The sequence below is a fragment of the Myzus persicae genome, unplaced genomic scaffold, assembly GCF_001856785.1.
Source record: "Myzus persicae strain clone G006 unplaced genomic scaffold, MPER_G0061.0, whole genome shotgun sequence".
Lineage (NCBI taxonomy): Eukaryota > Metazoa > Arthropoda > Insecta > Hemiptera > Aphididae > Myzus > Myzus persicae.
Window position 1 is genome coordinate 76,437 of NW_019100803.1, and position 121,896 is coordinate 198,332.

General features: G+C 37.5%; 1 protein-coding gene across 1 annotated transcript; it reads right to left on the bottom strand.

The window, feature by feature from the left end:
- Positions 1-4,673: 4,673 nt before the first annotated feature.
- Positions 4,674-121,025, bottom strand: LOC111043187. The gene is made up of 7 exons (XM_022328086.1): positions 120,507-121,025; positions 81,596-81,652; positions 49,704-49,772; positions 34,941-35,525; positions 27,359-27,589; positions 7,509-8,013; positions 4,674-4,993 (listed from the first exon to the last, which is right to left on the bottom strand). Exons 1-7 carry the CDS (start codon positions 120,687-120,689, stop codon positions 4,908-4,910), a joined length of 1,716 nt encoding a protein of 571 aa, XP_022183778.1. The 5' UTR covers positions 120,690-121,025; the 3' UTR covers positions 4,674-4,907.
- Between the last annotated feature and the right edge of the window lie 871 nt (positions 121,026-121,896).

Consider the following 121,896-nt stretch of genomic DNA (forward strand, 5'->3'; position numbering starts at 1 on the left):
CGACACTTGCTGCCAACCACTGAAGAATTTATAATAATTTAAATATTATACATCAAAATCATGCCTAATGTTTTCGTAAAATATTTTAATAGATCAATCATTTGACACTGAACCAGTGAAACGCTGATATAGTGGTTTGAACCGTTATGCATATTATTATATATACCTATATAGGTACTATACGCGTCATGTGTATATTACAACCGACGTCGATGAATCGTATAATTTCCATATAATTATACAATGCGAGCATTTCCAATGAGAAACACTTTTTTTTCAAAATAAATACAACAAAAAATCACAAGAGTTGTACTCCTCGCTTTATATATGGCGGTCATTGACAATATTTGAGTGTGGCTTCGGTTGTAAGGACACAACCTTGCAGCAGTCTCTCCAAAGAAACTATATATAAATTGTTTGCCCACAGTGTTGGCGGTAACGAATTTCATGATGTAAGTTTTCGGTACCATAGGCTGGTCACTGGTAAACGTTTTCGATTTCAACGAAAAATTGAACTAAGCAAAAACAAGTACGAACCAATACGTGCCAATTTGTATCATCCTAATATCTTTTAACCGAACGAAATTACAAGTGTAAGCAACGCTTACTGTGCTTGTATAATGTATGGACATGGCAGGCGCCGGGGTGGCTAAGATAGCTATAATAGTCTCCCCCATTTACCGTGTTTATTTTAGCCAACAGCCGTTAATACTTGATATAATATTAAAATATAATTTCATAATTTTCAGTAATCGTCCTTATCAAAACCTTTAATGTGGATGATTTTATATCAACGATATGATTAGTTAACTATACTATGCAGCGGTTAAAATAATGGCGGCGCGGTACTTCAGTTGTATCAGTCTCCATTATGCCAATTAGTAAGCAGGACCTTATAAATTAGGGTGGTTACTATTTTTTTTTAACACGAATGATAAACAGAAAAATGTATTTTCAATATTTATCGATATAACTATTTAATTAAGATTTAAGCATCAAACTGATCATTTAGTAGTTTATTAAAATTCAAATTGTGTAAAAACAATCTTTATAACCGGTTTATTTTTAGTATTATGTATGATTGCAATTATGTTCGAGGTATTATGCTTTTGTTTTAAACAGTTCATTGCATAATCTATAAAAAAAAAACAACATAGTTTTCAGAAAAAGTGTAAGTGAAATAAACACGTTGAAAGCAGGGGAATTCTCTTTTTTAGTGGGAATTTGGCCCGTTACCTCTGGGTACAAAATTACTGACTGCAGCGTGCCACTGAACTATGGACGCTCATTAACTACGTCATGACATAATATGATTTTTATATACGACAATATTACGTGAAATATTGTGAAAAAACAAAAATTCTGGCGGCAATCTTATAACGAACGTGGTTACGCAGTCCGTCTAAACGTTATCGTGTGCGGTATCATACGGTATGTTATTACGATTTTTGGAGCCAATTAAGATTTTTATCGCGTTATGGCCCGTTCTCTGGGGGGGGGGGGGGGTATACAATATATACGTCGGTCGAGTCGTCACTGAACTCGCCTAAACTATATACAACTGCTTTAGCTAATTCGCAACGAAATGAAAAACAAAATAAACGATACAGGAAATCAAAACAAGGGGTGGTCGATCGACCGAGGTGGTAATTAAATAATATAATTATATTATGTAGTATTATTATTGATAGTAATATATTAATTATGTGTATGTTTATTTTTTTCATAATTAAATGATAATAATAATGATATTATATGTACATGATTACTGGGCTTCACTGAGATAACTCGTGCGAGGGACTGGAAAATATATTTTGTAAATAATTCTGTGTTGTACATGTACCCAAATGGACAACATGACCATTAGAATATATAATATTATGGATAAAACCAAATAGAGATAAAAGTAACAATTTGCAATGATATTTGTAACCCTCCGATAAGCTTGTGATAGGTTTTAGCTTTTGTAGGTGGGGAGAGTTTGATGGAGAAATATTAAATCAATACTCGGGTTTGATTTTCGACAATACTATAGTAATATCATAATATTATGATAATAATATGTTAAGTTATCAATATATTGCAATAATTTCGGCCGGAGCGATCGTCGTCGGCATCCCTCCTGCGCATAATATTATGATAATATGATGAAGTGTAGGAAGACGTTTTTATTTTCTCTCTCGTTTTCCCGGTTTACAGTTAAAAAAAAAATAATATACAAATATTTATATTAAATATATATGTATAGGCGCGTTCTCGGCAATGAATCATCTTCCCGAGTGCCCATTATACAATATATGCCGTGTATGTGAAATAATATATTATAATTAATTGGATAATGGCGTGGACGGCGGCAACTACGTAGGAACACAACAGCGGTATACTTGGTAGTATTGGTATACGTTTGTATAATATGTACGGCGATATCATGATACGGACTCACCGTAAAAAACCCGTAGCTACAAAACCGGCCGGTGCGTTTCACTTGATAATAACAATATTATTATGCAGCCGAGACGGACTGACACGATGGTAATATAGATGATAAAACCTCGGCGAAGGAGAAAAATAGATTTTACGCTCTGAGGCGTACTTTGGGGCTGCACAAGACTATGAGGCGGGTGGAGGGAGAAGGGGCTATAGGTTTGCGAAGCGCTTTTTTACATGGCCCAAACCATATTACATATATAAATAGTTTTAGTTGGTTTCCAAACACATAAGTTCACCTTAGACATCCGTTGTGTTCATGCAGTCAAGTTTTCAGTAGGTACGTGGGATTACGACTTACGATTGTTGCTGTAAATAGATACTTATTTGTATTGATCATTGTCCTCGTGGTCTTAACGTATTTTATAATTATATGGAATTGAAGTGTATTGCGTTGCATTTAAATACGTTTAAAAAGTTAGAATTTAGCACACTCGCAGAACGAGCTTTATTCTCATAACGTCTTGTTCGTAACGAAAATAATATTGTGCGTGATCTTGTTAGTAGCTTATTTTTTTTTTTCTATTTACTCACTTTTATTTTTATGACATCATAATGAATACAATTAGTTTGTGCTTTTAAAAAATTTACGTTCATGAATATTGTGCTGCTGTGGGAAGAGGGCGGGAAGGATGAGGGGAAACGAGGAAAACAGTGTCGAGGCACACCAGAACTATATACACCACCTGCAGAATATTCCACGTCTGAAAACCCACTTCGACGGCGACGGCTCACTTTGTGCGCGATTCGCGGCGGGCGGTGGAGATGACATCGCGAGACGTTTTTTAGTCTCCCGGGAGAGAGCGGCGACGAAATTTGATTTGACGTGTATACTCGGGTCTTTTTTATCGCGACTTTTTATCCGATCAACGTATACGTACGCAGTAAGCTCTTCGGAAATACGCGAGGATTTGATGTGGACAACAACGTCATCGCAAGTGGAAAAAAAAAACTCTCAATTCTGAAAAATAAAAACGTCACCTTGCGTTCGGTTTTGATTGAACGCCCACGATTATTATATTTCGCCAGAATATAATAGGTATAATGAGTGCCCATACTTGCGATACGCGTGGTACTGACTCTTAGACGATGTGGCGAATTGTATATATATATATATGTGTGTGTGTATGTGTGTGTGTGTGTGTGTGTGTGTGTGTGTGTGTGTCGAATATAGCTGCTGTATTTTGTTCGCTGTTTACGTGTAATAATAATATAGTAATATTATGACGTATGCCTTCATCGCGTACGATGTTTTGCACTTATAAGCTGTAGGATATAGGACGTGGTTGTGATTGGCTTCTTGAACGTGGGTTTCCCTTTTGTTCTGATAAATAATAATAATGTATAGTCAAATTGTCGTCGATTTAAGAACGACCGAATACATATATAATATATATATAAGCAGTAAAATTTGTATTTATAATTTTTATTCAATTATTCGCTTAACACATAGTATCAACTTACATCGATTAAAATAATAATTAATAATAATACATGCCACTGCTATGTACAATAATATTACAGAATAATAATAATAATAATAATAATAATAATAATGATAATATATTATGATATTTTAAGTCAAACAACGTTATATTTTAAAATAAAAAGCGTTTTATCGTTAAAAATCGGTGACAATACAAATTAGCACATATAATATAACTAAGAGCAAAATAAAATAAAAAATAATGATAAAAAATAAATTCACAATATTATTACAATCTTACGTGTTGGTAATAGATGATGGAAACCGTAAAAGTACGTCAAAAGATATTAACCGAAAATATTACGCCTCATATAAAATGATAATAATTAATATTATATTATTATATTATAATGTGAAGCGATTCAATAGTGAGTTGACATAATTCTTATTTTTATTAAAATGTAACGTATTATATATTATAATGTATATTATATTATTCACATGACTAGATAACGTGCAGTATAACACGAGACGTCGTATACCGAATAAAAACACACGAATTTGATTTATTTTAACTTTGATGGTTTCATTTTGACTTAAATTTTTTTTTTTTACAATTAATTATTATTATATTATTACGATTTTGTGGAATTTACGCCTCGCGATAAATAATAATATTACAATAGTCATCGTATGTACACCGCGTAATTATAGGATAAAATGTACAACGATATTTTCATATATATGTATATATATACAACACAAATATTTATACAAAACAAAATAGATTAAGGGGACAAAAACATTGGTTAGGACTCCGGTGAAACGAAATGGTATAACACCTATATCATAAATATATATATATATATATTATCGGCAGCGCCGGGACAACGACGGCCGCGGCGTATGAAGACTGTACCCGCGACACCCAATAATGTTACAATATAATATATTATACCTAATTAATTAATTAATATTATATAAAATAATATTTTTAATGCCGGACGTGCGTCACGGTCGGTTGTTCTTGCTGCGATGCGGCGTCCTCGTCGAGCAGTTGATGGGACCTCCGACAACGGCCTGCGAACAAAAACGACAAACGAATAAGTTTCCGTGCACGACTAAATAATTATTACACTATTAGAATGGGGTCGGGTAAAAAACACTGCGCGTGATTTAAAACGATTTAAGTTCGAAGTCCGGCAAAGTCGCACGCCACTTCGGGCCCGTCACCACTGAATTTCGGGTTCAAAGCGTGCGCACACGATAACAATTTACGGTGTGGTTCACCCCGAGCATGATCACTCCACAACGTCTTCCTTTGATAATACATTTGTTCGGATTCTTATTTTTTGAATTTTCAAGTAGGTACATACGTAACGACCATGTTCTCAAAAACTTAACATTTTTTATGGGGTCCCAAATTAAATATTTGAAAATATGGTTCATAAGTATATCTATTTGGAAAATTCCGAAAATCTGAGTTTGAATAAATTCATAATTAGAGAAAATTAGACATTGCTCGGTGGATCATATATCTATCGTCCTATCGACCATCATCATAGGGTACTACACAGCTACGTGTTGAATCGCGCTGTTATAGTGATTATGCGATAACGATAAATATTGATCGATTGATGAATCGATGAGAAAAAAATCCAAAAGAAGCTAATTGGTAACTTGAAAAATATTCCCTATACGTGAGCGGTTGTGCCGGTCAGCTGATTGTCGTCGTCGTTATTGATACGTCGTTCGTTTCGTTTCGGTGGCGTCATTTAATTAATTTTTTTTTATTTTGAACTCGGAAACCTTTAAACAGGCAACTCAGATTTTGAAGAGCACACTGCAAATTATTCGGGCTAAATGCCAAATAGTGCCATATACTACAGGATTTGGAACACGCAAATGTATACCTATTACGGTTCAATAACATTACCGAACGCGATCAAACCCATCGCGTCGTATCATTTCGGGAGAGATTATCCGACGAAATTATAAATAATATACCTATACCTACTCGCATTCGTTAATCGAAGTCGTCTACGGTAAAACCGTTAAGTCCGACGAAATACGACCCGAGAAATCGTTTTCGGACGCGCATTTGAGCCACACCCGTGCACGGCTGTACACATGTATAGGTACTATATGATAACAATATAATATACTCTCCGTTTTCACGTCGATTCGTTAAACGATAAGTGCGCAGCGTAATAATTAAAGCGCGCCGCGCTCGTTTTAATCAGTTTTAATTAAATGCCGCAACTGTTTGTAGTGAATATTATGCCACGCTAATGACCGATGGGAGGTAGCGGGCCCTCCCTAGACGTCTTCGTCCTCGGCGGGCGTATAATAATTAGACGACAACCCTCTCTCGCCGCCAAGTCATTGAACCAGAAAACCCCACACACAATTTTCGCGTCAATCGAGGTCCATACGTATACCCCACACAGGGTCAAGTAGAGGTGGGTACATGTAGCACGTTGGGCATATACATATATACATATTCCATTATGTACCATAGAGGCTTTAAACGTATTATGTGTGAGCGAAAAGGTGCAAAGTCGGACGACGACTACACGAAATGGAAACCATAGATGTAGAACGTTTTAGTGGACTATATTTTATTGTGCGCGAAGAGGTTCATTGCAAACGGTTCAGCTAGTTTAATCGCATTGAATTCGCATTGAAATCAATTAAAATTAAGCCAAACAATATGTATCAATCATGAATTATGATTATTAATTTCCCCAACAAGTGTTTTATTTCGTCGAATTTTGTGTACATATTTTACATTAGTGAATAGTCCGTTAGTATTGAAAAACTCAACGAATATTTAAAAAATGGCTGTCAGTTTCCATTTTAAATTATAGAATATTATATTGTTATCTTTTAAAAACCTTCATCATCAAACGAATCATAGAATTATTGCTCCATCACTGATGACGTGTAACCCCCGATTGACACCGATTGCATGTGCAAAACTACTAAACGAACTGATTATTCCCTGAAATTATGTGGGTACTTGTCGTTTATCATACGGACCATTATATCTATCTATTTATCAGATATTATAATTTATGAAAACAGAATAATAACTGAACACGTAGATAACTTTTACACATTTTTCATTTATATATATGAATTTAATATAACAACTCAAGTCTGGAACTTTAAGATCTCAAATTCCAACTACTGATAATTTAACATTAATAATTCAAAAAGTATAGGGAATTTGAACTTCAGTATAAACTTCACGAGAAGTTCAGGTTGCTGTTTTCAGAAATCGTATCCCTCTATAAATTTGATCGGTGCGATAGACAAATATTATAATGGGTTTGTTTTGCATGGTACAAACCGTTGAGAGTTCACAAAAAAGCTTTGGTTGTGAATCCAAAACTCTGGTCAAAAGATTTGATGATAAATCACCGGAAATGACTCAAAAAATCGTTCGAATTTTTTTTATTTAAGACCCACCGAGACGAGTGTTCAACAAAAAATGACAACACAAATTAGGACGTACGCACAACATATAATAATATTACTACGTGGGACACACGCCACGAAAACCGCCGTTAATCGAAATATATAGACTTACCCAAATATTTGGAAAAGTCCAGCGGTCGGGGCGCGTAGTCCAACAGGGGTGGACACTCGGCGTCGTCGTGTCTGACCACCTTGTGGAGAGCGGGCGATGCGCCGCCGGTGCTGCGGTAGGCCAGGACGAGGGCCAGCAACAGGAACACGGCCACGCCGGCTCCGGCCGCGGCCAACAGCTGCCACTCGGCGTGCCCTAGCCCGGCGGCCACGGCCACGGGCGCCGATAGCTCGGCCGTCACGTCCTCCTCCCCGGCCATCACGGCCACAGTGTCCACTCCGGCCGCCGCTACAACAGCCGCCGCGTCTTCGTCTTCGTCTGAACCACTGTCGTCGCTCCAACGGTCCGAAGCAGCCATCTCCGCCGCCTCGGCCGCCACCGCAGCCGCCGCCGTAGTGACTTCCACCGCAGCGGCCGTCGAGTGCACAGCGCTCCTGGTGTCCAACAGCAGCGTCGGGCTGGTGGACATTTTCACTGACTCATCGGCTCCACCCAGCAGAGACACCTGTAACAGGACGCAAAAAGATCGAGGTTAGCATAATATTATGGTTTTTACGGTGGTCGAATGCCCTGCACTTTTAAAACTAAATAAAATATTTGATAATAATATACGTCACGTCGAGTGTGTGCCCCATGTTTGCGGTAAAACTATAATAGACTGAAGTTACATTATTTTTTTTAAGTTTGTCATCAATAAATTGCAATAATATATTCATAGAATACACACACACACACACACACATACACAGATTTTTTAATGTAAATTGTGATTTGTTAAGCTGATTACTTGAAAATATTTATGTATATAAATTGAAATTGGAACAAGTGTTTTCTGACTAGTTAAACATATTAATGTATTGCCTAAGAATAATACTAATATACTAATGAATCATAACTATAGGTTTTTAAACACATATATAGAGTCTATGATGATTTATCATTGTAATTATTAATTTGATTAGGTACCCATATTTAAACATTGTATAACTTTGCTGCATACCTATAATCAGTGATGAATTAATTATGATACGTATCTACCATACTTTGGTCTTCAAGTATAAATACTTCCAAATTTATAACATCAGAATTTGAATAAATGCATTATTAAAAGATGAACAGCGGAGGGTCAATATTCGAGGTAAATAACCCTGCCTGTACAATATATATATATACTATGTTTTAAATCGATTAAAACGCGCACACATACGATGGTATATAGAGAATTTTCAAGAACGACTAGGATTGTTTTTTTTTTAATTAACGGATTTAACGTTCCGCCATTAGTGCCACCCTGTCGCGTCAAAGCTCTATACTGCACACATGAGTATTTATTAAGGTTGTAATTTCGTATACGGAATTAGTTTTGTCGGGTTTTTAAATAATTTCGATTAAATACGATTTTATCACTGTTCGTTCGGTTTATTTTTTTTAAATTTAAATTCCTGCATTATTATAATTACCGCAGAAAATTTATGTTCAGCATTATTATTATTAGTATTTTTTTTTTGTAACGAAAATTGCTTGCTTTGTTATTATTAACGATTGTTTGGCTAGCGTTCGAGTGTGATCTAGCTAAATAGATTAAAAATAGTATTTTAAAACATAATGAAGTATACGCAAGCACGCTCCTTTTGGAGATTGCAAACTGTAGTTTTGGACAATATAAAGAGAGTTCTTAAAAAAAATATATGCCATTTTCTTTTGAATAACGACCACGCGTACTCTATATTTATTTCTGCTTTTTGCAGGGCATAATAATGCGCGAGTGTGGTAATGGAAAATGTCAGCGTCCCACCGAGTCGCCGTTTTACACACACACACTTATATATAAAATTTGATATACATATACACAGCACATTCTTAAATGGCTGTTATAGATGTCTGCGAGTCGTAAAAAACGTTATTATACGCTTAAATATTTTTCTACATTGTAAAACGCTAATAATAATAAAATGGCGTCTAAAAAACGGGGCAGCAAGGACTCAAGTTGTGTACGCAGCCGAACACCGAAGCCGGAAAATATTTCGACGGGACCCAAAGACGCTCGCCATCCGGAGGCCAGCAATTTTCATCTCGGGAACTTATTATACGTATTTTATTATTTAAACATTATGTCTATATCTTCATCTTACCCAAGTACCCGACGTAACAACGAGCGCCATCGGCTGCTGTTACAGGCCCCGGCAAACGCATTCTTACCGATTTGATACTCGCGCGGAGCAAGTATAACAGAGAAACAATATTCTTTATAGAAAATATCTGTCTACATTACAATATAGTTACGGGGGTGAGGGTTCAAAGAATATAAAATATGTATTTATTTTATATAGTGTGTAATTATTATGATAACCCTCCCCCCTCCCATATGGGACACCGTTTAAATGAGTAGGAGAGGATGTGGTTTAGTTACCAAGCGTAAATCAAAATATAAGAATAAGTATAGATGAGATGCGATTATAATTATAATATACCCGGGTAGTCGTATTAACCAAAGATATTTGTGCAATAATGTGAAATAATATTCGATGTTTAGGTATAGTACTCGAGGTCAATTATTATTAGTATCACACGAATTATACTATGCGGTATCAGAAAGGTAAGACATTTAAAAAAAGATGTTTTTCCTTTTGAGTTTTCGTCATATTGTCGATACCAGTGAGCGTCACGCACGAGAGCCGGCCAACCGTCGTTTTATACTGTCCGAAGTTATTATTCGTGTTTCGGGGAGGTCACTCGAGAATAGCTGAGCTCGAATTCGATCGCTCATTTGCCGGACGTTCGTCCGAAACATGGTGATAATAATAATATACATCTCATAGGAAATCGTACGGCGCGGCCATGTTTCTAGGTTGTGAGAAAAAATAACCCATTGGACGACGATGAATTCGCTATAATTAATACGGTTCCTAGTTTTAATACAAAAACCTAAATTGCTTGTTAGGAAAAAAAAACAAAAAAAAAAAAAAAATTAAAACGATTTTAATTTAATTAACACGGTTCGTGTGTTTTCTGAGCACGAAGGTTAATTATAATTGTCTATTCTTTTTGTGTTTTAATGTGTTCCGGCGGCTCGTATTCCAAAATGATTTGTCATTCCGTACGCCTTCTTTTAATTACTGACAGCAAGTGGAGCAACAAAAATATAAAAACTATATATAGTTATAGAACAATATATACTCACACAATTCATCTTATTCTCTACGCGTAGGTACATGTTGCGTGCATTTTCGTTGGATGAGAAGTTATAAGAACAATACCTTATAGTTTGAACGCAATGACCACGACCGTACTATTATTTCTATTCATCGCGAAATACGTTTCGCGTTTTCAACATCGACTATGATTATATTATATAATTATTTGCATTTTCGCAGACTACGCTGCAGCTATACACAAAAACTGTTCCACCCATCACGTTTGAGCGATAACTTCTGCAGCAGTTTCGTTTGAATTGCGTTTTTCGTTTTAGTCGGACAAAAAGATAGAAATACCAATACGCGGTAAAGACAAAAAATCTATAATAAACTATAATTCATCATCAACTACTCTTTATTGAGAGTATGATACTGTAAGTACTGTTGTATATGTTATCGTAAAAACACGCGAAACAGTATATTATGTATCTAATTGGGTTGAAAAAATACGACGAAAAACCGACGATATGCCGGAGGTGTGTAGAGGCGTCTTACATTCGAAATGATTGCGAATTACGTCCCGGAAACGATTCATTCGCTGCAGGCTTGCGAAAACTGACAACGTTTCGTACACACATCGCAGATGGGGGATGTGCACGCGCCCTAAGTAATTACTCGATTAAAAGCGTACTATATACTCTTAAGAGCGTTTGTTTAATTTGCAACATGCGCTTCTTTTGAAAAGTTACGTTAATTCGGTAACAATTAGCATAATAGTATACTTGAATTTCGAGTGAAATTCACCCGAATTATCAGAGGGTAAAAATTAATACCCATTTATCTCTTTCCCGCGCTTGCACAAACAAGAAGGTACGCGAACGTTCCATACCAGCACGGAATATATTATTCACTGAAACAAATAAAAAATAACACTAACGTGGTGTTTCGTGTGTTTTCGTAATGCTAAATCTTTTATCTTCGTTGTATATATTATATAATCTTGGGTGAATAAACCGTGGCGACGACGGCTGCAGGTTCGATTTGTTTAAATCGAAATTAAATTTATTAACACTCGATATTTGTCAAGAGGGCGTAAAAAAAATGTAAAACAAGTCGAAAAGACTCGAGTTGGCGACTGCGACCAGTAGACAGTGAACGTAATAATATATCAACACAATAAAACGAAAAATTCCCGAAAATGAGAAGAGAAATTGAAAAAGTTTTTGGAGGCTAAAGTTCCTCTTTTATAATACTTCTTAATGATATTTATAACGGAGTTACGGGGGTTGTCAAAAGAACGAAGAATTTCCAATTTTACGAGCCATTTAACGTCCTTTTCCCCGGCGTACTTTTTTTCTGGTTTTTTTTTTTTTTTTGTTCTACCGTTGGAAATCCGTTAATACGTCACCCCGGGGCCAGAAGTTAATAACAAAGAGAAAGTGAAAAAAAAGTGACACCGTGGTGGGTTTTTATACTGCAGCAAAAAGAAAATGTTGGAAGTAGCCGAGTGGAAAAATGAGAGATTCTCTGCCCGCGGTGGTTGGACGCCGTTGTGTGAATGGGTGCGGGGACGAGTAGAGGATAGAATAAATGATCGAAAATCCCGACGAATCATGAAACACACTTAAGCCGGACCCAATTTCAGACCTGCGAAACCAATGGCAAATCGATATACGCGGGATCCTTGAGCTTTTAGAGGTCTGAAATTGTTTCCGTGTACGATCAGCGGGATAGATATACACGTATTCGCATATTATATAATATATATATATTATATGATACAATATATACTGCACATAAATATATACTATATATAAGTTCGGAATGGCGAGTAAAAAAAAAAAGAAAAAAATACAGTTGACCCAAATCGTTTAGCTATTTAAATTTTTATGTAGAATTCGATTAGGATAGAAATACATTATACTATACGTAATACGAGTACATAAACTACTTATCGCGATGTGATAAACGCGTACATCGTTACTGTAGTCGCGAGCAGTGTACATCATAAACGGCGAAACATGTAATAGGTTTAGGTATACGTTTATCATATATATATATATATATATATATTATACTACGGTGAACTGAAAATTGTTTTCATTCTCCGTAACTATCGTAATATTAAATCTGCTCACAAAATAAGCGATTATAGTTGTGCCTACGCTTAGAAGACCAGCTTATATTATATTGGACCTCCATAACGCACGCAATATTACATATGCGTAGATACGAGAACGTGTGACGCATTATATATATATATATGACATCGCATAGACGCAGATAAATAATAATATATTATGCGACGTAAAATTTCTGCCACCGAGCGACTCTAAGCTATTTATGAAGAGACAGCGATTGGTGCCGAGTCGACGGGGCGTCCAAGTTTTGGAAAATTAATATCGCGAGCTCAATTTCAGACGTATTCGGTTGGGAGGGTTGTTAAGAACCAGCGGGAGGCCAATTTCGAACTTTTAACTACTCAACGGGTTTATTTCACTATAGGGTAACACCGCAGCTATGATATAGCAGTAGTTATTAGTGTTATTACCATTATCCGAACTCTGTACGAATTGGTTTCCAAACCCATATATATTTGTATACATTTTTGTTTCTCTTATTATTGTTTATTTATAACTAGACGGCGGTCATCGTTTTAATTAATTTACCACACCTCGATTACATATAGGGACAACACAACGATCACGTCATAATCATAATAATGATTGCCGAGTCGTTATCTTTCTTATAATCAACCGATCAAATACTGCGCATGTTACACAGCGGTTGGGTAGGTCTAATTATAATATCGAGTCATAATAATTTTCGATTAAAGTCATACATAAAAAACGACTGATTTCGAAGAACCACGTTAAAACCCATTCTCCCCATACATATAATATTATATTATATATAAACACATAGGTATATAAGAGTATAAGACGGACGTAAACGACCCTACTGCAGAGTTTGGGTGATGCGGTGACGTCTGCAGTGGTGTGGACGGGGAGGGAAAGCCACCCCTCGACTAGCCAAACGGCGCGATGACTCTCCTCCGAAACATGGTTGTCGTCCGGCATAGTCTTGAGGGGGGGAGGACATATTCTATATATATATATATAATGGTGTGTGTATAGTATATATAGTGTTACACCGCATTTATATATAATATTATATAAAACAAGTGACGGCGTGGCCATTACAGAGGACCCGATGGGCGGTACCGGAAGTCACGTGTAACCGCGGTGCAGTGTAATAATGAGTATACCTCACGCCGAGTGGTAGGACGCAATAATACAATTGTCGGTGCAGAGCCGAGTGCAGTGTGCACTTATATGTTATGCATCCCTAAAATTACCCGAAAAGGACGACGTTGCGCAGAAGTAATGAGCATTCGATAAGAACGTATACGAATATATTATTATGACATTATATACTTGAATTATATTGTTATTGGTTCGAGCATCCTACGTCGGTTTCACCTGCCTGCGCGTGCATATATACAACGAACGCCGGCGGGTTTTGGACTAGAGTAAGTTGGGGTAAGGGGCCGCCCAGGGTCCAGGCACCACCCTCCTCACCCCACCCTCGAACACATACTCGATCCGTTTTTAAACCTTATTTTTTTTTTTACGAGTCAATATTAAATAGGTTAAACCTCTTTCTACTGACCAATGGTTCGCCGAACGAGTCGTTATATTTACCGTACGGTGACCATGTACACATAATAAATAAACAGGCCTCCAACCCCTTATAAAATTTCAAGTTGGACCCCTATAGCACCTACGTCGTGTCCGGGCAAATAATCGAGCAGGTCGGTAAACTGTTCACGGATCGAGGATGGGATGAGACCTTGGGATTTATGGGGCTGTATCGAGGCTGCGCAGAGGTATTTTCCGGGGGAGGTGTTGATAAACCTACCTATATTATACAGATAGGTATCAGGCGCCGGCCGCTGGTTATATTTTAACACGGTTACCGTTGGCCCGGTACCAATAAGGGTTTTCGTCGGATTAGCAAACGTTAAGCGAAAAATAAAATTCAACGCCACCGGCTCGACTGCAGTTCGCATGGATTTCGGGCAGACCGTATTATTGTTGTCATCATCACAGCGTTATTGTCTGTCAGTGGTATAATATCGCATTTCGAGTACAAAACAAACACTGCCGGGTTCGTAAACAAATAACAATAAGCCGAGCATTGCGGTCCGCGAGACGTCTAATACCGGAGGCGGCACTCGACGGAAAAGTCGACTGAAAAGATTTCCGACGGCCAACAGCGGAGGAGGCTTATGTTATTACAATAAACTTTGGTTTTATTGAATAAATCGTATGCGCGCGCACGCGACAGTGCTCGTAGCTCGCATCGCGGTTATGCCATATTGTAGTGTTGACATAACTATTCCTATTTTAGAGACTTTTATGTATAGGTAAGTAATATCACGGCGGTCGTCGGAAAACTTTTCCATACATAATTCACGGCGTATAAAATGCGTCTAATATATAATTATTGGAAGGTCGTCGCGGGTCGTCGTCGGTGTGGCCCTGAGACGTTACCATATAATATTTTAATAGAGTTTATACCTCTTGGTCAACGGGCGGTGCAGTGGAGGATACGGATACGGCCGTTTTCGTATTTGGTGCATATTATAGGCATATATATATCACTATGTTTCAGCTCGATAATCTGTGACTGACCGACCGGAAAAACATTCGAAACCCAACACAGACTTCGGTGTCCTGTATCGTCCCCGAAACGTCGGCGTCCTCCCGCGCCGATCGATAATCCGTTATCGTCTGATGTGCGGCGCCGCGTGCGTAATTCGGTTTTTGATTTTCTGGGGTCCCGAATTTGGACAATGCAATGCCGCCCGCAATACAGTACGTGAACTGCAAGGGCCACACAGAATTGTTGTTGTGTTATATTATTATGATTATTGTTATGCGCTACGCAGCCCGCCTGACCCGAAAACCGATAACGATACGGTTTAGAACAATAACCGGCTGCAGGTATGGTATATTATATTATTTTAACGGGGCAAAGGAAATAATTTAAACATCGCATTCGAGGTAGATATGTGAATTTTCAGGCATTACGAGTGTAATCTTCGATTTGCCGTTAGAATTATATCATTGTTAGTACCCAACCTGTTTTATTGCATTCCCGTAATTGTGCTATTCGCGACTAGGACGGTAAGTAAAAACTGACGATGGTTCGGTTCTTGTAAGGGTCCAAGATACTATTGCAATGTGAACGCAATGTAGCCGCCAAGTCGTCATTACGAATTTAAATGTGGGATGATAAAAAAAAACTGCAGGGTTCAAACAATTTCTCACAATTTCCAACAATGTCCAACCACAATCAATGTGCACATTATTGGAAACACATTTTTTGTCATCCCAACTTTGCGTATATCAGTCATGATGATGATTGGTGATTAAACTGATAAGTAATTTGTATTTCGTCGTTCCGGATATAAATCATACGTATTACCGCCGACACGTCTTGCACTGCAGTGATATATCGTAATTTATTATATTATTACTTTATCGATACGAAACGCGTCACTGTCGTCCCGGCTACCGAATCGTACAATTATCGTATCATTATAATACGAACATATATATTTTTTTATTGGCTGCATTCCTCTACTTGAACGTCCGGTGCAGTACGTGAGCACGGAACACATAGTTTTCTTCACACACCGGCACGATTATCCGGCGACCGACTTCCGTTTTATTCCCCGATACGACCACGACGATTATATTATAATAACACGACGAACGACCGCATGTGCGTACCGATCTATACACGTATCGGAAAACCGTCGTCGTCATGATAGGTACACAGGGAGACTAAATATGTGGGTGCTGAGACGTGTAAGAATGTGCGACCCCTTCGACACATCCGAAAAGACGCCGCCGACCGTGCACAGTAAGTGTATGATTTTGTATGGTGTTTTTCCCACGAGGCAGCCGTTCCACTCGCACGGTTTCCACGGCCTATAGAAAACCTTTTCTTGCCGTAAGCCATGATAATAGGTCCCTATATATAATATATATCTGGCAATATTATGATCATTTGACGGGCCCACCTGACATTTAATCGCGGCGTTCGAACAATACAATATTTTATATCGTGTTCAAAACAATTTTCAATAATTACTATAATATGTGTACGTTATAATAATAATGATATTCTATCACCATTTCCAGCGAAAATCGATGTAATATTATTATCTTTCCGTATACATTGCGATTAGTGATTGATCAATATATAGTAAGCGACTGTTATTGTATTTATGTGTAACAGTGTTCGACCTATTTATAAAAAATATATCATGATATTTGGACGGGTTCTATGGTAAGGAAAACGCGGATTCGCAATAAATTTATATACGTCTTGTGAATCGGTTTTTTTTTTATACTTAACCGCATCGGTAGAACTCACACGACATCTGCGGTAATGCATAATATAATACGTCGTCTGTACATACGTCGGCTAGCGTCAACGCCGAGTCGTCTGTTTATTTTATTTATTTATTTTTTAAAACACATACTGTATATACATGACGTATATACGTATAATATGTCTGATGCCGGCGTCTCTCGGAGGTTCGTATAGTCCGGATTTATTGACTTCAGAAAAACGCGTATTCGACGTCAGGGTGGAGTAAAAATAATGTCCTATATACTCTCATTTGTATGACCTGTCGTCGCCTGGGAATTCGCATTCCTCGACCGAGTCCCAACGGCACTGAAAAACATGGAATCGAGAAGTACCGCACTCGGAACATTGTCGTCGTCGTCGTCGTCACCGCCGTTTTGAACGAGGACGATGCGAACTCGAAAATATCTTAAACAACGACGATTTTCCCGATGCTAATTTGGAGCTCGACACCAACGAATAATAATTTGACATCAGTCATTACACGACTTGTACGACGCGTACATCGGTCTATTATGTTATTATTATAATTATTATTATTGCATTGGAGTTTAAAGGAGAGCAAAACCCGTCCAATAGTAATAACAATAATAATAATAATAATAATAATAATGGCGTAAAGAGCAGCGCCGCTTCATTAAACAAACATAAAGTAAAACCTTTTCTTATCGCGCGAATACTTTTATTTATTTTGCGCGTCTGGCGGAAGATTTCGACTTGCTTTAAGTGCTTTTCGCTTGCGAAACAAAATTAATAGGGAAAATGGAAACGGCGCAGTGTCGGTTTTCTTTATATTCCTTTTTATTTTTTCTCCTCCCGTAAGTAGCGTGAATGCGATTAATTTTCGAAAAAGCTTAAATAGTATAGGTATTGTTACGAGTTACGATATATATATATATATATTATATATATAGCAGCCAACTGAGATGTATAGAAGCATAATCAGTACCTATCAGTCTTCAGCCGTATCGTCTCTCAAACCCACACGATACACACGCCGCTGTGCCCGCCAGTAAAATGGAAAATAATGATATTATATAAATACTATTTCCGTACGCGCATTATTACTTAACTATATTATATATATATATATATATAATATTGCGTACGGTAAGAATATTTAGCGCGGCGTCGTTGGCGTTTAGCGAAATAAGAGCTACTAATTAACGTAACGGAATAAAGTAAATTAATGTCAAAGAGCGAGCGCGGATGTATATATCATATACACTATATACATTTATACATTTATAATATTACATATATACACGTATACTTATATACTACGATATAATATATAATGACAATATATATATATACATACATACGTAAAATGTACATCGCGCGGACGGGCAACGGACTGTATCTGCGCAACGCGCCGTACATTTAAATTAGATTCCGAGCCCATCAGCGAGTCCCTTAAGCCGTCGCGGTGGTTCATTAAAGTTAAATTGCATTTCCAGCCACCCCCTCCCACCCCCCCACTGACGCGCTTCAACTGTTTGTATATTACCGCCCCTGCCATCGCCGCTCGCCACCCCCGCGCCGGGTCCTCGTTGTCGGTCCGATCTTATGTTTCGGGCCTCGGTGACCTCATGGGTGTGTGTGTGTGTGTGTGTGTGTGTGTGTGTGTGTGTGTGTGTGTGTGTGTGCGAGTTTGGCCATACCCGAAACACACACAAATCCGCACGCACACGCACGCACGCCGCGTACGTCTCCGTGACAATGTAATTAAATTGTCTCTGTCAGCTCCGCCGCCGCCACTGTTATAGCTGCTGCTGGTCGACCACGAAATTAAAATTCTATAAATACCGCGATAATACGGCTGTACGTCTTGGACGTCGGCACTGCGGTAGGTGCGCGTGTCAGCGAAATAATAATAACACACCATAGGTACGCATGACATATGTAATTACGCGAATATAATATTATAATAACAGGTGTTATGTTATGCAGATTTATCTGTTTTTTTTTTAATATTCAAATAATATTATCACAGGTGCGAATGAGGAAGATCTTGGCCCGCTGCACCCCGCGGTAAGCAATTGTTTGTTTTCCGATTGAATTTAATAAATTGTATAAAAAGTATTTAACACTATATTTTGATTTATTAATTTTGAGAATTCTAATTTATTTTTTTTTAAACAGTTTTCAAAGGTCGACTCATTCACAAAAGTCTAGAAAAACGATCAACGATCTTAAACGTTTTTACAGAAAATATATTTTAAAACTCAAACGAATTGCCTATCAAATACTCCTTAGAAAATATGCCAGTCTTCTAACCGCCTTAGAAACCAAATACCTATAAGCTTAAATATTCACAGATATATAAACATTTACGTTTAGATTTCTATAGAAATTTGTAAGGGTATGCGGTATTTAACTATTAATATGCTCATAATAAGCTATTTGGCTTTTATTGTACCTATGCATATTGTATAGGCTAAGAGCGGAAAAAAATATTGGATTTTTCACTCTTCACTGAATCATTAAAACCAATTCAATAATTAGGTTAAGGTATAATGTTGAAAATCTATAATAGGTTTTGTAGTATTGTATTACCAGGAAAGAGCGGTTCTCTTAAATTGTATGGGTTTTAGTGTTTTGTACAGTTACTGGGAAATTATTTCTTTCGATTCGATTACTGTTCGAGTGACGTATCGAGTTCGCCGACGTCGAAGTTGTTTTACAAAGTGCAGACGTTTACGAAATGAAGCTAATTTCACTCTGTTCATCGAGTTATTGTTTTTGACTTTTTTTTCTCTATCGCGCCAACATTATTTTCACAATGTTCGGACAAGTACCTCGCTTAGCTTGTATTTTTTTCTCTTTCTTATAAGGTAAATCGTTTATTATCTAACAGCAGCTTGTATAAACGTGTGCGCACGAAAAACTCTAGTAAATAGGTATATATATATATATCATTTAATAAACCGGAGAAACGAAAAAACAATTTTGCGATAAACATGATAAATGACGTTTTTCAAGTAGCGTGCAGAGTTCAGTTCAGGTACTCCTCAAAATTTTTGTGTCGGCTCTGTCCAAACACAATAGTCTGCAATGTGACCTACATTTGTCAAGTGCAATTCGTTGCAGCGAAAAATAAATTTCATCCGAACAAAACGTATTTTATAACTTGGGGTTCCAAAGAAAAAAAAACTATGTGAGACTTTTGTCAAACGCAACAATAATATGAGTTTTCAAACCGATTATTATAATAATTATAATTTCCAAGTGTCCTAACTCCTTGAATAACAATAAAAACAACAAAATAACGTTACATAACGCGTAGATACCTTTAAACAGTAATATCTTATTCCAAACTATTATTATGTCAATGAATAATGGTCAATAAATCCAAAATATGGTTGCCACTTGTCACCGTTAAGTAATTTTGTTAAAAATACCTTTAATGAAACTATTTAAATATTGTACATAGGTACTAGATAACATTATATTATTATGTAATGTGTACAGTTTACACTTTATATAGATTTATAAGTTATAGTATTTAATCATTTATAAGTAGGAACCTATATCATTTAATCCATCCATTATTTTTTTTTTATTGTAATTTAGTTGAACTCGTCGGTAATCTTAGCCAATTTTCAATGAAAACCGGTTGTGGTCGTAATTCTATGTTTAATCATGCTATTGAGGAGAATATGGTCGACAAGAATAAAACGTATCGATTGTACGTATCATCCTCATAGTGTGGATTGTGGAATACATTTTCAAATTTCAATATAATATTATTGTGTGTGATCGCCGATTGGTGACACATATTTTTGCAATATATGATACGGTCATAAGGGTATAAAGTAATTTTTCCGGATATTAATACTACGTCGAAAATCAAAAACGACCTAATTTACGATACAGAAAATTGAAATGAGGATTTAATATTAATTTGATTTTCGTCATGCAAAACAAGAACGAAGAAATATCGCGCACAGTAAATAAAATATTACAATTTCCCGTCATCTCATATAGCCTTCGGCGGAACAATCTCATCGCGTCAACGTCGACGACAATCATAAAAAATATATTATTATTAAAACATACAAATTGTTATTCGCGAAAGCTGTCCGATCAATATAATAATATTATGGTCGTTTCGAACCGACAGACCACCGTCAACTATACCTCATTAACACTATAATAGGTACATAACGCAGTGGACAAAATAGTTCAAACACCATAGAATGAATTATTAATTTGCTGCGCTATTATAATATTATCTATTTATACTTCAATTATCCCTATTAGACATGACACTCGATTTGTGTGCAGACAAATAGATGGTTTCGCAGAGATAAAGTTTGGCACGTCACCTATTTGTCACGGATGCCGGGACGTAAATCGAACTCGGTTAAAATAATATAATATCATTTTATTATTTTTGTTGTAGGCGGATGGGGTGTGTGCGTGTCGTCTCTCCCGCATACATTGATATACACACAAACACAATTTTGGTATAATACACCAATATACCTACACTAATATATGGGCGACGGACGGTTACCGCGAGTGGTAGGTACCTATATGTACCGCGCTCGGTCACTCGCCCCCGCAACGCACGCCGAGCAGAATATAAACGTCACTGGAATGCTCAAGTGATAAACAGCTGCTCGAAATGAATAATTTATTAATTTCTCCCTCGGTTCACAGTGCGTAATAATATTATAGGCGCGCGTGACGGAGAACGTCATTTGCGGGGGTTGACAGGGAATCGGCTAAAAACGCGAACTTATCTAGTCACATGAATAATGCGGTTCAGACACGAACAAAGCGAATCAGAACGAAATAGCATGACAATAATGTAATGGCATTACAATGCGCGGAGGTTTATGTTTTTTTTTTCTCCGCGCATAATGTCTTTGTCCGCCCGACCCCTTGGCTTAAATATAGAAACGCATTATTTCGTATATTATAATTTATAATATATATAGGCCGCGTGTAAGTTACTGTGCACGCACGCATCGTATAAATATATATATATATATATGATCAGATACGGTCGTAAAGTAATCTCTTACCGCGCAATCAATGCCCGCGGAATGGTCAGAAAATAAAACACATATAATAATATATATTATTATTATATACTACGAGAAGACGTCATCGTGAACGCGAGGGAGATCGCGTTTTCGCGTGTCGTCCTTTTTATAGCGTCACCCTCGGCCTCGGACGATTTTCGTTATCGGCAACGGCGATGGACGATCGAAACCTATTACAGCTATGGGTTGCCACGCAAATGAATTAAAAATCCGTCGAATAATATAGTAGCGCATATACTGAAAAACAACATTTTACATTTATCATATAGAGACGTCGTTCGGTATGATACGACCACGACTCCCGAGGGTAGATTGGAATATGGGCATGGCGCGTGATACGTATATCGTATCCAGGGTGTTATACTGCAGAAGTCGTCTTCCTATATAGAATCCACCAGCTTATTAATATTAGAGAATTTATCAATAAGAGTACAAATCTCCTAAGCTAGACTCGAAAGTAATTATATTTTGTTCAGATTCAATGTGTCGATGTTTCGCAATGCGTAGATTCTGTGACACTGTTTTTTTTTTTTTATTTTGTGTTTAGATGCTCTTGTATATTTCAAGAAGAATCAACAAAAGTCACACATTTCTAGACGAATCCGCATGGAAGAGTTGCGTACTTCTAAAATATTTTAATTTGACCGGCTCGGAGCGAAATTAGTGATTACATTGTTTATTGTAACTGATTGTTACGTTATTTAAAGTCTAAAATAATCAAACGATCGGCCGGATATATTAATCGGTTTTTGAATAAATTATACAGCACTAAATTCATAGTTAACTGTCATTTTAATGTAATTCATGATTAATTAATAAAAATAATCAATAATTCTTTACGATTTGAAAAAATGTAAACGATTTTCCAAGCACCTATTTTAAAATCGTGTGTACATAAATTTAACGTCATGCATACTAATATCATACTTTTTGATGAGTATATTATTTGTCTATTTTCGACTTGTACCTATAGTACCTATACCTATACTAAATACTATTTTTTAAACATGGCTTTTAAACAATTATGTGGGAAGTATAATTTGTTTTGTCTAATAGCTCTAAAATTGGGTGACAATTTTCCAAAATTAAAAACGGTTTTACATGCTATAAAATATATTGTAATACCTATAGTTACATTGGCGGCGATGCACCATAGTAATATATTATACTCGTCAATATCTCGGCTGCAAACGACACCGTATAATATTCTATACTTTATTATATACATACTTGATACTATAAACTCTTTGTATCTATGAGCGGGCATTTTATACATCCATTCTCCTAATAATTTGTCCATATCGGTTTGTACCACCTACGGAGCACACACGTTGTACCTATTCGTCGTGCGATCGATGATTTCCCGTCCGTCGGCCAACCTGTTATTATCCGATTGATTTACCGTGCTCGGAGATCTACAATTTAATAATAGCGTTTAATTATTGTAACCGCGATCGTCGACATGATCTATAGCAGCCTGCATGCGCTGTCGGCCTCCGACGTCGGTGGACTTCACTCCGCGGAAACGGAAGAAAATGAGCAGATCGTCAACGCGTATATTATGCACAGCGTTCAGGTTTATATGTAATTTATTATTTTGAAAACATTTTTAAGACAACCGTTCGTAGAAAACTCACGCATGACGTATATACACCACGGTTGTGGGTATAGGTTTGCGTGCGTGACGAGAACGAAAATAAGAAAACAAGTTTTCGGAATATCACACGTCGGAGCGGAGGAGGAGTAATAGTAGCGTACGATATACAGTATATGCATGGACCTATAATATTATGCGTAAATATATAGTATGGTTAATGCGCCGAGGAAACGTTCGTATTAAAATAATAACGATAATTATTATTATTACCTACTATATTGCGCCGACGACGGGAGTGAAGAAGCTTCGCGTTTGAAGTTATCAAAAAAATACATCGCTGGCCGGTGGGTCATCCGTCTTTTGAAATGTAATATTATATTATAGGTATGCCCACGGGGGCGGGGATTCGCATTTAAATGCATTTTGTTGCCGACAATTAATAACGTGGCTGTTTAATACAACAATAATAATATTATTATGTACTTATTACGTGTGTATAATTAATGTGATGTTTCGACGGGGCACTCGTAATAATTACACACGTCCTAGCGTCATGACAATGTTATCTCCATATCTTCATATCTGATGCGTCATTATCACCTTTTGTTTCCATCATGCGTGTTTCGTCTCGTCGTCTTTGAAAATGACAAATCGCTCCTTTTGTACGATCGCAGCGAACGACTTCAATAATACTGTTATAACTATGTATATACGTCCGGATACACGCAAAGTACAATCGATTACTTAATATTATAATAGAGGACAAAGTTTGGTCTCCGGTAAATACCGATAATATAATATATTGTTACTATTCATGTGATTTGACCTAACCCATAACTTTCAAAATTAGAAAACTTATTCACTTTATACTTAATGTTTTTACTCTAAAAGTACCGTCTATACATAATATCTATGTAGGTTGATACTGTCAATATTTACCCAATGTCAGAGAACTAATTTTTTTACGTTCATGAAGTTGGCCCCTCGTTTTAAGGTTTAAAAAATATGTTCAGCATTGGAATATACTTTACAAAAATATGCAAGTCTATTTTTTAAGGCCATGCTGTCTTTCGCTATTTTGACCAGGAATGTGCAAACCAATCACAAAATATCCAGTCCACCACAGGTTTTGGATCAACAATATAAGGCTAGCAAACTATATTAGCGAAATCTTTTAATCAAGTTGAAGGACAAACCGCGTGGACGTCACTTTTTTAATGGGATCAAACAGCATTCAACCATAATATTTAACTGAAAAATCGATAACGCGAGCGTGTTTCTCCGGAGTTCGCGGTCAACTTTGAATAATAAATCGAGTTTACGTAACTTACCTAAAATATATCTATTCAATATTTGATATTATAATCTATAGTAAGGCAAAAGGGCGCAGCGTTGCATTTCTTTTACTTCAATAATAACACATTCAGTCGAATATTCTATCAGAATATTATATTGTGTATTATGATTACAGGTACCGTTGATGTTCTATAAAATATAATATACGCATATACACAACAACGTCGTGACGGCTATGTAATAATTCAATATTATCCCGTCGGCGTCGACTCGAAATCGTCAAGTCCTGCAGCAGCCCGGTCGAAAATCGGTCGGAACGAGCCGCCGGAAACCGTTAAGTGGTTTTGTTTTTTTTCGGTCCCGAATCGAAACGCGATGTCCCATCTATATGTATAATAATAATAATAATAATAATAGCATATAAAGTTGAATTCGCGAACCCGAGGCTGCACTACTACATACGCATTTTAACGGGTGTGTGTGTGTGTGTATACGATGGCTCATAATAATAATAATAATATAGAGCCTGTTTGAGAGCGTTATCACTGGCAATTGCTTTTTATATGCGGGTCATAATATAATACAATGTTTCATAATATATACGTAGCAATGTAGGGAACATAATATAATATTGTATCCCATAATATCATATTATTATTATTATTATTATTATACAGTAAGTATATAGAATGTAATATACGGTTCTCATTCTTATCAGCCGCCACCAGAAAGAATTATATATATAATATATCAGACGTAAATAAATAAACTGTTCTCCGAGCTATGTCTGCAGTGATTTTTTTTCTCATCTCCTCCTTAGTCTCTATGTTTTCCTTCACCGTCCACGTATTATATGGTGCGCAGATCATATTATAAATACGACTAGGTACACACTCGTACAAAATACGCACTATCATTACGGGCGCGGAGGCGGAACTCCCATACGATTTATTATTATTATTATCATTATTATTATGGCCTTTGGGTGGTGAACCGTTCGTGACCGGGGTGCCCCGCCGCCGATATCCTGTTTCAGTCGGTCGCGTGGCCGCCGCCGTCGTCGACATCGATTAACTCTTTCCGGTAAATATCTTTTTATCTGGTCGTCGTCGCTGACAATAGCCTCCCAAACGAACGCGGGCCGTAGTGCGCCCTCTTCGTCGTCATCATAGTCGTGTATAGTCGTTTAAATAGCGATAATGACATGCATTTTCAGTGTGGTACTCTCATGGCTAGCCTATTCACGACCCCTAAACACCCACTGCAACGCTAGGCATCTGGTAAACCTCCACTTCCGGCTTTTGCGGGACGTGAATTGTGTGTGTGTAAAATAACGTCAATGTAGTTTCCGCGTCACCCCCACACCCAAAAACTGTTATGCGTAGACTGTTAATGATTGTGTTCGTTTAGATATTGTTTAACAATACGCTGCACTGGTCCTAGTTAACGAAAATATGAGGTATATAAGTGGAATAATGTATAAAATCATGCGAAAAAACTCGAAACTCTCGAAATTCTACACCAAGACTTGTGAGATCTGAGTCTTAGAAATAAGAAACGCTGTCGTCGAAAAGTGTAGCAGACCGTACGATATAGCGGCTGTGATAATCGTGGTACACTAAATCTTCGAAACTTGAACTCGGCAGCAAACTCATTTTGACACTCAGCTACCGTTCAGAGAATCGGTTCATTTAAACCGAATTTAAACGTAATTTTAAATTCACTTTCAAGAACCTTACTCATCTTTGTATAACCTCTATAATCTATACATATATATTATTAAATATTCCAACACCAAGATCCCCCGCGTGTGTGTATATGTATACAGTTCGGGACACCTATTATACGAGCTGCTATTTTAACGTGTACGGAGACAATTTAATTTATATTTGCAATGCTAATATATAAAAGACGTTTTAATATTATAATATATACACAGAAAGCCGTAAAAACGATTACAGTTAATGATGGTAGGTATTTAAATTTTAAAGTTTTTAAACAGAAATTCTCTTTATATTATATTATGACCATAGTCTCGTTTTTCCTATAGTCGCCTACCTTATGTCCTTTCTACATATATAGGTACGTATTTTAGTAAAACGGACTTAGCATATTATATAATATAATACATAATATATTGTATTTGTAAACATTTGTCCAATAACAACTGACATGGCGACACGACAGCCGGTACTCAAGCGCACGGATTGGCTTCAGGCCTCACAGAATCGACACTATTGGTAATATATTATAATTATTATGATTGTCATTGCGAGGCACCAGCAATTAACAGACGATTGTACTGGATGGTTTACTGACCTGTATGAGGTATGCGGTGTCTGGCCACAGGGACAGTGTGACGCACGTGGTGTCCGTGAACAAGTTGCCCTTCAGGCCGCCGCCATCGATCTCCCAAGTGACTAGGTAAGCGGGACGGTGGACTTGTCGGGCGTCCCACGCCACCTCGGCGATCACCAACACCTTCTGATGGATCATCGACACTTCGCGCAGGTTCCACACTTCCGAAGTGTCCGATGGATCGTCGTCTCCCTGAAAAACGAAATATATGTATGATGACGTATAAACTTATTCATAATAATTTAAGTATAACAACGGGAGTGAGCCGAAGTTATACGAAGGCATAGTGTGAGTATATATGCACATAATAACAATAATTTGATATTCAAATATTAACAAGATTAAAAACCTAAACTGGGGGGGGGGGGGGGGGGGGGGGGGGGGGGGTATTCATTGGTGAGCCTAGCCATCCGGCTGTGAGAGCCTCGTTTGTTAAATAATTGGTTGAGCAATGGGGAATAAAAAGGAGGAAGGGACAAGACGGGATATTTCTCCCGCTTGGCTTTTTAAAATCAGACACGTGAAAGAGCAATATATTTTATATATATTATATATTTATAAGGTACACTATACATAGTGATGACCAAGAAACTCCTCACCCCTGGAAACATTTTTGTACAAGCCTATGCGTGACGTGCACAATAAAAGATTGGGTATAGTGAAACCAATTATTATAGCTATGGGTACCTACTACAAAAGTTATTTCAATGATGTTTGACAAAAATAAGAATACAACATAGGTATTTAAATTTTTAAATATTAACGGTTTAGTACTGCAATAATTTGTAAGGACAACGAATTATGCTACACACGATTTGAGACAGTAAATGTAAGGCGTATAATATACGATGGAACATAAGCGGGTGAGGTTCAGACAACAACGTTATAAATATGCGGTAACCTAACCTGACGTTACACACACTATATAGCATTATAGCCATATGGGCTCTATTCGTTTCGATTAAAATAGGGTCTGCGGTGGTACTCCGCACCCAAAATCCTGATTGAAAACATTATCATTAATCCCAAATTTTCGTTTTTTTGTCTTATGCCAATGAACCCTTACGTTAAATCGGCGATTACTACTGCATATTAAAGATGTATCGTGTTGAACAGCTGTTCACTAAAACTTATTTATAGTCGGTAATTATCGAAAGCCTTCAGATGATGGATTCAAATTAATTTCGTGTGAGATCTCATAGATCTTAATATCACCATTAGTGTACACTCTCACACACACACACACACACACACACACACACACACTCGGTTTATAGTTTTGATTTTATTATACAGTTTCTGGACTCGTAAAACGAAGAGTCGTTAAATGTTATTGAATCACAAAAATAACATCGGTAAGACCTCTACCCGCACCATCACCACCCGGAGCTACGTCTCCAAAGACCCTTACTCCGAAACGTAAAAGTCAGAGAACCTCTGACACCACGTCCTGGCAAATGTATTCCCAAACGGTTCAAATTGCCAAAATCCACGTCGCTTGCAGCATTTTTTATGAAGGTAATAATAATAATAATAATAATAATAATAAATAATAATACTCGGGAAAGTTGATAGGATATGAATAAAACATCGAATGCATTGTACTGCCGAAACGTCCTGGGTAGTTTCGAATTCGTACGACAACGTGGGTGAACGGTGGAGGGTGGTGGAGGGTGGTGGAGGGTAGTGGAGGTGCTGTCGGTAAACGAAATCAATGGCGGTTTTCGTGCGCTCGTGTTCTCACACGTACACTATAACGTATAAATGTATAATAAAAATAACTCACAAGTTATAACTAATTCCGAGCAAAAACATTTTTGGATTTCAAATGACACGTCAACAATATTTCGTTGTTATTGTTATCGCAAAATAAATAGAGCACAGCGCGTATAAAAAACCTCGTTATAATTATAAATATTATATATACTTGTTGAATTTACAAAAGCTGCGAAAAATCAAGTCGCATTATAATACGGTGCACGCGACCAGTAGAGTCAACCTCGAAATAATAAAATAAATATAATGCGACGGTTAGGCGAGTGCTGGGCGAGTATAACATAAACGTTGGCATAACCTTACCCTTTTTAAATCACACGGTTGCGTTGAATTTTTGTTTATCTTCATATACAAGCGAGATATTGACTTTTTATTCTTTTGTGAATAATTGTTAGGCAGGTAATTATAATTGTGAGTGAATACTTCTTACTCTCGAAAAAAACAAAATCGAGAGTTCACAATAACGGTTAGCTAGTTTCATAGTACATAATATGATATCATACAGAACGAACGCGAAAAACAATATCAACAATTATTTCGGGGGCGACTGTCGCAATTCGAATGAAGCGAGATGAACATTTTACTCAAAACTCGACGGAATTTTAATGGATGTCTTATTTCTTATTGAAACTGAAATTCACATATTTTCCTCGGCTCCGCTTCGCTTGACACGCATGCAGCATACGAGATACCGAATCATCGTTATTTCTTCCGAATATTTATTATTATTTACATTTTACAAGGGAGAGTGATAATATATTCTTTTCATCGTTCTTTTACGGTATTGTAAACGGTTTTTTTTTTCAGAATATTATCTTCTTCTAATACACAGGCACATAAACACATATTGTATTATACATATATATTTATATATACGATCAGAGGGATTTAATGAATTATCGTAAAATGTTTTTCGATCGCCCGAGACATATTTTAATGGGATACAAAAATGTTCGGGCGCGCGGGTGGGGGTGGCATGCGTGCGTGCGTGGGTGTCGGCCGAAGATATTATACGATAGTATCTATACAATACATTTAATATATATATTTCTGTATATGTATAAAAAATCGTAATCAATAACCGGCCCGTTGACGCGTTTTATTTTTCTCTCACCCTCGTCCGATCAGATAACACTCGTATTTGGCGGCCGACCGAAGTGGCGCCCGTCGAAATCGCCGCGGAGGATCGTCGGGGAGCACTCATCGTCTACGTCACCGCACGTGTTATTGTGGGTTATATTTTTACCCGCGGTAAGAGTGAAAAAGGATAATAAAAATCGGTCTAAAAGCGAGTTTTTTTTGTTTTCTGCGCACCGTCCTAGTACTCGTGATCCACCCCTGTAGATTGAGCGGGCACAGCAGGATCATGACTTGGTCGCCATTGGCAGTGGCCATTACTCCCCCCCCCCTCTGGGATTTCGTTACCTGTACCTACGTAATTTAATAGCCTGAATAATATGGCATATCATAATACAGTTTATAGTCTATGGCGAAAATGTGTTAACTGCGACGATGTAATATAATATGCTAAACTGAAATTTTATAATAGAAAACTTATAGTATTCCAAAATATAATAACAAACTAATTTGTAATTGGGATTTTTAATCTTTCCACGCGATTGGTGAATTTTATTCTATGCGCTCTCTTATTAAGTAGGACAAGTCGATACTGCACACTGATTATAATATACAGTGAATGTTCCGGTGCCTATTCCATATTATACATAATATATAAATTGTTCTCGGAGACTATATCGGCCAATAATATTTAAACCACTCGAATACGAAAATGGCAAAAGTACTGTACAAACATCAACAATGGTTCATTTCAACAAGGTATGATCGAAGTGTTGCCGTGAACATTGCAGCCCACCCGTTCACACTGCAGGCACATAATTTCGACTTTAGGCAATACGGAGTGTATTAATAGTCAAACTGAGAAGTCGATAAAAAGACAATAATTTTCGGCCAGGTTCACATACGACTTGAGGTATAAGCGGTCTAAATCCAAATCGATGCAGATGTAAAACATCAAGTCGCACAAGCATAGGTTAGGTTAGGTTATTATGTACAAGACTCGTTTATTGTTATTGAAATACTACGATTAGAGTCTGAAACGAAAACGCAATCGAATTTTTTAATTTAACGAAAATCCAAAAAACGATCACTATAATTTTTCCCGTCATTATAATATATACGTATATATAGGTTATAATTATTATACATAGGTACATGATTACGCTATAGGAAACACGACCGCCTCGGCGTAACGCTCTCGCGATGATTACAATATTTAGAAGCGTGTTATGTTGCTCACACGTTTACGGGACGTGTGTGCTTTAATTAGATTAATATACGCGCGCGGGGCTCAATATTAATACGACCATTATTATTATAATATTATACCCGCGTGCAGCATTATATACCTTTTATATGTATTATACGCGGCGACGGGGGAGGCGCACTCAAGTGAACCGGGTGAGAGACCGAGCCAATTATTAACAATATTATTATCGGTCGGCCGTGGGGAACGGCGGCGGCGGCGTTGACGCTGGCGCGTACCGCAGGTGTCGAGTTTCTCACGCGCAACTATGGGTGTATATTATACAAATATATTGTACACGGAAGAGCCTATTCATTTTCTCGCAACAGCCGGGAGAGTAAACAACAACTACCAAAATGATAACAGCGACGACAACAATAATAATGTTATTACATTATAATATCACCATATTATTATAACGAAATCACGCAGACATTATTTAACATATACATAATATTATGCATCGCACCGGCATAGCGTGAATTAATTCAGACGAATACAAAATTATCATTGTCCAGGACGATATCGTTCCTGGGCGGAATCGTAGCGATCGAGGAGAAGGTGAAAAAAACAATAATCTTAATAGCATAAAATAATACATGATATTATATTATAGGTGCCGAAGTAACATAGTCGTTACACACGATACTACACAGGTGAGTGGGGGGGGGGGACTTTTAGTATCGTTATTATTATTATTAACATTTACAGCTCGATTTACCGTTTTTTTTTTATTGTCCCGCGGTCTCCGTGCAAAGTCGACACGCGGTCCGCCAGCGTTTTATGAATATAATTTATTCCCAGAGCGGCGTGCTATTATATGACATATTATATTATTATACGATCACAGGCGGCGGTGGCGGAGACAAAGTCGACATGGCGTTCGAACAATAATAATCTTATCATCATGTATCTTGTTTCAAACGATTTTCCGGTTCGCGTGAAAAACACTGGAGCGGCTTTTATTCCCCGGCACGTCGACGGTCCTTTGATTTCGTACCGGCGACTGTAGCGGTGGTGCACACGTCCGACTTATTTCATCAGTCGGATCACTCGTAATAATATGATGATGTCATCAATTATTATAACGTACTATCCTCAGTGATTTAAACGAAACGAACGATCGACAGCTAACGGTCGTTTTTATGCGGGCCATGGATATGTTCCCGATTCTCCATCCTAAATGCCCCTATATTATATGTATATGAATATATGATTTAAAACTTATTCGAGTGAATAGTCTTTTTCATACTCAGGGTGTAAAGTTTAGAATACTAGGTTCAAAAAATCGTATTTTATCAATTTATTTAGTGCACATTATTTGAGTAAAACCATATACTTAATTTATTGTGAGTATAAAAATCATTTCCAATTTTAAAAATATCCAATTTGAAAAAATTGCCTTTAATTTTTATCAAACTTCAAATGTTATAGGTATATTGAAAAACAAATATTTAGCAATTAAAATGTTCAAGGGTTGCCCCAAAAAGACGTACAATTCACACAATTTCCTATATTATACCTACCGGATACCGTATACAAGTGGTACCGAAAAAGACAAAATTTAAAAAATCACCTTTTTTGAATCATGAAAATAGATCATTTTTTAAAAATTGTTTTGTACTTTATGGATGATGATATACATTACTAGACCCAGATATTTCCTTAGGACAGGCCCTTTACGTGACAGTATTTGTACAAAAAATTGTAATAATATTATTTACGTTAAGAACCTGATGGAGATAAACAATAATTGAGCTTATCCAAGAGTACCTAATATTATTATTATTTTATTTTTTATTTCGATTTACGTTTTCATTGAATACAAAATTATTAATTGATATCGGTTACCACTTTTTCCATAATATGTATTTTAATCGCACATTTGTGGAGCGTCAGTGCATTCCTCACTTTTGGAGGCGGTTCACTATATTATAGCCTATAGGTAATAGTGTAATACAATACCTATTATAGATATGGTTGTATAAATGTATTGTTTATAACTGTCACGCCTTAATTGATAGCTTTCGACGAGGTTGCCTCGGCCGAACCCGGTGCGCTAAGATACTGTTATATTGTCGTCCGTGGAGACGATTTCGTCGTTAGGTTTTGAGAACAAAAAAATAGTACGACGACGGGTTTGATGTATACTGATTATTGTTTCGTCATTTTAACGAGCTGCGTGCCAAACAAAACAAAACAAAAAAACACCTCCACGCTAGTACACTATACAATCGTAATTTTCTGGTTCGTTAAAACGCGTATCTATTATTATATTATTATTTATTATCATCATCATAACGGAACGCACAATGAGATGACAAAAATATTTTAGTGTAATAATACACTCGAGCACATATGTACTTAAGTACGCATGTATATAAAAGTTTCTACGATGGTGAATATATACAATATTCGGTTAGGTTTGTATGTCACGCGCATTAAGTGAAAAATAATAACGAAAATAACGACCAAATTTTGGACAGTATACGGCCCGTAGGCATATGATATACTAGGCAAAGGAAAAAAATGTCAAACGAATGAATCCGAGCGGGAAATCGATCGCAAACACGTCGTGCGGATGGCCGCGAGGTGCAGCCTAGAAGACTCGGCGGTTTATTTAGTTTTCGTTTTTTATTATTGTTATTTTTATTATTATTATTATTGCTATTCGTCCTATACGGTAAGGGCGTGCGTGCGTGAGAGCGAAACGACAGCAGAGAACCCTCTCGGGGGCGCGCAACGTGCCCCGCGTAACAAATATTCATATTTTCCTTTATGACACACATATGTATATAATATACCATATAGGTATACCAATGCATGTACATGGCGTATATATTGTATAATATACGACGAGCAACCACGCTCGGAGTAAGTCATCATCAATCCGGGAGAGAGATTCTGGACTATATAATATATACCGTCGTCGTCGTCACAAGGATCTCTCTCTCATCAATCCACGTCCTTTTCGAGACGTTAGGTAAGCTCTATATAATATATACTACTAAATTATGCAAAGCACAGACCTCCACGGCGAAGGGTAATTTTTGGCTTATTTTTTTTTTGTTCCCAAACCGGCAGCGTGTATATATATATATATATATTGGTACCCGTAGAGAGACGGTTTATGATAAATCGTAAATATTTCCATATATATATATATATATATACGCGCTGCGCTCACTCGATTTGTTACCAGAGGCATACTCCGAATACTGAATGTTATGGAGATTCTGGGTCGTCAACAAGTGCGAAAAATAAAAAAACATAACCCTAAGTCATGACGGACGTTTCGACAAATTTCCACCTACCGATCGAATCGTCGTCTGATAATTCCCAGACCGAGAAGCATGAGTAAAATTCATATATATACATATATATTATATACGTATATGGATGGATAGACATAGATAGATATTGATGCCCATGAATTCTACTCACCATGAGGCGGAGAGACTCTTCCTGGGGCGCCGACCTGGCGGCCAACGGTAACCGGATACCGAGAATCTGGTCTCGGCCGAGGCTCCTGATAATGATGTCGGCGTCGCGGAGGTCGTGCAAAACGGCGGCAGCCGTTGGAGATGACAGTGTGGGTGGTGGGGTGGCTGTGAGATCCAGCTGTGGCGAGGCGGCGGACGCAGCAGCCCTCGCGGCCACGGACTCAACAGGAACACGTAGAACGGAAGTGGCGGTGGCCGGTGCAGGGCTGAATATGGTCACCAGACCCTCTGCCGAGACTGCGAGCACGCGGACCGTCCACGGTGCTGTCGTTTTGGGCAGGCGTGCCTTGTAGCCGGGCGTCTGGCCCAGTTGGGACCACGTGCGCCGGGTTCCCGGGTCCCGGCGTCGCATGATCACGTACACCAGACGTTGCGAGGACGACGAGAGTAGGTCGGCTGGCCGCGGCCAACGTAGCGTACCTGAATCGATGGTCAGTGCACGTTCACCTCGGGCCTCCACCACGGGGCTGGGTTGTGATCCTCCGTGCCAGTCGTGGAACGAACAGGCTTCCTGGCAACCCACGTCCTGCAGAAATACAAAAACAACATAGACAGATCAATAATATGTAACACGCAGTGGACATAATACAACACATTAGACAATTTTTTAGAATTTGCTATTAAATATATCATATAATTATTTAATATACCTAGTGATATAATTTTATATATTATATTTTAAAAATTGTTTGTACAATGTTAATGTAATATTTATATTTCATACACTTTTATGCTTCGTTATTTATTACTTTAAGAAATATTTCGTTTACCAGAAACGGCATTTAACAAGAGTTAAATAGTAAATTAAGTTCACTATGAATAATGCCACATTTACCTACATTTTAAGGGATGTTGAAACTTTAAATCTCTCCTCAAATGCCCAAACATAACCATTCAAACAATCATGGTCCTTATGAAAAACCCAGGGTGCCCTTTTCAACTCCCCTCCTCTCACTATAATGTTTTCAATAGTATCAAGGTACCTAAATATCAAAAAACTCTGATAATGAAGGATCGACATTTCTTTCGGATCTAACTTTGTTAATTAACCCTCTCTTGCTTATCTTCTTACTAACCTGCATAATAATCACATATTTTACATGTGGTCTAAATACCAATCGGCAATCTTCATCTCTGCACTTTTAACCATCAACGCGTCATTAGGATATATTTTGACAAATGAAAATTAATTATTCTAGGTACCTGTAGGTACATCTTATCTTAAAATTGATATGGTCTTAAATGGTTTAATAATTATTCTAAATTAATAATAAGTAATAATCCAACCCCAAGCCTAGGGTCACGAATAGGAAAAGGTACCTCCTTGTTCAGAATATATTTATCAGAAAACTATGGTTATTCGAACAAAACAAGTTTTAGAACTTTAAGAGCAGGGAAGTACGCGGGATTGACCTAACCAACCAATCGACAAACAATTTTGTATATACTTTTTTATATCTCGAAAACTTAAGTGGAAAAGTCTGAAAAAATCTCCTATATATGCGGACTAAGGGCCACCTTCTTATACCTAAATCAATGACTTTACTTTTTCGTACTCTACGAGAATTAACGACATTATATTAAACTCCAATATAATAAAACTTTGTATGGTGAGCGTTCAAGCTTTTATACTACGGAGATGTTTATATTATTATTTCAATCCTTCGGTGGACCAACGATTATTTCTGAAAAAGTCGGGTTCACTTCAATCGATATAATATAAGAATAAGCTATACGCTTACATATAAGATGGCGGTAGGGTAGCTGCGCGGTTATACCTACGTATTAATATAAAAGAGTTTTACATAATGATATGTACCATTCTGTATTATATAGGTATTATGAATGTTAAAAAAAATCAAATTAAACACATCGTTTATATTATATTTTCAGAAATAATCGCAGGTCGCCGTAGATATATTATATAGAGTACCTATACATAGATGATGGAATAAACCGTGGATCACCCCGCGCACATATATATATATACCAATATATATACTATATATATTGTATATATATATGTATATAATACATAATACCTCACGGCTTATAGACGACAATTTCAAAACCGTTACCATTAAAAGAGACGATTATTATTATGTATATACATAAAATGCCTTTTGTAAATATTTCCCACCGGTGTTTGTTCGAGGGATATTCGTCCGTCGTCGTACCCGCCGTTATATTAATTTAGAAACACGTATTTTCTCGTTCGTATATATTTTGTAAATATATATTGAAGGAAAAATAACCGTTTGCCCGGCCCAGTAGGTATAATGGGTATGTACGAAGCCGCCGAGCGGTTATTAAAGTATTATAATCGATTGGACCGGAACGTCCGCATCACGCGCAACCGCTCGCCTCGAGGACACGAAACGCGACGACATTTTTACGGATTATCGCGAATATATTACACAATATAATAATATGATTAATGCCATACTTGTATACGTATATCAAACATGCACCTATGTGTGTATAAATAAAATGCGAAGCGAAATCGACCAGTGACCACCACCGCCACCAGAACTACTGCTCATTTCCGACAACATTTTAAACGTTGCAATAAAAATGGAAACCCGCAGCCGTTTTAGCCGTCGTCGTGAAGCCGTGAGGTACACATTACGACTACGGCACTACAACAGTAGTCTCGGATCGCCACCGACGACTCGAAAATAATAATAATATTACAATAAATTAAATGCGACCGTGTATTATTGTAATAAATAGGAACGTACGACCGTATAATACCTATACATAATGCACGCGTGTCATAGTGCAGCTTACACGTATAATGTTGTCTGTGGAAAATGTACCGCCCGAAATTTACGACCCTGTTTCAAAATATTGTGCGAGTTGTCTTGTTTTTTTTTTTTTTTCACATATTATATTTTTTTAACGAGAATAAATTGTCGTCGAGCAATATTATTCACGACCGTAAGCGCGGGTATAATATTATACTGTTTATTATATTGTAGAGTACGTATAGGTATTAAAATAATAATAATAATAATAATAACAACAATAACGGTAATGAAATATATAATATAAAATAGTAATCCGAATGGGTGGGGAGGAGGGGGGGGGGATTATCGGAACCGTCACGGGGCGCGTTGATACGTTATGCATAATGACACGCGAACCGTGCGGGATTTTCGGCGCTCGGCTGACAATTTTTTTTTCCAGTGAAAAATTACACGCACGAGAGAAAAAAATTAATCCTCCTCGAGAGAGTATAATACTCGTATAAATCGTTATATTGTAGGTAAACAGGTGGAAGGTATGCACTGCGCCGGGGCGTTTGGCGTGTGCGATTTTCGGGGAAATAAAATATTATTCTGTGCCCGTTGATTGAGTGTACGCATGACGCCGGTATGAATATATTATTAATTATTATTACGGATGTTATACAATAGTAAGTACCCAACAACGACAGCGACGGCGAAGAAGTCCGGCGCGGAAAAGGCGAAAAAAAAAATGCAGTTACCTGTGTATATACCTACGTATAATTTTCTATTAATATTTATGAAAGGAAAAATAAGCCGGAGCTAATTATCGGAAGAACTCGTTTTACCGACCAACCTCGTCCACACTGCCATACAGACACTGCTATACTGTGTATATGTTTTTATGCTCCGGGACTTTTATGGTAAAGTAAAAAATAATGTTTAATAATAATAACGATAATGAAACCGGTGTGCCTCCGTAAATACGGGGCAGCAGCAGCCGATATTATACTATTAATATTATTATACTTTTCAAAATATATTGAAAACAACGATAATAATTACGTTCATTTTTCTACACAGATAATAATATTATATTTTTAATCAACTGAGTCTAATTTTAATAATCGCCAATCGTCGGCTGGGTTCATCGGTCTCGTAAATCTTTGTCGTGTTCACCGGCTTTCTCGGTGATGAGACAAGACTGCTTGCCGAGCGACGTGGCGGCTCTGTGTAAATACAATATTACGGAAAACAAAAACACTCTTGTGTAAATCTCCGTGGCGGCAAATCGCATTATTACTGGGGCGTCGAGGTTTTTCGCCACTCCTCCATAATACCTCTATAACTATGTGCATAGGCACTCCGAAGTATTATTTAGAGTTGTATCCCAAGAAAAGTACCTATACGGCTATACCAGCCATATTATATATATATATACAAAAACATGAAATATGGTGAAAGATATCCGACCGGAAACGACGTGCATTAAACGGAATCATCGACGAGGATTATTTTCACGTCTCGCCATGATTCGGTTTTGATCATTAATAAGTCGTAATATCGCTCCAACGATACGCACCTATATTATTGTCATTATTTTTTTATTTTAATTTAATTTTTTGTTTTTTTATTATCATACTAGTGGCTGACGAGTTTTGCGAGTCCCATTACATAATATTATTATCGCTTATTCTCGCGATCCGATAACGCGTTCTTCAGCGGTCAGCGGACCGTCTCTCGTCGTTTGATGATGATAAATGTGAGTAGTAAAAAACGCAATCGAAAACCGACCTAATCGGCGAATTCAATGCCAGAGACTAACGACACGACATGTGCCAGCATCGGATGCAACGTCCACAAAATAATTACGCTATCGAAAGAATGCGCGTGTGTGGTGTGTTCGCGGCCGTATCAAAGTGAAATTTATGCCAAGGCACGCAATAAGCCACGTGTTTATTTATTTTATAATATAAAATATTATTTTTTTTTTTTTTATGCACAACACCATACATGTATTGTACTCGTATAATATAGTCTTGTGCGCAATTCTAAAAATGCCAACGTTCTGCAACCGTTCCGACGACAGTGGGCGAAAAGGAATAAAGAAAACGGCGACGCACACTCACTCGATCCGCATACTATACGTTTTTATTTTTTTTCGAGTCGTATGGAGAAAAAAAAACAGCACACGATATTATAGGGGATTTAGTTTACGCACAATAAAAACGAACGTCATAACTTTGGCGATGCGCTCCACCCGCGAACAATACCAGTTCCCATGTGTACCTACCTATATATAATATTATTATGTATAAGTGTATATATTTTTTGGTCTGCGAAGCGTGTGTACGCTGTGCGTCTCGTCTTACCGCCGTACGATAACGCGTCGGTATGTGTGTAGAGGCGTGTAGGTACAATAATATAATAACAATAACGAAATGACAATAATATGAGCGGATTTCGGCGGCGGCGGCGGCGTCGTATTCGTCTCGGCGACCCGACAGACCGTTTGCGTCTGTTCTGCAGCAGCGATACAAGTACGTACAACTGGGGTACCCGATATACATGATTTACCCAGTCCCCCTCGTCTTTTATCTATTTGGATTATCGGTGACCCGTACGCCTGCGTAAACACGCGATCGCATATCGTACGCCGGCGGATAAGCGGAAAAAAAAAATACTGAAAGACTGCAGGTAGGGACGTCGCAGTTTGCAACAGACAATAATGTAACAATATTATTATTATTATTATTATTATTATTATTATTATTATTATTACTATCGTTGTCATCGTCGTCGTCTGTGTGTGCATAAGAGACGCTATAACAATGCCACAAACACACACACACACACACACACACACACACACACGCCGTCTGCGCCGACGACGACACGACGCGATGAGGAATATATCAAACACACACGCTCGCGAGCACGCTGTATATACGCTGACAGTATGTGTGTACGCATTCAATACGTCAATCAACGGTGGCAGACAATAAAACACACGACTACGGCGTACATAATATCCACAAGAGTATATTCGAAACGATATACAAACATGCACACACGCCGCGAGACATAAATAATAATCATACATACTCCGGTCGGACCTCGTCAGCGGGTGTCAAAGCGCGTAGGTGTTATATATATACATAAAGTAGGTATTGTGATGTATATAAAATAATATTATGTACACTTGTACGGCGCGTACACACTATCGAACTAGACGTATATATATATGTGTGTGTTGTATAAGAGACACAAAACTGTCGCAAGTCCTGTAGTGGGTTTTATCATTTTCATTTTTTTTCCCCCCCGATCTGTTTAGCACCGAAAATCCGAGATGACGATCGTATATTTTATCGTCGAGTATCGAAGAGTTTCTCGGTCGTCGGTCGTCAGTCGCTTTTTTTATACGCTCATAATACATATATATGTATAATATTATGTACACTTTGTCGTTCCGGTGCAGGCACGCGCGCCCCGGAAACCGTTTTGATTGTTGTTATTATTGTTGTTATTATTGTTGTACGCGTTGTAATATTGATATTGTTTATATTTTTGCTCGGCGACGGTGTCACACACTCAAAAAAAAAAAACAGGGCAGTACGTCGATGTAATATAATGTACCGGCGGTGAGAGGGTTTGCTAAACAAAAAAAAAAAAACCATAAAAATATCGATTGGCCAAAGACTGCGAAAACCCGTAACGGCACGCATTCGGGACTCTGCGATGAAAAACAATAATAGTGATAGTAAAAAATGTATATTAAAGATATGTACTGTAATATATAATTACGCGACTTTGTGGTGACACGGAATTTACGTCATTTACTGTCGCTGGGTGCGGAATTCGTTATTCGCAGTGACTACCACCGCCGCCGTATCTTTTGTTTGTGTATTTAAATATAATATGAGCGGAGGGAGAGAGAGAGAAGGACAAAGAGCGGAAAAGAGCACTCGTCGACCAACTTTTTAATGAAAATAAAACCCCGTCACTTTATATAGGTATATGCAGTGTATATACCTACTCTGGGCTACCGTACTTTTAGGACCACAGTTGCCCGCCCGCCTCTCCGACCGCCGGCAGTCGATTAATATTCGGAAACCGGGAAATTTAATATAAAAAACCCAGGCCCGTCGCCGGTTCTCGCAGTCGTATTGAAAACGCGCCATTCGAACAATATATAACTACTAACCGATCGAAACGAACACACCGTGCCTTTGAGGTACACCTATATAATTATATAATATATATACATGCATATACGTATCGCAGTCAAAAATCGAACTGACTCTCGAGCGCTAGTCCCGAGTGAAAAAATTGAAATGAAATAAAGTGTACGCATATACACGATAATATTTAATCGGAATATTATATTATTGTATGCAGGTAAAAATGTAAAATACGACCCCGTTGCAAAATCGATTTCTACGCGACGATGAAAATATAGTACAAAGTACTATAATGTACGGGAGGGGTTTCATGTGGGTAATTAATATGTATTAAATGTGGCCGGTCGGTTGATGATACACTCTGCATTATTTGTTATTAAACGTCTTTAGATGCAAAATATTAGATTTAAAAAAAAAATGAAAATGTGTTTCAGTACTTATTACCTACTTATAGCGTACAAATATAGACGACAATGACGATGCATTTGTATTGTGCATTTATTGACTTTTTCTTAATTTTTAACCTCTAAGGAGATTTTTCAGCATATGATTATTAGATAATATTTATGTTTTTATTTCATTTTCAACAATCTTAGACTCATAGATTCAAATTATTTTTTATTAATTTGAATCTCTACGGGTTTCAATTAAATTATTTTAAATTCATAAATCATTAATATTCATTAGAATTTTTTTGTTGAACAGTTTAAACTAAATCAGTATTTAATGTTTAGTCGAGAAGGGTAGTAGTGACCAACATATTCTGGCATGTCCTCGTGCTACTTGCCCGCTCATCTAAACTTTACATTTTTAAGTTACAAGTAATTATAAACTCGTTCAAAGGCCGATTTCTATAGTGTATTAAAATTATAGAAAAAATATTTTGTTTTAGAAATAAAAAATGTATGACTCTTCTATCAGAAATGTGAAAACTTAAAAAATTATAGAGATAAAAAATTTAATTTTTTTCAAATGGGGTGTTATTTTGTAACGACTTCAAATTGAGTAAAAAAATTCTTAAGCCATAATTACTTTTCCAAGAAAACGAGTGTACACCAAAACCAACAGCAATTTTGCACGTGTATATCGATCCCCACGGACACCGCATTAAGACCGCAAAGTCCCGCTGCACACGTGTCCACAGACTTTTGCAATGTCTGCGGTGGAATAACATAATAATAATATCGTTTGTTGGAAACTATACAACTTCGACCACACCGTAAAAAACAGCGCAAAAGACAATGTTACATTAATACGTTATATATATTTACGTACATTATTAATACTCGGCGCTTGCGCTGAAGTGCAGTTCTATTATTCGTATATATAATACCTATTATACGACGGGTGCTATTTTAAATCGATATTGAAATGTCAAGGCGCGCGTGTTGTGCCGAGACCACAATCGAATTTTGAAGAAAAAAAAATTGTTTTCATCTCGGCCCTCGGGTGTATACGAAAACAGTCCGTGCAGCCCGAACAGTGGAAGCTCTGATTTGATATTATTATTATAATATCAAGGGAGTTGAACGCGTCCACGCGCGCACTGCATGTCGGTTGCGCCCGCGGCCGACTGTTATTATAAGCTCAATTATTTCGAGTGAATTCATCAGCGACGCGCACTCGTTTGTTATTATTATTATTTATTATTATTATCATTATTATAACGACGGCGATTTATGTATAAGTACATCGTGTAGGTACACCGTGGATGGGACGATTATGACTCGGATATGCTGGGGCGCTGCGCGTGTAATAATAACAATATTAAAATATACATATCGACATATCGTTATCGCGAATAGGTGCGGTGAAAGACGAGTAGAAAATATAAACAGTAGCCACGAGTATTTTTTTTTTATTATTATCATCGTTATTAGTGTTATTATTTTACATCCCGGGGCCAGGTATCATAATCCTCGCACGCACACACACACAAGAGAAAAATATACATTAACGTGCGTACATACGTCTGCAAACGCGACAAAGCGCAGACACTGCACATACTATTATTATTTCATAATACATATATATATATAGTATAATACGTAAGTGTACATAGATGGGTAGGCACTAGGCAGTGCGCATAAAGGTACTCGGCGACCAGATTGAAATTACCGCCGAGACGATTGCTTTAATTTGAGAGTTAAAAAGGGAAAAAAATAAATCCGTACAGAAGAAGTATAAAAAAAAAAAGAATTATGAATTATTCATCGAGGTCGTCGTGAAAGTCTCCCGGCACTGTTATAATATTCAGCCGGGGATTTTTTTTCCGTTTTATATATACATGTGTGTGCGCGCGAGCATTGGGCCGTCTCGCTCCCTCCTCGCTCGTCTCTTGGTCACCGCGGCCGGGAGTTCTTTATTCAAATTTCATTCAATTGTTGCACACCGGTGTGTCATTACAGATTTATATATGAAAGAGATGAGAGAGAGAAAAAAAAAATTAAAAACCCAGCGGAACATCTTCAGAGCTTTTTTTACTACTGCTGCAGCATGGCGAGCTTTAAAAGGATTAACGAGCACAACCGTTACCCTTTGTCGGGATTTAAAAAAGAACAAAATGAGATTTAATCACATCGCCACGACGACAACGGCAACGATTCACAAAGATTTGGAAACGTTTATACATATATATATATATATATACCTATATTATATTAAAAACCCAATGTAATCGCGAGTACGTCAGTCGTTGTCAGCTATAATAAACACAGTAATGGGATTTTTATATTATTACCTCGGTCTTGTAACCACTACAAAGATGAAGTTTTTAAAATAATATATAATAATCATACATTTTAATATATTGCGCCTGCAAATAATATATACCTAGTAACAATATAATATACTTAATATTTATGTATTATTATTAAACAGCATAATAATATGGGGACTTCTTCTAGCAGCGTGCGACGGTACGACGGAATTCTCCGGATTAATAATATAACTGATGAGCGATTTAATGTTTTATTTTTTTCAGTCCTCATTGTGAACAATGATAACAGTTTTTTTACCCAAGTCCGAGACCGGATTCGGCGACGGTTGTATCTAGGAATGTTTAAGTATACCTACAGGTATATTATAGAAATAGTTGTTTACGAGTCGTACGGAGCGGAATTCGAGTAATCGTCTAGAATTAGCTGGCAGCAGCGCTGCCGACGACGGCGCATCAACAGCGACTGTACCTATTACATATATTATTATTATTATTATTATTATTATTACTATTATTATTATTATATACTTCACTGTAAATGCTGTAGTCAAACCTATTGGGGAATTCGATTATTATTATTATTAATTTTTTTTTTGAATTTTTATCGTCTCTAGAAAATTTGCAAACCGGCCTGCACCGCTATACTGTAGCTGGAATCCACACTGTGCTGCAGTATAATAGTTTACTACCATCTACAACCTATGCCTACAGCCCATAAAATAATACACAATAATGAACTGGCGGGTGGACGTTTTTATAACGACGACCGTCGTCATCCGTTCAGTTCGGCCTGCTGCTGTGTACCGCAGTCTGCAGCTATACATTATCCGATCCCCGAACACGGCCGCACGCACGTATCACAAATAATATATATATTATTATTATTATTCAAGCCGGAGTACCTATACGCGTATACCTTTATTATATTTTAGAAATCAAACGCGTTTGTGGCGCGCCACTAAATCAACGGTTTAAATGGCAAAGGCGTATAATAATAATACAATATATAATATGGGTGTCATATATAGGTACATGGTATGAAACGTGTATGCAGGTACCTGTACATACTACAATATTATAATGTAAGATATACCTTGTCCTCAAACGCGAAAACCGCATCGAATGGCTGCCCATAAATATGTTATTTATATGATATCATAACGTTCGGCGTTTGAGGGGGTTGAGCGAGCGCGCGCCACTCTTGTGTGGTTTTTACGCAATGATTTCGGGGTGACTCGGTGAAACACGATTTCGGGTGAAAACGCGTATTGTGTAGTTATACCACCCAGCGAGAGGGTGTAAGAGTATTTTCACCGCAATCGAGGTCGTCTTCGGAGTCCTATATGTGCCTACTGCCTATATACATGTGCACTATAACAATATTATGCTCCAGCGTTGTCCGCCGTGACCGCACGCGTTTGATGCACCCGCCGCCGCCATATAAGGAGTTATTGCGGCGCGTCTTCGTCGAGGGTGGTAGTTCGTCGTATTTAGGACCGAAAACCTTCGTGCGGATTATTTGCGAGATGTTCTTTTACTGGATTATCGTAGCCGAAAAATCTCGTGGGAACGGGACGTGCATATTATAAAACGTAGGTATACATATATATATATATATATGTGTGTAGGCGGTAAATACCTACACAAATAGCATAAATGCGCACGAATTTACCATTTTATCATGATATTATTAAATATTATATTATGTTGTATAATATACAATACCGTTTTACAACCGTGCTTGAATACTACGCACCGGCGCGGCGAGACGTTCATTAAAATTTTAATTCCCAAGGTTCGCCGTCGACGGAAAATGAAAAACGCCGGAAACGCGTGACGAAAAAAACAAGACTTTATATATTATATACTTCGGGGAATTCCACACGTTTATTATATTTCTTTGCTCGGAGCGGGACTATATATATATACACGACAATTTCGGTGAAAAACAATACAAAATATGAGTTTCAATTTGGGTCTTTCGTAAAAGAAAAGGAAACAATTTAATATGAAAATATGAGGTCGTTTCATATCGCACTCTGTATATGTATAGCTAGGTAGGTACCTTACCTTTGCAGGACGTGACAAAAGTTAAATATACCTTAAAAAAAAAAGATTACTCCAGAGCGGCTGCAGCTTCCCTGGGGGAGTTGGTTAATTCATATTCTTTATTTTAAGTAATACGAATCGAGAAAGAAATATATATGTACGCAATTATTAAACGTAGTTCGTATAATACGATGATAATATATTTTTTATCCACTAGAAAAAGGCTATAATTTAAAATTCTACGAAAATATTCGAAACTGTTTAATTTTATCTGAAGCAGAGTAACTTGAAGATAAAACCTTCTTTTTGTATTCTCGTCGTCATTATTATTATTATTATTATTATTAATTATGTATAGTATATAGTAATGACTAATGATACGACCATTGTTTTTGTCTCTATCGTTATTTTTTGTATCACGTGTAATTTTTAGCTAATTTTCCGAATCATGTAAATTTAATAGTAGGTAAAAAAAAATACTGATTATTGTGAAAACCGACGCGTTTATAATATAATATGATGCAGACAGGCGAAGAGTAGAAATATAGGTGCATGGATTTTTTTTCATGTTGACGGACTGCATTTTATGATGGCGACTAACTTATTTGTTGCGATATTTGATACCACCGCACACTACAGAGTATCATACAATCGTAACACACACACACACACGCACACACGTGGTTTTGGTACAACCCATAACATTTATAAATATATTATGAGGCTGATAAGAAAAAATCCTCACCCCAATTTGCTAACGCTCGGTTAATTGTCAATATATTTATCACTACGTATAGTAGCCCCGACTATGACGCGGAGCTGCTACAAAGGGGAGGTTTTTCGGTGCTTTGCAGGCGAACGGCTTTTGAAAGAGCGCGTTGATTAAAAGCGTATAATATTAAGTGTGTACCTATATGATGTATAATTTATACTCGTGTGTACGTGAAATCGCCACCGCACACGATTCGAATACTATTTTTCGTCCGGCTCGCTGTCGATCCGATATATGTTAATTCGCCTTTTGATATCAGCCGCGTTCGAAACGAACCGTGTGCGTTCGGACGGAAGATCACGTTAAAACCAAAACCACCGGCTGAGCCTTACACACTACATACCGACTATAGTTACTAAATATATGCATTATAACAGTACTAAATTTCTACGACTATATATTATTATATAGTAATTTGCATAATGCGTATAGTAAAATATTAAGCCACGTATTTATAATAGGAGGTTGCATGTTGTAGTGGACAGTATTATAATAATAACGTTTTTATAATTGCTCATCTATCACCGTGTGATATTTGTATGGTTCGTATGATATAGATACAATAATGACGTATAATAATTTTTTGTAGAAGAATTCCACTACAGGGAAGACTACTATAATGAAAAATACATATAGGTTGTCATCAAAACAATATTTAAAACAATAAAAATTCGATTTTTGGAAAAAAAATATTTAGAATGTCAATGCATGTTTTGCACTCGAGTATATAGGACAAATAATGGAAATTTTTTTAAAAATCACGAAATCTGACTGCAGTAAGACAATTTTTATTTGAGTGCAGCCTGTCAAATTCTTCATCCCGGATGTATGTAACCGAAAGCGATTATTGCTATTGATTTTGATACTCATTAATTAAATCCGCGAGAGTGCTCGAGATGAAACGACGTGGCGAATTGCGTGGCGTGCTCAAATGCTCGCGGTCGATGACGGTTCGTTAAGTATAATTATTATAATATAGCCGCTCAAGGTGTGCGACATGACGTAATCGGACCGAGAAAGATAATATAGTACATAACACTAATCCGAAATGTAACCTGGATGCGTCCGTGTGTTCAGGTATGCGGCGAAGTGTCCCGGAGACCTGCAAAAGGGCGGCATGCGATTCGGATTTCCGTCGAAAGACGATCTCGGGCACCCGCGGCTACGACTTATCGGTTTAATACACGCCTAGTATAGTATCGTATTCGACCACGAGCGCCCACACCGTATATTATACCGACTGTATATGTATATACGTGTATTATACACTGCAGTGACAGTTAGGTGTATGTCATATTTTTATAATGATATTATATCGCGCATAACTCAGATCTCACACCGCCGCCGCCGAGTATACGGAGGTCTGACTGCGTTTGTCGAGTAGGATATCGAAGATATTTATGTATATATAATATTATACTATCTAGTTGTAGTTGTATGTGTTTTACACGATACGGTGAATTAAGGAGACTTTAATATTATAGTGCACGTGCGACGCGTCCCACTATTATATTACCTATGGGCTATAGTATATGTATATTGTATGATATACTTAGTACATGTAATATATCTCTAGAAGTTGACCTTTTTTTAAGGGCAACACTTCTCGCGACAGTCGAAATTCGTTGGCGGGCAGTATATATTGTGATACGCGTGTGTTTTGCTTTTCACAATTTTGACCAGTAGCATATTTTATGTTTTTTTTTTTTTTAATACAATTTAATAAATCCACCGAAGTCTTTACTTGCTGTCGAAATTTCTATAGTATACAACGTTCCAGCAATATTATATTATAAAATAAATGTATGAAAAGTTCAAAATGGATATTAAATATTATTATTTTCCGAAATATCGTCGTCGAAAAGGATCAGGTGACTAACGAACGAGTTAAATACATTAATCCAATACATTGTTCCACATTGATACTACTTGTACTTGATAGTATACGGTAAAGATAGTGGAATGATATTATCAATATAGTTTTTAGAATCGAAAACGATTTTTTTATGTTATGTTTTTTTTTAAGAATTGTTCTTTCAAACGTAGCGATATTTCATACAATTTACTGGCGAACGTGTGAAACAATTTTCGCGATACACCGTAATGGGTGTTCACAACTGTACTCATAATTTTGGAAGTTCTCCAAGCGAGGTCGATAAAATAAAAAAAAATGAAAAACGTGTTAATGACGTATATATGATAGCCTGGTGTATATGTATATATAAATGTTAAGTTCTTATGTATATATACTTACACAGTTATGTTCGCAAATGTTCTTCATGTTCTTGCCTTCGGTCTGCAGTACTTCACAATACTTCCAACACTGTAACAAAAATGAAAAAATCGATATAATATTAGTACAATACAAAGCAATTTATATGGTTGTTAAACGCGCATCACGTAGGGGAAGGAAATAGAGGAGAAGAAAAAAAGAGACGAAAAATATCTCAAGCCGAGTCGGCTTGACGAGTGGACATTTATTAATGCGGTGACCGCGGCGGGCGGAGTGAGCGGGCGAGCGTGATTGCGTGGTACGGGGGCTGATTTTATTTACTCGTCAAAAAGCTTCGGTTCCTGCGCCCAGTAGACCTCGGGTGGTTGAGGGATGGGTCGGGTGTGCGAGGGTTTGCCGGAGTACTCGCGCGAATGTATATCGTTAACAATACAAAGTCCACCACACCCTCGAAAAAATATCTCCACTGCAAATACACAGACGATGTAGAGCACGCGCGGTACGTGTACGAAAAAAAGAGAGAAACTTTTTCGAGCGAAAGACGACCCCTAGCGCACGCACTCACGGTCGCGGACGCCTTTAAGGAAGACGTGCAGAGACGCGTCTCGTGCCGGGACAAGAGGGTGGGTGTGTGCGTGTGTGTGTGAGCGCGGTGCCAATGTGTTCGGAAGGGGCGACTGATGGAGGCGGGAAACGCCAGTGGCCGAAAAAAGATAAATTGCTCTATTGGGAAAACCGGTCACGTACTCGCGACGAGACTCTATATATATAGATGAGCGGACGGGCGGGAAATCGCGAGTGCGTCATTATTGCTTTTGCCCAGCGCACACCCCGTGCTCAACCACCCCCACCCCCTTCTTATCCGACCAACACCGCTGCTATAACCGACAGCCGAAACCTCAGGGCGTCCTTTTATACGTATATACGCACATGTATGATAATTTGCACTATAATATTATGATATATAGGTACCAAGCACAAGACGCGAGCGATAAGGCATTTTTCTCGCGATGTTTTTTCGACCACCCACGTGGTTCTCTTATCGCCGAAATTGGTTGTGTCCTTTGAGGTTTGTACCCCGACACCATCTTAGACACACGTGTTTACATATAGCTGTATTGTGTGATAAGCATTGCACTGTTTGAAACCTGCTAATCCGATATCGCCAATCGGCATCTTATTAACGCGCTTGTAGGTGTAACTTTTTGGAAAGCGATTTGTACTTCAAACGCCTCGTTGGATTATTTCGTTTTCTATGTCCGTGGGCTTGAGCGTCGAACAAAAAAAACCACGATGGTCGACACATGACATGTAAGTGATTTGCCAGGGGGGGTACGTCATATATATATGTACCTATTATACTCAAATTATACTCGTGTACGGTTTGGTTTAGAAATTTACACACATATACGCCTGCAAGCACATATTATGACAGCTTTGAAAAAATTATGAATAGAAAAAGATTCTGGAAAATAGAACAAAAAAAAAAAAATGGACGACTACAAATATAATACTCGAATATTATCGTTAAATTACTATGTATGGTACCTATATTATCAAAACTGTGATAATACCGACTAAACACAAATTGTGCATTTCCACATGTACGTGAAGAGGTTAGGTCGGTTTCGGGCTACAGTGTTAAGGCACACTACCTACAATTGTCGCTGCTCTAAGGTTCTGTTTATAAATAATATATAGGCCGTAACGATGTGATGGGAAAAATATAAAGACGTCTAGGGAGAAATATCTACAATTTCGTCTGTATTCATCATCGTCCGTTAGAAACTCGACAAAGTCATTATTGTGCTATTGTATCATAGGCAACTATACTAATGAGAAAAACGACGACCTCTAACGCGAGCATTCAATTATTATTATTATTATTATTAGTATTATTATTATTATTTTCGTAAACTGTAAAAAATCGAAATAAATGATCGATTTTCGTTTTTAATTTTCGATATATATTCAAGAACCTGTGAGTCCCGTACGATGCCGGTTCCACCGGATGATGAAGTTGATCTCCTATTTGGTTTTCCTCGTCGGCTTCTACAATTTTCCATTAACGCCCGACCAATTGAGGTCCGCAATCTCCGTCGTCACGAGAACCGCTACAGTGTATACGTACGCCCGACGGTTAATCACTTGCCATCACCATGCTTATAATAATATTACATTATTATAACCCGAAGCTGCTGCGTGATATATATATATACGGCATGTGATGTACGCGGCGGAACAGTAGTGTTTAATTTTCAGAGGTGGGGAACACGTGGGCGAGGATGGAAGTCGGACGGTGCAGCGGCAAATAAATATTACCCGGTAGCCCCGCCGCCGGCAAGTATTTATGTATAAATATAGTCAGAGGTAGGTAGGTAGGCAGATAGGTAGGTAGGTTTGGGTACCTATACACATAAGTACATAATATATATAATATTAAAATACTAGTCGCAGTGGTTATAGTACTTGTATTATATAGTGGTAGCTGCAGTGTAGCATAGAAGTAGTTGTATATTAATAATAATAATGGCAGCTAATCAATCAGTCGCCAGGCGATTCGTTATGCTCGGACAGTGCACCGCTTATTATAATGGTCGTCGTCGTCACCGTTTAAAGATATTATGCTAATGAAAAACCTTCGGCCGCCGGCTGGGTCGTGTGCAGTTCGCATTCATTATGCACGCGTTTAATAAGCGCTCAAGTCGTCCGTTATAATCTCAGCACGTACATCATATTATTAAATAGGTACGCGATTGGCATCCGTTTCGCAGGTGTCGGCAAGAGACGCTGCTGGGGAGCCGCCCGGCGTCAAATTTTCCGAGTTGCCCGGGACTCTACCGCCCACAGCTCGCGGTGGGTAATATTATTGTTTGCCTCGATCTCCGATTGTATACGCGTGACACGTGACAGTTCGATATAGGCGTCGTAGATTTTCGAAATTGGCCGTTTGAATTGTAGGTAGATAATGTAATAAGGCCCGACCGGCCGTAATGCGCAATAAAGCCGGCGGTATTATCATAGCGGTAATAAAAAAAAAAACTGGCGACGAACCGCCAAAATAAATCAATACCTTTTGACCTTGATCGCGTGAGCCGTCTATAATATAATACGCCGCATATCCTGCGGCCCCTGCAGTACCCACACGACTAGATAGAGCTGCTTCTAACCGGTAATCGCTAGAAGACATTTTTTTTTTTTTGTCTTTGGCTGTTGTAACATATATCTTTAATAGTCTAAAACAACAATAATATTGTCTCCGTTTGATATCTATTCGTCTATCTTTCATTTTCGTTGTTACATTATCATTCGTCCTTTGTTCTACGCCAAACCTGCGGTACTATATTATATATATATGTATATGGCTCACTGTACAATGTATATAAGACTAGTGTTTGTGTGTGTGTGTGTGTGCGTGTGTGCGTGTACAATCAAACGACCGCTGCCTAGTCGGACGACTATCACGGGCTTTCGGTCGTGTAGCGGTAACGCGATAACGGGTCTCCACGACTGTTGGACGAAACTTAAAACGCACTCATGCAGTCTTACAACTGCTCTGCAGCTGCTACTGACGGGCAAGCGCCAAAACGGTGGCTGTAGGGGAGGGAAGAGGGTGAACACGACCGCATTCAAAATGGAAGTGACATTTCGCCGTCGTCGTCGTCGTCATCGGCGAAGCACAAGTAAATCCGGTTAACGCGGAAAATGGATAACGCTACTAATGTGGACGTAATAATATGCCGCAGAATATAAAATTGTATCGCGTGCCTAAATAGATATAAGTTATATTGCGATGTCAATGTTTAAAGAATTTTTGTTATTTTTTTTTTACGACGATCATTAAAAAAAAAAAATGAATAACATTAAAAATCATGACAACCACGTATGCTGCATGTAGGTTTGGAGTTCAACCTAAATATTATATGAAAATATAAAATGTTCAACTTAAATAATAATAAACCTCCCAACTAACATACGAAACACCTACCGTCGTCAATCCGACTATAGATGGCTCAACCTTTGCAGAGCTACGTACTACTTAACCATGTAATCTGTCTTTACAAATAATCTTTCTATACAAGTAATTTCATTTTATTTTTATTTCTGTACATATTTTCTCCAGATTGTATACTCAACAAGAGTATTTTATATAATTCTTTAAAAAATATGTACCTACCTTTAAAACCTTTCTATATAATATTACAGTATTAAACTCTTAATTTTTATAAGTTATGCGTCATAAACGTCAGAATAACTTATGACTTATATGCCCCATCTAATATTTCCAAATGAATGACATTAAATTATAAGTATTAAAAGTCATAAACGTTACAAAATATCTTTATTGCAAAGGCTATAAGCGGATGTAGTGCATTGTTGTTTTTTCATCATTTATTGAGAAAAGCGTGTGTTCGCGGGGTGACGTTCGGTCGGTCGAACAGATTTCTGACGGAGATGAAGAAAAAAAAATATTAAAAACGTTTTTCCCCTCCGAAAAATGAATTCCGTCGTCGGACGGGTAACAAGTGTAAAGCATCTGGCGTCCGATGTTTATTTATTTTTGTATATATATACATATATATATATATATATATTATATCACCATTCGTCGACGGCCCACACGGTTAGCTATTCGTATATGTATAAATGGGTTCTCATTGGAGTAGAAAAAAAATGAAAACAGAAACGATGAAAAAAATCACTATATTTCGGCCGTTCCCTAACAGATTGTGCGCGAAACTACTTACGCCTTGCACACAGCCCTAAAATTATACAGATGCGTAGAATGAAGAAAATATATAATATTTTCGTGTCTCTATTTAATGATAGTACATAGGTAAATAAAGTAATGACGTCGATGCTGTGGTAAAGACACTGTTCCTACACGATACCGCGGTATGACCAAGCAGCCCTAAGTCGGGTGACGCTGTGAGAACGCAACAATATTATTTTTGTCCTCCAATATCAAGTGCAGCTCCGTCGACGGCTGTGCAAATAAGTGTAGTACAAAATGATTTAAATATCGTTGAAAATATGCTGTACAGTGAGTGATATGTCCCCGCCGCCGGAAAAATCTACGTGGTTGGCGCAATTTTTGGACACTGCAGTTGGTGGCTCGCTTAGGAGGAGAAGGGGCTTTGATAATTTAGGAAAAAGTGACCGGAGGGTGAAGACGCCCTGCGGACACGACGAAATGAAAACATACTGTGATAGCGCAAAACGAAAACAAAAAAGTCAGACGTCATTTAGACAACTGTACATTATACGGATTCACTGGTGTGAATAATTATTATTGTGGCGTCACTGCGACACAATGGTTTCAAAACGCACACGCGTTAGAATATATATTTTTCAGACGTGTTATTATGATGATGATACTACGGCGTCACAATATATATAATTAATTGTTTTGACACGGGCGGCGGTGGACGAGAAAGAAAAACAAACGGCTCTTAGTACAATAATAATAGTAATAATAATATATGTCCTGTACTCACGTGTACCTGTATTTATCACCTTCACCTGTCCACCGGCCGATGTTATCGCGAGGAACTCGTAAAAGGTATATAATATACTGTCGATTCGAAATCATACATATATTATTATACTAATAACCTATCGGATAAACGAAAACGATTACCCCCCCCCCCCCCCCCATCACCGTCGCATTCGTCATAATTTACCTAGTTGTATTCGTTTTCTGCGTTCAAAGGGCCCTCCGACGTATTATTATTACCATAATAACGCATCCGAAATTATTAGTATCGCTGGTGCGCATTACGCTTATAATTTAGACATGTAGAAATTAGAAATCACAGTGCGGAGACTACAACGACAGCTGTTTACACGCAGTGGCGGGTAATGGTACAATAATATAGTATTATTGTGCGAGTGTCACTTACTCGGTCGGTGTCGATTTCAATCGAAACAATCAGATAAGCATATCAAACGCACAAACGGCACGTCATGCGAATAAAAAAATACATACGATAAAATGAATAAAATATAATAAACGAGCTCGAAACTCTCAAAATTTCGCTCTCGCGGCGCAGAGGAATAAGCGCGGCTCCTGCATAGCAACAATATACGTAATAATAAAACGTTAGACGCGAGCGAATTTAATTCGTGTACACGATGAAACGAGGGATTTCCGGAATTCGCTCGTTCCGGGCGACTCTTACCGAATACATTTTTAAACATTAGCATACCTAATACTATCCGATGTACATTATTATTCAAGACGGGACGCGTTATACGCGCATACGCCTCGTCCATGATATTATAGGTACCTCCGATGTACAGAGTTTGGCAAAACTGAAATTTGTTTTGGACAAAGTCGGTCGGTCTTTTCTCGCGCTCGACCGAAATCCCGACGACGAAATCCAGTCGCGTCGGGTCTTCCCACGAGATACACGACGACAACGACCCCGCCGCCATGGTATTATTATTATTAATATTGTTACAACGTGCGCGCTAAGACACGACGGGCGGCGGCGTTGAAATTTGGTGTTTTTTTTTTTTACGAAATTCGGTGCGGAAACGTCTTACATACGACTCGCGTTATCTGCACCGACCATCTCTCGACCGCGATGCGCGGTTGTAGGTGTATGGCGTGTATCATAATATTATTATTATTATTATTATTATTATTATTATATGCTCTCGTGGCAACATAACATAATACTGCTGCGGTACGCTCATGTTATAATAATAATATTGCGGTTACACGGTCAAGTGGGACGTGAAATATTACGGCGACGCGATCGGAGGGAGTTTATTATTAATTTTTTTTCCGTCGTTTTGGCGACGTTATTTATGAACACGCATGCACACATTTCGGCGGCGCGTCGTCGGTTGTAGGCGGTCGGGACGCGCGTCCTCTTCGTCATCCTCGGAACATAATATTATATACGATGATATACCTATTATATGGACTTGTATATAATATGGTAATATGGTGACTTGTAGGAAATATTGCAGTCCTGCGGCAGTGCACGGAAATGTAACACGTCGAACGAGCGACTTCGCGAATCTCCCCCCCCCCCCCTAGAAACAGCCGGAGACGGATAGTATATATCATATAATATCATTATTATTATTATTATATATATTATGTACACTGCTATGCAGTCGAGTTGAACGGGCAAAGTTCCAAAGCAATATATGTGTGCACGGTACACGGTCGCGTGTGTGAATGTGCTGCAGAGTGGGTGAGCGCTCCGGCGGTTTATCCGAAAGTTTTCGCCGGGAGAGGGGTCGAAAACTGCAGTTGTCTTATTTCTGCGCGATATTAAAATGGAGACGAAAATTCGTATACATACACTCGCGCATTAGTTTATAGCATTATTATTATATTGTTATAACGATGTTGTTATTATGATAATATCGCGTCATAAAATTTCGTAGGCCCGTTGTTTTTGTTGATAGTAATAATAATAGTAGTATTTTATATACTACGCACAAATAACAAGAGAGGGCCGTCTGTCGCCGCAGCCGCCGCCGCCACCGGAGAAACAATAACCCTTCCCTCCCCGGTTGTTTGTAATTACCATAATTAACGATTGTATAATGGGAATGTGAATATAATATGCGGCACTCGCACACGCGACGGGCTAAAGAAACACACTCGCACACGTCTATAGATATTATTATTGTATAAATGTAAAAAAATAATGATAATAATGAAATATAAAGGCAGGAAGTTTCGGGTCCTGGTCGTCGCCGGTGAAATAGTGATGCCGGCAACCCCGTTAGACCGGTGGACGGGGTGGGGTATAGGGGGACGAACAAAAAGGAAGTGAACATTTCTTTTGTTCGCCCACGACATCAAAGACGTTCCGATACCGCCTACTTTTCCTAATGTAAACAACTCCGGAACTCTGCAGCGGGGTCGATAAAATGTATACCGATCAATTTGCTAATGAACCGCAGCACTGTCGTTGCATTGTATCGGATGAGTTATTTTTAATGTCCAAAAAAAAATATTTTTCGAGTATAAAAATGAGTTGACGTTACACTGGTATAGAGTATCACATATTATAGGTACGTAGTATATACAATATGAGAAAATGACTATATTGTGTCGTATTGACGACCGACGCTTCAACATTTCTCAACGAAACAATATAAAATAAATATCGACTGTAATATTATAATATTATATATATACAGTTCACAACTATTTTGCCACACATGTTTTATAAAAATGGTCCGAGCTGTATGTATGTGTGTGTGTGTGTGTGTGTGTGTGTGTGTGTGTGTGTGTGTGTGTGTGTGTGTGTGTGTGTGTGTGTGATTGAGGAAGGAAAGCAAAATATGTGCACAGAATATAATCCTATTTACGCACGATAACCACATGAAAAAAAAGTTTCATCTCTATCTTGCCGATTCGATCCCTTGGCCCAACTTGTATATAGTCGAAGACGCACACATGTACATAATTCCTAATCAAAGTTTTGTAACTATACACATATCGGACCGTGGGTCACGTCCGCACTATAAATTAAACGTGGCAAATCCCACGTATTATATGTATGGGTATATATGTTTGACATGAACATGCATCGTAGATATAGGAAGTATATGGGAGCGGGAAAAAGTTGTGGAAAAGAAAAACTTTTATTTTTGTATTTTTACCCCACTGCTCACTCACTCTCTATCTCGCAATCGCCGACCAGGCCATTTGCCTGGAGAAGAAGAAAATCTCTCGGTACAAGAAATATATTCTCCACGCTGTAGCTCTAAATAATATTATATATATATATATATATATATGTATGTATATAATATTATAGTGTATACGAATATATGAGAGCGCGCGCGCGCGCGTGTGTGTGTATGTGAAAATTTCTAGCCGAGGGGGCCAAAAAGCTCTAAATCAACCGGAATTAGGACCGTCGGATCCGTGTTTTTGTTGTGGAAAGGAAAAAAGGGATTGTCATCCGGATAAGACTTTAAAGGGCCGCCGAAGTGACAGATTTATGGGTAGGACGGGCTTAAGTATGAAGAGACGGTCGGCGGCGGTTGCGGGAGGCAGGGGTAAAAAAAGTTTAAACTTTCAACGGCTTAGGCCGAATAATGGAATTAGTAACGAAAACGCTAGACGGTGTGAGAGGGAGAGGAGGTATGGCAGCTGCGTTTGGCAAGAGGATTAAAAGCCAGTATACTTATACATATATATACTGTACACGTGAAATACCTGCATATAGTGAGACTATTTGGTGTGATTCGGTCGGTTTGGTTTTTTCAAACGTCTCCCCCAACCACAGGGATCATTATAATCCGTCACCGATTTTGATTTCGTAAATTATTCAGAGATTTCACGACGGCACTATAATATTGAACATTTCACTATACCATCCATAACCAAGCTAAGAGAAGATTATAATATTTTGGTATACCAGCAAAGTGATCGGCGTATTCGCGATAACATATCTCATAATAATATTATAATTTATAATTATTCATAGTGATAACGTTATTATTTAATAGCAACAACAAGTGGCATACATTAAGTGGTATATGGTAATAATAATTACAATGCACTATAACGTCACACGTCTGGTGATGACGATTCCTATTCCCCGTATACGGAATATAGAACGTATCACGCGATATTCGGTTGTATATTATAATTATAATTCTCCCATATGCACGCAGCACGTATAAACTCGTTTGATTCCGTATTTTTCATCACGTAAGACCCATCGGAGGCTCTATATTGTAGACACGACGACGACGACTCTGCAGCAGTTTCATCACAACAACTATATACGAACCGCCTCTAATTACCAACTACGTTTCAATGAATATTAATTGCTGTTAGCCGCGGGAAACACACGCCACCGCGGACTCCACAGACAGCTGTATCGTTTTTCGTTTTATATCTCGTTTGTCACATCTCCCGTTTCTTATTACGACAATATTCACGATCGTGCACAGTTTAATACAATAATAATGATATGTAAAAGACTATGATGGTTATGCACCAGTCATATTGTATGCGTTATACAGTTGTCTCGGGAGTCGTACTAGCTAGTGCATTCCGTGCTCGGTCACAACCAGTGGACCAGCTGATTAGTTTTAGATTTCAGAAGAAGAAAAAATGTTCTGAAAAAAAAATTGAAACGATTTTATCTGCTTTGTCCCGCCCTAACGTGGAGTTACGCGCGCGCCCGTTTTGTCGGCTGGGGCGACGTCTCGATATACGTAATCGAACCACGTGCCAATGATTATTGCATCGGTATGCGACGTACACTTTTCTGTAAACCTAATCGAGACAAATCGTCTAAAACCAGAGAAATCGATACGAAACGTCGACTCCGTTGTCGTGCAGCGGGCGAACGACGCCACCGGGAGCGGCGTGGTTGTATAATAATATAATATTATAATACCTATTATTTTACAGAAAACGAACGAGAGAATAAGACAAGAAATCACGGTCGACGGCCGCTTAATTTTCCGAATCCCGAGATCCAAGATGGCAGTCGACGAGTTTTCGGCAACGCGTATATCATACTTACTCTCACAGTGAAAGTCGCGATTGCAGATGGTGCGGGCGCTTCAGTATATATACCGACTGCTTTGACGGGCGAAGGGGATGAAATACGAACTGTGCGCAAATAAGTGTGACTGGGTGTGTGTATGTGTGTGTTGTGTAAGCGAGACAAATGCGTATTTTCACTAGTAAAACGCGAAACGACGTTGGAGAGAAGGGAGAAAAGGGAGAAAAAAATCCTGCGATTTCCATCAATCAAGAAAAAAAACCGTTCGGCGGGGCGGCGATGGTTCATTAACTCGTAGGCGGCAGCGGCGGCGGTACAAATTGGCCCCGCGCGTAAGCTTAAAAATCTACGAGTGACGTCACCGTTATTTATCAACACACGCTTATATATATACTTACGACCGTCCTTTTCCGATACAAATTAACCTCCGATAGCACCGCCATAGCTCATCGGCCGTAACAAATTAGCTCTAAACCCCTTCGACGACGACGACGATCCATTTCTCCGGGACGCGTGCGGTTTCCGCGACAGCGGTCGATTCTTAACGCCCGGCGGACCGTATAATAATGTTTACGACGGTTTTCCTCTAATTTCCTGCCCCCTACCGCCCCCCCCCCCGGCACCGCACGTGCTTTGAGCACATCGTCCCGCGACCTCTGTAAAGTGGCAAAGTGTCGTGGCTAGCGAATTGACTTGCCACCGCGCCTTTTTTTTTAAACAATTAATTATATTAATAACAACTACAACTCGTATATTATAAATTATTATTAATTGTTTACGAAGCGGTGTGTTAAGTTTGCGACGTCTACGCGAGCACGTATGGGTCCGACACCCGGCTCGCCCGATTTATGACGTTTCCGCGCCGCGATACCGATCTGTAGCGGAGGCGACCCGTCGCGGAGGACGTATGGAGGTTAGGTGTGTGTTGTGTATGTATAATAGAACGTTGCGATGTCACCATACGATATGGCCGCCGCCACGAAATCGCGTCGTAAAAGCTACTATTATATATTATTATTATAGCTTATGCACACGCCCGCGACCGCTGAATTTCGTTATTATTATTATTATTTTCCGACAAATTCGCGTCTCACACACACACACACACACACCCGCGCGTCCGACGCGGTGACAACACTCTGACAATGTACCGGAAACCGGTTCGAAACGAACATTTATAATTATTGTACGGCAATATAATTGTACGCGGTATTAAACGCATAGCACTATTATTATTAAACATTTTTTTTTCATTTTTTATTAATAATGTTTCTCTTAATCCTAAAATTATGGACAAACCGGTTCCGGGACTCGTACATGCGTGAGCCCGCGCGTGTCGTCTTCGGAAATGATATTATAAATACACACATATTTATATTATATTTTACTAAGCCCGTACTGCATATATCGCACATACGACCGAATATTATTATTTGTTTCGCGTCCTTCTCCATACGGTGGCCCCCGTGTGTACAATATATACATATACATAAATAGATTCAGTCAAACTGTCAAGAGAATTCAAACACACGGACATGTGCTTATACGTTTATATACATATATGTACGATTGCGCAATGGATTTGCATAATTACACTTTATGACGCCGCCGCTGCTGTTATGACTTTGTTATACGACCGACGCGAAAACCGCCGCCGCGCCGGACACACTACCTTTATATTCTAATTTAATCTGACGGCCGAGTAGTTATTTCTTGCGCGCGAACCAATTTAAAAGCAATAAAGAAAATAAAAACTACGCTTGTGCGACATGAATCGCAATTACGTCGTATTTATATTATAAGTACCTATACGACTTTTCTTCTTTTTTAAAAACAGAATAAAAAATCGTTTTCACGAATCTACATTATGTCGTGCTCACTCGGCCGGTTCAAGCAACGGCGTTATAAATCGCATTAGGCTTCATATCGCATCAAGATAATAATACGAAATATAATGCACCGGACCGTTGAGTTTGTGCAAGTCCGGAAGATGAAATTATGACGTGTGCCCCAGACAAAAATGATGATAATCACTATCGACCGATTGAAAAGTTGTACAAGCAGGCGAGGAAAGCACGAACACGATACCGCCGTCGCTATATATATATATATATGTGGCAAGTAAATGAATTCATCATTATTTCATTATCCGGATGGATCAAGTTATCAGCTTATTTATTTTATATAGAACATGATAATTATAACACACGTCATATCATCTACGCCGAGTTTATGAAAAACGAGTTAATGTTTATAATATAAAGCACGTATATTATACACAGTTGCACTACCTACCAATGATGAATTAAGCAAATGCTCGAGAAGCAGACGAGAATCATCGAAAATGGCTTTTGAAGCAAATAATAATATATAGATATCGGACGACGCTCGGCCATTATCAGTATCGCACCGCTGCAGCAGTTGTATATTGATGCGATGATTCGACTTCGGAATGTCATCTGTTTCGGTTCGATCAATATACAAAGTTCACTGACTGCACAGTGCATATTTGAACTTAGATTCTCACGGGCTCGTGTACAATGAAATCACTTTCATGTAATACAATAGATAGGTATGTTTACAGCGTTGTCAATAATCAGCTGTGATGTACGCGAGTCGAGCAAAGTTCGAGTTTAATGTCTTCTATGGCCGTCCCGATTTGCAACAAGGACTCGCTTTAGGGCGGGTGTCTTCAGCTTTTTTTGTGTAGATATAATATATATTATTATTAATTATTATAGATGTAATGAGGGCCACGTAGTTTTATAATAAAACTGTTTCACGAAAACGACTACACTATAGGTACCCCACAACTTAAGAGCTGGTATAGGTACCTATACTATAATAATATAAGAAATGTATATAAATGATATAATATTATACACGTTGTACACCAATTTTAGATGTAAATATATATTATATTGTGTAACGGCGACACGGTGCGTGTAGGAGAAAAATAAAAACGAAAAGTATAGTGCGTATTATTATAAAATAAACGACACGTTGTTAAGAAGTTTTTACACGACTCGTTTGCGGAACTTTGCGAAAAATCGTATTACCGGCGTCATCTCCGAGGTGTATACATGTATATTAATAAGCAAGACCCAACAAGGTATGCAGTATCGCTGCAGTCATAATTCCCGAGATTATGCGGACGAGTTTTTTTTATTTTTATTTTAAAGCGCTTTCGAAACTTTTGATGATGTTTAGCGTGCGCGTTCTTAATTCAACCGTTACTCGGAATGAAAAAATAAATAAATAAAAACCAAGTTCAACGCAAAAATCGTTTGCGTCCCCTAAGTAATATTCCTCGAGGCGACCGGAAGCTACTTGTTTATCTTCTCTTTTTTCGTACTAGGATTTTAAAAACAATACCACTTAGTTAAGATTGCACAACCCGAGGTCGATTATATTATTATATATTATACAGAGAGCCGATTCGTTTAGCAAAAAGTTTTTATTATGATACTATAATACCTAAATCAAATATAACACACAGTGTTATTACTTGTTTTTACCAAAACCTATTCGAGAAGACGTACGCGCTCAAGTCATATATTATAAGTTATAAGTTTATAACTAAATAACTAATAATACAATATTGTAAATCAATAAAAAATATATTACATAATATCAATATGAATAATATAGATAAAGTACGATCAAAACAATGACTTAATTTTGCAGTAATAACATGAAGTTCGGTATTAACAATGTTTGTCTCCCAATGGTTTTGTTTTGTTGATATATTATATTGGATTACCGGAGTACCTATACTATATATTAGTTTAATTTTACCGTTATTATTTTTGATTTGAGACGCCGGTTATTTATACTTTTCCAAAGGTTAAGCCAGGAAGTAACTTATAACAGTTAGTTTTTATCATAACATTATTAATAGTAATAATACTTTTGTTCTTTTTTCTATCTCGAGTTTTGTTTTGTCAATAGACTTTTTGAATGGTTTTAGTACCTGGTTTTTACACAAGAATAACAAAACACAATTCTCATAACTTCTACATAAATTCCTCAGTTTTAAGTACAGTAAACATACTATTAATAATAATATTATGCGTATATAAGGTCGACGTGGATCGTATATGAGTCATTTTTTCGGTTAATTTTTTACTACCTCGTATATTTAATGTATGTTTTTTTATATGTATACACACAATCATTAAGCGGCGAAAAAAGTTTTGAGAAGCATTAATATAATTATTTTGCCATTATAGAGGTCGTTTTCTGGGCCGCAATAATATATTGTGTACATATATATATAGAAGGTACGCCGTAGTATTATCGAGAAGCCTAAAAAATGCGGATTTAATAAAATGTGGCAACACATTCAGTGAACAGAAAATCAAGTCTGCGCTTACGTGTTGTGCGAGACAAACGACTTTTGAAAGCTGTCGATTCAAAGAACCGTTGAAATCATGAATAAAATAATATTCGCTTACCTAAACAAATTATTATATTATGTGAAACGAAAATGGTAAAGAAAAAGTACGCGATGACAACAACAGTAATAATAACAGTAATAATATAAAACTATAATAAGATACGTACGCTTACACCTCGCACAATAATATAAAATATTATGTAATAATAATATACTGCAGGTGTACTCACGACTTAACTGCAGTAGAAGGTGATTAAACTCGACTGCAGGCGCCATTATATTTTGTTCATACGCGTAAAATCTTATATTGCTTTTACAATGTCATTACTTAATATGTATAATGTACAAAATAATCGAAAAAAAAAAACGCTCGAGGGAGTGTTACGCAATACGGTACATACATTAATACCGTATAACATTAATTCCTGCAGCGGGCGACTTCCGCGCCGCGATCATTGTTGTTTATAATTATTATATTGTTTTTCCATCGATCGCCAATACGCCCGCCCGTTCCCGATGTCCATGGAAATATTACAATAAGCGCAGTGCAAAAAATATGTGCAAACGATAGCAAAAACTCTGATTGAACCATAGGCAGGTATGATATTATCGTCGTATATTATTACGCAGGCGATGACGACATTTGACCCGGACAATAATATTGCTACAACCCACAATAATATATACACCGTAGTATAGAAAACACATCGTTAACATTTGTTTTTGTTGCTGGCACTTATAATATATAATTTACGGCGATAATAAAATATGTTCGGTAGGTACAAGACGCATTATATTTTTCAGTAATTTATTACTTTAGGAACGTTTTTTTGTGTAAATCGGGAGCACATAATATAATATGTATAATAGTTGTGTCTTCTCTCCCCAAGACCCGTGCCTTTATGGACATTATGACTTATTAGTGATCACGGGAGAGTGGATTTAATTTAAATACTCAATGTACTGTTCGAACACCGCCTTATTATAGGGTCCGAAATATTGTTCTCGACGCGCCCCACCGATTGTATATACACATGCGATATCATAATATATATATTATTATTACCACCGAACACCACCACCCCCGATATACTTATTTTTAGGAATTATTATTTCGCACAATGGTCATCGTCCGCGGCCCATACGTCACACGCATTATAATTATAATATAATAATATATCATCTCATATATTATTATTATACGTAGTGATTAGGCATAGTGCATTGCACTTGCACAACGGACGTCATTCTACGCAGATATAATATAACCCGAGCGTGGTGTATATTATATATTGTACAAGCACACCAATTATTGTACCGTACAGCGATGTCATGTGCACGCCGGGCACTCGTCCCTCGGGGGGTGTGTGTTCGGGTGGCATAATAATATGCAAATCGTTCGGCATCCAAAGAAGAAATTACTACCGATTAATCGCCGCGCCCGTTTGTATAATCTACAAGCGTATATACGCACCCGAACGCGACATTGCACTTTCATCGCGTCAATAAAGCGGCGTCGCCGGAGGGGTGGAAATGGGTGGCCGGAGGGGCTGGAAAAAACAAATAATATACCGTTTGACCCGCGATAAATCCCGCTGCAGTCGTTGTACAGTACTGCAGCGACTTGCGAGTCAGGGATTATCGACGGCTGCTGCAGCGGATCGCATACGACAACACACACGACAACCGTGGGCGAAGGACGCGGGGGCGGGGGTTTAGTCGTGCGATACATTATATTACGCACATCAGTATAAAAATATATATACGCGCGCGCACACGGCTGGATGCTGCGGGGACTTACGACGACGAATTCGACGAGGCCCCTCCGGGGGGAGGGCTGGATGTAGAGGGATGGAAGATGCGGGCCTGCGTGGGGATCCCAACCCCGGCGGTGTTGCCGTCGCAAGTTATGCGTACATATAAAACGATGCAAGGCTCTTCGTCCTCTGCCCCGACTCGTGCGCGATTTATGGCCAGAAATTAGTGGTTCTCAGCAGTGCGGTAGAGGCATATATATGCGGGCACGTCGCTCGCAAAGAGAGGGTTATCGTGCATACCCGTCGCGGCAGCGTTTAACGCGTCAGAAACGTCCGTATCCAGATTTATGGCCCCCTGTAAATCATCCCCATCGCAATATAATATGCATTATATATTATATCGCCGCGCGTGTGATGTAATTAGCCCGCCTATGCTGTACATGTGCGTTGTATATATATATATATATATATATTTATATTTATTTATTATTCAGTCGCGTTTGATTATACACTGCAGTCCGTACAAACGGAAACCGACGTAAAGGTACGATTGGAGAGTGTATATAATATTATTATATAATATACGATTCCGTTCCGAGTGTTATGGGTACATACCGCCGAAAATATTATTATGAAAAAATATCCGTTCGACGTGTGTATTATTGTTACCTACCTATAAATAATATATTTTATTTATGAAACATTTACGTTTCGACTTATTACCGTCGAAGACATCTACTACGTATAATATGCCATCGTCGTCGCGTTTTCACTGATTTTGGGGCGTGGTCGTCGTACGGTGCAGTGTAAAACACGTCCGTAATTCGATCTATGACATTCGGTTCTTGCCAGCGGTACGCGTACATACAATATATACGTACACCTTCATAGAATATTTTGAAGGTTTTTATATTTTTCCTCGTCGATCGACATATTATACGGTCTTGTGTTTTGTTTTTGTTTATTTTTTTTCTATATAGGTTGTATTACGATGATTTATGCGCGTGTGATGTTATTGCTATAACTACGCGCGGCGGTATAATAATATTATATATTATATTATTATTATAATATACTACGCACCCGATGACGAAAACCCGCCCGAGACCCGTTTTGCGCACGAGGGCGTTTAATTCGAAATCGTTTAAAACGATTTTCTTATCCGAGCGAGACAATAACGGCGAACGAAAGGAGGAATAAAAAAAAAAACAACAAAAAACGGCGAGTATTGTTATTTACAGAGATTTTCTCGTTTATTTATGCGGTGCGCTGGAATAAGGGGCGGCGGCGGATCGAGATTACATCTCTCGGTGTACACACACACACACACACACACATGCATGTACATATTTATATGTATATAGGTGCCTTGTTTTTCGTTTTTATGTTCGTTATAAATTTTGGTAACACACGCACACACCTTCATTCGGGGGACCTTATATAGCGGTGGTATAGACTTTTTCTCTCTAGTAGAAATTTAAAAAAATACTCGTTTCATTCGCGAACGGCATATTCTCGTTTCCCTTGTCAGCAAAAAAAAAATGCGTGTTTACTCCTTTCACGCTAATTTGCTACAACAAATCGCCGAACCGACTCGACAATTTATTCATTTATTTGATTAACGCTGTTATTAGGCGTTGGGCGTTTTACCTAGTATGTGATGATATTAGACCTTCTATAATATTGTTAAACTGTGCTGTGTAGCGCCACACCATTGTCGGCACACATTTTTAATATTATGTATTAATATAGGTACACTGCGGCACAACGGTTTGGTTAGGTTTTCGAGTCGACAGCGCATATTATACCTAACACCGTAGGTACTATAAATGTCTTTATTATTTGCACCTAAAAGAAGACTTTTATTGAATGTAATAAATTAGAAAACTAGAAAAATCCGAAAACTCGTAAGCGATCTCGGCATCAAATACGGTCACGATTGCCTGGTGCACGTTTGAAGAGTATCATAATATGATAAATGATAGCAACTCACTATACACTACACGTCCTACAGTTCATTTATCTATTACTATTTAAATGATTCTAATGCACTTGCCATAATATATGGTAACATATTATATGGTGTTGCTCAGACCCAGCTCGTTTAAGTCGTAGCTGTCTTTTTTTATGCGCAGAGCACCGCATTGGGGGCGTCTCGCTGTTGTCCTTAATGTTATTATTATTATATTCACGTCACATTATGCGTTCTCTGATCGACGGAGACTTTTCGAGAGCGTCGCAAGTCAACCAATATAATATTTTACTTTAGACTATCGTTAAACCACTCGTAAAAACATTAATACCAAGGCGCAGACAAGTCTGATCTATATAATATAATGATATATTGTATTGTAATAAACCCACAGCCCATAGGTATAATAATGATCACGTTGATATGTTATTTATAGTAAACAAATTGTATGATAAATATTGATGTGATAATTATTACAACGTGACGTCCAATGGCCTATATATCATAATTGGTAATATGTTGTATATGTTGTATTGTGATTCCACTCGATACGACTTGTCGTAAATTTATAACGTTGTCGAACATTCGACCATAATATCCGTATAATATTTTAATAATACGAGAGTATTGTTCATTTTATATTTTCTAACCAAACTAACTTTTTCCTGTCCCGTTTTGTATAGTAAATAGTATCCTTTGAGTGTTTATATTTTAAAGTCAGACTTTTAAAGCATCACGTAAATCGAATTTCGAGCGTCATATACTCTTATATATATATATAGCCATATAGGTACACGCGTCATGTACCCGCTCGATATCGCTTTTATTGTAAAAATAAAACATTAATTTTCCAATAAAAACGAATACAATTTCGAACCGCAGCAAATTGTCTTTTCTAATGATCCCTGAAACGGGCTGGAAAAAATATGATGTATATTGTATATATATATATCTTTTTTTTTATGAATTCGCAGGAGGCAATATTTGAACGAGCGCTGCCCATTTTTATAGGATTTACTTTTCCCGAGGTCGTTGTGGGTCACATTTAGCCGTATAATAATATTGAATTACGTTTTTATTTACGGATTCGATAAACTTTTATTCTCTTATACTAGTACGGCGGTGAGCACGCAAGCGCGCACACGCACGCACACACACACACTCACGCACACATACACCACACACACACGTACACACACAAAAATACTCATAAGACGACGTGTCGTGGGGAGGAAGAGGTGAGGGGGGTTTAAACGAAACCCGAGCAAACGCCGACGGCAAGGGTGACGGCTAAACTTTGATTGTTGTAAAACGTTATACATCGGTGAGCGCCTCGTGTTTTCAGAAACAAACGCAGTAATAATTTGGCCGCTGGGTAAGAATAATGTAATATTATGTTACTGCACGGGTTAACGTCCGACGTGCCGGATAATGATTGAATATCAATGTTGACTTTGGTGGATTGAGAAATCGTATGTATTTGACTTGAGCCCCGTTCGAACCGCGCGACACATAGTATTATTATAATATTATATACACATCCATATTATGTGCAAATAATAAATAGGTACTCGGTTTTATCGAACTAAATCAATTTGTTTGTTTTAAAATTAATGCAACATTTTTTAACGAACTAACTTGTTGTATTGTAGTACAACTAAAAGTTGGTGAATTTCACTCAAAATTTAACAAGTAAAACAATTGTGCATACTACTATAAATGTCCATTATCGCAAAGAAGTATTATTAAATACGTACCTATTTAATAAGTGTAATTATTAACGTTGTGATTTTGTATACACTATAGACTCATATACTGTATAGTGTACCAACGTCACACACGTTTTCAAAGGTTCAACACTCACCAACCCTTCCTTTCAATTAAGACCTAGGAAAGCCCCTATTCCACATGGTAGGACCTAACCTTAACCATAGTTTATATGTATTACCAATATAATAGGATTGATAATGTTATTTTAAAATCATATGCTTTAACCTATACATCTATAGTGGAGGGGACTCTGTGATACGTATTCATGAACACATTTATAATTATTATTGCTTTTATTAACGGAAATATACACGCTTGACACGTATATATATATTATATTATAATTAGGTACGTGCGAAATTAACCACACATGCAGCTGGTAAAGATATGATAAATATGATTGCCGATCGATGTTAACGAAAAGCCGACCATATTATACATTTATAATTTATGATGCATGATGATACACGCATAGCTAATAATTCGTCTACAGATTGCATAAATAGAAAAATTTAAATATTATATTATAGGTACACTGGTAGTTGAAGTCTCACAAAAAAAAAAATAAAACGAATTGATGAAAGTTTTAATAATAATATGTTAAATAAAAGAGAAGATAATTGTGTCGACTTAAACAATTAAAAACTCGAGTAATTATACTATAAATTATATTACATGAATATGAGAAGTAAAGTGAGCAAAATTACTTAGTGCATTAATATTTAACAGTCATCTTTGTGTTATCGTCGTTTGAAGATGTTTGACGTTATTAAATATAGGGGACGGCGAGGGAAAATCATTGCGACTTTCTCGCGAATGTACAATTTTATATTAAACGTCAATAATTGAGCACTAGCTGTGTAGCTATATATATAGTGTTATATTGGTATGAAATATATTTATGTATATACTACATGCGCAAATATATTATGTTATACGGTACAAACGTATATAATATTAATATGTAGTATGTACTCAGGCGCGGATACGATGTCATAGTGAAAAACATTGAATGCTTGAAGAAATAAAGATTCAGTAGAAAAATGCTACACAATATAACGAATTCTCTTGTTTTTAACGTTTTGTGTGCAGCCATCATGCTTGACAAAACATAGTTCTAAAAACAGTTGCTTTATTTGTAAGACGGACGGCTTTTTTAGGAATTGAATTCTGAATGTCTAGTCGATTTGTTAGACATAATGTAATCCCGGGTATTCTCAACCGGAAGGAGACCAACTATACCAGCGGCTATCACAAACTGCGCGTGTCTACGTTTATTCGATTAACTCTATTTAAATGTAAAAAAGCATCTGAAATGATTTCCATATGAAAAATTAAAGAAATTGTATGTATATTTTGAATTTCTGGTGATCCATGTTTTATATCTTGAAATCTGACAGTGGTTAATATTTGTCAATCGAGCTGGTGATGATTACTACTATAATGAACGGTCTGAGACCTCTGCGATGAGTTATTCATAGAAAACACGCCACAGTCAAAACCAAAAAGTAGTGTCAAAAGTTCTAATAAAATAAAGGTATACCTTGAAGTATATACCTACTCATTATGTAAAAACGTGGTCAGATCTAAGGCTTGATATTCGTGCAGTTCGTGAAAAATATAGGTAGCGTCATAGCGTTGAAGAAACATTTTATTTGTTGTTAAACAATACAAATTATAGTGATCTTTATAAGATTGGTAGGTAAGTATTCGACACTACACTATGATTATATACGAGAGCGATTAATTTCCAGTTCGTCTCAAATCACTGAAACAATATGTTACTGAGAAGATAAGAGCGTAATGCGCATCAATTATATCTGAAGAGTGAAGTGAGTATAGGTATATAATATAAGGACCCTATAGTTGTATTAACAATAAATGGAAGCGCATAAAAGGTCGCACACAATCATCACTTATACAAAAATATACACTATACATATATGCTATTTCTAAATCGGTCGAGAGACGTGAATTTAATACTATAGATAGAGAGCTAAAAGTTTATTGTTTTGTGATCGACAGGAACTCGACAGAACTTTTTCATACACATTTCCAATTATTAAAATAGAGTGTCCCGATATGTAAGTACGATATAATAAGTAACTATGCATAATGTTAGGACTTGGGTAGATCGATGCTTCAAAATAATTGCGAGTTGGGTATATTTTTGACGCGGGATCGGAAATTTTACCTCCAACGCCAGTTTAGCAATGTCTTAAGCTGTGACCGGATGTACGGTGTCTACTACTAAAATGATAGGTGGATACCTAAATGTAGGTACGATATAATAGACTAGAATCGGATTACGATATCGCACGACGAAATCGTCCCAAACGCATATTGTTCGGTGGTTTTTATTTGCCGACGACAGTTCAAAAACAAAAATGCGATGTACATATTAAACGCATCACCATGTCCGCTACGTAGAAAGTCGTAAACGATTTATCGTGCGGTGCGAGCGTTAATCGACGGACAGATCAAATGCACGCCCCATCGTGTCACGTACTCGACAAAAAAAAATTCGGACCCGGCACACGCGACTTTGGGTCGATCGGTCGGTAACAAGTGTTGGTGTAAGCGGTCTCGTTATTATAATATCATATTATATAGGAGGTACGTATAGGCAGTTACATCAGCTCTAATTTTAATTCTTTATGTTTTCATTAATAATTTAAACTAAAATGTACAAAGGTACCTCTGTATTATTATTTTGATGTAAAAAAAATTACCCACACGATTCGAGTGTCGAAAAACGATTGTGATCTGCGGCTAACCCCAACCATGATAAGCATAATAATATATTATTATCGCATATAAATATCACGTAACTCGTTTGCGATTTTTCTAGGTATTTATAATAATTAATGGAAAATTTGAATATCATACCAGAGAAAAAATTTGTGATCGATTTCTAGTTTACGTACAATATAAAATATACATATTATTATAATAATAATATATGGTGTAGTTACGTTTGAGAAATTTTTAGTACGGTTTACTATACTTAACTGTGTAATGGAAAACAAACCCACCAGTAATTACAAATTCACAGGTAAAACCGATATTATAATATTATGGATAAGTGGATAACACTTTATCGCTTACGCTCTGCAGAATCTAGGAACCTTTGTAGTTTTATAAGGGCACGCAGCGAGGCCCGGCGAGGAGGATGATCACAAATTAGTCACCAACCCCTCTACCCCTACCCACCACCACCACCGGGTGCAAGTATAGGTTGGCACTCGACGACCGAGTTTTGCGGCGGCGGACAAAAGACGGTTAGGAGCGGGCCAAGATAAGCCGGCAAATTAATGGGAGGTAAAACGCGGGCAAACAAAACTTTGCGTAGGACACGCGAACGGAACGCAACCTGCGCGTGTATATGTATATATATCGAGAGTGGTGGTCGAGCACGTATATATTATGTATATGATATAATGATATAGCTCTAGTCGGGTGCGTGGACCTCGGAGGGTCTGCGCCAAACACAAACACCGAGAAGATCAACTTTTAATTAACGTCTACCGGCATTTGACAATGGCGTTTATACACATAATATAATATATCGCAGCCTTTAAGCATGACATCATACGATATGCGCGACTATTATCTATTATTGTCTTACTATGGGTAAGTCGTATAATGAGTATGGTATGCCCAGTTTCCTCCAATAACAAAAAAGATCCACCTGTCCCAATATGATTATTTTTCAAAATGCACTACAAAATGCTACATTTAGTGCTGGGAAACCATGAAAAAATTATTATTAGAATCAATGGTTTTCCAAACCTATTTTGTCGGAAACGGGTATCAAACCTTCTAAATTTTTTAGCAGACACGGCCATCGTCCAGGTGTACGCGTTTGTATCAGAAAAAAATCCACCCCATATACACCGCCGTTATTGTTATCACTGTCGTACGGTTGTAGGTATATATGTGGTATACGTTGTATATTGTTAAATTTATGTGTGGTAGACGATACGTGCTATAAGCGGCTCCGTGTCTTCACGACCATGACCATCATATTAATTCACAGAAGTACTAGGTATATTATGATTTAATATTATACTACTTCGAAGATTTTATGAATTTTAGTACATTTTTTCATACCGACTCACGCTCGTGTAAACCGTGAACGCGACGCGGAGCCAATGGTACGACGATAACAATAATTGTACAGCGCTCGAAAAGAGTAAAATATGAATATAACATTAAAGTGCGTACATATAAACCCGTATAGACCTACCTACCTAATAATAATAATTGGGAGGTACGCGTCGTTCACGACGATCAAATTCGAAAATTATCGAGTGGTGGTCTCCGCCGGCGAATATACATCGTTCATTATTGTTATTATCGTTTTGGACCGTGTTCTGTATTCGTCTTATACACATGTATATATATATTATTATACGCATACGAATAAGTAGGTACACGGCAGTAGCCATCGTGTGTGTGAGTGTGTGAGTGAGTGCGCTCCTCGCATATTCCTCGGGCCGGAGACGACCGACGACGTGACCGCCGTTTATGTATACCGATCGTGATGATATCAGAAAAACAAACGGTGCCCACTAAATTCTATCGCACGTGTGTGTGTGAGTGTGTGAGTATAATTTATACTGCGAGAAGTCATCTCCGAAGCGCGCATTGGTCACGGTCGCGCCGCCGTGTTATTTCGTGTTGGTTGTTCTCCCAACGAAAATAATAATACACCGACAACCTTAATAGGCGATATTATTATCACTGTTATTGTTCACGTCAGCGTCTATTATTTAGGGTTTGAAAAAAAAACAAACTAAACTGAACGTCTGAACGTCAGAAATTCCAAAAACACTGTATTATCGTTATTAATTTTTACGTATCTACCGTAGTCTGCAGCGGCACCAATTATACATACCTATATAATGATAGTAGTTGTGAGTCGCCGTCGACGGTTTCAGGTTGTTGCGAATCACTATTCGTAGGAAACTGTAAAACTATATAGGTACCTACATAATGCGCATATTATACAGAGTGGTTAACCGTGTTTTCCCGTGTTACACAGTGGCCACACCCTGTATATAGGTAGGGCAGCGTTCACATACCCATTTGGAAAAAAAAAACCACTTGTTAACGTCGTCGAGCGCCTATTATTATTAATTGCGGCGTCGTCGCAGAGGTTATATGTGTCGCCACGCGCTGCACAGGTCGTTAAATCTTTATTACGCGTGTACATTAAATTTAGAGTATAAATTCGCACTCATTATTACACGACAGCTTACTATTTTTTTTTTTTTCAACTTTTAATTTTGTACCACGGATACTATATATCTAATATATATTTGTATTCCGCTGTAAGTCCGTTATTGTTCCGGATTTTTATTCGTGTCGTTAAATTTTATTACGTTCGTTTCGTATGTACATTATCGTGAGTGACTGCCCGCGCGAAAAAAATCCCACACGCGATAACCACGGCATTTCGGTAAAACCGCAGGAGACGGACGATTTTACATTATGTATACCTGGGTATATGAAACAGCGTGATGTACACACTAAGAACTCGTCGTCCAAGGCACTTCGGACACGTGCGACTCCGAAATGGACTTTTACACGCACTGCTGAGCGACGTAATATATAACATCATCGTCGGTATGAGCGAAAAAGATTTGAGCAAAATAAAAAATCTCCTTATCGTGTCGTTCGACCCGTTGACCATTCCTATATTTATATACATTTTATATGTCTGAAATCGCTTTACGCATAAATATACGTTTTAGGTGGGTCTCTCGGTGCACGTCAACGGTCGACCGCTGCTGGTCGTATTATATTTTAATACACGTGTGGAATACAAATCGGCCAGCATATACGCTCATAATAATAAATAGGTATACGTCGCTGACGTCGAAAAATATTTTTATAAAACATAGTACACATCATAATAAATTACATCATGTTACGCGTATACAATACCCGAAAACGTATTCACTAAAAAGTTTTAAACGCCAAAATCTTTACTGATACATAACATAGGCCGTAAGGTTTTTTTACACTTATCGATCGACTACTACTCGAAATATTATAAAAATAAAAATAATACCAAAATGTCTCTGTAGGATTTTCAAACTTTATTTTTAGGTCAACGCGCTTTTATATACTTAAACAATAAATTATTCCGGAATCACGGTCGATTAAATATACGATTCCGTTAAAGAATATTCACACCCTGGTGAAATCTATTTCCGCGAATAAAATATGCGTGCCGTACAAATACGAAAAACATATTATAATATAATATATTATATTCTACCGTCCAAAATGTGACATATTATTATTTTAAACGGCGAAAATGGAATACCCGAATCGACAGAACAGTGTAACATATAATCGGTATCGACTGCCGTTTAAATTCGAATTGTGTGTATTGTTTCGTTTACGGCTGAGTTCACGCGCGACTAGAGAATACAATTTATATATTATTATTTTATAATGGTTCGGTCCACGCCTTGATATATATATATATATATAATACATGGTCGAAACCCCTTTGGAACGTGCTACACGTGCAGCGTCCCGCGAGGTCTCAGACCCGAAACGATCGCGAGCAATCTAAGGGCCACTGCACACATACGCACGTCTACGGAAGTTACCGAATTGGTTTCCTTTTGGAAATGTATAGGTATTAAAATTACCCCAAATTCGCAAAAGTATTATGAAAGTAATTCTCACGTCGCGATCGGTTCAACGAGGAAAAAGGTGCAAGTATATAACTTTCGTTTTATACTCGGAGATAAAATAATGATAATAAACTAGGTAGGTACATACTATATATTCGGTGTAGTTATGTGTTATATGAACTGTTAAGTACCTTTACACACTATGTGTATCTATAGATAAACTATATAGTTGTATAATCCGTATAAAACATGATTTTATCCTGCGAATAATTGCTTAAAATCAAACTTTAACAACTAACTTGAAATCTCCGACTACCTATGTAGATAAATATTTGGCTAAGTGAGATACACGAATAGCGAAGAAGTTCGCGGAGAATTAAATTAGACGCTGGAGCAGTATGAGAAACTATAGGGTAGGTCTCGGTAACCAATTGGGTATCAGCCTGCAGCACGTACATATACTCGTATATATATATATATATTTATGACTCGTCTAGGTTTTTTCCCTTTCTCGATACACACCGTCTAATCGAGTACCAGGCATTATACTCTCGCATATACATATATATAAATTATACTAGCGCCCACACACTCCACATACACATACACACATACACACACAAACCACGCTCGAGTGCTCGTTATCAAAGCGTATACCGAGAACGGGCGAGGAGAAAAAGAGACCGACCGAATTATATATAATATAATATATACGGTATATTAGCTGCCAGAGTCGAAACCGTGACCGTCCGCATACGGGATGAAATAATAATAATTTTGTGTGTGACCCTCGGATGACGGGGCTGCTGCAGTGCAGAGACGATAAACAGAGACTGTTTTGATTGCCCACGAGGGTTGGAAACGGAACCCACTGACAAATGAAACGAAACACGCTGTGCGTTTCACCATCGTGTACGTATATGCACATATAATATGCGTACGTAATCGACACATGTTTTATTTCCTCCACTGATATAATAATTTACAATAATATAATATATAATATAATCATAATATAAGCATACACATCACGAATCCATTTGGTCCGTTTCGGCAAACTCGTGTTTTCCGAAAAAAAAAAAAAAACGACCGATAGATTTAATCTCAGATTCCAGGACTCGAAAAACCTTTTACCGCGCCAGGTCAAAACGGTTTTCTTATGGAAAAAAAATGTAAAACACTGGTCGTCGTTATTATATCGTGGATATTAATCGATTCGATTTGTACGTTTATGATACGGCTCCAATAAACGTCCGCACGAAAGACGTTTTCGGTGTCATTTCCTGTATCATACTTAGGTAATATGTGTATATATATTATCATTATAAGGTATAATATTATGCACTGACCTGCAACGCGGCTTATCGACAAAAAAAGCATTTTATAAATAATCGAGTAGACCTATTATAACGCCCATATAATATTATATACTATTATAAGTATAATCCATACACGACACATACCATATATATAAGTGGTGCCGTTATTGTATATATATTATATACCAGGTGATCTATTTAACGTAAGACACTCACCATTTCACAAACTATTCATGTTTTGGGAAGTATTTTTTTTTTCATAATTTTAAGTCAACGCAAAACAACGCTTTTTGAAAAATATTATTTTTTTAAACTTTTGACTTTTTTAAACGACGACATACATTTTTAATTCCATATTCCCTAGCAAAATCTTATTAGGAATATTTTGATCCATAAAAATCGAATTTTGGACAAGAAGTTAAAGAGTTATAAGAATTTAAAGTTTATATATGAGTGAAGATGAAAATGCTGGTCCACTACTCCACCCAACTAAACTTATAACTAATAAACAGCTAGTCAGAAATTCGATTTGTGCAGATTGAAATAATTTAGTTAATATTCATCTTAGGAATATCAAATTAAAAATTATGGATGTTTTCAAAAATGTTAAGAGTTTTCTGAAATAATAAACTTGTCTGGCGTTAAATGGTTCACCCTGTATGTATATAAATATATAATATACATTAATTGTATATTATATTTAATATTTATCATACAGGTACCTACTTCGAGCGTAATATTATGTTGCATAATGCAGTGTCTGACCCACGATTTTAATAATTAGGTCGAATATATCCTCAGCCTTTGACACGGTTATGATTTCGCTCTCGCGCGTTTCGACCTTTTATTCCGACGAGAAAGGGTTCAACGACGACGGTCTCGGTATCATATATATATTATATATATACACACACCGCGCAGTATATTCTCCCCATATATACGTCGGATGTTATGATATTTATAACAATATATATAGGTTGTAGTGTTGGCGTACAACAAAGTAGGTAAATAGGGTGAGCGTGGGGTTGTTGAAAAAAAAAACATTGGGTGCAGTGCAATGCCATGGCAGGATTAGTCGTGTCTGCACGCAAAATGAAAAAACGGATAAAAGTCGCCCGATGTCATGATGTTCCGCTTCAGGGATAAGAGATCGTTGATGTCGTGTCGTTCACCGAGTTTTCGTCAGGAAATTCGGTGACTGCCGCAACGCGGCTTTATTTCACCACCTGAATCCCACTGCCGCCAAATCAAGCCAACGAAATCCGCGTGAAATATAAAACGCGACGGGTCGCAGACGTTGAAAAGACTTCGGAAAGTCGTGTTAAGCGCGAAAATCCGTGCGTCGGTCGTCCAGCATCCGTATCAATATACTTACAGGTACCTATACCGACCCGTAGATATTTTCGTCGTGAAAATAAATTATATCATAGTTTGCTAGGTTCGAAGGGAAAATGTCTCACGGCGGACATCCATGGATTCCTCCGCGCTATATTAAGTCGTTGTCCGAGACGGCTGGTCCCGGGTGACGTGCAATCAGTCAAGATACTGACATGCGCACGCACATAAGTCGCTCCGCGTCGAAGAGCAGATGTGCGAAATATTTCAAAACACAACAAAGGGTGGTAATAAATCCGCATGACAAATACGTTTATAATTCGCGGTGGTATATGGATACCTGGATATTGGTATACATTATAATGGGCGACAAAGGAGCGGATATACCGTGCGCGGTAGCAACCGTGACTAATAATATTATTCCGACCCGGGTGCGACGGCGGCATGGCATAACGAGACCGAACGTATTTGTTTATTTCAATGGCAATATTATAAAGGTGTCAAGAAAAAAAAAACTCGTACACGGGTCAAATCCCTCGGAATTCCTTGGCTCGCATAAGCTCACACAATCGTACGTTATATATATCATACTCGTATATATGGTAACAATAATATAGGTACTAATGTATATTCTCATTATTATATTATATTATTATACAATGTTATACGAACGAGAGGCGGACGGACGGGACTGAGCTGCACCTGGTTGCGACCAAACGGGCTCGCATATTATTATGCTTTAACGCGTTCTTTTACCGACGTCGTCGGATTATAGCAAATATGCGTACGTATAACCTGCCCGTACCTATTATACGCCGACCCTACAAACAAGACGGTTTGTTTGCTCTTTTTGTGTTCGGAAACCAATTGCCGCGTTGAGCACACACACACGCACACACACATTCACAACACACAAAACATAACGCGTTTAGTGGGCGTATAATAATAATAATCGTAAAAAAAAGGCGGTGGTGCGTAAAAGGCCAATTTCCGAGGTGGAAAACCAGGTGTGAATGTCTCCGCGCGACGCTGCTGCCATTCACCGAGTTTCCTGCAGGATTCGACTGTACTCCTTCAACGCTCACACACCCGCGATGTGCGCACATAGTCGTGTATACAATATCGCCGCGGGAGTTTATGCGCAGCATAATATAGTATATAATAATGTATAATAATATGTATGTATACTTATTGTATTGTTGTTGTACGATCGATTTGCAAAGAAGAACGTACCGAATGTCGCCTATTAGGAGGGAAATACGCGCCGAGGACACTGTTGGTGACGATTCGACTGCACATAACTGGCACCAGCGTCCGCCATACGAAACCACCGAAATTAGTGTCGGGGTATACGACCATATGCGTCTATATAATAATATGTGTATGCGTTTAACGCGTAATGTGTAAAATTATACGCGTTTACACCTAATGCGAGCGGTTATTGGATATAATAACCGCCGTACACGTCTGATATTATTGTTATTATCATATCGCAGGGAAGACAAGATGACGATTACGACGCTCAAACGACGCTCAAACGACGCGTAAAATGTTCGCACCAAGTGTGCACATTATATTGTATTATGTTCTAGCGTCGAGTCGTGGACTAGGGGATGAAACTATATTAAGCGCTGTAATGTGAACTATAAGAATAGGTATAGGTACACTTTTCTCCCATAACACTGGTACAACACGACGTTATATATATGAGCTATAATATATTATTATATAGTGGGTATAGTTGAGACGATCGCGTTATAAAAATGCATTAAAAAAGAAGCGAACGGGGGTGGATTTCAATTATTTTTTCTTCTCTCGATAATGGAAAAATCCTACTGCACTCTATTGATACACAACGGGTTGATTTTGTTACAGAGTCTGTTGCAATACAGACATATAATCTATTATATAGTTACAATATAATAATATGTTTAATGTGTAATATACAAGTAGAACTTTTACCATAACATTGTCCGAGCTCGTTTTAAACAGTTTTAGCACGAATTTTGTTCATCGAATACTATTACTATTTGAATATTATTATTGTATAATCAATATTTTAAATTCCATTCATAAGTATAATAATCTTGGGTCATCTCTGGGTTAGTTGTTGTATATTATATATTTTTTTAATATAATTTATAACTGATTTTAAAGACGAATTCTCCATAAATAAGTAAATAGGTATATGAAGACTCACCTTCCAGCAGTCCGATTTCTTCTCACATTCCGTGGCCTCTACGTCTCTGGGCACCAACTGTAACATAAACAACGAAAATCGAGTTATTAATAATGTATATTATATATTATACATAGGTAGTTGCACGGCATAATATATGAGTTCCTGCGTTTAGCTAGAAGGAGGAGGAGGAGGAGGAGGAGGAGGAGGAGGAGGAGGAACCGGAGATGACTAATGTTATATTATATTAAATCACATATATCGCATATACGCATCTATACATAAAATATATAATAATATACCCTCCACCGTTTGGGGAATTGACTTTGTGCCTGGAAATCTGTAGGGAATTACATGCGAGTGTATATAATATACAGTGTCTAGGGGCGGGGGCGTAGGGGTTGATTCCGATGACTGCAACAAACGGACAATCAAAGGAATATCTTTTAATCCCGCCGAGCACACGAAACAAGAGCGAGATGCGATAATAAATATTATATTACAATCCCGTTTGCGTGGTTGCTGTTCGCGCTGCCAACGATAGTGTATTTATTTATATGTTCAATTCCAATATACTAATAATAATAATATATTATAATAAATATAAATATATATTAAATATATATGTGTGGAACCTTTGAAGACGAGAACCCAGTCAAAAAGAAACCGATTACGAATTCATTATATGGTATGCGCTATGGTTATAATTCGCATACTGGATATTTTCATAATATTTAATTGACTATAAAGTATAAATACATTATTTAGTATTATTAAAACGTGTTTTATAGGTGTTGAGTATATTAAATTATTGATGTTTGGAAACCTTATAAGGTCGGTACTTCCGTCGGACTTTTTTTTTCAAATCGCAGAATCGCCACAGCTTACATCAACTATGCCTAAGGGTACCTTATACAATAACATTATTATATGCGACGTGCGGAGTTCGGATAAAATTTATTTTTTGGAAACACACTGTACCTACATATAATTACTGAGTATTTCTACAACAAAATATGTCCTCATTGTGATAAGAATACTCATAAAACAGTAAAGTTTTTTTAAAATATTACACTTATGTAGGTGCACTGGAGTTACCACCGGATTGTCGCATTATTTGTTGTGTTGTACCAGCATCAACTTGTCATTTTTTCAATATCGGCTAATACACGCAGAAATCCGCTATATACTTATTGATAACACGATTAAACTTCTAGGTCACACAATTTCATCAATTCATTTAACTTGCGGACGTTGCAGGGAGTCCGATGATATATTACAATATACTAAATAATGATTTTAAGAATAAAAACTTTTATAACGTTGTTTCTTGAACTGGAAAAAAATCTGAAAATGTAATTTTTGGTCCATTACAATGGATATTTGTTCTAACGGTGACATTCGTTAAAAAAACACTACCTATGTATATATAATAGGTATTTAACTATACGCTTGTGTATCGTATTACGTTGATTATATACATATTTCGGGTCTCTAGAAACTTGTTTGCGATAATTAACCAGCTCTATAGCTCGTGCATGCGTAACCTACGCCGTATACGTCGACGACGAGGAGTAATATAATTAGAAATCCTACGATTTCAAAGGACGAGCAAATTACCACGGTATATAACTGCAGAAAGTACTACATGTATACAACAACGGAATACGGAGTATTAAGAGCATAGCACGCATACGCATTTTTCACTGCAGGGTCGTATGATATTTTCTGTCCAAAAACATTTAATTTTATTATCTTCGTATACATGTAATATGAAAAGAAATGCCAAATCGTGAAGAATCGCATGCGGAATGATTTCCGTAGCAAGTCGTATTTCTGGATCTTAATACGACTCGTTAAAAATGAATCCGAAATGAAAAGAAGAGAATATAGAGATTCTACTATGCCGCTATGCCGCTTTATAATAATTTAATATTATACATAATATATGTATTAGTAGTTGAGGTAGAGATCACATTTTCAAGCGATGGGCTGTATACATAATAATAATAATAATAATACTAATGATATATAGACTTCTTTTAAAAGAGTTTTCGCATCGTTATGGTGCATCATCACAACAACAACATTTTAATATATAGGTGTATGTAACGACCGACCGGTAAAAATAATTTCGACGGCTAAGGGGGGGGGGGGGAGAGAGACACATATAATAGTATAATAAAGTTATTCAAATCGTCATCAGAGGGAACTGATATTATATGTTTTATCGAAGCCGTTACAAACGGCAAAACTTCCGGGCGACAACGATCGCGGGGACAAAGCTCCGACGGCGATTCGGGCGGATTCACGTATATAATGGCTTTCGGAACACGTTAGCGTTGCCGGCGAGCAGTTTCCGACCCCGCCGAGCCGTCTCGACCTTGGAAACCGAAAAACAATAGCTCCGCGCTCGGTTTAATTGGCATTTGTCACCAAATATATATATATACATATATATGATATATGAGAACACACACAAACAGTCACATTAGGCCCCTTCTAAATCCCGTCCCGTTATATTGCGGCGAATTAACGAGTGTATATATATATGCGATGCGAAGTAATACGCACACAATATAATATGATATGTATATAATACACATCCCGCGAGAGCATGAAAAGCGACGAAAGCTATTTTGATGTTTGGAAACGGAACGGAGACGGCATTATCGTTGTTATTATTTTTAAATTCTATACACGTTGCAATATATTATGATTGGCGAACGGCTGCAGGTGGGTTGGTATTATACAAATATTATAATGTGGTATACGATTTGTAACGAAACCACGATCGCGGTATTGCTCGAGATTACATCGGTATATAGATTGAGCTTCCACGTTGGTAGAGAACGCATAGCTATACATGTGTGTAAAACGTGTGTGGAAGATCGGGGAAAAATGTAATTTTCTGTCGTGTACTTATATGCGTAAATAGGTAAAGGTAGCAGGGACTTGTACGTGTATACCAATAATAATTAATATCACTATATCTACAGTGTTTGACGATGACACGAGACGTTCTATCATGAAACATATTGTTGAGAAATAACACAAGCTCCTAATAATTTCATCAACAATATGAACTTTACACAGTATATTGTATAAGTATAAAAGCGATGATGAGGTGGTATTATTCTGAGGAGGGTACGTTTTTTTTTTGGTTTTTTGTCGATAACATAAAATCATTTGCATCATGCCTGCAGGTATAAGGGACGACAAATTTGTATTTTATATATTGGCATCCAAACGTAATATAATTGCTACGATACCTGCAGTATAATAATAATATATACGACGATTTAAAATTCACGGCTCTCGCCAGGCCAATTCGATTCGTCAAGTGGTATTCGAAAAAAAAGGACTAATTAGCGTGTCGTTCCGTTGTTGCTTTATTTATTTATTATTTTTTTTTTCATACCTCCCGGAGTCGTTTTTAATTGGCATATAAATCAAAGAGAAACGCACATCGGACATCGGAAACCGCGGCGAGGCAATAAAAATGCAAAAACCCTCCCTAAAAAGTTGCCCCCTCGGGAAATTCACGAGCACGGCGATTTCGCAGTTGTTTTTCCCCTTTTCCGATTTGGACACACAAAAAAAAGTTAATAACAGTGTTTTTTATTTTCCTACGAAATTAAGCCCATAATTTATAAAGTATTTTTAACTATACAGATTTAATTCTACCGATGTGGTTTTATTATCGCTTGTACAGATATCGGATAAACATTCTCTGACGTGGCATCCCACACGGCCTACCCCAACCTACTCTACTAATCTGTACCCGGATCCCGGATCACGGGTTATAGAAAAAATTGCATTTTTATAGTAAAATATACAGGTACTTGATTTTTGCGTAACTTTTTAATGGTATTACAATATAAATAATATTATAAGATAAATGTTTAATTACGTACGGTTGTAAATAATTCTGATATGATGATGTTTCGCGTACTTGTACCTTTATGAATATGACATTTGATAAATAATGTTTTCTATTTCTGTTGATTTCGGTCATTTTAATTTATATACCAGAGACCTGGGGCTACAGCAGATTACTATAATTACACCGCAGGAGATTTGACAAATATGTATATCGTTCGAGGCTTACGGCCAACTGAACATTCCATACAATACGGCTTTTAATAATTTTGTTGTTTTTATACACATTACACGACGCGAAAACAGTACATGGCAGACCGATATATAACGTCACATTCGTCGCGTAGTGTACACATGCGTGCAACGGAAAACAATAATAATAATAAACTGTATACAAATATAATATATATGTACATATTATTATATACGCTTAACAACGCTGAACGCAATGCTGCAAGGACATCAAACTAGAGAATCGGGAAATGGCTCGTAATAAAGGGACGAAATTAACTCGACGGCGTATATTCGTTAATGTTTTGTTTTTAGAGCCCCCCCCCCCCATTGTCCGTTCAATCGCCCGCACCGGCGGGGACGTGCAAACTTTATAATAACATTCCAAAGGCTATTACGAAAGTTTCGCGCGGCACCGCCGCCGGAAGAGCTTTGTTCTCCTCAGATTACGCGGGACGCATCGTCCTCTTTTGTGAACGTGAGAGGATGTATTATAGCAGTGCGTGTTGCGTAGTTAAGGTCGTTCGCGTTTCACCTGGTAAATAAAAAATGTATATAGGTATATACCACACTAGCCGAAGACAATATATCATCATTATTTTAACAATTAAGTGGCTGTGAATAACAAGCGACGGGTTCGAGTGATTAAATCACTCAAATCATATTATTATTATATATGACGGCGGTGCCGGTATTAACGAAATGTGTAGTCTTATAAAGATTATAATATCGTATAATAATATTAATACAAATTACTAAAAATGTTATCCCTATTTACTGCGTATATCCAGTGTTGCATATTATGTGTAGCCAGCTGTCGTTAAGTGAACTATGCGAGTATTTTACTGATTTTGTGCAGACGACCGCTATTTCGTTCACGACGAGTTTATTTCAAAAAAAGATATGTTATGTATCATTATACTCGTATTTGGTAAACCGCCGTACACTGCACCGTTGTTTTTGATTCGGATGCAGTATTAAATTCGATGATTTATATGATATTACTTTATTAGATTAACTCAACCACACACATAAATACACAATGGCATTCGCTCTGCCGGTACTGTTTTCGGCCATGTGGCCTTTTTATCGCCCGTCGCTACGCAGTAAAATCGGATTAACGATGGATACCATAACGGCGTTAATGGTATGCTCACAAATCGGAAAAACCACAGAGTTTACAGCGAAAACATAGAGAAATTATTGTATTTCATTCGCGCGTATACGTGCGCGCACATAATTTTATAATGTACAAGTGCCATTACTATTGGGTCCACTCACCCACCGCTCGTTTCCACGACAATGTACGACGATATTGCATTGGATGTAATATAATATGTCAAACGTGCGAGTCACTCGATTATTATTATTATTATTATTATTATTATTATTATTATTATTATACTATAGTGCTGCAGCTGCGGCCGTTTATACAGACTTCACTTGCGTACAATACACACGACATTGCGGCGTACGTTAGGTATATCCCATTGTAGGTATATATTAGAGGTATAATAAAATAATATATTATTGTACATATTGCGTATACTCGGTTTTTTAGCACAACAAACGATCGAAAGCACAGGGGATGACCTGGACGCTGCACGCAGTTTTTGGGTGCATCTCAAAATAAATGCTGCCATAAAATATATGTATGTATATAGGTACATATACACACCGCACCCATAATATTATTATATGATACTCTCCAACCCCAAACGCAGACGACCATAATATTATTAACGATATTATTGTTTGACGATGTATAGAAAAGTTTTTCAAGTACACAGTAATATGAAATCATTATTCACGACGAGTTTATATGTTAACAACTGCAGTCGTCCGCCAGATAACGCGGGAAAAATTCACACGCCCTACGATAATATAGTATAATAGTATACATAATATTATATTGGACAGAAAGGCCTGTAACAGAACTACACTAAAATATAACAATAATATATAATATTATCTGTCCCCGGGGTGACGTCTGGTGAGAGAAAACAGCGTCGGCTAGGTCACGTCACCCCCGCAGTCGATACGCGTATATGTATATACATTGTTTTACGTACATATATATAAATGCACAGCAGTGATTATAATCGCGTGCTATGCGTATTATAAGGGATGATACGCACAATGCAGTTTTGTATTTTACATATATATATATATATATGTGTGTACATTATATTATATAAACGGGGCCGTAAATATATTTGGGTTTTATTGTAAACGAAAATCGAGGGAAAAAGGGTATTATATATAATATACAGTGTTGTTTTCGGGAGACAAATAAATTGTCAGTTTTTCTGCTGAATCGACCCCGGCCGGTCGCCCGAGTCCACGGTCCCGCGCACCCCCGCAAGTCGTGACCCTCGAGGCTATACGTATATGGTATGTATGTGTGTGTGTATGTATATATATTTATTGTGTGAGTTAGCCGAATAGGCGGCGGACACCCCGGGGGTGGTATATATATATGTGACCGATCAAATTAAACGAGAGCGCGAGATTTTCTCCTCGGCCGGGCATCGGAGTCGACACAAACGTCAGCTTTTCTATATAACCATCCGATCGTGCGTGCAGTGTGTATTGGCCTTTTGTGTGTTTCGCGCATGTTTAATGTATACAAGGTGCCGACCGTTGCAGTCGACCATCTGTTCGCGGGCCGCCGGGGGAGGGTGACAGAATGGGGTCCGAGCAGGGAATATTGCTATTTCGGTTTTTGACGAAACGCGCAATAACATTGTATTTAATACGCGCGTAAATATAATAAGCCACCTCTGCCGCGGGGCACTATATGTATTTATTATACGTCTAACAAGGGTCCGCGGCGGTGGTCTGGAATTCGTTATCCTTCGACGGTTTTCTAATTTCACGAACTGGTTTTATTATGCGCGTCGCGAACGTTCATAAATCAATCGTTCTGAAACGCACACGATGCACTTGCCAATACTTCTCGGAAGCTACAAGAAACGACGAAATAGAGAAGAAGAAGACTCGCCTCCCGCGGTGGTCGGCCTTCAGCGACAATGTGGTGGTTAAAATATTGTATAGGTGTGGGAGAATGAAATTTTGATCAAACTTTAATATTCACATCCCGTACTGACACAGACACACACACACACATTCAAATGTATGCCGAAGATGCGGGCGACGACGGGCTACTACTATATATGTAATAATATTAAACGATATCGGGGCCACCTCCCCCGCCGACCGGTAAACACGTCAAGATAAATCTGACAGCGGTCAGCGCGTGGTATGGAACTCGCGGTCACTGCCAGGTGCTGTGCTATAATATGAATCGCAAAGAATTCGACCACGACCTTGATGATGATGGTATATTATTATAAGCGCTAGTCCGATTTAACTGTATCGTCAGCCGCTCCTCGTACAGTTTCTATGCATAAGGCATAGATATTATTGATATACCTACGGTAAGTCTATAAATTGGGGTGAACGGAATTTTTCTCAGCTCGAGTAAGGTATAATAGCATGTCCGAAACGACCTAGTGCACATTGCTGCAATGCATCGCCGCGTCCGTTTCTAGAAACCGGATGCTGCGGTATAACTCGCGGTGAGATGGCTGTGTACTATTATATAACATTAAAGCGAGTTTTCACGCGGAATGTAAATACGCCATACACGCGAACGAGGCGTTGAGAGCCAAATCGACTAGGCGGAGGAAACGAGCAACTTTATTTGGACGGTATCCAATTGCAGGGTTTCGCCGGATCCGCGTGAAATATACGAGTATATCGAAAAAAAAAAGCTCTAGGCGCCCAGACGTGACCGGAGCAGAAAGTGATCGTAAAATTAGAATTTTCGCGAATCCGCCACGCGCGCGATTATCGCACAACGGCATCACGAATATTATAATACATACCTATACGCCTATATATACTGTGTGGACTGTAATTATCTTCACTCACGTCTAGGTTAGGTTAGGTTAGCTTAGGTTAGGAATAGAAGCGGAGAGTATTTTATTTTATGATATACATACGATAGGTCCACAATCATTTTACGAAAAGACATACATTTTTTGTTTTTTTTTTTCGCACACGTAGCCGGATAAAGTGTACAGCGATAACAATCGATTAGCAGATACGTCCGCACACATTAGGTTCTGATGGTGATAACATTTCGATTTTATAGAACAAAAAAAATAGCCTTACCTACTTCCAATATCCGCTAGTTTCCGCCGACGAAACCTGTACAGGCGCTTCATTCCTCCGATATTTGCACAATATTATATTATAATAAATATTATGAAATGTTCAAAGCACTATATATATTTAGTGTCGTTTTCGTTTTTTCATCAATAATAGTGATAATTTCAACAGATTGCCCGCACAAGTTGCCGCCGCGGTGACGTTCAGAACCGTATTATTACCCGCGACCGTTTGTCGCCATCGTCTGCGGACGTCATTAATTTGCGATCGGAATCGGCCAAAGGGTGCTTTGACGGCGGCGGCAGAGACGGACTCGCGGTGTGGAACCTCGTCGTCACACAAACGATAGGCAATTACAATCAAAACGCAGTCTCATTGTAAAGTCATATTATACACACATATACTCGCATGCATATAACAATATGTGTGCTTGTGTGAACCTCCTCTTTCGCCGCACGTCATTCCGCCGCCGTCTAGATCCATCTACCTCTTTCTCTCTCTCTCGTACAAGCCGTATATAATATACTGTATATATTATTAAACATGTGATAATAATCGACAGCTGTCCGGGCGACGACAATAATGTGCATAAATGCCGATTAACATATTATGCTTAACCGTGTATACGTGCTACAATATATATATGATATGTTTAATATATTGGTAGGTACGCATTGCAATAATAACAATATTAAATACTATTTATATACCTGCAGTGAGTGTGTGCGAGTATCAAATATTGACTCCGTTTAGCGATCCCGCCGCGGCTTGAATAACTAATTGTTCCATTGTCTGTGCGCGGTCCGGTAGAAACCTTTTTTTCCTTCCCCAATCACTCCCCACCAACCGCGACTGTTATTATTATACTATACGAGTAACTTTTTATCATCGAAATTTCCGTATATTATTTCTATCATCGGCGGCGGAGAGGGTGTTGCAATTATATAATATTATATTGAATAACAATATATCATGTACCTACCTATAATAATTGTGTCGTAATAATATATTATGATAATAATACATTGGTGAATCCGATGGTCGCCATTTTTAATTGGAACAGCGGCGAGTGCGGTTTTTTTTTTAAATTGCGGTCGATTCGCGGTGCCAAACAAAAACAATTAAAACAAACGCATAATAATATATTATAATATACGTTACACAGAACACACACACACTCGATAAACAATAAAGAATATTCTATATTATACCATAATATTATATACGGTGTTGTTGTTGTTGTTGTTGTTGTGTTGATGTCAGGATAGGTACAATAGTGGCGGTGTGACGGGAAATCGCACGGTTTTAAATAATACGCTCAACTCGCGGGACGGACGATATCCGCGCCCCACCACACTGAACGATCGCGTGCGGTCATATGATATTATATTATGTATTATAATATAGTATTACAGTGTTAAGTGTGCGAAAAAAACCAAAATCGTTTGATGGACACAATTTTTTTCGGGCTAACGTCACAGGACGTGTACAAACACTCGCCGAAACGGGAACAATCGTTATTATTATATTCACATATTAAAATATTATAATAGGCATACACCTATCTACAGCGGTACACATAATATAGGTACACGCGGTGTCATAATAATAATACTATAATATATTATACTTAGGTACTATGTGCCTAATATATATGCATTTATGTGTATTTATGTATAAGTACGACCTATGCTGCTGCGGAGCCCAATTAAACGCGAGGCGCAGCTATATTATATACAACAGGTAGGTATCCAAACCGACGAGATAATTACACATATTCGTACATATATATAAGTATACATAATATTATTACAGGTACGTGTACACACACACACACCCGGATAAACGACGATAGAAAACCTGTGTTTCCGTTTTCTATACATATCATTATCATTATTATTATTATTATCATTAAACCGCGGAATAATTATTAAAGGCGGAACCTTTAACGGCAACTTGTCAATTTTTTTTTTTACCACTCGTGTCGTTCTCCGCGGACGGACCACCACCGATCACATACGGGTCCGCGTATAATAATAATACGATGATGATAATAATAATAATAATATGCAGGCGGGTATTATATTGTTTAACCGTCCGCGTCGATGATCTACAGATATACATTGTAATATTATCATTACACACGCGCATATATTATAATATTATATTATAACGTAAGCGAGATACGATCTTCGCGGGACCACTATAATGTCCTGCTATATTACAAGTATAATAATTGCCCGTGTTTTTTGTTTTATTATTGCAATACCTGGATCTGAGGCGACGTGTTTTCTGCACTGATCGACAACTCCTCTGCACCGTATTCATAACAAATCGCGTCAGCCGAGCGTCCGCGGATAAACGTTTTCTATTGCGGGCATCACTCCGTTAGAGCATTATAATGCGGACTGGCCAAAGACAGCCATTCAGTTTGTAATTTGGATGATTATTATTTGATTTTTTAAGTATACGACTTTGCTGTATATGCCCACGGACTAAACACTATTACGAGGACAGTAAAGCTTAAGTAAATATCTGTGTAACGGCGAGCACGTAAGCATAATATACTCGCGTGTGTATACAACACAAAGGGCAGTAAACGATTAATTATTATCGCGTCGGCATTGCAAACATATAATATAATATTGTATAATGTAATAATGTAATAATAATATTGTGTATCGGGCAATAAAAGTTCGTAGACGCGGCAGCGTATTATTAAATATTGTATTATATTATTATATACCCGCGGACAACCGAAATGTTTCTGGTTGTATACTGCACATAGGTATAGGTACTATACGTCTACAACACACATACATATCACGGTCATACAGAGCGCTATCATTATTATTATACATATATATTTATATATATACCTGTTTTTATTACTGTAATTATCGTCGTTAAATTTTCCAACGTTTCTCCCCCGCCGCGCGAGCGTACATAAAACCGTATAGGAAACTGCCGACCGACAGTCCCATTATGTTGTCGTACCGCGGATGGCAGGCGGGGTGGATCTTCGTCGTCGTAAACTTTGAATTAATCAAACGAAATCGAATCATATTAAACAATATACGGCGAGCGTCCAAAAAGTCTGTTCCGAGTATGCATGTGTATGTATGTGTACGTGGGGACCCCGGATCCGGTTTGTTGTTTTCACCCCGTTTACACGTAAACACATTACGACCAGACGTCCATAATACATTATAACAGGTACCTAGGTACTTATATTATATTGGAGTCGTTTCGTTTTACTCACGCCGCGGCGACTTGGAGATCGTTCCATTATAAACATCAGACACTAATTTTCTACATTTTACCCGGCAATAGAACGAAAACCTATTTTTAAGAGCATCCTAAATTATTTTGGATTATATGTTTACCAAATGTGTTCAACGTATAGTTGAAGTGGTTAACACTCGATCAGTTTTTATGTTTTTAAAAGAATAAAGCGTCATAGTTTCAAGTACTTACTTATAATGAGTTATTTATAAGATATTTTTTTTTTATAATTTTCCACAACAGTTTTAATTCGAAACGACGCGTCGGGGGGTATGCAACTATGAAGCATATACCTATAGTGTATATTATTAAAGGCGCCCACTAATATTATAATATATGTATCATATTCCCTATAAGTATACAAAACCGTGTATAAATATATATATATATAATATAGGTATTTAGAATTACGCTTCGACACGACTAGTCTCTATATGTACGGACACATTTTATTTCCGTTTTCGGATAATATATATTATGTGTGTGAGTGTGTGTGAGTGTGTGTGAGTGTGTGTGTGTGTGTGTGTGTGCGACATGTCGCACGAGAGAGTTTTGCCGGCGCGGGAAAGTACGAGCCGAGTCGCAGGTGCGGCGCTCGCTGATGGGGTTTTAATGTTTTGCGGTCGGGTCACGCGACTTTCGCCCTCTTTCGGTCCAAAAACTTTGGCAATCTCCTTCTTTAAGCCTCGCTCGCATATTATATACTCGTCGAACGATACTCGTACGTTTGCAGCGACATACTGCAGCTGCAGACGTCCATTAAAACGAATGATCGTGAAATGCGTTTGTTACATATTACAGTATCATTACGCCGTGTAAAATATAATATATTTTGACTGTAATTATTATCCTATATCATTCGGATCTTCGGCATTTTATCACGGGGCCTAAGTACGTAACTTTCTATACACAACCGAGAACGTACTTCAAGCATATCTATATACCGAATATTATTGGCCATCACCAAACTAGGTACAGGGACCAGAAACAGGTACACTAACCTATCATTACACGACGACATTCAAATACAGGATGGACTTTGCGAATTGGCTACCATATTATGTATAGTAAAATATAAATCTAGATATCTAGCGGAAACCGTAATGACTGCTGCACTATGACGTATTATAATATGTAATATATTTTTATATTTTAAGACACCATATTACAGTGATTATTGCCTTCGGCAGATGGACATCCAAATTGTGTACTATTTGAATATATATTCTTAGGTACATAGCGAGTGTTTTATTTACTCAATAAAAGATTTGCAATGGGACAGTAATAACGAAATTTCGAATCCTTAGTAGGTACGTTATATATACTTCGAAATAAAAACCCGGAGGCGCGGTTAAAAACAGACCCTTCCTTAGTCGTCATCGTCGTAATGACTGTTATCCGACCCCAAAAAGATTGACAGTTTAACGCACACATTTTTCCCCGTTCGACTGTGTGTGGGGCTGCAGCAGCTGTAGACGTGTTATTACGTTGTCTTTCAATTAGTGAGAGCCCTTTCCGCCGTCGCGTTTTTAATATATCCGCCTTAACGACTACGCGCGCAAAGCTTTTAAAACCAAAGAAAAAAAAATAGAAATTATATACACGTAGGTACCTATAACATATTTTATCGGCCCGGCCTACTCGAAACGATGGTGAGACCATAATAACAATATTATAATATATATGACCTAGCATTCAATTAGAACAATGCAATATGATTATAATAATATGTATTATTATATATACCGCCGTCGCCGTACCAGCTGCAGCCCCCAAGTCCTGACAATCTGTGACCGCACTTAAGTATAATTTTGTATAAACGACGACGGCGAGAAAGGTAATAATAATAATAAATAATTTCAAAAATATATTGTGAACTGTAGAAGAAAAAAAATCAAGAGCGTAATATTCGATTGTAATAATAATACGAAAAGAAAAATATTATTAATCGTTATAATTTACAATATTATACGCATATATATATATATGTAGTTACGAGAAGTTATTATGTTATTATGGAACGTCGGTCGGTCGGACGATCGAAACTGCGCGCGTCCTATTTTTTAACGATCCACTTCTATATACGAATTACGAAACGTTTTTCTATCGAAACAAACACATACTACTAATAATAATAATACTATCATAATATAATTTATACCCCCGAACAGTTTTCGAAAGAGAGTATATTATAATAGTATATATCGAACAATAATTATTACGGTGTATATACCTGTATATGTACAAATTATACACGTTTTTATTGTTTCTGAATTACCCCCGTTCGACTATGATATATTATAATATTATATTATATAGTAACTTAGCGTCTAACCTACGTATATAATGTACAATGTAGTAGATCGCTCGCATTATTTATGTGAATAGTTTTTTTTCCTTAACCGGCTCGAGGCCAACGTCTCGACAAAACTGGTATATACTGCTCAGCGGCGTTTTCACGTGTAGGCAAGCGGTGCTTCAGTACATACATAACGTGTGTATAAGTAAAATCGGGTCCAGTATTCGGCAGAGGATTTTTCCTGTCAATATTTTCCATCGCTCGAAAGAGACCAGAAAATTTATGAGAAGATGCACACACACAAAGTGGTTTGTACCATTATAATAGGCATATATTAGTTAACATAGTAGTTTAAAAATGTATAGGTATAGTATGAATACTATTTAGATTATTCTGTGTGTGTCCACCCCCCTCATCTGTCACTTTAATTTTAAAATGCATTTTATACATGTATATTAAGAACCTCAAATGTCATTTATTTGTTGAGGTACCTATGATGAGCCATGATAAGATATGTTGTTTGCAGAGAAACGTATGCCTAATAAGTATGCCTACACATTTTTCGAAAACGGTGTGGCTGGAAAATACTTAATTTTTAATCCCGAGCTCTATAACTGCAGATTACAGTACATGTATATGTATAAATATATAATATGTTGTCTAATATCTGTAATGTCGGTTAAAAAAATTTAAGGATGCGCACCCTTCCATCATACACATTGTATATTATACAAACGAAAACAACACTACGTTTATCGGATAATATTGTAATATACGACACGTCAAGCTGCCGCACTTATCCAAACACTATATTTTAACTTGGAACAATATATTATTATTACGTCGACGCGTACGTGGGCATTACGAATTTTACGGAATCAGTTTAGGTGTATAAATGTATAAATTACAGGCACACAAAACAATATATTTTACACCGCCGCCGCGTTCGTGAGTTCTTAGCGTTTAACCCCTTTCCACGGGTTGTGCGACCGACACGCCGACCGGGGCGATAACGACCGCCACAGCTAAGCGTAATATTTTAATACCTGGGAATTAAAACCCATATTATGTACATAGGTACCATTGAACGGATGTACACGACGTGTTATAATGATAATTATTAGAGTGTTGTAAACGCGAGATAAGAGTAGAATTAGAAAATATATATACTGTGAAATATCACCTTCAGCCGAGGAGTAGATGGCATTTCAGACGAGAGTCAGACGGTTTTTTATGGCCACCGATGCTGGTCGACGGGGACCGTATTAAAAACGATACATTGTCGACGGGGTCGCTGCAACCGTGTGCACACCGTCTTCGTAATAAGCGTATTTATAGGTATAAGACATATAATATAATACACCTAATATAATTCTTTAGACGTTTGTATTTAATATTATATATACACACGACAACGGTTCAACATTCCTTCACACCGAAACGTGAATGGGAGAGTAATATTATTATTCGTTTTATGTTTTTATTAACTCGTCACACGGATTTCGTGTGTAACGAGAGAGTGCGCGCGCGAGAGAGACAGAGACACACAACCGAAATTAATTATCGTTTAATTTATTTTCATTTGCCCACCCCCCGAGGTTACGAGTTTTTATTTCCATTCTGTCCTCCTCGCCGCCACCGCCGCCACAGCCACCGCCACCACCGCCGCCACCACCGCCGCCGTCGATAGCATATAAATACAAAACCGTCAAGTCGTAAACAAATAATAAAAAAAAAAAAACGAAAATACTCATAACTTCCGCCCATGTACGCTGACTGCTGCTGATGCATACACCACTGACCGCCGCTGCCTCAGACGAGCCGATGCCGCGCGCGCAGGTTTTAAATATTTACCCACCTTTATTTATTGCGTTTCTCCGACAAAACGACTTCATTTGTAGTTGTTGGACTTTTCGTATACATGTATGTACATTGCACATAAGATGCTATAACAATGATATTATAAAAACGATTCTAAATCTTTTAATGTCTGTGAACTCGTCGAATATAATATAATATTCCACACTATTATTATAGTAATATGTAAGTACAGACATACCGTATAATAATAATGATAATAATAATAATCGTACAACGTGTGCAAAGTGTACCTATATTGTACGTAGTATAATTATAGCCAAACGAGATTCCGACGATTCGTCGACGGCATTAACACGTCATAAAAGAGGTTCCACGCATATAATATTGTTATATACATACATGTATATGTATACATATATTACACCTATATTATGTTTACTCGCCGATTTAGTGCCCCGGCGGGCGAACAAAGGTCAACGGTGCTTTTCAATTACGCCATAGCCGTTTAAATTGATTTGCGAGCTGTGCTCACCGTTATGATTATACGACATTTACGATCTATATTAAGCATCATATATTGTATGAAGTTTTCAACATATCGATTTAGGTACCTAAAGTTTCAGCTTATAGAATTAATATCACACACATCGTATTATATTGTACACCTAATAACATGTACCCGCGAAAAGCATAACATTTCTCAAATTTCGATCAAAACACCGGAGGTCTACATTTTAACGATCTGCTGAAAGGAAAACACGACACTTTTACATTATTCTTCATGCATGGCAATTTAAACTATTATTCAGTCGATTGTATAAAGTTGAATGCCATATTTTTATAATGCACATATCGACGGCGTCGACCCCGTAGGTAGGTCTTAAGTATATGGAATACCTGGATGTCGATTAAAAAAAACCCCCACCCGTCAACACATTAATAATATGTTATAAAAGGTCGACGAAATAATTATTTTTACGGGTCGTCGAAAACGTATTTAAGTGCAACTAGCAATTCTTTATAATGTCTATTATTTCAGATGGGTGAAATCGATTAGACTTTTTCGAAAATCGTCGTTTTATAGTGATCAAGAAATCGTCGTTTTATAGTGATCAAGAGTAACCGAATAAGCCTGCTGCTGATCTCGCAACCCACAGAAACCCTCGAATAGACAATTTTCCGTGTTGACGTTTAGCTACGTATCTCATGTAGGTATATATATATTATTATTACCTACAGCCGCAGACGTGGTTTATGGGTGGGTACGTGGTTGTGCGTTCGTGCGAGTTCCAGTATAGCGAAAACAACAAACTAGGGCTGTTTAATATATATATATATCTATATAGACCGAATCCACGAGTGCTTGCGCGAACACTATATAGGTATATAGTAACAGTGTGTGCGCGTGTGTGTGTGTCGGTGTGTGTTTGTGTGCGTGCTTGTAGAAGTAGAATCGAGGGTGGGAGAGATCTACGATGTCGTTTTTATGGCTATAGAGCAAATGGACTCGGGATTTATGTGCACCTCCACTTCGCCGCTTCACGATACTCGTGGCTCGGATCTCGCCGTGAATAATATCCCGGCGGAAGGGATGGGCGCGAAAGGGACGGAAGAAGTATGGTGGTGGGGCGAAGGCTGCAGAGTGCGGAGACGAACGGAAGTGAAGGAGAAACAACGGATTCCTCTGTATGTGCGTGTATATAATAATATATATGTGGTGTAGTATTCCACCGTCCGCCGGGATGATTGCAGATATATGTTACTAATAATAATGTTTAAAAAAAATTAATAAATTATACGTTGAACGCGAGACGACGACAAACTGAAAGGAAGAACGGTCTTCATTTTTTGCGACACGAGATTTTACGTTTTTCAGTCGCATGAAGCGTGACTGGAAATCCATACAGTATATTATTATATCGCCACTCGGCATTGCATAATGTATACAAATTGTTGCTGCGTACAGTAATTATTGTACCTTTATACCTAGTGTGTGTTGTGTTTTTTGATCGGACGAGTCAAAGCTAATATTATTGACTTGCCGACCAACAGGTACAAAGAACTTACACAGGTACTTATTCGAATAATATTATAATAAGTAGGTACCCATAGATTTTTCAAACACCTAACCTTGGGTATGATATATTGGACAGATAGTATTCGCCGGGATTATTAAATAAATATAAAATAAAAACTCTATTCGGAACTGGAGATCGGCGAAGTGGCGTGATGAGCATCGCGAACTCGTTCGATTAAATGATAATGAATTCGTATCCAAGCCACCACGGCCATGGGTAATATTAATACAGTATATTAAAGTACAATATGGTACACTCTATTATGCATTTGATAAGTAATAGCTAACTAATTATTAACAACGTTCTCGACGACCGAATTTTGGGACGCACTTGCAGCCGATAATCGCACACGGTACACGAAACCTCGGGTTTGTCTTTAATTAGCTTTTTAACATTATTATATTTTCCAATGTTTGTTTATCATCGTTGTATTAATATAATATTATAGTCGTCGGTCGGTCGGTTTAATAGATTTATTGTACATGCCGCATTAGCCCGCGCGCTAGCATTAATGAATATTCGCCTATCCGCCCCGGGGCCGTGTATATTTAAAGAATAATAATATAATATCGGAATGATTCGTGACTTTTCTTCCCCGTCCCCCGCGCCACGTACAAACCCGGCAACCGCCTACATCAACACCCCCGTCCGTCCGTAAAAAACGATTACTCATTATACGATCGTCGTCGTACAGTCATCATCGTCGGTTACCACCGTTGCCGATAGTACTATTTAGTACAACATATATTATTGTAATGGTTTTTGGATAAATCTTTTTTTTTGCGTTTAGCGGGGCTGTTGCCGCCGCCGACTTCGAGGGGAACCACCGAGCCGCACGGAGAACCGTAAGATCGTAACGTACACTTTACACACGTGCGGCCATAATATAATAATAATATAATAAAACTAGCATAATATTATAATATTTAGTATTTACCATATCATGTTATATTGGTAGGTACGTTTTAACGGCTAATACGCTTTCGATAATTGGGGGAATCTTATCGAAAAACGAGTCCAAACACGTTATATATTATTATGATTATCGCATTATTTATATGGACACACACCGCCGAGCGTCAGATTTCACATCGTTACACACGCTCTGCAGGTAACCCACACGTATTTTTAATTACAATAGCGGAAACTATACGTGGCTATCATTACGGTCCGACATAATATATTATGATAGTAATATCATATTTGCATTGTAACGTAATCCTATATATTTATTATAATTGGCCATTTTTTTTTTATTCGTTTAGACTAGTCTACGACGACGTTCCGGGCAAGGATTTATATTTTCCGTTAAACCCGAACTAGAGTGTGTATGTGTGTGTGTATAGTTCGATAGTATATTATATTGCACGTATATATTGTAATACAACGGAAATAAAACCGAAAAAAAAAACACCGAAACGACTGCGGTTTTCTGAACGGAACAGATCGATGCGGCCGCATTTTAGGAATCCCTCGAGACGACCAAATACACGCTCGCGGTGGTCGTATATCCGTTGTCGTCTTCGTCGCAGTAGCCCCGCCGTATAAACCATTAAACGGTTGATTTTTTTTTATTGAGTGACCAGTGACCACACACTTATGACTATTTGAATAATAATAATAATAATAATACGATCGAATCTGGTTTTATGTGGGTACAATATTTCCTCGATAAACACACACTCACACACACTTCCAAGTAAACGAAAAAACAATAACTCGTTTATTTACTTATTCTTTTTTTTTTTTTTAATTAGTGTCTTCGTCGAAGTACGATCACCCTCTGACGGCAATGGTTTTTTTATGCGCGTATAGTTATTTTTTACGGTTCGAAAGGCGTCGATTTTCACGCCGCATTCTGGTAATTAAAAACCAGATAAATATAATTGTACTAGACGTATACGAATTGGCGATCAACATATCGTCTTCATCGATCCCCCACAATAATGTTAGTTATATACGAGTAAATCGTCTGAGCGTCGTAAAAATCAACGTGTGCGACGACGCGCGCCATCGTAAAACCGCGGAGTATAATAAAATATATTATTATTCCCGATGGTAATATTTTGTGAGATTCAGACGAGATATACTATGTAAAAAGTATATACTCAACATAGGCGATGTGTGTATTTCCCGAGAGTTTGAGGAGTCGATTAAAAAAAAGTAAAATAAAATAATACTTAAGAAAAAAAACGATACGCGATATACAATACACCTATATATACCTAGGTTAGGCTAAAAGAGACGTCTCGACGCAAACCGGAATCGACGTAAATATTTGGACGTTTCAAAAAAATCGGGTTACTGCGATCTTGCGTTTTAGGCGCACGTCGAAACGACGGAGCGTGTCGGATTAAACCGTGTACCTATACATACCGCCGAAAGAAAAGCCGAGAAATCGGATATCGCGTATGTATTCGAGTCGTCGCGGCACGGAAATATTAATATAATATATTGTACATAAACATTCGACGTAATAATTTGTTGGAAAAAAATTAACGGTACGACGGGTCTTCGATACGACGAATCACACTGCGTGAATGAGACGCTTGTCAAATAAACGGAGTCCACGTCCCACGTCATATGCGGCACAGACACTGCAAGGCTGACATACAGCGTGAGCCGCTGAGGTGTTTTTTTTTTCTTGGACGTTTAAGGTGCGAGGAAGAACTGTCAAACGGTACTTGTAGGTGGACCACACCGTATAATGTTTACGATCTCGAGCGAACACCTTCCAAATCGAAGTATTCCAATACCGCGTTTGTGGTTTTAAATGAGCGACGAGTAAGACGATGAAATACGTTTATCACTTATAAAACTTTATTGACTATATATAGGTAGTCGCTGGTTCAGCGCTAAATCTCCGTCGGTCGTGTCTTGTTTCCTTTATCGCGTTTTGATTGTCTTTTAAAATCGCGCAGTCCACTAATAACCACGATCTACAGAGAAACGTCTACATATAGATATAGTTGGACGAAGCTCAACTTTTGGACATGACCCACGACAGACGACGCACAGCATCTTGAACTCGGCTTGTTAAGTCCCTCGTATAGTCATTTAAATGAAACCCCAAGTCTGCAGGGGCTGATAATTTAAAAAAATCGCCGTTAACTCGCCCTGACGGACGAACGGTATGTTACGACATTCGCGTGGACACGACTAACAATTATGTTATCGCAGGCAGCGGACAACAAAATCGTATACCTAATATAATGCGACCGGCGGCGGAGAACGGTCCGACGGATAGATCGTCGGGTGCGATTTCGTCGCACACATATTATTATTGTGTATACAAATGGTACGAGTGTACCTATATATAATGTAATGTAATGAAATAAAATTTATAATGGGTATTACAGCCTACTGTACGCCGCCAATTAATGAAGTAATTTTATGACATATTGTCTCCGTGGCGGCAACATAATAAATCCGATCCGACGGCATTGCGGGGAGGGCGTAGGTCGTACTATTCGTACTAGCCATATATATATATATTATATTATACGTAAATAGGTGGTACTCGCCGCTGCACAGGCCGACGACTATACGACTGCGACGACGACGATATATTTATATAACAACGATAATTACACGTCAAATAAAACCGTCTTATCTCCGAGCAGGAATCTCGTCCCGTGTATTATATTATATACACGCTGTACACTATAGGCACCTATAATATTATAATAATATGCATAAGTAGTAGTTTTAACCTCATTGTTCGCCGAGCGTTCATTATAATATAATATTATTATATAAAAACTAATCTTAATATTCTATACGAGCCGCCCCCCTGCCACCGCCGCGGTAAATAGGTCGTTTTTCTCATTTCCCCCGGATTATTATTCGCCTCCCGCCCACGAAACGCAAACCGGTCTACGCGCACCGCCGCCGATTGTCAACGGGTTGCCGGATCACCGGGGCGGTGGTCGTCAGCTATCGCGTATTAAATAATATGGACGAAATTCGAAACGAAAAAAGGGTCAAGAAATCGCGTAGTAAAAAACGAATGGCTTTGATGAGAAAACATATAACGTCGCCGGCCGAAAAGACGAACGAAAACTCAGCGTCGACGAAAATATTTCGTTTATGCAGTGACACGAAACTCCGCCGAAGAGGAATAAAACGCGCTCGTATATATATACGAGGTGATGGTATAAGATGATTGCATCGTCTCCCTCCCTCGGGGGGAGGAATGCCGTAATATTATATACGAATCAATCATTCAGACGTCGGGGATCGCCTCTCGGACTTCATCCCCCTCCTTCTTCCACCGACCACCGAGCACGATACTGGTTTATACTTACACAATATATCGCTTATACTATAATATAATTTGATAAATATATACGATATATGTATACGTCCCTTCGTCCGAGAATAATTTTACGTTATTATTATTTTTTTATAAGTCTCATAAAACTACGTCCCTCGGCACCACCACCCGTCACCGCTCAGACCCTCGCCCTCGTACACAGCACCGCAATTAACCTCTCTCTGTCCGGCAGTGTCGCGCACGTTATCCGGTCTTTTAATCTATCGTCCCGCCGCCAAACGACTACTACAACGACGACGACGAAGACGATGACACTGGCGTCGCCGTCGTCGGTTGTTAAATGAAATATTGAATTTCTCGGCGTTGGCTAATTCTCGAGACAAGGCAATCGCATTATACGACTGCTCGCACGCCGTGGAGAGAGAAAGAGAGAGACCGACGGATATATACAAACGTACGTACACTGCACGCCGACCCGATCGGCTGGTGGCTTTTAAATAAAAATAAAAACGATTTAGACAAATATGTAAGTATATATATATAATGTACAAAAACAGAGTTCCAGCGTACACTTGACAGTTTACAGGGGTCGTCTTTACACACTCACACACACAAATATAAACATATAATATATATAATAATATATTACTATAATATGTAGGCGACGCGATACGAATCCGACGAGTAGGACCGAAAAAAGGTTTCTCTGCTCATCTATATATATACAATATAAAATATCGTGTGTATGCCATCGACGCAGACGTTTTTATGTGTTATTTTGTATACGAGATGTCAAACGAGCTAGGGTGCAGCGGTGCGAAGATATCGACGACGACGACGAATTATCACATCGACTTCGAGATACGCGGTTAAGGGTACTTATTTAATGTGTCACCGTTTATTGGCCAGACTGGCCGAACACGATACGACGACGTTTAAAACGTCGAAAATCTATTAACGCGTCTGACAGCAGGGTTCGTTAAACAATCAAGTGGTGTGTTTTTATTTTACACGTTTTAAGATTTTTTTTTATCTTGTACTTACACACTCGACGAGACGAATAAAAGCCATTTCGTACGAGAAATAAAACTATCCTGTTACTTTTTTTCAAGACTTTCTTCCGAACTACTCGATAAACAATATTATTGTTGTGCGTTACACGTTTTTAATATATAATATAAACCTACAATATAATGTATTTACATATTGGATATACGATGACCACTATAAATGTACCCGCCGCCGCTTCAATGTATGCGCATATTGAATAGAACGTATATTATATATATATTATAATATATAACGTGTTAGTTTTTTTATTTACTTATTTTTTTTTTTTATTGTCTTTATCGGGTGAGCTGGATAATAACAATCCGAAAAATCCGATATAGTATACGAATATTTATAAACCTGTTACGTTTTGTGTTTTACGACCCGTGTATAAAATAATATCGCCGGAAAAAACTGCAGTATTTTGTCAACAAATTGCTTTTATATTGTAATATTTCTGGCGTGTGCGCGCTCTCAGTTATATAATATAAAACCAAATGATAGGATAATATACGTTTTACCGTAATGCGTATTGAATATCGGGAATAAGGTTGCCCGGGGGGGAATCGTAATAGCAGAGAACCAGGACGACCGCGGTTTTTTTTACGGTGCAGTGCATGCGTGGAACGAGGACTGGTAGGTATATATATTATGCACTTACGGCAAAAAAATGGGATGAATAAAAAAAAACGGAAGTATTATTAAACATATATTTCGAAAGTCATGAACGCGTACAGGGACGATGCAGGGAGGAAAAAATACAAAAATCGTGCCAGTGCGTCGTCGGTAGAATCATCGGTTATTACTCGATACGCGCATCGTGGTGCAAAACCAATCAATTCACAATAACTAAAATTTTGTAGTATACTCTCCGCAATCAACACTTTCAGTATACGAACAATATTGACATGGAACTTCCCTCTGCAGCACGACATTAATGTCTCTATACGAGTAATGCTTTAAGTGAATCGCAAAATTCACAAAATGTGGTTCTTATCGTACAAAGTCGTGCAAAGTCGGTCCAACACATCGGCCCAAAAAAATTTCAAAAACACAATGTGGGGAGGGGGGCTAGAGAAACATACGTCCGCACCCGCGTGCCTGTCTATCTAAGCGAAATCGTATAATGTTCTACGATGAAACGATCTACTTGTGAAAACTATACACTACACCAACAAAATATAATATTATATAATTTACACTATCGATGTGACTTTTCCGTATTTTTTATTTTCCATACCACCGCCCTGGGATGATTCGTAATTGTTGTGACATTTCTTTTCGTTATACGTTTCAACCGCCTGCCAACGTGTCGTCCGTTTGTTTTCCCGGCCAGGGTCGATAATAGACGTGGACGTGTACGACGGACCTATTCGGCGTGAAACACGTAATTCAGTACCCGCAGTAGGGTCGAACGAGAACGAACGTCGCTCATCGTTCCGATGCTACTCGCCACCGCCACGCACCTGACCTAGGTTCAAGGAGTTTTCAAATGAAAACCGAAAATTTCAAACGATGCGGTCAACGTGGCCGTTAGTGTGACGTAGCTATAATATACGATAAAAAATGCGGGACGGCATATGACGACATGTCATACGTGATGCGGTGTGCTGAACGCCGCCGTCACTTCAAACTACGCGGCACCGCACCATTTATGCCGCATTCATATCGTGTCTTCAAACAGTAAGTAAACAAAGAAAATCATAAAAAAAATATCGTCGTAATATTAAATAGATAAAAGTCGTCAAAATGGATATCGTTGTGCGATTGTTTTATAACAAAACATAATGATCGAGTATGCTTATTTTCTATAAACGAGTCACAACAATATGCACGATGGCCTTCAATGCTGAATGAATATATTATGTGATTGTAGAACAAAATTTTTGAAAACAAAAAATAATTGTTATCGTTATTATTTTTAAAATTATTTACTTTTCTGAATAAAACTATATCTGTGCTGCTCATCTAAAATCTAATAATGTAGTTATAACTACAAACTACACGCTCAACATTTGCCAAGTATTTCAATTTTCAATACACCGAAAAGTATCATAATATTAACTATTATGTTTTATATTATAAAATTAAAAATGTAGATTGAAAGTTATGTAAAAAATATTTTCAAAAATTAAGAACTTATTGAAATAACGAGTGTTAACAGCTCAACACAATTCAATTTTTTTTTTATGTTTTACAGAGTCTTCGCGTTCAAAGGGATATGCGGTACTTTTCAAAAAAAGTTAAAACCAATTTCTGCGAAAGCTTTGTAATCATTGTTTATAGGTACGCACGCGCGACACATACTTATCTATGATACCGTAGATAACGAGTCAAATTAAACGTGTACATTACAATACAAATAGTATAATATGTATATTATAATTTAAGATGACGTATGAGTATACACATTGATGTCAGTATGTCGAGAGAGAAAAATAACCGCGTTCGACGAGTCGGCCCGGATCCGATCCCGTCTCGGACTGTATACGGATCGAATTTCAAATATTTTTATCATATAACGGCGGCCGTATATTATACATTTTACATAGGTACATAATAATCAAATATTATTGTACAATGTACTCTTAACACCTATAATATTATTTAATAAATATATAGTGTAAGTGGACGGTCATCGAGTACTGACATATTATCATATACCATAATAAATACTCTCGCGATTATTTTCAATAAAATACTATATTAATCTTTAATATTTGTATATTGAAAGCGCAAAGACAACTGCAGTTATATATCTGGTATTATACAACCTCCGTGATACTCGTGGAAATAAGATATTAAATATTTTTGTACAATATTTACCTAACACGGGGATTGAATATAAAGAGGACCTCTAACAGATTATTTTTAACAGCAAAAGCTGCAGCAACAGTAGGTCCTATAATAAAAATAAAGATCGGTTTAAGTCAAAAACATCTATGAAAAAATTGATATTCTTCTCTACAAGTTTTCCAGACGATCTTGTTAGCGCGTGCAAATATTGATTGCCGAAAAAAATGTCACATAATTAAAAAAGTGGGTATACAGCTATAATACATATATAGTACCTATTTAAATATATTATCATTATATGCACAGACTCGTCATTGTGTGTTCACTTTGAATTCTCTACTCGCGGAAATAGATGTTATTATTATAATATCGTATTTTTTTCATTTTCCGGTCACGTCTGTCACCCGGGGCTGAATTTTTGACGCCAAGACAAAACAATAAACAGCAAATGTTTGTTTCTTCGCCATCGTAGTATAATATGATATTATACATAATATTATGCGCAGACGACTTGTATCTATATATAATATATATATATATTATATAATACAGCATATGCATGTCCCGTCCCGGTTCGGCGGTGTTTCTATAGTCGCTCCGGGCTCAATGTAAGCGCGCACACAGTTTCTAGACCGACGTTTTAGCCCTTTAGGGATGTATAATGTTATACACTCGGCGCACAATAACCGCAACCACCACCACCACCACCTCAGTTTAACATTATAAACGCACGTACCTATCACATATTATAATATATATGCGACGTGTATTGTACCTAACCGTGGATTATAATGTACACCCATCTGTGTACACCTATTTGAGAAAAACGAATTTTCAAACAACCCGTAAATAATATAACAACGATCGTTTGATCGCGTGTGTTTCGTCCCAAAATTCAATACGCACATAACGAGACATCGTCATATACATATACGTATACAGCCAGTCGTGAGTCTCTCGTGCAATATAATATTTAATAATATAGGACCTACATATTATTATATAATGAACACAATTTGCTACCATTCTACAACTGCGGCGGCGGCGGCGGCGGTTGAATAATAATAATTACGAGAAATCCATCTGGTCGTCGGCGATAACGCATTCGGGTAACCCTTTTTACCGCGATTATTGTACACCATGTACCTATAATATAAATTATACAGAGTCTGGTGAACCTTTTTATTTTTCTCCTCCCCACCACACACGCCGTTTCGTACCCAGGAGGCGTCTACAAGTATAATATATAATTACGAGGGTCAGCTGTCAATATGCGTGCCCATTGACAAATGCGCACACTGCGTATTATTATATACAAACATATATAAGTAGAAATGTAGAATGTATATTAGGGATCTATAATATACATTTACAGGTATATAACGTATACAGCGCTTCGTTATTTTCTAGACAATCGTTTTTATACAACTGTTATAAACGATTTCACGTTACTGGGAGGATAATCTAAAATTAATACCTTTTGTCTGTGTGCGAAATTATAAAAAAAATATAAAAGGAATTATAGCATGTTATATACTCGAACCTAACCTAACCTAACCTACACTCTACGCTTTGGTACCTATGAATATTGTATAATGTTCAGTAATGTGTGTATTATACAGTGTATAGAATATAATATTCCATACCTATTTACTTGTTGTGGTATTGTTTTTCCATTCGGAATTATAATCGACAAGTAGTACAAGTCAAAAAACATAGACGTGATTTCTTTGGAGGGAATAATGACATTCGTGCAACTGCAGTCGACGAACGAAAAAGTTGAAAAATCCATGATAAGAGACACTTGCAGCACACACTCCCGTGCGACGACCCCCCCCCCCCCCCCCGCTTACATACGCTTACCAATATATGTATATGTGTAACGTGATAGGGGTGTACGTAGTTGTACTAATCGTTAACCTGATGCTACAGAGGGGGTATTCGTAGAAACCATTTTGGAAACGCCATATTTGGTGAGAGTTCTCTCCTCCAACCATAAAAAAATTGATTTAAAAATATATTATGGACACAACGCTGCAGCGTCACCCCCGATACGTATAGTATTACCTGTTACGACGAGGAGAACAAATAAGCGCGTCCTACATATAATGTTATTATACGACCACGTTGACGGCGCATTTACGTCGCGATTAGCTCTTGAAATCTGACTCTGACCTAGTCGTCGGTATAATAATATAAGAGGAAAGACGTTTTACTCTTACACACGGCGGCAGCGGCTTCATTGGGCACTAGCATGGGTAGAGTTGGGAAGGGGGGCGAGAATCTTGTACGACACAATAGTATATGTATATATATATATATATATACATTTATAAATAGATGACAATCGGCAACGACGACGACGACGACGACCGATGGAGTGATAATACTCCTTTATGGGAGAGAAGAAATAAGAAAAACGGAAACAATGGACCTTTTTGCTCGTGACAGGACAAAAGGTAGGTAGAGGAGTCCCCGAGGATCCTGTACGAGTGTACGGAATACGAGATAGTCTGTACGAGATCTAATTACAAAAAAAAAAAAAGAAAAGAAAAAAGATGATGTATATTTTGTTTGGACGGCGTGGGTGAGATGTGGGTGCGGGGGTGGGGGAGAACACAATGCGGGTCATAGTTGAAACCAATTCAGCCGCTCGCGCGCTCGTAGAAAACTATCATTTTATTGTTTGTCATTGTTGGATATGTATATGAAATGTAAAAATAATATAAAAACAACGAATCCGGCGGTACGCGGCGCGTTCAAAAACAATATGTAAACCATTATACACGCCGAGGCGCCATTGTTTAGTAATAAACGGATTTCGAAGGAACAGAAATTACAATAAAAAGCGTATACATATTATATATATATATATATATATAATATAAAATAAATTATATAGGTGTACAATGTGCGCCTAAACGTTTCGGGAAAATCGAAAACTCATAAATAATATTATCGTTGTGCATACATATACATATATTGTAGCAGCGAGGTAAACATAATAATGTACTCGCCCGACCGCATTAAAAGGTCGCCACAGGATGAAGGGAGTGGGTGCTGTGTGAGGTGGAAGGTGGGTTAGTGGGGCTGCCGCAGATCGTGTCGTCCGCAGACGTCTGGCCACCGCCCTTTTTTACCTTTGAATATTTCGCATCACTTGACAACCACCGCGCACAAAAGGATTCTTCCACGGCAGACACGTACATACGTACTATACATATTATATATACTTTGTGCGAAATGTAAATTTTCCGGCAAACCCTAAGGCTGCGGCTGCGCTCCACGGAATTCCCCCCCCCCCCCCCCGGTAAGGCTGGTTGGACCGCGCAACAGAAGGAAGCCGTAACAATATATAGGACTGTTATGGGTACTTGTAGGGTATACCATCCCCGTGTCGATGAAAGGAGAACTGCAGCGACTATATAATATGTACATATATAAATGTATCGCCGAACTGCGCAGTTTGTTTTCCCGAATGTGTAAAGAGGCGTATACTTATATAATACTATGTGTACCAGTACCAGATATATCTATTAATTATTATTGTTTACTTACAAAACTTTATCGTGCTCTCATACATGGATTTGACATTATACGTGGTTACAGTATTACACTGCGTATACCGCGTATACCACGCATAACCACACATTATACCACGTATACATCACTCTTGGTGTAATATTATATGCGTAGGATGTGCATATAATATAGTATAGGATATAGGTACCTACTACCTATAATATGTTTTGCGGAAGAACGATCACGTTTTGGATTTCCTGAGACGAAATTTGACGGAAAGCGAGTTCCTCGGTGATAGGGTTAAGAAGAAATATTTGAGCAATATAACACACACGACGAGCGCACACATAACTCATTTATGTAGATGCGCGCGCGTTATAGTTATATTATATACACACACGGGAGGGCAACTGTCAGACCAAGACAAATCGGACTGCTGCCGCCATTATCATAGCCTATAACCTCTGCCGGCCAAGATTCGTTTTTTTTTATTTTTTATTTTATTTTTAATGCTACCTACCATTTCAAAACGTACACATATTTAATGTGCAGCAGCTGCCTGCCGTCGAGGTACACGATATAAGCCATATTATACACGGTATATAGCCGTTGCGGGAATTGCTGCTGTAACGAGAATGATTAAGAGTCAAAATCCGTGCCGTGGATCATAAACGCGATTCCTACACGAATATCTATACGGGTACCTAAATACATATGAACCTATATATACATACATGAACGACGAACTGTAATACCGTGGTATACCTATATATTATTATATTATTATGCGCACGTCCGAAGCACGTCAAAGATATTATAGATAGAGCGACGTCTGTCCGACAGAGACGATATAATAATATTCTTCCGCGACGCGCACATATATAATATACCATTATTATTACTACCTACTATACTGGCAATATCGGTATACTGCTCCGATATCACGGACGTGTTCAATACATATATGATTTATGCGCTACCAATATTGGTAACTATTCCGATATATATATTTTTCCAAAACATTACAATACTATTATATACTACTACGCTAGCTCTCCGCCGAAACGGTTCGGAAACACGCGCGAGCAGCGACAACCACGCCGTGCTCAAAATATATTAGATAGGTAGGTAGGTACTCGGTTATAGGCCAACGAGTTTGTATAACGATGGTATATGGGTACCACATTGGTACGACACTTAGTTTACCGCTGCAATAGGATTTTCGTGATGAAACGATATAAAAAGTTTTCGGCACGACGAGTTTGACGTAAGCAACCCTACCGACGGGCACGTATTTTGTGGTGACAGTCGAATATCATAATAATATACTTTCGCAAACTAGCTAGGTAAATGTATTATTACAACACAACATATACCTTTATATGTATTTCAACGGGGTCGCAATAAGTTTTTCGTTCTCGAAACAATAATTACGATGATGACGTACTCGTAGCAAAAACTTGGTCGGACGCGAGAAATAGGACAAGCATAAAACATTATAATATCTGGTGTACCTACCTACCTAAAGCTCACTATATACGTGTATACGAAACTGCTGTACTGTAAACTTAATTAATATAATATATGACTCTATACTACTCACCGTAACTCCGACCCACGGAGGTATAATAATTTATATACCATATACGCACTGTACAAATACGAATAAAATATAATAAGAACCGCGGAGTTCGTAAATAATAATTAATACATTCTCTGAAATCCTATAACGGGTGTATTGTATATAAGACGTATAAATAGTAATATATATTATTATATTACACACATTTATAATATAATGTAGTGTACACATGATGGTTATATATAGTATATACGTATATAAAGAGGCACGTTTGAATGGAACACATTGTATACACATATACGATATATACCAACGTGTCGCGCCAGACAATTGTGTCGAATACAGTATAATATTATAATATTATATTATGAACGCATAACATCGTGAAACGTACAAAGTCTGTTTTCGAATAATATACATATAAACGGACGTAGGTGCCCGTGATATATATATATACATTATACATATATGAAAAATGTATACCAAAGGAGGATGTAATATTATTATTATTTAGATCCGAATGGACCGGAGACGTGCGTGGTGCATATGGGTGCACGAACGCAAGGTCAACGGCGCTCGAGCGCGATCCGAACGCGATAAGTGAGAAAAGACGCCGGCGAAACATGGCTGCCGGTGTTTGTTTACACAAGAGCCGGGTGACCATTATTATTATTATTATTATTATTATTATTATTGCGATCGGTATCGGGCGCGAGAACCGACGGCGATATCTGGTCGTGAGCACACGAAATTCAATTTACGGGCAAACACAATGTATACTAGAGTATATATATATATACCAGTCGAGCTGGTACCACTCTCACACACACCTGGACAGTATGGTATCATATTGTTATACACAATATATAATAATAATTATTATTATTATTATACACATATAATATGGTATACTATGTAAGAGAAGTCTTGTTACGTCGAAGTTATAATATAAGTTATATTATACATTATTTTGTCTGCAGCAGGTATTGTATTGCGCATACACGACGAGTTTTTTCGAATTTCGGTGATATTCTTTCCGCATAGTATAAAATAATATACAATTATACACCAACATAATAAAATGCAGTGGTGGCTCGTGCTATGGTGCAAAGAAGCTTGTAGACCACTCAAAATTATTATTAGATTTGTAAAGATCGAGGTAGTGTAAATTATGATTGGTTATCGTACACACAACAAAGAATTCAAAAATTGTATTTTGTCTTAAACAAGAAACAAGCGTGCCACTGCCCGTTATCGATTTGATCATTTTGCAGAGCAAAAATTCATCATGGACCGGGCGGCCGCCGTACTAATATTATTTACGCGCATCGACAATTTGCAGACTGATAACACTTCGGATCACTGCAGTCAATGGCGCAACAGACTTCTTTTTGTCGTGCCTCAAAAATCGTTGAATCGCCATCACCGATATATATTACTTTTATTTTACCATTCTATATGTTAAAAAAAGTACCTGTACATTAATTTTTAAATGTGTATAAATTTTTTTTTAACACCCTTCTACATATTTTCGTAAAAAATTGTATGTACCACCCTACGTGCAAAGCCCACGAGCCGCCGGTGAATTAATAATGATATAATATTATAATATGCAATACTCACTTCGTCACCTATATCTTCGTATACGATAACGCAATAATCATTGTCGATTGTTTTACTAGGTATATATAGGTATGGTACCTCCTGTGTCGTCACCTCGCTGCTTCGGCGGCAGCGGCGTATACATATAAATACATCGTATGCCGTCCTGCATCTTCATCGTACATTTTTATTATAGGTACATCACTACTAATGTCCACCTCGTTTGAAATTTTCGGTTTTCCTAGAAACTACGAGAGACAGACCTCATAGATTAGGTGCGTGGCCCGGAAGAAGCGGGTCGCATCGCGGTGAGAGACATTCGTTCTCATACAACGTGCCTGAGGGTACCGAGTTACATAATATTATTATTGTTTTATGCCATATCACAGCAGCGTAGGCCCTATCGACTCGACCTGGAAAACAAACGACGGCAGCAAGCAGTTGAAACGTGACGAGAAAACGTCATATCAATAATTATTTCGAGACATCCAAGGGCGCTATGGCACGAGAAACGAAAAAAAATAAAATTGTTAAAGTCACATAGAAAGTGCCCACAGATAATAACTTAACTAAAATAAATATTATATTTATAATATGCCCCTAATTCGGTCGTCATGGGCCCTAGGGTTTTATTAGTAAATAAATTATCATTTATATTTATACTCGTATATGCATATGTATTTTATTTTATATAGGTACAATACACTCTGGTTGCACCTCGATTTGGGTGTACCTCATTCGTGATAGAGGTGGATAAAAGAGCTGATTTTGAATAAACGTAAAAGACGAATATACCAAGACACACGGGCTGTTAGCTTAAAAAAAATTACCACTCCGAAATGAGATAAGCAATAGTCTTCGTTTTATTATAAATACAGGATAAACGTCACCATAGCATTAAATGTGACTGTTAAAGCTAAATGTACCTACTATACTGTTACCTTTATAATAAAGTACATAATGTTAAAATATTAAAACATAATACATTTATGTATAATATATAATATATATATATTAATAGCTATATATAAATAGGCTACAACCGGTGTCCAGCAACGACGCATTCCCTCGATCACATGCATTCAAGTTATATTATAATTTAGAAAAATAATTATCATACATACAAAAAGTGGTTTGTTTTACAGAATCTCGATCGTTCTTCCCATGTATTATGCAGATTTTGGCTAGAAAATTAAACGCATAGGTACGATAAACGACGATTTCATATAGAATACGATGAATATCCGACTGCAGCAGCTATAGTATATTATATATTATAATATGAACTAGACGTCGCGCTCTCTGTGGGATCTCGCGTTTTTTCCTTACGTAAACACATTAGGTATAGGTAGTTTTCGATCCGTTTACGGAGCGTATTATAATATTATAATATGCACGTTGCTATAACCCGCACCACAGGGCCTAAATATAATAATAATATACGACGACGCTGGGCGCTTAATTATTTCTTGCGCGGCGTATAATATATAAATACATCGTACATATTATTATATTTTATATATCGTATTATATTATATATAATATTATTATAAACATGTTTATACCGCGTGCGCACGACCAGATGCTGCGAGAGGACCTCCGAGTCGCGGCTGTTTTCACTGAAGCGCGGGGTTATAGGTGATCGGAAAAACATTATATCGCGTGGCCGACCGAAACTCGCGTAATCGTCGTCGGATCGTAAAACACCACGACGGCGTTCTCTTCCTCTTCGTCCGCGTGCCGTACACGGTAATTTATTGGCAAGAGCCCTCGTCGTCCCGCGCCCGCGTCGTATCATTATCTCCGATAAACGTTAATCAAATTTTGACGCACGCAGAGGAAAAGTAAAAAAAAAATAAACAAAAAAACGTTTCCCCAACACATGCACACACGGACAAAAAAAAACCAACTGATTTATTACTCTTCGTTTACTACAACAGTGTCCACACACAAAAATCCATTCCGTATACATGTAATATACTGCGCCGGCGTGGGTTTCCTTGGGATATTCTTTTTCGTAAAACGAAATTATTGGGTCCAAACATGTACACTCACATACTCGAGCGTTATATTATTATAATCCACAGTTTCTGGCAGCTCTGAATAATTTTTGATAACATTATGTCGGTATAATTTATTTATATTGATACCAAAAATCGCCCAAAGCTTTTTAACCCCGATTACAGACAAAGTATATTATTTATTACGTCAATCAGTTTTTTAAGCACTTGTTTATACACATATTTTGATTTGTGAGGGTACTTAAAAATAAAAATTTCCTCTATATACAAAATAAATATAGGTATATACTATATATAGTAAACGAAATAGGCAATACGTATATATACGTTATTATTATATAGGCGATAGATTTATCCTGTGACAGAGTATATTTTATGTGGACGAAAGTATACTATTGGGGTTTTATTAGATGGATGATAGGTAAGATATCTACATAAATATCGTAAAATAAAACAACATGTCGAATACGAAGAAAAAAATTTGAATCAACGGTTGAACGCCTCAAACCACACTAATATATTATGATATAATACTATACATAAATTCCCAAAATATAATAAAATAAAACTGTACGATGTTTAGTGGATTTATGTGTAGGTAACTATAACTATAAAGCACCAACAAAATATTATGATTAACCGAGTTTTTATGACAATAGAGTCGATTATATAGGTACGGCGGTTTCGGGGCGACGCGACATCTTCTCTCTGCGCGTCGTAAAAATTATGAAAAAAAAACAATAATAATAATAATAATAATAATAATAAACCATGTAGGAGCGGCGTTATTCCAGAGTATTCTAAGAATCCCGGAACGGTCGCGTCCATCGTCATCGTGCATGTAAATTGATTCATTACACTATATTATTATACCCTATACCCGGTCACCGACTACGACTACGATCCATAAGACACGCGCGTGGCCACAAAACGACTCAGAAGTGAATCGCGCCCGTATATAATCCATTATGGGTGGTTGACGGGCGTCCGAGATAAGTACACACGCACACGGGAATACTTGCAAACAGGTACGACAGGTAAAATACGGGGCTGGAGATGAATATGCGCGGTAGAGCGCGTTAATTATGCTCGTCGTATTATATTGTATTCATTACGAGCACCTGCAACGGGCCTTTTTAACGACGAGGAAGAAAAATCAAACGATTACGGGTGGGTGGCAGAGAAAGAGAGAAGGAAAGTGACAGAAAGAGAGAGAGAGAGAGAGAGCGAGAGAGAGATAAAGATAGAAAGAGATAGTGGGAGAGAGAAACTCATACACCGATAAAGCTTTTTATTTTACGGACCCACGCGTAGGTGCCAACGAGTCGCAAGTGTAATTTTTCTCGGGTGCAACGAGCGGGCGGGAACCTGCAGCGTATCTCATTATATATCTGTACAAGTATATTATTATTATGATGACGATCGAGAACCAAGATTTTGTCATCGTCGTAGTTTAATTTTTTTTTTTCAAAACGCGTCACCAACCAGTGTCATATGACCGACCGACAAACAAGATTAATTCGATTATTATAAAAAAATATACATAGATTGAGTGTAATATTATGTACATGATATGCATATATATAATTAAAGTACACGAAAATCGTCTATATACCTACGTCATATTCATTGCAGAGTTTAAAACGGGATCGATACAAAATAGGTTATACGCGATGATTAAGACTTAACGTTTCGTTTTTTAATTTTAACGAAACTTATATCACTAGCTGAAATAAAAATCCGTCGATCTACCTATTACAAGTAATAACTATGATAAGTGTTCTGAGTATCTAACATAAACGCGACAAAAGCTATTTTGGTACCATGAGGCTTTTATAGTTGGATTGTTGAACTACACTTATAACATATATATATATGTAGGCTACAAATCATCAGACAACAATAATTAATGAACTTTTAGGGTGGCCTAATAATATTACGAATTTATGAAAAATTATTATGTTCAACGAATATATTATGTGCTGGGAAATTGGCAATTGAATGATATCATACAACAATTTAAAATTCAGGACAATACATTTATAAATGTATAATTATATTACATGCTCGCTGAACAGATGTACCGCAGCAGACGCTACAGCGGGAGCTTTCAAGATTCAAACATTGGCTTATATAGTATAGTAACATAGTTAGGTAAAAAAACAAAACGTTTCTTGTTCGAATTTTGATAATTAAAGATCCGAGGCCATATGCGTTCCTCGAAATAAGCTAAAATCCCGACAGTCATTAAACGCAGTTTTTATGTCTGACACCAACCGCAATACTATATATGCAACTATATACAAGGCACTGTATATAGGTGTTAAAAATTATATTATATATAAAGCGAGATAAAATCTTTGCTCGCGACTATTGCTATTATTAGTAGTTATAGTATTTAGTACTAATAGGTACTACTAGGTACTACTATAGGTACTACTTCTATACTACTGCTGCAACCTACTACAGACACTTTATAAAACAGTACGTTAATACCACATCTAAAATTCTAATAATACCAAATACGTTTTTTCACTCGCATAATTTTTCATTGGTTTGTTAGAAACGTGTGAACATCATGTGAAACGAATAAATACCTCCGCCACCGCTGCTCAATTAATTGTATTTATATTTGCCAACGCAGTCATCACGCGGGAAAAAATTATTATTATTCACATGTTATATTAAAGTTCATGCACGTAGTCATAGTTACGACGTTTCTATAATGTATTATAATAGTATTATAGGTATATTTTATGCGTTCAAAAAAACTCTATATTTCGTGTTTTATCATTAACGTCAGTATATTTAATATTATTGTATTGTAACGAAGTACCTAATATATAGAGACAGATTTTAAATAATCCAAAACAATTACGAGTTAATAAAACGTCAAACGAATAATGAAAATGGGCCCACTAAGCTTCTAATCTTAAGTCCAAAACGACTTTTTTATAAATACCGAAAATTAGTCAAATTGTCATGCATAATGAACGAATACGTGATTATTGTGAATCGATTAGACATGTCTTTTTTGTTCCCTGTGGTTACTGTGAGGTGTTTGAATGAAACGTTAAAATACGATACGCGACAAGAATAAAATTAAGGATTCGAAAATAATACCTAATCGTAGTATTACGTCGGATTATTCTCTTGAGCAAGACTGTTGGAATTTTTGATTAAAAAAAAACTTATATTAAAAACATATAAATTATTACAATATGTACGTTTTACAGATATGATTAATGTTTACATAATATAATTTATATTACAATAAATTTACGAATAAAAAAATCAAATCAAATTTTGACAGTCAATACTCAATAATATAAACAAGATTTCTGTGGTCTATTAATCGGAAATCAGTATACAAGCCAATATTAATTGAACTTACGAAATTCAAAACTATAAAAATGGATGTTCTATCTCAATTAAAACATAGAGAGCTTTGTTAAAAATTGAAATTCTGTAAAATATAGGTACTATATATATTTTTAACTTGATTTTTTTTTATCGTTAACCACACTTTATTATTTTACCCATCAAATGATTCAAAAGCTGCAAACTTATGGTATATCGTATAAAGTATAAGTATTTACTTTTTAATTCGTATACTGCAGGGTTATACTTAATATACGACCTAGCTAAATACGATTATATTACAAACATGCAATTACACCGAATGACCCCCTTGAAAGTTTAAGAACACTTTTTACCCGGCAACTGAATACCGATTACCGTGACACACAACCTCAACATTGAAATCGTAAATCGTAATTTAAAATCGAAATGTAAAAGCTATATTTAGATAGATTCCTATCACACGTTTGTCGCAATTGTGTCTCGACAACACCTAAATTTTTAGTTAAAATACTAATTCTATTTTTTTTACTCACACAACATACCTAATAATTCGAATATAAGCAAACTAAAGTAATCGTATGACATTCCAAATTGCAATAATTATTAATTTCCCTGAAAAATTGTGCATATGCATGCACAACGTTATTAGGAGACACAATCCATCAAAAGCGTATTCGACGGTTAACAACCCTTGACGGTTATCGCGTATCGTTTGAGGAAGCCCACCATCAAAGAGTTCAAACTTTACCACTATTTAAAACAACATAATATTATTTCATAATGTTGTTCTTAACCGATTTGCAAAAAAATAGCTTATTGCATTTTTACTTTTTTACGACGATATAGGTACCGTACATCAAGAAAATGCAGGAGGTGGCGCCGGAAAATGAGTTGTCATCTCATACAGGTGAAAAAAATATTATTATCACAATATATAACATCACTGACCTTGTGCAAACATCCGGCACGGCATTGGGCCACTGTGAGTGGCGAAGCTTTCATCAAGTCCTCGTCGGCAAACACCAAGTCCTGTACCGCCGCCGCGGTCGTTCCGCGGAACAGGAGCAGGAGCAGCAGAACAGGAGACAGGGCGACGGCTGCGCGAGCCAGCAATCCGCGGGAAACGGTCATGGTTTTCGGAGGTGATGGCGGGTGGTCGACAATAAAACTTTTTGAAAATCCTATTTCACCGCGTTAAACGACCGAAAGACGAAACCGGGCGATATTATCACAATTTTTTTCGCTACCGACGACTGTTACTATCGGAAAATGTACAGATTATATTATGCGTTGCGATCCGGCGGAGGCGGTATGGGGTCACTTATTATAATAATATAATTATTTATATTATTTATTACGAAACACGTCGATAACTTAACGGACGAGACGACGACGCGAGAGCGGACACGACGACACGACGGTTAGCCGAACAGACAACGACTGACTGCTGGACCGATAACGTCGTCGGCGGGACTGACCCGGTGCCGGTCCCCGCGCCGCCATCCACCAAAAACGGCCGTTAGAGCGCGGCACCGGTCGATGCACGTCGGTGTGCCGCCGCAGACGATTCGGGTGCGCGCTCGTAATCGGTTGGTTCAGTTGGTTATTGGTACAAACCTGTACAAGTAATATAATATGCCTAAGTAATATATTATGACGTACGACCTATAGCCCATAGGGGTGTTGTCAACGTTTATCGCGAAACATCATATTACATGATATTATTATTGTCTCCTGTTTCATAGTTCAAAATATCGAAATTTACCTAAATTGCGGCTGATGTAAATATGTAATGACGATCAATCTTCAAAAGTACAAATGAAATAATTTGTTGTTGTGCAGATACCATTAACAAAAATATTTTTTTGCTCTAAAGATTTGAAATTGAAAAATGAAATTGTAGGGGTAGTATAATGTTTCCAGCACCCCCATCGTGATATGAATTAATAACAATGTCATTAATTTTTTGATTTGTATCATATACTATATAGCAATAATTTTTATATGTGCTATCAACAAATCAAACCAACAAATCAGTATGTTATATACTTATAATATATTGTAATCGCAGAATTTTTTCCTTTGATTTACAGAATAATTTTAGCAGTCATTCTCGACTTTTTTTAGTTTAAAATGTATATACAAATATATATTATATTTAATATTTTAGATTCTGAGCTGGGCGATAAATATATTCATTTTATGATGTATGTTTATTTAATTTCTAAAGATCATTTTTCTAGCAAAAAAACTACTCCAATTATCAACCTCGAGGACGGTTTTTGGTAACAAATTATATCTAGTTTGTACCTTGGTGAGTCAATGGTAAACATTTTTC

Excerpts from the sequence above, each read along its gene's own strand:
- LOC111043187 (XM_022328086.1), bottom strand. The coding sequence starts at position 120,689 with ATGACCGTTTCCCGCGGATTGCTGGCTCGCGCAGCCGTCGCCCTGTCT. Across the intron at positions 81,653-120,506 it reads GTGCCGGATGTTTGCACAAG|TTGGTGCCCAGAGACGTAGA; the intron begins GTCAGTGATGTT and ends TTTATGTTACAG. Across the intron at positions 35,526-49,703 it reads ACATTTGCGAACATAACTGT|GACGTGGGTTGCCAGGAAGC; the intron begins GTAAGTATATAT and ends GTATTTCTGCAG.